The sequence below is a fragment of the Sphaerodactylus townsendi genome, linkage group LG12, assembly GCF_021028975.2.
Source record: "Sphaerodactylus townsendi isolate TG3544 linkage group LG12, MPM_Stown_v2.3, whole genome shotgun sequence".
Taxonomy (NCBI): domain Eukaryota; kingdom Metazoa; phylum Chordata; class Lepidosauria; order Squamata; family Sphaerodactylidae; genus Sphaerodactylus; species Sphaerodactylus townsendi.
The window spans coordinates 2,127,853-2,272,031 of NC_059436.1; the positions used below are offsets into that span (position 1 = coordinate 2,127,853).

At 43.4% G+C, this 144,179-nt stretch overlaps 1 protein-coding gene across 1 annotated transcript; it reads left to right on the forward strand.

The window, feature by feature from the left end:
- The first annotated feature begins 40,714 nt into the window (after positions 1-40,714).
- Positions 40,715-103,194, forward strand: LOC125441593 (zinc metalloproteinase-disintegrin-like ohanin). The gene is made up of 25 exons (XM_048512211.1): positions 40,715-40,832; positions 60,537-60,649; positions 63,566-63,642; positions 66,910-66,988; positions 71,328-71,404; positions 71,984-72,176; positions 73,698-73,760; positions 74,808-74,879; positions 76,365-76,534; positions 78,383-78,467; positions 79,146-79,276; positions 82,067-82,247; positions 83,301-83,390; positions 84,841-85,036; positions 85,699-85,801; positions 85,987-86,143; positions 86,947-87,027; positions 89,776-89,854; positions 92,542-92,647; positions 98,754-98,850; positions 98,938-99,006; positions 99,458-99,514; positions 100,077-100,154; positions 100,744-100,812; positions 101,931-103,194. Exons 1-25 carry the CDS (start codon positions 40,781-40,783, stop codon positions 101,961-101,963), a joined length of 2,508 nt encoding a protein of 835 aa, XP_048368168.1. The 5' UTR covers positions 40,715-40,780; the 3' UTR covers positions 101,964-103,194.
- The last annotated feature ends 40,985 nt before the right edge of the window (positions 103,195-144,179 follow it).

Consider the following 144,179-nt stretch of genomic DNA (forward strand, 5'->3'; position numbering starts at 1 on the left):
GTGGCCTTTGCTGAGGATGACAATCTCAGCATCTCATAAGAGTGCTTCTTACGCTTGCTTGGTAAGTTGTTATTGTTTCATGTTGAATCCTTATTGTGAAGGCTGGAACATTTAATTTTTCCTACAACTGTTCCTTCTTTGTATTGAAAGTGACCTTGGAGAGCGTTTAGTAGTTCTTGATCATAGAAACTTTAACATGGTAGATTTCACTCCCACAAGCATATGAAAGAGTTGTGCAGTAAATGGTGCATTGTAGGGATTTCTTTGTTCACTTCAGAAATGGCTAATAGTAGGGACAACTCCAATCAACACCTCCCCGCCCTGTATTTTTTTTGTATTAAACAGCCACTGTCCAGCCTAAAAAGAGTGGTGTACTATCTAAATTGTGTTCCAAGGGTGGATTGGCCACTATGACCACCTTTTCTGACTCCAACTCTACTGCCTGGCTAGCCAGAGGGTGAATGAGTCAGTGAGGGCACCAGTGCTAGTCAAAGTTGGGTGGCACAATGGTAATTTTTGCTACCCCCTGCCTGGATCTGACTCTGCAGTGGTGACGTTCTCACCAGCTCACATGCCTTCTAGTCATCCACCCTGCAGCAGGAGCAGGCAAGGGGCAAAAGGTTCAGGCACAATGCTGCCCGCATGTACCCAGTGTTGTCATCATCCTCACTGGGCTTCTTGCCTTCCAGCGATCCCTCTTGTGCATCTTCTTACTGGGGTTGGCAACTCTGGATGTTGAAGTTCCTGGAGATCTGTAGGTGAAGCCTGGAAGGGTGGAGTTTGGGGAAAGGAAAGGTCTCAGCAGGGATGTAATGCCCTCCAAAGTCCACCCTCCAAAGCAGCCATTTTCTGCAAGGCAACTGTTCTCTGTCATCTGGAGATGGGTTGTGATTCCAAGATATCTCCAGACCTGACCTGGAGATCATCAGGCTTCACAGGCAGGCAGGACTGACCCCCCACCCCCTGGGCCATTTATGGCCCATTCCCCTGTGTGGCTCTGCAGATGGGAGCCAGGGAAAGGCTTTTTGAGAATCGAGTCATGTGTGATTCTCTTGTTTTAATGTGGCTCACAGCCGCAGCCCGGCTGAGTCTTGAAAAACCCAGGTGTGTGTGTGTGTGTGTGGGGGGGGGGGGACGCAGAGTGGATCCGTGTTAGGATCGGGATCTGTGCAAAGTCCCCCCCCCCAACTTGGTTTTTTAACCAGTGTTATCCCAATTTAATTGGCCTGTGAGGAAAGGGCCTCAGCAGTGTTTCCTCCATGAATAAGGAGGTGGCTACTAAAGGCAGGCCTTTTCTGTTGGGGTGCCTTTACTGCATAACTCTCAAGTGTATTGAAGGTCATGATTTTTATTTTCCCAAGGCTTTTGTGGAGTTGTGAATTCTCTCTGTGTAATATCGGTTTTAGTCTGTGTTGTGAGGGAACTGGAGCTGAATACTCTTTTATTTCCACAGCTTTTACTGCTCTTAGCCTTTTTATGAATCTGCCATGATTTAAATAATGTTTCGAATTTTTGCTGCTGTTTGCTTTATTGCATCAAAATGTCTTTTAGTTATTACGAACTGGAAGTAACTTCAGGACCGTATGAGTCAAGACTCAGGGGGTCTAATTTTTGAAAATACATTGCTAATGGATGACAGAGGCTAAATTTTAGCCTGAAAGAAGTGCTGTACCTTGCTAGGCCACAAAAGCTGATAAACCCCCTTCTTGGCTACTGCTGCAAATCTGACCTAAAGCAAGATACTTGCCTGGTGTTTCAGAGGAAGTAGGCTTCATGAAGAGTCAGTTATATCTATCTCCTTTTGGCAAGCCTCTAAGCCCCTCTGTCTTCCCAGTATTAAGGTTAATTTGATCAGCTCTTCCCCAGCTCATGATACTGCCGCTGATTCAGAGAATCTACTGCCATAAGATTGCCAACTCTGGGGATGTCAACAGGGTATAGTGCCCTACAGCCCACACTCCTAAACAGCTGTTTTCTCCAAGGGAACTGGTCTCCGTCATCTGGAGAACAATTGAATTCTGGGAGATCTGCATGCTCAGCCTGGAGGTTGGCAACCCTATCTATGTCAGATCAGAAAGAACAGGAGGCTTCTAGTATCATTGTAAGAAGCATTGTTGGCTTGGATATGGACTCTGAGTGGACTTAGCACATTGCAGCTGATGTTGAGAGAATATAGACAAAAGAGCATTGCATCCTGTTGGGACTGGTAATGTTTAAAAGTGGAGAATCCCTCTATCCAGTCCAGACAGGGGCATATCTACAGAAAACAGCACCAGGGAAAGCACTGAACTTATGCTTCCCTGCCTGACATGTAGTCTGGAGAATCCACATGAAGAACAGTTGGCTTTTCTACTCTGCTTTTCTCTAAGGCAGGGGTAGGGAACCTGCGGCTCTCCAGATGTTCAGGAACTACAATTCCCATCAGCCTCTATCAGCATGGCCAATTGGCCATTCTGGTAGGGGCTGATGGGAATTGTAGTTCCTGAACATCTGGAGAGCCGCAGGTTCCCTACCCCTGCGGAGTCTCAAAGTGGCTTACAATCAAAATCCCTTCATCTCCCCATAGCAAGCGAGCCTAGGTGAATGCTGGCTGGGTTCAGCATTCAACTGTGCAACTGCCCCCAAATTAATGTGGAATTTGAGGGCAGGGTGCAGTTGCTATCAGAGGCTGCCAGGCATGGGCTGGCACCAGTGGTGGGATTCAGCAAGTTCGCACCACTTTGGCAGAACCGGTTGTTAAAATGGTGCTTGTAAACAACCAGTTTTAAATTATTTGACTCCCACCACCAGAACCAGTTGTTAAACTATTTGAATTCCACCACTGGCTGGCACCCCTGAGGGGAAGCACTCAGGGAACATGTCCTGCACTGCCCCAACCTAGGTATGCCTTTGGGTCCATAGCAACAAAAGCCGTGTAATGTCTTCTATGTACACCAGGCACAATAACAAAGCACAGTAGACAAGGTTTCAAGCCCTTCATAATGTAAAATGAAGTGGAATGCTACAAAACAAAATGGAGAGAGAGAGAGAGAGAGAGAGAGAGAGAGAGAGATGACCAAATTATTTGGAGCACTGGAGTTATAAGAGAAGATGCTGGGAGTCTTTGGGCTGGAGTTTAAGTGGTTGAAGCAGGTTGTGGAGACCATTGTCAGGGTCTGCACTGTTCCTTTGGGACAGAAACTGCAGTTTTGCTGCCTGCTTTTGGAAGTCTTCGTGCTTTCAAAAGGTGCTGATTGGCGTGTTTGTGAATGAAGACAACCTGGCAAAGTTGTTGTAAGGCTTCCTTTCTCTCTTTCAAAAGAAATTATAGTATTACTACGCTGATGTCTCACCACTTGGGTATAGAAGGAAAGCAGCTGTGCACATCAGACTCCTCTCTCTTGTGCTAGAAGAGAAATGTTTGTATTGGATATAACCGGCAGTAATGTTGACTCCAGTTTCTGTGTTGGAATTTAGCACTTGACATATTGGATGGTGTCAGAACAATGGGCTTGTAACTTAAACGGCAGCTTCAGCAGGATGGGCCCTGATGTGCGTGCTGCTAGCAGCTAGCTCCATCAACTGGCTGCATACAGGGATTATTTGCAAGTACGTAAAGAAGAACAAGATGTGTAATTGAGCATTGACCAGCACCCAGAGAAACTCATAGAGCAACTATATACAATGAAGCCTTGACTTTTAAAAATATACAAGGCAGTGGGGTAATGGTGGAGAGAGAACTGGGAAAGAGGGATACTTTTTCTTTTCTTTGCTGTCCATTTTAAATTCAGAACTGCCTACCATACCTCCCAGGTGCTTGCTGCTCCAAAGGGCTTCAGATGGAGCTCTGAGGGAAGAAACCTGTTGTGTGTGTGTGTGTGTGGTGGTGGTGGGGGGGGTTGAGTGGAAATTCATGTGTGGCAAAGTAGCCAAGGCAAGCACTTCTTCCCCTACAATCCTGGCCATTCTTCCACATAGTGTGCTGGGGTTGTTTTTCATTGCAGAAAACAAAGCCAGGCCTTTGCAGAACTCATTTTTGTACATAATATGTGAAGGTAACGGTAGTACCCTGTGCAAGCATTGGATCATTACTGACCTATAGGCAGTGGTGGGATCCAAAAATTTTAATAACAGGTTCTGATGGTGGTGGGATTCAAACAGCGGCACCACTGCACACACACACCTCCAGTCCCTATTGGGCAGGGAGGTTGCTTTAGTAACCCCTTCTCGGCACTCAGAAAAAATTAGTAACCACTTCTAGAGAAGTGGTGAGAACTGGTTGGATCCCGCCTCTGCCTATGTCGATATATAGTGCAGCTAGCCCCACATTCACTCTGAATGGTCATGCAGAGATAGCGTGAATCAATTTAATATGAAACTGGTTTATGTGGTTTGCTGGAATGATTATTCTTCCATCTCACAGTGTGTGTTTTAACACTTCCCCACTGAAAATGCAGCATTCCTTTTTTCAATACAGGGGAGAGTGTTTGCTTTTTATCATTTATTTTAACAGAGTGAATTAAAGCATGGGCTGTTGTCCTCTCCAAATAACAAACATCTTCTCTTCCAGTCTCCATTTGTACAAACAACTCTTGGAGCGAATGTTTCTCTGGCATGTTGGAATGTAAATCCTAACAAGATGGGGAAGATGTGCTGGCTCCTCTTTCATCAGGATGCGCCAGCTGCTTTGGGATGGCAGCCCTCCCCCACATTTTCTTCCATGTGCCTTATTAGGAAAAACTGTCAAGGATCCACCAAGGATACAAATGAACCCTGCCCTGCTGGCAGTTCATTCCTGACATAAGAAAATGACAGTACTCCAATGCTGTACATTAGTTACAGCAGAAAAACTGAAGCCAAAACAAACTGCTTATACTGAGCTTTCAAGTCTACCTTTATTCCATCCCATGCCCTGAAAGTCTCTCTCTCTCATAACAGATGCAACAACTTTGGGGTTTTGCTTGGCATATGGATAAGTCAAATTAACCCAGGTTTTCTTGGAACAGTATAATATTGAATGAGGCTATGTATTTAGAGTCATCGTCCCTTTTAAATGCCCAACCTGCAATGTTTCAAGCCAGAAATTTGATGTTTCCCTGAGTCACCTGACGGAATCAAGGATGCCTCATCATTTGGAAGATAATCCAGAATGGCTTCTGCAGCACCTAGGAGTAGATCTTGGGTGCACAGGAGTAGTTTGGCCATCATTTAGTAGGTCAGAAGATTCTGATAGGCTCTGTTAAGATCCCAGTGGACCAATGATCACAGGTTCTATTCAAACTGTGTCGTGGGCTGCTGAACCAATGACTCATGATTTGGAGGAAGTACTCCATGACATGGAGGTGTAAAATCTGATGAGGAGAGTTTATAGAAATATCCTTAGCTGTGCCAGAAATTCAACAGGCCTCATTTTTTTTCTCTCTCTTACGGGCCCTTGTGGCTGAGAAGGTCAGATGCAGGATGAAATTCTGGCAGTGAGTTTGTGCCTGTGGAAAAGTAAAAAACAACAACACAAAAACCAGCCAAGGTCTTCAGCCAATGTCTGGGCAGTATTTGTGTGTGCTGGGCAGAGACAAGACATCTCCAGAAAAAAGATGTCCCCAGCTGAAACCTGCAATCCAAAACTACTGGTTCATGGTATGCCCTCTATGAGTTTTGCTTCACAATAAAGCCTGTTTGAGGATAGTGCTGGAATGAACTCCTAACTTATTTTCTTTTCTGTCCATATCACATTAATAAAGCAGGGAGAATCATGTTTTCCCATTACTATTATTCTTTAACTATTAATCTACAAGGAATTTGAGCATTCTGTTTGATCCTGGACATATACTTGATCCCCCCCCCCCCCCATCCATATCTGACTTATGGTGACTCCTGGTGAGATTTTCCAGGTAAGAGGTGAATTGCCATTGCCTGCCTCTGCATAGCAGTCCTGGACCTCTTTGATGATCTCCCATTCAGATCCTTGCCAGGGTTGACTCTGCTTAGCTTCTGCGATCTGATGAGATCAGGCTTGCCTGCCTTATTTAAGTCACTTCCTTAGCTGCCCGCATTCAGATTTGCAAGCAGAGACTTCCATTTTCCTTTCTTCTTTCCATAATTGTAAGGTAGACCTTGATACCACCCTATCAATCATCATGTAATCTACGGTAATCAAGTCTGCAGCACATTCTACTCAAGATGTAGGCAGAAGACTTTGACATCAGCCTTTAACACATTTCTCTCATCTTCCTCTCCTTTTAACTTGCTGAAAAGTTTTGAAGAACTTGAACGCTTCCATCCTATTTCAAGAAGTTGGGTTGCATCTGTGTTTGGATTTTTCTGTGGAGCCATGCTATGACCTTCTCCCATCTGGGAGAAGTGCTTGTGCGTGGGTTGGTTACTACAACTGGATCTATAGTAACACCGCAGTGCTTTCTGTGTAGAAAGCATGTTTTCCACCATTAAAACTATGTTCCTTAAATGCTTTGGATATATAATACTTGAGTCCATATTATAGTATCTCCAGTTAAGATGCCTTGGGTGTAGGACAGAGAGAGCTATCTGTCAGCTACCAGTTAAGGGCAAGGGCGTGGTGGTGGTAGGCAGTCTTTCACATGAAGACTTCTGTGGAGTTGGTTTGGGTGCGCAGCTCTAGAGGTTCTTCTCTTTGCTTACTCACGCCATTGCTATCCACTTCCTTTGGTCCTCTGTACTTTCTCAATGGCTCTTTTCACACAAACCTTTTAAAACATTTTGAGGCAGGAAATAAAACATTTCATCCGTGGAGTTCTGCATTGTTTCCCTCCCCTTGCCCCCTTTGGTTGTGAAACATTTTATTTCCAGCCTCAAAATATTTTCAGTGAATACTTTAAAAATTATTCTTTTTTTTTAAAAAAAGTCTTTATTGATATAAGTTGATACATCACTCAAAACTCAGTCTTCCAAAAACCACTAATATAATCGGTAAATAAAATATAAACATTCTGATTCTGTCCCTTTAAAAGTAATTCTTGAGGTTGAAACATGTTCAAAATGGCCTCACTGTGGTTCAGTTGCTTTAAAATATTTTGCACATCTCTCTGCCATCCCCAAATTTTCTCCTTGGTGCCATTTGGTGAGCCCACTCTCTTGCCCCCCCTTGCCTGTGTATTTCATCACTTCTATGCATTCTTGTTATTTTGAAGGGCTAATCAAGACATCAATTCTGCAAAGAATGCAGAATTTCAGCACAAAGCTGTGAAGCATGGAAACATCAATTCTTCAACTAACTAAAAAAGGAGGGGAACACATAATGGTGGCCATTACTCATTTTGAGGGGGAAACTGTGGACAAAGATTGTGCTAAAGGGGGAATTGAAAATGTTTTCCAAACGTTTTAGGAGATTTGTGCGGAAAGACTCATTGTTGGATTGCAGGGAGAAATGGGGAGGAAACCATGAAAAGACAGCAAATGACCAACGATGTTACGAAGAAGCTCAGAATAAATGGCTGCAATTTGACATCCAAACTATGGGAGTACCTCTCTGTGAAAGAGCCCTGAGGCAGCTAGTTCTGGACTACTAGTGATCTTTGGTCCAGTTCAGTATAAAGCAAAAATAAAAACAGTACTGTGTAGGGGGAATCAAGTATACCATCTTATCTTTTCTTTCTGGGGGGTGCTGCCTAGCCAAAGAGTAGTCTTGTGGTATCTGTTGCAAGCAGTTTAGGAATGCAATCCTGCAAGCAGGGCTCTTGCATAGCTTCTGTTAATTTTGATGGGATTTGCGCCAAAGAAGTTCTCAGTGGATTGTGCCCTTAGCCTGTTTCTGGCTGACCTATGAAATGTTTACATTTGGGCTAGCAGATTGAAGACACATTCCTCCAGCTATGAGCTCAAGTAAATTTGACTGTATGAAGAACATTTATTAACTGGATTTGGGAGAGGGAGGTGGGAAACCTGGCCAAATGTTAGAGTCCTGAGAACCTTTATGACAATGAGAGATCATAAGAAAAAAAACCCCTGTGAGCTTGGACCAAGGGGTTAACTCACTGTGCAGGGGGAAAGGAATTTGTATACTTCATAAGAAGATGAGAAAAAACATTGTAATGTTTTGTCTGGAATGCCTTTGTTTTTCCTTTTTTTAAAAAAAAAAATCTTGGAACTGTTCTGAATTATATACCGTAAATTTGTCGCTTGTTCTTAGGAGTGTGGGTGCCTGTTTACTCCTTTTAAATAATCCTGTTTACTCCTTAAAAAAAAACCTATAGCTGATCAAATAATTGTATGAAATGGCATTTTGTTTTGTCATTTAAATGCCACTGTCAATGTGTTCCTACGCACTGTTTATGCGGATGTGAGTGATGAGGAAAAATGCTTTCCATTCACGTGGCATCTTCCACTTCAAGAACACTTTACCAAGAAGGCTTGTTATTCTTGCAGAGGAGGTACAGCCTCTAGCCACAGGGGTCTAGACATATTCGTGGCTGCAATCCTGCCTGGGACAGAGCTTATGAAAAGGACAGGGAAGTAGTCCTGCTAAGGACAAGACTAATTTTCAAAAGCTGGTTTGATTAGAATATCCCCATTTTAATGCAATTTCTCCCAAACGAGAAATGAACCAGCAACTCTTCATTTTCACACTGTGTTCTCTTTCCGTATGCCAATTTTTCCTTTGGAGATTAATGAATTTTCAATGTTTTTACATCAACTGTAATTTTTTTTAAAAAAACACACACAAGCAAATACTGTAAAATGTCATGGAAGGAAATAAGAACTTTCACCTAAAGTGTTGTGAACCACTGCTGATGATAACATATGAAGTAAAAAAAACTATAATAGTGGCTGTGTTGAGAACCAGCGTGGCTTAGTGGTTAAGAGCAGGTGGATTCTAATCTGGAGAACAGAATCAGCTATGATCCTGGAGGGTCCCATTTAAAATCTCAGCTTTCCTGAAGTTTCACTAAGTCGTTTTGGGCAAGCCACTCTCAGCCCACCCCTGAGGATAATATTGGTTTACAAAATCTGTCAGAAGGATCAAGAGCAGGTGGATTCTAATCTGGAGAACCAGGTTTGATTCCCCACTCCTCCACCTGAGTGGCGAAGGCTTATCTATTGAACCATATCTGTTTCCACACTCTTACATTCCTGCTGGGTGACCTTGGTTTAGTCACAGTTCTTTGGAACTCCCTCAGCCCCACCTACCTCACAAGGTATCTGTTGTGGGGAGAGGAAGGGAAAGGACCTTGTAAGCCACCTTGAATCTCCTTACAGGAGAGAAAAGTGGGATATAAATCCAAACTCTTCTTCTTCTCTAATCCCAAATTCCTAAAACATCTAATCTCTGAGGGTTATTCAACCAGCTCTTTTGTCTAGAAGTGGGTTGCTTCTGCCTGAGGGACTGGGAGCTACTTTGGATGTTATTTTTAGGGAAAGGGAGTTGCTGCTACATGTAATCCTCCTGAGGTTTGCCAGCCTCCAGGTTCTTCTGGAATTGGCTGCTCCACAGTTGAGAGAGAACAGTTCTACTGGGGAAAATGGCTGTTTTGGAGTGAGGGCTGTATGGCATTATACCCTTCTGAGATGCCTCCCCTAAATCTCCAGGAATTTCCCAGCCCAGAGTTGGCAACTCCCCTTTTCTGTTTGTGTATCAAAAGAGCTTTGGTTGTTGCTGTTGAATCTGTCGGTAAGGGGTGGTAGAATGAGCACCTTTCCTCTTCCACTGCTTCACTTCGTTTCTGTTGCTCTTTTTGATTCTTATCTTTCCTGCCCTTCCAGGTGCTTTGAGTGACTTGCATGGGTATTCCTCCCTTCCATCAGAGCCTCAGGCCCCTTCTGCACATGCAAAATAATGCACTTCCAATCCATTTTCAAGGCACGTTGCAGCTGGATTTCACTGTGCAAAATCCACTCGCAAACAATTGTGAAAGTGGATCGAAAGTGCATTATTCTGTACATACAGAAGGGGCCGTAGTTAGAATAAACCCCTTCTTTTATAAAATCCCTTCCCAAGTGTCATGTCATGCAAGGAACTGAATCTTAGCCATTACACCTCATTGTTTTCTCTGTTGTTGGAAATGGTTTTGGTTCTCCCATTACAAGTACTGAGGATTCTTCTATTTGGTTCTCCCATTACAAGTGCTGAGGATTCTTCATTGGTATAAATTATATAAACATGAATATGTACAGTGTACATAGTTTATGTGTGTAATGCATGATTCAGATTTATTGATGCACAAATAACATTGAACACACCAGTAACATGGGTGTGTGTGTGTGTGGGGGGGAGGGGTCAATGGGTTCAGGGAAACATAGTTGTACTAAAACAAAGACTTATAGGTTGAATTCAAACAAGTTAACAAGGTACATCTAATTGACCCTGGAAGCTTATGAAATTCTATAGCATCCCTACATTTTTCTGGTGTGGAATTGGTCTTTCCAAGGCCAAACGTGTAATGGATTTGGTGCCCTCCTGTGGCTAGTTTCTCCTCATGAATTTCACCAAATGACAAAGCCTAATGAAGTACATTGCAATAGTACACTTATATATAAAGCAGCATACATGTACATATACAGTACACTTATATATACATACACAGATTTGGGGTGTTATAATTCGAATTCATCCTGCTGTTTCACTCAATTTCAGTTGGTTCCCCTCCTTGTTCCAGATGCCATCCTACATGGCTTTTGTTCCTGTGGATCTCCTGATGCTCATCATAGCCTTTTTTGAGGTGGAAGGGGATTTATTTGGGCATAAAATTATCTGTATGCCTGAATAAGACAAATAACATATTCGGATATACCCGAATATTCAGGTATTTCCGAAAAATTTTGTCTGATTTTTTTGGGTATTTTTGGTGTTTTTGCCTTTTGGCCTGCAGGGGGTGCATTTTTAAAATCTAATGACACCAAAATTTCAGGGTATCATCTGGAGACTGTCCTGATGGTACCAAATGAGTTTGGTGAAGTTTGGTTCAGAGGGGCCAAAGTTATGGACCCCCAAAGGGGGTGCCTCATCCCCCATTGTTTCCAATGGGAACTAACAGGAGATGGGGGCTACCACTTTGAGGGTCCATAACTCCCCCCCCAAACCAAACTTCACCAAACTCAGGTGGTATCATTAGGACAGTCTCTGGATGATACCCTGAAATTTTGGTGCTGCTAACTTTAACAATGCGCCTCCTGCAGGCCGAAATGCAAAAAACCACCCCCCAAAAGCTGGAATACCTTGCATTTGGATCCGTTCATATTCAGGCAGGACATATTCAGCTGATTTTGCCCGAATATGCCTGAATTCGCCCAAATTTGGGCTGAATCTGATATTTGTTGCACCCGAATCTCCAAGCCTACTAGCAAATGGCACAAAGGTGAAACGGTTAAGCAGCCTTCCCCAGCACCTTCTAGCTCTTGATTGCCGCCTCAATGCTCCATCACTTAAGGAAAGTGGAAAAAAAAACACAGAAACCATCTCAGGAAAATCACTCAACTCCTTGTCAATCACAGGAGGTAAATTTTCTCTGTGTGCATTTCAACCAGTGGCCACTGAGTGGCAGAGGTACACTGCAGAAACATGGAGGCAGCTTCTCCACTGGTGCAGCTGGGATGATTTGCTTGTACTGGAAGCCTTGAACCAGAGAAACCTCCAGAAGCCTGCTCTCACCCACCAACACTTTGAGCCCAATCATTTGAAGCTGTGTTCAGGCATTACTATTACAGCAGAGTAGTTCCATGGTAAAGATTATACAAACAGATGCAAGCGAAGTGCAGAATGTTGTATCTGGTGCAAAGAAAGGTCACAAGGTCCAATACAGCAGGGCATCCTCTTTGACAGACTCTCTCCATTTCCCAGTATCCTTCTATATGCATGTGCATACCATACCCCATAAGAATGTCGGCACACACTTTCATGAAACTCAATCCATGCCTATTCAATTGTGGTTGCCACGTGCTTGCCCTCTGTCTTGGGTTTAGTAGCTATGTAAAACGTTTATGGATTGCCGTAAAGCCATTTCATGGAAATAATCATCCTAAAATGTGCCAGTTGGCTCATTGTTACATGCTCCTACCTGACCATGACCTTTTGTGGAGAAATGGAAGATAGCTTTATGGAGTACACTCCTGAGCAGGTTAGCCAGTTCCACCATCAGAGGGGTTATTTATTTAAAATATTTATATTCTGCCCTTCTCCCAATCAACAGGACTCTGAGCAGCCTACATCAGTTGAAAATAGTTAAAACACAAAAGAAGAAGAAAGAGTCCAATCTGGACTAACAAGCCATCTGGAATCTTTGCACGGTTGGGGTTCTCCAGAAAGAGTGTTCCACAGCTCAGTGATAGCTACGGAGAAACCACAAGTCTGAACAGGAATAAATAGATTCTTATGGCTACACTAGCTAAGATGGTGGGAGATTGGTCTTTAAATCTTTCTAGCTGTTAGAAAAGTAATTTACACAGGACTCCAATTCTTACAAGAGCCAGCATGGAGTAGTGGTTAAGAGCAGGCGGATTCTAATCTGGAGAACCAGGTTTGATTCTCCACTCCTGAGTGGCAGAGGCTTATCTGGTAAACCAGATGTGTTTCCATACTCCCATATTCCTGCTGGGTGACCTTGGGCTAGTCTCAGCTCTCTTTCTCAGTCCCACCTACCTCACAAGGTATCTGTTGTGGGGAGAGGAAGGGAAAGGAGTTTGTAGGCCACCTTGAGTCTCCTTACAGGAGAGAAAGGTGGGGTATAAATCCCCCCAAAAAAATTGAATTTGGAAACTGGATAAATATACTACATCTAAATAGAGAATAACTTCCCTCCATTGTATTAGCTACATCTTTATTCTTTCCTCTACTTCATTAACTACCTACTGGGGGTGGGGGTGGGGGTGGGTCGCCATTATTCAGCTGTGACTTGAAGGCACTTTCAACCACAGCTTCCTTATTTTTCAACAGTTCGTACTTTATAAGACATGTTCTTTACATCTCACAATCTTAAGTGTTCTTCCACTTTGATAAGGAGAATTTTGTTTTCACTACCCATTTTAGAATTCTTTGAGCAATCACGGAAGTTTTTCTGACCCCAAGTTCTCTGAATGAACAATCCTTTGTTATTCTGATGACTCAGAATGTCAGGTGATGTTCCTTTAAAGGCTATAAACCATCAAGAAGGTAAATCCCCTGGTAACATATCCTCCCTTCTAATGCAGTTCCCACATTAGTGATGTGTTGAAACTCATAAAGAAATGTTACAATCAGTTATGTGCTAAATGCTAAAACTGATAGTGGCACAGCAGTCAACAAAAACTGGGCGGAACTGGTGAATTTGAGTTTTTTAGGGAAAGTATTTCAAAAGGAAAAAATTGGGGTTACTTGAAATATTTTTTAAAAGCTTGCAAATAACCCACAAATTGATAGGTTTGTTCATAAATGTTTTAAAATAGATGGTAATTGACTGTGTTTTTTTATTCTGGGGTTCTGCGGCTTCATTTCTGGCGCACGTACATTGTAGATGGTATAAAAAGTTTTTTTCCAGGGTTCATGCACTGCCTGTTTTCATGGAAGAAAGTGCAGCTCATTTATGGGCACAAGAGAAAGTGAGAACAGTTTTGGATAGAGAAAGCAGGGGAAATCAAGGTGAGAAGTTAATTTCCAGGAGTCAGAATTTAGATAGAGTTTGAATTTTTAAATTCCAAGGGAAATTGGTTTGGGCAGCAAGTGGTTGTGGGAAATTAACAAAGGGAATTGTTTTGTGATTCATAGGTGTTGCCTCAGCTTTGTGCAGAGTTTGCAACTTTAGGCAAATAACTTGTGTCCAGGCAGTGTATTGTTCTGTTTCCAGCAGTGCACATACAAATACCTCTGGGAGGTTTCTAACAGTGCCAAGAGAATGCTGCTCTCTTTTGCTCTTTGACACTTGTATTTGGTATTCCAGGGTATGCTGCTTTTGAGTGGGGAGGCCCCATTTTTCTATTATGGTTGATAGACTGGGGTGGGAAAAGCTTTGGATAGACGAGCCATGAGAAGGTGTTACAGGAGAGGCTTGAAGTATCAACCCCCCCCCCCTTCTTTGAGGCACTTTCAAGAATAGTATCTATTTTGTCAACAACTGAGTACAATTGAAAGTTCCCAACTACGTCTGGATACAGACATCATTGGATATTATGCTATCATTAAACTATAACAATAACTCACTACAGAGTTTTCCTTCATTGACAAGACAATTCAGAAGGTAAATGATTGCTATAGTGCAGTGGTGGCGAACCTTTGGCACTCCAGATGTTATGGACTACAATTCCCATCAGCCCTTGCCAGCATGGCTAATTGACCATGCTGGCAGGGGGCTGATGGGAATTGTAGTCCATAACATCTGGAATGCCAAAGGTTCGCCACCACGGCTATAGTGTAATATCCAATGATCCCTAATGCATCCAGATTATTGTATGATTTAAACAGGCTTAACAATAGTTATACCACTCAGTAAAACAGACTTGGTCCAGCCCAAATCTCCTCCCTCCTGTTTCCTTTCACATCAGACTACATCTCCTAGGAGGTAGTGCATTCATCCCTGCAGTTTGTAGCTTCTACTATACCTACCCTATAGTAACCCCCCCCCCCCCCGCCCCAAATTAACATGTGACAAGATTCTAGCTACAGTTTTAATGCAGTCCAGAGCCAGTGTGATGTAGTGGTTAAGAGTAGGTGCAACTCTAATCTGGAGAACTGGGTTTGATTGCAGGAGAGAAAGGTGGGATATAAATCCAAACTACTACTACTACTACTACTACTACTACTACTCCCCCCTCCTCCTCCTCCTTCCTGAGAGTATATCAAAAGCATTTATCTTCCACAATGCTATGTGCTGAACTTCTCGCCCAGCAAGATATACTTTTGCATGAGAGATCACATTTCCAATCCCTTATGTCCTGCAATGCCTTGGCTTATTTTGAAACTCAATCCCTGAGCCTGTTCTTCCAGATTATTTTTCATTATAGGATTTCTATTTCCTTCTGGCTTTTACACTTTCCTATTGTGTGCATCTTCCCTGCTGAAAACGGATCTGAAGTCTGATCCAAAGACTTGTTTTAAAGAATTGTTAGGACTTTGAATTGGGGTCAGATATTAAAGGAGGTCCCTGTGGAATGTTTGTCTCACTGCGGCTGAGTGACCAAACACATATTTGTGCAGCCAAGATCCCATGTTTGGTTCCTGCCATCTTCAGCTATAGAGGCAGCACTGTAGAGGTTATTTACCAGAGATAAGATAGACAGAAGAGAATGAGATGGGCCAGTGGTCTGGTTCAGTTTCAAGACAGCTTCATGTGCTCTGGATGGTTGCCACATGGGAGAGGAATGTGTAATTAGCAGACTTTGGAGTTTGAGCATGAAAATAACTCCAAGACCCCAGCATAAGTTGCACTGGCTGTTTGTGTATTTCTGGGCTCTGATTAAGTTTCTGATTCTTCTCCTTCAAAGCCCATAATGATCTGAGATCCACATCCTTGAAGATCCACCTCTTATATCATCTTGCTCACCAGTGAGATCCTCACAAGGTTTGCTCCTGATAATCTCTTCTGCTTGGCAGATGAAGCCTTCTTTAGCGAGATCAGGGTCATTTTTCAGTTGTGGTTCTAGTAGTTTCTGGGAATGGCCTGTCAGAGAAGAGTTTTGCAAGAGGAGCAATTCACTTTTTTAGACAATCAAAAAGTTAGCTATTTGATTATTATATCCAACTTATTTCTGCCACTTTTAAAAAAAGATGTATTGTTTGAATATTGTAACTGTCTTTTATGTCTAGCTGCTATGAGTGTATTGTTGAAAGAGGAGCAGAAATCTAAAAATGTATAAAGAACAAGTAAGCATTTATAAACTTTGCAGAAATCCTTTACTGGCTGCATATTATCACACCATTATAATTTTTTGGCATATATAAGCCCATACTGGCTCTGGTAGAATGCAGAGAGACAACAAATCCTTTTCTTCCTTCTGTAGGTTCTTCACTTACTTAAAACTATTTTACACCTGGGATTATGGTGTCTCTGGTTTATCTCATTCTGTAAAAAAATAAAACCATACTTCTACTTTTATTTGCAGAATGGGTCTGCCTCTGTATATGTTGGTGCAGCCAAATTTTGTAAGTAGTGAAAGCAACGGCAAATCACTTCTGTTAGTCTCTTGCTTTAAAACCCTATTGGGTCACCATAAATCATCTGCAACTTGATGGCACTTTACAAACAAACAAACACAAACACACACACACACACGCACACAGAATTAATTGCTCTCCCCCACCTAAAACCTGAAAAACAAGGTGAGTGATAAAGCAGCACACTCATCTGTCTCAGTTTCACTGAATTTGTGTTTGCTTTCCTCAGGATGAAACTGCTCAAGAATTTTTGCATGTATTTTACTGGCTATGGGAGTAGTAAGGTTGGGTAGGCCACTGAGTGCATGTATGAATGGAAGCTGTGGACAGAACTTTGGCAGGGGAGGATGTGTGGCAGGGCCTTCTCAGTGATGGCCCTGAGATTATGGAATATGCTTCCATTGGACCATGTCTGGCACTGCTCTGTTGGTGTTCAGGAAGACTGTAAAATTTTACCTTTTTCAGGAAATAATTTGGGCCAAATTCAGAATTGCCTGGTGGTATATTTGATCGTTTTACTAGGTAGGATGTTTTATTGGGTGCTGCTTGATTTTACCTTGATGCTGTATTTTATGCATGTTTGGCATCCAAAGTGGCACAGTGTAGTATAATGGCAATGCTGGCAGATCCATTTTCAAGCCTTTGCCCAGTTACAAAATTTGATGGGTGAACTTGGGCTAGTCTATTCTTACAGAGTTTTTGTGAGGATAAAAATAACAGAAGGGATAATGATGTACTGACCCTGGGCTCATCAACGGAAGGGCAGACTAGTATATATATATATAAACCTTTAATGGCATAATTAAAACAGCAACAATATACCAGAAAAATGGCGACCTCAGTGTAATGATACAATCTCCAGTACAGTTATAACCGTTTGCTGATGACAGAGCACAAAAAGTTAGCCAGCGCTTCCAATACACTTGCAGAACCACAATCCAACATCGTTACCACAATTGCGTGGGCAGACTAGTACTAAGTAACAAACAAAGAACATACAACGTGAAGTGGCTCAAACTTTTAGTAGAGCACAATGGAGGGAAAGGGGAAACTAACTGAGCAATCAAAAGCAGGGCTGAGCCAAAACAGTGGGAAGAGGGGTTGTTGCAGAAAATGCAATTCTCCACAAAATGCACATTTATGTTTCAGAGATTTTTCCAGGATGAAAATGTTTTCACATTTCCTACATGACATCATTGTAATAATTCTGCAGCAGTCCTTCCTGGGTTTCTCTCTCTCCCCCACATCTGCAATTAGCCAGCCGGCAAGCAAGCAAGGTCCCCCTCCTTCCAGACACTGTGCGTGTAGGGGATTATTGTGCTTGTGGACACCCAACCTTTTCTGTGGCAATCCTCCACTGCTCTTCAATTATTGAAAGAGTTGTGGGAAGCACTTTCTCCTTCAAAAGCTGCCTCCCCTCCCCCTCTCCGACATGACGTCGGGAGGAACAACAAGCAGGCCTATTTGGTAATGTGAGAGTAGTCAGGCATATATTTGGAATCACTGCAGTCTCTTAATACCTTAAGTAAACAAAACCTTTATTTCACTATTGGCATCAAAACCTCTCTTGCGTATCTACAGGCTACAAAATTAGGGTACAAATTCTAAAAAAGAAAAGTTAACAGCAAGAATCATACCTTAACTTAAAACTACTGCTACCTGGCATTTGCTTCCCCTTCTTCATGCAGGGATGGAGCAAATGGGTATATGCATGGAGATTGCTCCCTGGCTCCCATAGCCACACACTCGCTCACACAATCGCACATGTATCTCCTCTGGTGCATTGGATGTGCTGGGTCAATGTGGGCTCTGGAATCCTGGTTTACTGAGCCTACCAGAATCTGTTGGCCCATGGGCTCATGCTGCCGATATCACAGGGATTCATTATTTTTACCCCTACATGCGAAAACGTATTGATCTAGGACCTGATGAGATCTTCTTAGCCAAGTTATCTCCTTCTCACTGGTCCATCACTTCCTAAGATAAAATAGCTTTCCCTACTCTCATTCACAACAGTCATCACATAGAAAAAAGCGTACTGACTACATGGCATTACTGGGATGTCTCTTTGGAGTGAAGGCAATTCTTTCTGCCCTGTGATTTTGCTATGTGATGTCATCTTGTAACTATACCTGGGATTACATCAGGACAAACTCTGTTTTATTTGCTTTCAATTTGTGCCAGAGCTTTAGGTTAGGGAAAGAAGTCTTTGCAAACAGGTGGCATGCAGTTTGTGACAACGAGTGCAATCTACATTGGGGGAGGGGAGTGCAGGCTGTGCCAGGCTGCCTCTTCGAGAGCATCAGGTGGCACAGAAAGGAGGGGAAATTCAAATTCCTTTGGCTGAATTGCTCCATAGGACAAACAGGCTTTCATTGTACTTTTGTGTAGTGTAAGTCTGCAGGGACAGCTATCTCTGGGCTGAAACACCGGTGGAAACTGATTAACATTGGTTCCACTCTTTGGGAATGCCCCAGCTCGCCACCCTCCCACCCACACGCTGTCATCCACTTGGACGCCAGCAGCGGTCCGGACTTCTAGGTTAGCCTGCCACAGAGCTGTGGGGGGTGGAGGGATGATGCTGTTTTTGCAGCTTCCGCCAGCATGGGTGCCCTTACACTGGTGGAGGGGGCAAATGCATTGGCACAGCCCTCCGCCACTTCCACAGCACAATTGGCCCTCCCCATCTGGATTGGGCTGTAAAAGTAAATGAGGGATAACTATTGGCAGCAAGTAAAGGTCTGTTATGGGAGGGAGGAATCAGTAGAAATTGCCCTTATGTTCTCCAAGAAGAGAACACACTTGGTGGAACTGCTGTTGCTTTGATAGAAAGGAAAATTATGGTCTGAGCGTGATGATTTTCTGATCAAGCTGATTGTAGAAACATTTGTATTAATAAGAAGAAACTCAAGATGAGGGCAATTGTGTTCAAATATACAATCAGAGAATTAGTTTGAAGACAGGCGATGGCTTTTGCAAAGTAGAAGGTGATGTGCAATAGTATTCGCCGTGTGCATTTGTCTCTCTAGCTTTGCATAAACAGACCTACAAGGTTTAATTGTTGACAGTGTCATCAACAGTGACAATAAGGCAAAAGAAATTCCTGTGTACACAATAAAAAGTCAGCTTTCTCTCAACTCATTTTCAACTTACTTGAAAACAATTGCCAATCTCTAGCTTTAATCTCAGAGTCACATGAACACATGAAGCTGCCTTATGCTGAATAAGAACACTGGTTCACCAAGGTCAGTAATATCTACTCAGACGTTTTCTGCATGGACCATAAATGCTGGGACAAGGAGGTGAAACATCCTGGTTCTGCCATGACTGCCGCAATGGCTTCTGGGTCTTTCTCATCTTGGTAGTTTTGCAGTTCAACTGCCGTTCCTGTCCAGTGGTGATTGCAGCAAGATAGTGGGAAAATAGTGGTCCATATCAGAATGTGGACAATTCCTCCACAGGAACTATCACACAAAATGACAGCTCCTCAAAGAACAGACAGTTCCTCAGCAAATGCCTTAGTTGTCTCCCCAAGTCCTTTCATGCTCCTTTAGTGGAAATTCGGCAAAGCTATTATTTCCCTGTAAATAACATTGTCTTCAACATTCCCTGTTGCTAACATTGTCTTCAAAATCTCTCCTCTCCCTCTAGATGGCAACGTTCTGAGGTCTTATGATTTTCTGAAGGTTAGTTAAGGGCTGTATGTTACCAGAAGGCTTATGTTAATGATTAATTGTTAAATACATTTCAGTTTCTTTAAACATGTTTGGGACTGATTGATGATAATTCCCTTACTGTATTGGTGGCTTTTATCTTTCTCCTTCCCTTATCAATTTATTTAAATATCTGGGTTGAAATTGTTCCCATATGGGTTACTAATGCCATTTTATTGAACATTTTGTTATTGAGTTAACATGGGTATCTGCTGTAATGTTGAGGAGCCTGTTTCATGTTTTTTATTACATCCAAGATAATAGAATTTGGAGTAGTTCCAGTTAGAAAGACTCTGGGATGCCTACAGTTCCTTCATTCATTTACCTTGAATAAAGTTACTAGTATGTTTATTAAATAGACCATCAGCATCTTCCTGGATCACTATAATCTTACAATTACCATTAGCCTCAGTAACATCATGAGATAAAAGGCATTCCCCTTACTCAAACATTTTTTTTAAAGTTTGCCTTTTGATTTTGTTTATGCTTATCCTGACAAACACATCTGAGGTAGTTGAGCTGGAAAAGATATCTGGTAGCCCATGGATCAAATCAAATCTTTGAAATAATGTTACCTGCCCTCAGAGACATGACCAAATCTTAATCAAAGCATCATTGTTTAAAGGACAACTTCTGAGAAATAGATAACATAGTGTCTGTCCTTGGTGTCTTTCAGAGAGCACGTTCATTTCTCATCCCCTCCAATCTCATACTGTCAAAGTACAAATATTCAAAATATGTGGAGTGTTTAGTAGTCGGGTTGAATTGAAACAGACCATTTATGCACATATGGTTTGCTTTACATTGAGCGTCCATTCTCTTCAGGTGAGATTTTCCCGAATTCACTGCACCACAGATCAGAGAATCCCTGTGGGTTCTGAAAGCAGGTAAAATGTGACTTTCCCCCTGCCTTCTTAGGGAAGGTGAAGGAGATTGCTATGCATTAATCTCTAATTGGGTTTTCTTCCCCGCCTTTCCCCATCCTAGTTCCACCATTTGAGATGGATCAGAAGGGCTTTATTTTTATTTTTAACCCTAAAGGTCTAGCAATGGTTTCTGACAGTTTAATAATGCAGGAGAAAAGACAGCCCCCCTCCAAAAAAGATGGAAAGCAATGGAAACAAGGAAGTTGTGGATGGGCACCCATGCACCCTGCACCCCTGCCATGCCCCTGCCCACCACACCCCTTCCATGGTGTGTGCCCAGTGCATCTTGCATCCCCCTTTCCCCTTGGTGCTACCCCACTGCATGGAACAAACTGTAGGCACAGTACATATGATTAGGAATGTTCAAAATTAGTGTTCCTGATCATGGAAATAGAGCCTATTTGTGTACAGTCTGAATACATGTAAGTGGTGTGTTCACATTAAGTTGCATACACACAAGGGGAATAGGGACAGCTTACTTGATACTGCATGCTGCCATTGTGTTTGTGGACAAGGACATATATGCACAGCTACTGTTTTCCCTCAGTGAGGATGATATGTGGCTGGTTCTGATTGACTATACAACAGCATGACACTACTTATGATCCTTACTTTGTTTGTACAGTGATGGAGAAGACATGAACAGCAAAGACATGGATCTGCATTGCTGTGAATAGCCAACAAAAGAGCATAAAAAGGAACATTTGGGATATTTTTTTCCCCACGGTGACATTTAATGGCCCACAACCTTGAACCACCTCCCCCAACTTCTGCACTGAATTGTTTCCTGTGAGATACTATCAGTTTTGCTTACTACTAGGTGGTGTCAACTATACAACAGGTCATGACTGTATGTGACAGCTTAGCCGCCAGATTAGTGTTTGGGGAGTGGCCCTGAGAATATAAACACTATAAAAAATCACCTTGCTGTAATATGCAGGTTTCTAAAGTAACCCTTAAGAAGTAAACCGGGATAGTTTGAGTACAGCTATCTCTTCCTTCAGCAGCTGTGCCCCTGCCCTTTCTGGACATTTTGTTCTTGATGTTATGTGTTTGTTCCCTTCCAACATTGGAGAAATACTTTGAATGTTCTGTATGTGATGATACAGGAGCAACCCAGCTGGCTGTGTTTTACATTATTTGTTGAGTGCATATTTATGTACCCAGATAAACTTGAGTAACATCCTCCTGTTTGTATACTTCCTTTTCTCTAAGGTGCTGGGTAGTTTTTGTCTAATCAATGGTGAATTTTTCAGGATATACTCTGATTCGCTTTTAAAACTGGTTTTACAACTGCTTAGTCACTTCCAGCCCTTGCTTAATGCTGAACGGTAGGAATAATCGCTCCAAGCTACGTGCCCTTGTGTCTGCTGATTCTGCTTTTTCCCGTCATCATGTTTGAGAACTGCAAATATGGAGCCATGTGAAGTGGCAAGAGATTCACTCGTAGTTCTTTTGCATTTCCTTGAAGCAGAGAATGTTGTTCATTGTCGAACCACTGATGCATGCAGTGACGGAGGAACAGTTCACAGCCTATAAACCAGCTACTTCCTGATGCAGGTCACAGAGGTTTACCTTACATAGTGAAGGAATCAGTAGCACACGAGTTATTTTCATGTTGGGCTTCATGTGGGTTATTTCAGATTGCTGTTGCTAAAATATCGATATAAGGTGATTTACCCCTCTCCTTTCCTTTGCTAATCACTATGGGAACTGATCTTACTGAACTTATTCAATGTTTCATGGAGATCTGACAGGAGAAGGTGCAATCAAAAATAGGATGGCCTATCCAAAATTGCAAAGAGAAAACAAAACTCTTCTCCATCTAGCCATGCATCATGGCCAAAGATGTAAGGTGGTGATGCGGGTAGACATTAGTAACTGGTAGTGGCAACTGTTGCTACTTCTTGTTGCTTCTTGATCAGCTGGGAAGGACGAGAGAGAACTCATCACCTTCACCTATGGTGGACACATATATGTTGAGGGAGGGTACAAGGTTGGGCAGCCACAGTCCTTCTGGGGGGGACCCACCATCACTTCTACCCCCCTGGGAGAGAGGAGGCTGTTTGCTATCTCTGCTGTTGTGCTGTTGTGGGACTTCCAAAGGTCATGCAGCCTTCTGATCTGGCTAAAAATGCATACTTGTGGTCCTGGCCCTATGATATTTTTCCCCTCCACATTTCTACAGCCCCAGGAAGACTCAAATGGAAGAAGGCTGTGGAAGTCCTGCAGAGATACAACCATGGCTGCCCTTGCCTTGATAGGTAAGATGATGGATGGCCTGCTTTGGGGATCACTGGGATGAAAGGCTCACCTTTCAAACCAGGACTATCTATTTAACTAGAGAACTAGGCTGTGCTATAGTGGTTGTTCACAATTAGATTTTCCAGTGTGGTCAAGATGGTCCAATTGTGCAACATTGGTGCAGTGTCCAGCAATGTGTGGCTATAGGCCTGGTGTAGAATAATGAATTCAAATGTGTCCAGAGACGGACTGCCTCCCATCACTCTGCAGTCTTCCACGCCCCTCCCTTACCCAGATGGTTGCCCAGAAATCACAAGATGCCCCACAACTGGCAACCCTGCTCCCAGACTTGCACGGCAAACACAGAAACCTCCTGGAAGCCAGAAGCAAAATTCACGCAGTAACTTTAGGCAAGCTGCTATTCCTTCTGTCTCCTCCTTCTATAACATTGGGATTAGAAAACAGGCCTGTATCAGTGCTGTTGTAAAGATCACTGAGGTAATTTATTTTCATTAATCTAGTTATATGGATGCTCGGTTATTAATCGTGCTAGAGGTGGAAGAGATGATAAGTACAAAAAGAATTTTGTCTTATTTCTGTCCATTTTTAATTTTAAAAACCACATTCTATAGCTAGTCAGATGCCTCTTCTTACCTCTTTTCTCCTTTTCTTCCTCCCCTCCCTTTTATCAAAGTCACTAACAGGCATTTTTCAATTACCCTCCCCCCAAAGAAAAGAGATTCAGTTCCTGAGTGTGAGTAATATATCTTCTGACTGACTAGCTGACCTCACGGACGGTCATGGGATTTGTCAGCAAGATGAAAGAAAGATTAAAATAAGAGCTGCCATTCAGCAACACAGTGGTTTTGTGCCCACAATATTCATATTCTTCCTATCTTACAAGTGCAGCACGATCTTACAACTTTTAACTGTGTGCAAACCTCCTCTGAACAATGAAGATATAGCTGTTGCTGCTGGTGTAAAATATGTCTGAAGAATGTCTCAGCCTCCTTGTGTATGCCATTAAGTCATGCAAATGAGAAGAGGAAGGAAGTCTGACTTGGTTCTTCTAGAAATGGTGTCATTTTTTTAAATTTATGGATTTGTGGATTCTATTTATGGATTCACACCCTGCCTTTTTCTCCTTGTGCTTCAGGCAACTCATAATGAAGATACAAACTAATAAAACTTGATTGCTTAGAACCAAGCAAACAGGTGAACATAAATATTTCCAAAAGCATTCAAGTCACTAAACATTAGGTCCCTCCCTTCACAGGTTAAAAGACCACTTCTAAAGAAGGTAATACAGTCTTTACAGAAACAATATAGTGAAGTTGCTTGCCAGTGTAGTGTAATGGTGACCGTATTGAACTAGGATCTAGGGGCATCTGGGTGTATATCTCCATGCTGCCAGGGGGGCTTTCCCCACTCACCTTCTGCTGCCCCCCTCAGCGCGCGTCATTCCTGGTGCACTCTTGGGGTTCCCCACGACCCTGCGCTCCGCACAGGGTCATCAAAAGGTGCCGTTTCTTCAGCACCAGGAATGACGCGCGCTGAGGTGGTACAAGAGGGGCAGCATTGGGGCGGCTGCGTGGTTGCTGCCCTTGCAAGTGGGGAGTGCCGCTGGACCCCGCGCTACTTTCCCGGAGTAGCGCGCAGCAGAAGGTAAGTGGGGAAAGCCCCATGGTGCACACCGGGTGATCTTAGGTCACTGTGGTCCATTCTGCACAGCACAAATAAGATGTTCTGAGGACCTGAAAAAAAGGTGTCTGGGGAAGGGATTCTGCACAGCTTTCCCCCAAGATGTCCTCAGAGCACCTTATTTCTGCTCAAGGCGTCTTTTTTGGAGAATGCTTTAAAAGTGCGCACGCGCGCGCACACACACACACATACACACTCCAGCTGTCTGCAAGACATCTCCTTCATGGCTGTGTAGAATGCAGAGCTCAGGAGGTGTCTTATGTTTACCGCGGGCTGTTTTGCTCTGGTCAGCTTTACCCCCAGCTTGCGCCTGACATTTTGTGTGCAGCTGAAGGGATTCTCCCTGCTGCTCTTTGCTGAAGGTTTCCCTAGGACAGGGGTCTGCAACCTGCGGCTCTCCAGATGTTCATGAACTACAATTCCCAATTGGCCATGCTGACAGGGGCTTATGGGAATTGTAGTTCATGAACATCTGGAGAGCCGCAGGTTGCAGACCTCTGCCCTAGGACATTTACACTGCAGACTCTGTTCCACCGGCTAGGGTGGGTGGGCCATGTCCAGATGCCGGGGCCCCTCCCCCTCCCTTTCATGCCACCCCTTCCTTCCTTCCCTTGCATGCCACCCCTCCCTCCCTCCCCTTGTCTTGCATGCCACCCCTCCCCTCCCCCAGCTAGGGTGGGTGGGCCATGTCCAGATGCTGGGTCACCCTCCCTCTCTCCCCTCCCTCACTCCTCTTCCCTTGTATGCCCCCCTCCCTCCTTTCCCTCTCCTCCCTCTCCCTCTGCTAGGGTTGGAAATCTCTGTAGTATGGAAATCAACTGTAATTCCAGGGTCTCTCCAGCCCCCACCTGGAGGCTGGCAACTGTGTGGGGGAGGGGCTTTTGGCCAGGGGCCAAAGAGTGACTTTACATGGTGAAGTCCAAGGTTCAATCCTTGCTGTTTCCAGCTGAAAAGGATCTCTGGCAGCAGCAAGCCCTTTCTCCTGCGATCCGAGAAAATGGCGCCCCTGTAATACTGGGACAAGGAAGTGAACCATCCCGACTTGGCCATGACGTCAGCATGGCCTTCTGGGTCTCACTCGGGCCAAGGGGTCACCTGCCCAGACGTGGGCTTCTATGGCTTACGCCTCTGGCATCAAAGAATCTTCAGGAAGTGGCCACCGCCCATCTGGAAACTCACAGCTGCTCCAGCGAGTGTTAATTTTTCATCGGCAGGTGTGCTGAGAAAAATTTAGGTGTCTGGGGGGCAGCACTCGTGCTCCCCAGCACACAGATTATAAGATCAGACCCCCATGCTGCGCCTTACGCTTTGTTTTTTACGTTGAACCAATTTTGTTAATAAAATGGCTATGGCCAACTTTTACCACACACAGAGCGATGTTGTATTTTGCATTTATTCAAGGAAAGGCAAGGAGGGTGATCAGCTACTTCCCTCAAGCAGCAAAGGGTGGAATTGAAGAGAGGAGAGGGCTCAGACGGGATTTGATAACTAATAACTGGGATAACTAATTGGAACCTCTGTGAACAGTTGGTATATGTCTCTGAATTCCAGATGCTTGAGACAGTGGAAATCCATCACTTGCATCCTTTGCTTGTGAATATGGTTACCAAACTCACGGTGGGGTTTGGAGTTCTAGAGTTACAACTCATCTCTGGATTACACCAAACAGTTCCTCTGGTAGAAACATCAATTTCAGAGGATGGATTATATGGCATACTGTAGAAATTCTAGGGTGATATTAAGTATCCACCAAGCTCCCTTTCCCTTGAACCCTACCCTCAGGCACTGCCCCCTCTAGAGTTAACCTATACTTCTGATCTAAGGAAAATACTGTTTTGGATCTGAATATTTTCAGTGAAGCAAAATTTGACACTTGACAGCGGAGAAACAGATTTATTACATTAATTTTTGCTTGTATATTGTAGCTCCCGGGTTTTAAAATAGTTTTCTTTGTGGAAGTTTCTGTGATCAAGTTTTTTTTTAAATAAAACGTACTCACAATCTTGATATTATTGTTCAGTGTGCACCATGGAAACTCTATAGGTCACATAGGATGGTTATTCATTACAGTGATTTAATACAGTTAAATTTGCTGTGGTGAATTATCCCATCCATTCTTTTAGGATTAGAGTTGTTCCATTATTTGAAATCTTGGCTGTTCTAGAGCTGACAATGAGATCAAAAAACAAGTTTGTAATGATATCAAAGGTTTAATGTTATGTAAAGCTATAAAAAGTGGAAGGAAGCCGGAAAAGAGAAAGACCCAACATGAGATGGATTGACTCTATGAAGCAAGTCACAGCCCTCGGTTTACAAGACCTGAGCAAGGCTGTTAACTATAGGACATTTTGGAGGACTTTGATTCATGGCCTTGCAATGAGTTGGAAACAACTTGATGGCACTTAACACGCGCATACTTCTGGTTCATCAGAAAAGAATGCTGGGGGGAAGAATTAGGACTAATAAAAGGAAGCATTTCTTCATGCAACGTGTGATTGGTGTTTGGAATATGCTGCCACAGGAAGTGGTGATGGCCGCTAACCTAGATAGCTTTAAAAGGGGCTTGGATCAATTTATGGAGGAGAAGTCGATCTATGGCTACCAATCTTGATCCTCATTGATCTGAGATTGCAAATGCCTTAGCAGACCAGGTGCTCAGGAGCAACAGCAGCAGAAGGCCATTGCTTTCACCTCCTGCATGTGAGCTCCCAAGTCGGCCACTGCGAGTAGCAGAGTCCTGGACGGGATGGACTCTGGTCTGATCCAGCAGGCTTGTTCTTATGTTCTTAATGTAGTTTGCACCAGTTTTCACAGCAGGCAAATATATTTATAGGATGGGTTACCAAATGGCCTGTTTTCCACAGGCATGACTGGGTTTTCTTTCTTCTGGCCAGTTGCCAGATCAGAATGTATTTTTTATAATGGAGGAAACAGACAAGAGACTAATTTTCTGTATTCATACTTGTGGAATGACATATAACTCTGGAAATTCAAATTGCTCATTGCTCTGATATGATGAGATGCGTGACTGAACCCATAATATGCATCTCCTCACAGGAGAAATACAGAAGTCCTTGCTTTATAAGTTGATGCAAATGGCCACCGTTCACCAAGAGAGTAGTGGGTGCCTTTCCAGTGTAGACAGAACTTTCTTTCTTTACATATTTATTTTTAGAAGCACTTCCATACTTTATGTTTTAGATTTAGAAGTAATGTCAAGAGCCTCCATTGGTTGTAGAGTCCTGCGGCTTAGAGAAGGAATTCTTTCCTAATAGCTGTAAGACGTCACCCACTTATGTGGCTGGGACCTTCCTGAAGTCTTCAAGTACAACTGACAGCATCACATAAAGAAGGCTTGTCTTTTGTTCTTTCCACTGATGACGCAGGGACTGTTGGGGCAGCTGCATACAGTCCTGTATCCACACAAAAGCTCTCCAAGGTCTGATGCAAAGTTTCAGAAGGACAGGCAGGTGCGGGGTAGGCTGTGATAAGAAAAACATTGCCAGGTTTTCCCAGCTCATTCTCTTAGGAGAGTGTAGGGTCAGATGGCAGTTTCTGTGCATTTATACTCTCTGGACTTAGACCAGATCTGATAGCCAGTATAGTATGATGTTTTGAGTGTCAGTCTCAAATGGAGGAGGCCTGGTTTAAAATCCTTATTCAGTATCATGGTGTGATATTAGATTAGTCACCCCTTAGTCTAACCTTTTTTCCGCTGTCAAGACACAGCTGACATTATGACCCTGTACAGTTTTCAAAGCAAGAGATATGCAGAGGTGGTTTGCCATTGCCTGTCTCTGCCTCATGCCCCTGGTATTCCTGGGAGATCTCTACCCAGATATTAGTAAGAGTCAACCCTGCATAGCTTCTGAGGTCTGATGAGATCAGGCTAGCCTAACTCACTTGTCCTTTTTAGGACGGACAGAAGAAAAAGAAGTAACTCTTCATTCAACTATTTATTTAAAACATTTCTATGTTGCCTTTTCAGAGTCCTGCTTAAGGTGGCAGTTAGTCTGTGGAACTCACTGCCACAGGGAGTAGTGTTAAAAGGGATTAGGCATATGAATGGAAGAGAGAGATCCATTAACAGCTATAAGCAGTTAATGACTAAATGGATCCTCAAGTGTTCAGAGGCAGCAACTCTCTGAATACCAATGGCAACCGCACCTTGCTTGTGGACTTTCTAGGCTAGGGGATCTGGGTGCCACAGTCTGACTTAGGTTGCTTGGCTTCTGGGCCAGTTATGTCCACTGACTTCTTGAAAGGGTGAAATGGAGCAGATGGATTGTCATGTATGCCACTGTAAGTTTCTTGGGATAAAAAATGTAATAGACTTTAGCATTCTGGGAGGCTCACATGGAAAAAGGCTTTATTGTATAGGACTTTAAAGATCAAAGCCAGCACTCTGAACTTCTGCTGGAAACTGACTTTTAAATATGATAGACAAAATAATAACATCCATCTATGTTCAAGTCTTCTAGAGAGGAGAGATAGGAAGATTGCTAAAACCCTCAAACTGTATTAAATGCTCATGATGGCGTCCAGTGATGCAGAGAGACCTCTGGGAAATTTTGTCACCTGAAATGAGCAGTAAAGTGGGGAGAACTCTAGAGAGGGGTTGCAATGGGATCTGGAACCCAATATCCTGTCACATGGTGATGACATCACTAGATATCAAGAACAGAACCTAGTTAGTGTGTGTTAATAATGGGTCAGAGTCAAAATAGGGGTGTGTTTTACTTAAAATTTGCCATCTGTGAAAGGAACCTCTTCTTCCATTTAAGCAGTAGCTCAGAGAGGACCAGGGTAAAAATGTTCCCCATTCAAAGTGAGAGCTGGATGCATTGGGCTCACTCTGATTTGCCTTTCTGATGTTGTTATATAGATAAATGTTACTGTCTGCCTCTGATTGTGATAGCTAAATGATCCCTCATTAGCTGGAGCAAGTATACAGCATATGGAATATACATCTTTGTTTGTTTGAAAGGCATTGAAGCACCTGCCTGGAATGGCCCTGAGTAAAAGGTTTGTGAGCTTTTTGGAGATTTCAGGTTTTTGCACTGAAAATGTTCATTTGTGAAATTCAGTACATTAAATTGACACTAGAACCATGGTATGAGGAGCACCTGTCCCTACCTATAATGCTAGAAATGGAGAGCTGTGAGATTATTTAGATTTAGAACCCATCTTCCATTCATCATGTACCTGCCATTCCTGCTGTACTTGCTGTTGTGGTAAAATGCTGCCCCTTTGTTTTTGTGTTTATATCAAGCGTGGGCAGAAGTAAGATGGTTCAATAGAATGTTTTGTATGTATCACAACCTGAACCTATCAAGTGGGGGACAAGGCAGCCGGGTATAATCATCTTTGCCTTCTTCCTTTGGAGGATTTGAGCATGTCTGTATGTGTTGGTCCTGTACCCTTGTCTTTCAGAGAACATAAATAACTAGGAACTGGGGAGGAAAAAGAGAGATGAAGCTGGCAGATAACCCCTGTGATGGCACATCCAAGAGGGAAATTGGGCTTCCAAGGTGAGTAGAGGAAAATGGAAAAGTTTGCTTGGCTTTCTGAAGCGTGAATCAGCATCAACTATTCCAATGTTGCTGGCTCAGGTAGCCTGCCCAGTACCTTGTTGGATGGAGGGTGTGGATTTGCAAGAATGGGACAGAAATTAAAACTGGAAGAACTGGGAATGGCAAAAAAAAAAATGCTAATGGCACATGTCCTCAAGTATTTGACAGCTGAAAATAGCAACCCTCTTGTGAACTGGCACTCCTGTTCTCTTGCCAAGGATCATTTCTCAGTTCCTCTAAAGCTCTTTTCTGCCTCCCAGATTAAGTTACGATATTTATTATTCATTCATTCATTTCCTCATTCATTATTTTAGTGATTTATTTGTTTTCAGAATTTGGCACCTCTTCTAACTAGACTTGGAGCAACTTCCATCAGACATAGAAAATATTAGTATCAAAAATATTCTACAGCCTGACAATAAACAATTTTACCCAGTGTTAAAAACAAAGACCAAGGCAATCAGACTCCACCAAAACAAATGCTCATTGATACAAAAGAACCTTGAGTTTGTGGCATTTTGCCAGATAAGGTGCTCTGATCTGGCAGGCTGTTCCAAAAAGGTGGAAGATCTAAAGACCTAGGGTATGGGTGGGGTGGGGTGTGTTAGCTGTCTTAAACTGGTTGATGAAACTAGTTAGCTATCTGAAATTGGTGAATGGTTGACATAGGTAAGAAAATAAGGCTGCATTGGTCAGTAGGAGAAAAAAGAACACGGTGCAAGGGAGAGCAGTTTATTTGACCTTTTAGGTCCTAATGCTTTTCTTGATAAGGTTCATCAGGAAATCTAATAAAAATGTTACATCAATACATTTTAATACAATGGTAAAATTTAGACTAAATATACAGACTAATTTTAAAAAATCAAAACATTGAATCTTTTAAAAAATTAAGATAACATTGTGGTCATGATGATGGCAATCTATGTTCTCTAGCGTATTTAAAAAATGGATAACTTGGGTAGAGCCAAGTATAATGCAATTATTCTGAGTACAACATTATACCTAAGTTGTACTAAGCTCTGCTCAGCTTATCCATTTGAGCAAGGTGGGAGACAGAGAAGTTTATGTATGAGGTATGCCTCGTTGTCTACCTTTTCTGATATGGACCCTGTATTAATGTTTACTTCGTTCCTTTATTTTTTTTAGATTATAAACTTCAGGCTTCCGATTATATAATGCCCACTTTTTGTATCACACTAGAGAATATAAGTTCCCTATATATGATGACAGTGTGCCTTAAATTAATTTAAAAAAACATTTTTGAAAACATTTAAATCATGAGTTTGTCTATTCTAAATGATGTAATGTTGGTATTAATCTGAATTGCTGTCACTTTATTTTATTAGATCCCCTGATGAGACTTGCAATTATAGGATATTTTACTCAAGATGATGATGGAGCAGGATGCGATGGAACAAACTCTGAGATATTCTTCATTTTTGTATGTATCACAACCTGAACCTATCAAGTGGGGGACAAGGCAGCCGGGTATAATCATCTTTGCCTTCTTCCTTTGGAGGATTTGAGCATGTCTGTATGTGTTGGTCCTGTACCCTTATTCTTCATTTTACAGTAAGTTAGCCCATTTTACAGTAAGTTAGCCCATAATAAAGTGCCAAACTTTAGTGATACAGATAATGATGATGCATACACTGTACTAGAAGTTTATCTTGCTGGCAAGGAGCTCATTCTCAGTGATAATAGCAAAATCCACTTTCAAGCACTTGTGAAAGTGGGTTGAATGTGCATTATTCGGCATGTGCGGAAGGGGCCAGAGTCAGATTTGCTGAGCTTAAACCAGGGTACTGCATCATGTGCTCTCTGAGCATCACTGGGGACCCTGTGTGAAAGATATCAGCAGTCATCAAAGGAAGTGTAGGAAAAAGCTATCCCATAGAAATGATTTGCTAGGGGCCATCCTTGACTCTGCACTGGGTGCTGCAATTCTTTTGTGCCCGTACGGCAACTGATCAGTTTGTATTAGGGAATCCATTATTCTAATTCCTCCATTGCTTTCCATTTCGGAGCCAGGAGTCTTGGGCCCCATTATTCAAGGAGTAAGGAGCAGAGCTCCAAGCCCGGGCATTTAGAAGCGCAGTGCAGCCAGGGAAGGCAGCATGGTGTTGTGGGTCTGCCTGTTAATGCATCCTCAGATGAAGAAGAGGCAAAGGAAGCCAGCCTCAGCCCTTGGATGCCACAAGAAGATCCACTGGACAAGGCAGAGACTCAATTGGGGCAGATCAGGAAGCGCAAGCCAAAGTCAAGATGCCATAACCTCAGTCTCACAGCATGGGGTCGTATTTGGAAGGGAGACTCCCAAGGAATACTAGGGTTGTGACCTGAAGGCAGGCAATGGCAAACCACTTCTAAACATCTCCTGCCTTGAAAATGCTGCGGGATCATCATACGTCAGCTGCGGCTTGATGACAAAAAAAATATCTCTACGAAGTTACTGTCAAAAAGCAGAGAACTGAAGTGACTGACAAAATACAAACTGGCCACGTGTCTTCATCTGGACCCACAATGATGTACAATAGTGAAAGGGATGTGCCTATTATTAGTAAAACTGCTGACTGGTTGGTGCTGTAATGTCACATGACTTATATGGGTCAGCAAATAGGGAGAAATCCCTTTGTCTGAAGCACCCCCCTGATATGCCTGACTTGGTCCCGGCCACTCTTGGTCCAGCTGGCTTCAGACAAATTGGGAGAGGGTTTACAAGACCCAGACTCAGATTCTATGCATGTTCTCTTTCTCTCTCCCTCCCCTCCCTTGCATGCCACCCCTCCCTCCCCCTCCCACTGCTAGGGTGGGGTGGGCCATGTCCAGATGCCAGGCCCCCTCCCCTCCCCTCCCTTGCATGCCGCCCCTCCCTCCCTCCCTCCCTCCCTCGCTCCCTCCCTCCCTCCCTTGCATGCCATCCCTCCCCTCTCCCTACTTGGTCCTGGATCTGTGCTACTCTCTCTGGTTGACCAGGAAGCACAGGGTGCCTTTTTCTGTCCCCACCCGCCCTGCCTCAAATATCTAGTCATGGGCAGAGTAGTCTTTGGGATCCAGTGCCACCATAGCCTCAGCAGTGTCATCACTTCTGCTTAGGTTGGTGCTGTTTGCTTCTCTTGTTAGGGTAACCAAATGTGTAGCTGGCCCTCTCTCTTGACTCTGCTCTAGGGTCTAATTATGACATCATGGCGATGCAATGGCCCTCTCTTAGCTCACCAGATCACTACCTCAGGTCTTTCCTTTTGCTGCCCTTCCTGCCTTTGACCAACACTGGCATAACTCTGGGTAAGTTGCCGGAGACCCCTGCACCATGACCAGGATAATGGATTAAGAAGTGAATCAGGAACCAGAGAACAATGATCTTGGTGAGCAAAATACAAATTCTTAGATTGCTTTGATACACTGCAAAATGAAACATTTCTTGTGCCTTCAAAGGCTTCTTCATTTGAGTTTTGTCAATGTCTTGTTCTAGGTAAGAGAGTAATATCTAAACAACATTCCATCGCATCAAAGGTCTTCGTTGCAACATGTTCCTTTTGCTGTCTCCAGGTCTGTTCCGTTTTATCAGTTCCACAAGTTGCCTTTCAAGTTTTGTTATGTTTTTCATTTAAATGTTAAATGAAGTTAAATGTTATTCATTTAACTTCACAAAGTACAGTTTGTTGTCATTTTAAATTACAAAAAAAGAAGAAAAAGAATGATGAGGCCAGTGTGGACATGACAGTGGCCAGGCCTGCATGGATTTTGCATAAATTGATTTTTAATGACACTAAAGTTATCTATGCATCTTTAAGGAATGTTCACATTAAGGCATTATTTTGGGGCACAAAAGGTTACCCCAAGATAGATACCTAAGAATAGAATTGGAAGAATGTCAATAACTTACTTCTTGGCTCTGAAAGAAGGCCCAGGCTGTATAGATCTGGGATATGCTTTCAAAAACATTCAAAGGCATTGCCAGGTGGAGCTGGTGGTAGGCAGGTAGGATTACCTTGTGCAGGTAAAGAAGATGAGAAAGGCTTGAATGGGTTGATAGACAAACGGGTTGAATTGATTGAGAGGGTTTTGTATGTGTGGTTTGGGTGGCACTAGCCACCAAGTGTCATCCGATTCAGTAGAAGGACCACCTATACTTCACCCCCTCACAGATCAGCGGATGAAAGATGAGGTGCAGCATGCCTCATTCAGAGGGGAGATACACTGTGGACAACTGGCCACAGAGCAAGTAGCTTCCAGTGTTGCAAGCATGCTTACTCATGTACAAAGAAAGAAAAGAAATGCTATTCCCTTCATGCACCCCTCAAATGACACACTGCTTTTGCTATCAGATATTAGAATGAATGAAGCACACAAACACAATGTGTATTGTCTGTTAGAAACTGGAATTTGTTGTACATAACCAGTGTGCAACAGAAGATTATATTGTCAGCTACAACTAGCTGTGATGACCCCTCTGAGCAATGTTCTTGACTTTAACTGTGCAATCCAAAAGGGGAGGGGCTGAAACTGAATTGGAAGAGGCAGAAGTGGCACGCATGCTGGCACCAAGGGACTTAGCTTGACAGTTGGCCACGTTGCCCAAACCTGGAAGCTAGTCCCTGCGGCAGCAGGCTGCCGAGCCACAAATGCCCATGCTGGCAAGGAGGGGAGCGTGGAGGTGGGAGGGCATTCCCAGGGATGGGACTGACTTTAGTCAGCTCCCAACAAACTTTTGGCCTGGAAATGCCCCCTCGTTCAGTGGTGCAGAAAACACTAAACTAATGATCTTTCCCCCCCAAGATGGAGTCAAGACATTTCCTGCTTGCTGTCTGGAGAGCAGGAAAATCTTATTTTTCCCACCTGACTTCTAACAGCTGTTACATTCTTATTTGCCCCTGCTCATGCCCTCCATTTTCTCCCACTTGTGATTCTCCATCATCATGCCACCTGGCATTTGGTGAGGGTTTCCCTCAGAGTTTCCTCTGCTTGCAGCTTGTTTGCCTGCTCTTTCTGTGTAAAAAAGTACACAGATAAAGTTTGTTTTGACTGCCAATTTGGCGCGTGTGTCATTTTTTCTCTTTTTTGTTTTGAGGGAGGTGTCTTCGAAGCTATAACACAATATGAGAATCTGCAATATGCGCATATTTTGAGTCCTCATAGCTTCAAAGACAACCCCCTCTAAACAAAATGCATACCTTGTATGCTGAAGGCCCCAGGCTCAAGACCTACAATCTTGAGGCCCTCCCCCCCACATGCTATGTACAACCAGACTCTCAGACAGATGTACATTGATGGAACTCACCTTAAAAAGCTATCATTTGCTTAAATAAGTGTAGAAAAAACAGGTTTCCAGATTCCATATTGCTCTGGTTTCACCAGTGGAAAGGGAGAGGGGACTTTCCCATCTTTCCTCTGGGTCCATGTGTCTTTCCTTGGAGAATTTGGGGCTGAATTTGAAAGAAAAAGAAAAAAGAACAGAATCAGGGAAACTCTTTCTACTCCCCCATAAGACACCCCCCCACACACAAATAGAGCAGGGTTTATTTGTACTGAATCATACGAGGACTTGATTTTTGATTTGTAATCAAAATATTAATTTGTTAATGTTCATTATTAGTTTTGTGCATGTTTGTTATATACAAAGAAAGAAAGGAAAGAAGAAATGGGTAGCATAAGGAAGTAGGGATACTGTACACAGGATGGTATATGTGACAAAATTTCTGTAGAAAGACTGGACAGTGCCCATTATGTCATTCAGCTGCTAGGAATCATTTCATAAGAAAACATCACATCCTTCCTCGTTTTGCTCCTCAGTTGTGCTGCTCAGTTGATCAGCCTACTCTTGATCATGTAGCTTTTTCATTGCATTCTTTTTGAGCAGCCCAGTACTATGTGGAGCATTGGTGTGTTTTTTTCTGAGGCATCCATGAGGCAATAGAGCATATTCTCTGATTTTGTCCTCCCAGCATTCTATTGTAAGGCCTTTATCAGATTTCCAATTTGTTGCAATTATGACTCTTGAAGCAGTTATTAAGTACCAACACAGTCCATTCAATTTATTCGAAAGCTTTTCTGGTAGTATACCCAACAGCATTGTTTTTCCAGTGAGAGGAAATTTAAATTTGATTATCTGCTGTATCCTTTTATGTATTTCTATCCAGAACTTTTTCACCATACCGAAACTGGTCTGAAAGAATGATCGCTAAACTCAGACAGATTGGGCTTGATCCTGTACATCTTCCTGTGCAATGCAACACAATGCACTGCAATCACATTTGCCAGTAAGTAATTTTCTCTGTTCAATGGAACTTATTCCCAGGTAAGGTGCATAGGACTGCAGCCTTATCTGGATTCCCCCACTGTTTGCAGATAAAGTTTTATTGGCAGAAAGTAACTATGTGGATTAACAAGATAAAAGGCATCACATCTAACAGCATAGCTAGGCTTTTTTAAAAACCTCAGATTGAGGTGCATTATCCACTCCCCTGTACTGCACCCTACATTTTGCACACCCAGAACAAATACATTATTGCGATTCTGTCTATTTTAAATTAGACTTCCTTTTCCTTCCTTCCCTCTCCTGTTTCTGCATCATTTTACATGGCAATACTATATTTCAAAATTGTTTCCTTTTAGAACAACACACCTTATGCTTTTAGTAGGCAGCTATGCCCAGTCCAGGCTAACCCTGGATATATAGAGTTGCTAAGCTCTAAGTGGTGCCTGGAGTCCTTCTGGATTACAACTGATCTCCAGCGTCAGAGGGTGAACTTTACAACATCACATCTTTGCTCCCTTCCCCAAATTCCACCCTCCCCAGGCTCTACCCCTAAATCTCCAGGAATTTTTCCCAATTCTGTTTGGTAGCCTGACCTTGGGCTAACATCCTGGATGTATTGTAGGATAGAGTGTCTAGATCAGGGGTAGGGAACCTGCGGCTCTCCAGATGTTTAGGAACTACAATTCCCATCAGCCCCTACCAGCATGGCCAATTGGCCATGCTGACAGAGGCTGATGGGAATTGTAGTTCCTGAACATCTGGAGAGCCGCAGGTTCCCTACCCCTGGTTATATATATATATACCAATATATATATATTGGTTATACTGGTTATATACCAATATATATATATATATACACACACACACACACACACACACACAAGCTATCCTGGGAGACAGGTAGTTTCTTTGTATCTACACTTTTTTCTCCAGTGTGGAACCAAACAACTTATTAAAATAGTACAATAAAATAGTACAATAAAAATAAATTCAATCAGATCAGAATTTAAAGAGAGAAGACAAAACAGAAAGCCAAGGACTGCAAACCAAGGGCTGAGAACCCTTTGTACCTTCCATTTAGGCTCACCTCTGGTCTCACTCAGTCTTAACTTACAGCAAGAGATGGAACTCACATATAATCATGTGGAAAGGAAAAGACACCTTTAGGAAATTTTCATGTGGAAAGGAAAAGACACCTTTAGGAAATGTGCTAAAGCAGGAAATATCCTGCTTTAGCACAATCACCCAATATCACTGAGCTCTGGAGCTAGATAAGTAACTCCCCCAACCCCAAGACCTGAATTTCAGCAATCCAGCATGTGGACTGCAGGAATGAGTTATGGGATGCACATCTCATAACATGCATCCCCTGACCAAAATCTCTCCCCCCTCCAACTTGAGAAGGCCAATTTCATCTCTCTTTACTTCCTCTTCCCCATTCACAGGATGCCCCAGTGTTGCTTCCTACCACTCAGATAGCTGTGATCAGAAACCACCAAGCAAAACCACAGTTGGTATGCTGCCGCCAGTAATGGTAACCCACCTCTGACCATCACTTGTCTTAAAAATCCTAAATTGAGCCTAAATTGACTACAACTTGTTGACTGTAAAAAAAAGCTGTCTTTAGATTAGGGTTTGACTCCTGTTTATTAGTGATCAAAGCAACTATCTTTCTAGACTTGCTTAATGCCCTTTCTAGTAGCCAGATTACTATAGAGATTGGTTAACATTTCTGTCGGTCCCTCCTTTTTGCCTGAGGTCTTCTGGCTGCTTGGAACACCAGGGGGGAAAAAAAAGCTTTTAAAGCCATTTTGAGATACCATAGCTTTACTAGGACTCCTTTTTGTAAATTTATTCATAGTTTAAAGTCATACCCGAAGCTATATTGCTAGTTTTAGCAGTTTTTATGCCAGTGGGGGTGACCTCACCTCTCCTCACAGGTTGATGTTAATTCATTTTAACATTGTGGTTCACAGATCTTTGAAATCTGTGGCCTGTGAATTTCTCTTTTGAGACCAATACACCATGTGACCATGCTCTTATTTCAGCAGCAACATTTGTGTGTCAGAAAATTTAACTCCTAGAACCAGAGAAATTGTTATTTTAAATAGAATAAAGCATTCTGAGCTAATTGAGGAATATATAAAGCGGCCTCATACCAAGTCATAGCCTTGATTCATCTAGCTCTATAAGGACTTCTCTGATTGACAGCGACTTTTCAGGGTCTTGAGCAAAGCAGAATCCTTCCCAGCTCCAGGTGCCAGAGATCCTTTAGCAAGCTATAAACCTACAGAAGCTAGATTGTTTGTTATTCCTTAAATTTTTACTTCTTTTACATTTTTAAACTATATTTTAAAATGTATTATTGAAGGCTTTCACGGCCTGACTCAACTGATTGTTGTGGGCTTTCCAGGCTGTGTGGCTGTGGTCTGGTAGATCTTGATCCTAATGTTTCACCTGCATCTGTGACTGGCATCTTAAGAGGTGTATCACAGAGAGAAGATGGTGTATCACCTCTGAAGATGCCAGCCACAGATGCAGGCAAAACGTTAGGAACAAGATCTACCAGGTCACGGCCACACAGCCTGGAAAGCCCACAACAGCCAGTATATTTTAAATCTTTGCCTAGTTTTTCCCATTGCCTTTATTAGGATATTGTTTGTTTTCACATTCCGTTATGAACCTCATTCAAACAGCCGGCACTGCAGATGGAAAGGGAATGTGGCTACCCTGATATAGGAGAGATGATTCATCTGTGATTTCATGACTTGCTGCATGGCTGTAGCTCAGAACCATCCCCTTTTCTAGCTCCTAATCATAAATCAACAGAAACTGAAACTCACACTCACTCTGAGTAACAAACAGCCTGTTTCTGGTAGGACAAAAAAAGAGAGAGAAGTCTGATGGCACCTTAAAGATTCAAGTGAGCACTGACGCATGAAAGCTCGTGTTGGAATAAATAATTTTTCAGGTGTTTTATTTTGCCACAGTAGACTAACACTGTTGCTGCTCTGGCCTTTTCAGAGAACTAGCCATGAAAGACAGCAAAAACAGCAATGTCAGGAGCTGGAAGAATGGGCTCTAGCCTGAGAAAGTTCATGCTGCAGTAACAATGCAATCCTAAACTACTCCCCCTAAGATAATTGAAGTAAATGGGCTTAGAAAGGGTTTAGATTGCACTGTAACTAGCTGGTCTTTAAGGGTCTAACTATGTGTGATTAGAACTGTTGTGACTTACCCATGAAAAGCGGGCACAGTATGGATTGAGACCATGACACTGGGGAAGGGTGAAGCATACCACTTTTGTGTCATGTCCTCCTGACTGAAAATATAATTCCTTTGGTGCTGCTTTAAGCTGGGATAGGAAAAATATGGTCACTTCTACTGTGTCTGCTTTTTTCCCTATTGGAACTTAAGGATCATTTGTGATCGGGGAAATGGCTGAAGTGGAAGAAATAACTACTCTCTTTGGGCACTTTTGCACATTCAGAATAATGCACTTTCAATCCACTTTCTCAATTGTGTGTAAGTGAATCAGGGAATATGGATCAGTGCTAAAGCGCATTCATTGAAAGTGGATTGAAAGTGCATTATCCTGCATGTGCGAAAGTGCCAGCACCTTAGCCCTGATCCATATTCCCTTTTCCACCCTGATGCTTTTTACTCTTCCCTAAGATCACTGGAGGTCCAGATGACACATTCGGTAATCTAATCACACAACTGCACTGTCCCATCATACATCATTTGGCCCTAAGGAGCCACGTTTTCCAATTTGTCCACTGGGTAAGTGGAGACTCCACCAGCACTTGTTCCTCACACTGTCGAAAGCAGATTTGTACTTTCATGAAGGCATGTGGTACTGTCAGAATGTCACAAGAATCAAGCCTCTGTGCCGTTTCCTTTTTTTAAAATGTGAAGTTCGAAGCTCCTTGCACTGAAAGAAAAAAACCACCCAAACAAAACCTTTGCTTGTACAAACACCTAGCCCCACCCCACAAGTCAGCCAAACCAAAGACTTATTTTCATTTTGGGTAATGCCTCGAAAGAAGCCGTCCATATATCATAATTCAAAAGACGCTCCCTAAGTCAGCTTGAGGTTCTGCCGACAGTGGCACTGTTGCAACTTCAAAAAAAAAAAGTTGTGCAACACCTTTGGTAAACACTTCCTCATGCAGGAACAAGAATAAAGCTGAAGGACTCATTCGTAGCTCCTCACAGTCGAAGGAAAGACCGGCTCAAGTTGGCACTAACATTCTCAAACCAGGAGGCTACTCTGCTGTTGCCCTCTCCCCAAAATGATTAAAGTCCTGTTTGTTACTATCTGCTTGCTTCTATTTCAGCATCAAGGTAAGCGGTATATTCTTACCCCCCCCCCCCCCCCCCGCCAAAACTTCTATGAGCACCTGTGAAAGAGCAGCACTGGATGTAGCTTTTGTTAGTCTTGTAATGATTAATGATTAAATGCCAATGTAACTTTGTATCACTGAATGGATGCCTTTAAACACTTTTTTTCGGAAGGCTGGTATTCAAATGACAGGGGAAATGAAAGGAAAGTTTTAAATAACTTGGTGATGACTGATCAAAAAGGAAAGCGAGCAGTGTTGGTAGTTGCTGTGAAGCAGAATGACAACTGAAATAGAAATTAAATTTGAAAAGTCAAATGTGAAGCTAGAAAATGGGTTGATTACAGACTGTTCACTTTAGGAATGTGTGTACATATTATTTATGCAGCAAGTGAATTTTAATGTAGTTATTTCTGTTGAATAAATCACACTGCATTTAAGATGTTATGCAACCTCTTCCCTTTTCTAATGTGAACGCAAAGATTTTTTCCTGGGGGAAAAAACAAACAATATTTGGACGGGTCTTTTTTTCCCATGGCACAATATGATTGTGATGTTAGCCATTGTTAAATGAAGTAGGAAACAAACATACACCAGTTTCTTTCCCTTCATGATGAGGCATGAAGGTGCCGGCAGAGGGGAGAGTTGGAGGTAGTAAACCAGCAGAGGAACAATTGTTAGGATATCCTTCTCACTCCAGTATCGCTTTGAGGATTGTAATCTGGACAGTTGGCTGGGGCAGAGGAAAAGGGCAGGGGGGGGGAAGGGGGACTTAATTATCATCATGCTTGGTTTGAACTGTGATATGTGTGTGTGATTTTTAATCAACTCAGTAATATCCGAGTCCCAAAGTTATGTAAAAGTAAATCCTGTGACCCTTGAAAACATAGAGCAGACGCATACTCCAGTACAAAAAGTTTAAGTTAATGATCAGCTGTTTGGTAGAGAAGGGATGCCTGGGGGAACCAAATCTCACTCCCCAAAACAACAGATAGACTTTATAAAAGGCCACACTAATAGTGGAGGTCAGTACATTGGTCCTGAACTTTCTGTAGAAGTGGTAACAGCAGCTACAGGGGCCCTGATTTGGATCAGGGCTATGGAGTAAGAGGGATTTAACCAGTGGTGAGATTCAAATAATTTAACAACTGGTTGTTCACAAGCACCATTTTAACAACTGGTTTGCCAAAGTGGTGCGAACCTGCTGAATCCCGCCACTGGATTTAACCCTTCTCTCTCTGCACTATGGCTGCAAGGAAAATGGTACATGGAGGAAAGGATTACACCCCACACCTCGTACAATTCCCCCCCACATATTCTGGCCCAGATGTGGAACTGTGTATACAAATAGTTACTGTGCCCTCAATTTCCCAGCCCGATCCAGCATCTGATTTGTATCAAGATCAGTACTAAGTGGGTGATTAAGATCTGCATGGAGAAAATGGCACATGGTTATGCCCCTTCCTCCCACTCTTGATCCAAACCAGCTGCTGAATTAGGTTGGGGGATGGTGTGGACAGTGGTTGCTTGTGCATTCAGTTCCTACCTAGGGCAGAATGTGCGGGTGGAATCTTGCTCCCCTACTCAGCTAAAGCAGCTTTTTGGAGTTTGAAAACAGTCTTCCAAGGAAGTTTGGGTAGGATTGCAGTTGAATGGCACAATTAATAAAGAGATTCTCCTATGCAGTCCCATGTTCTTGAACTGTCATGTGCTAGTCCAGCTCTCATTTATTTCCACTGTGTTGATGCAGGAGAAATTTCCCGTTCTCCCCCTACCCCCCATCAGACTTTATACTTTGCATTTACATGTACCTGCATGTGCAAGACCTAGTTTGGGGTTGCAATGAGCTGTTAGTGGTTTGCAATTAATGAAAGGGGACCGGTGCTCTCAGACATCCACAGAGACCAGGCCATTTCCAGCTTTTGAGGCTGCTAGCCACTATGAAAATAAAGAAATGGTGATACATGAAAACAAAATCAGGAACCAAAAAGAGAAATGAAAACGAAGGGCTGTACCAATTGGAGCAAAGAGGTGAAAAACCACAATGATGTCATGGGAAAATTTTTTATTCCGAAATATTAATAACCCTTACACATTTTGCATTCAGTTTCCTCTGAGGAGATTTACACAACAAATGCAATAAAATAGAAAAAAGGTTAACGAATATATTTTGTCTTTTTTCTCTTAGTTTTTAAAAATCAAAATGATTATAGAACATGTTAAAGGTTAATATAACACACATTTTAAAACATAATAAAATATGCTTTTGTCATTGTTTGATATAATTTGAAAAACAAGAGAAACAGTCAAAAGATATTTGTTAACCATTTTTGTTTGCATTTTTGACCTTCCCCAAGTCAAGCTGGGCCCCGAAGACCTGGCAAACGCCCCCTGCCCCTCCCTCCCTCCCTCCCAGTCAAGGACACAAAGGCCTGGCAAACGCCTCCTCCCACTTCCCCCAAGTCAAGCCAGGCCCTGGAGGGCCAAGTAAATGCCCCTGTGAGGGAGCTGCTGGCCCCTGCTCAACCCATGAGTTCCCTGCCGGACCTGCAAAGTACCTGCAGCTACTGCTGGCCCCGCGAGGCCCCTGCCAGCCCCGCGAGGCCCCTGCTGTCGCTGCCCAACAGGACACCAACACTTCAGACCATTGCGGAGGGCGGGGGATGCTTCCTAAAGCTCATTGCATCTTCCCTCCTCCCACATCCCCCCTCCCAATGGGCTTTGACTGCTAGTATATGTATATCCCCTTGAAGAAGCATAGTGCAAAATGCAAAGGGGTTATTAATATTTTGTGCCAACAGAAAGAGTGAAATACAAGCTGCCAAAAGTAATCAAATGCCCCCCCCCCCAAAAAAAGTAATAGGTCTGAATTTGAGGTTACCTTTGAGTTTGAGGGTTGGGCCATATGGCCCTGAAAGGCCATTGTGAAGAAGTATGTCTCATGCCTTGCAGCTATTCCTTGCCACTTGTTTTGCTTCTATGTTTCCTTCCTTCTTCTGAACCAGTGTCAAAAAGCAAAGCCTGCTACGTTATACACCTTATCCCAGGAAACTATTTAAAGCAACACTGGACTGGTTGGAATCTAACAGAATCCAATAGGCAAGGAACAGCTATTTCCAGTATCTTTAGGACTTTAATGACAATGCAGCATTTATGGAGAATGTAAGAGCATTCAAAATTGTTAATATGCTTTGTCTCTGCAAGGTGATTTCTTAAAAGGCATTCTGGCTGAAGACATTGTTCTAACTTTCATTTTCGAAAACAACAAAGGAAATGGGGATGAGAGATGTATGTCATTGTTTAGTATAAAAAGTGCTTAACCCGGCTCAGTACAACAATGAAAAGATTCAGACATCAACACAATGCCAGGGAGGAATTCCTCTTAATTTAATTGAGTTGGATCCAAAGATGTCTTTCCACTCATGGGAGGAGTCCTTGTGCTCATGGGAGCATTCATCCTAGAGCGGAACACCCTTCTTGTAAACAAAAGGACTTCTTCTGAGAGTAGAAGAGTACCACCAGATCCAATCTCATGGCTTGCACTCGATCAGACATACAACCTGCCAGTCTAGGCCAAAATTTCTTGACAAACATTAAAAGAATTTGGAGTGCTGCATGGTTTCCAGGCTGTATGGCCATGTTCTAGCAGCATTCTCTCCTGACGTTTCACCTGCATCTGTGGCTGGCATCTTCAGAGGATGCAGCCACAGATGCAGGTGAAATGTCAGGAGAGAATGCTGCTAGAACACGGCCATACAGCCTGGAGACCACGCAGCACTCCAGTGATTCCGGCTTTGAAAGCCTTCGACTATACATTAAAAGAAGTTGACAAAAATCCATACAGCTGACATATTAAAAGCAACAACTCAAAGCCTTGAAAACAACTATAGAAAGACCTGGGGAAACACAAAGGCTCTTATTAGCTTCCTAAAACTCTGGAACGGTAGCTTGTAGTTGAATCTTGTCAGAGTTGGATTTCCTGGGGTAGGGACACAACAGCAAAGGCCTCAAAAATGGTCATTGGCAACAGCAGGCAGGAACTCACTCCCATGGAAACTCCAAGTGATGGTGGTCTCTATGTAACAAACCATCCACAGGGAGTGGCTTGCTATGTGGATTTCATTATTTTCTATATGTGGCAGAACAGATACATGATTGGAATCTATTAAAAAGTCAGTTAGAAAGCTGAACCTCTAAGAGGTCCACATCTGAGCAGAGAAGCCAAAATCTCCTTGGGTAGTTGCTTCTTAGGAACTTCTCAGCTAAGGGTATACATTTGGCTGAGACAGTATTTTTTTTTCTTCTCCCACATATTTCTAGGATTTTCAGAAAACTGGAAAAAATGGTCCTGAAAAATCCTGAAAATACCTAGCAGTTTTGGGAAGATTCAGAGTCAGCATTTGCAGGCTCCTGGGGTCAATTTTTTCCTCCCCCCACCCCGACTTGCAGTTGCAACTTGTCTTTGTTCTTCTGCCTCCTTGGAGTGTAAAAGTCTGCTTCTGTTAGTTTCAGGAGGAGTGTGTATGTGTGTTTGTGTGTCAGAGACGTAGCAAGGGGGGAAAGCACCCGGTGCACTGGTGTGTCCTCTGCCCCCGCCCCACCCCGGAATGCCCCCGTCATGCCCCCCGGAACGCCCTTGCCACATCCCCACAGGGGTGCACCCCCAGTGCATCATGCACCCCTGCCCCCTTGGAGCTACGCTTCTGGTGTGTGTGCAAGTTTTACAATGCTTTGTATTTTCTTTGCTGTTACACTGTTGAAGTGCTCATTCAGTGCTTGAATTTCTTTTTCTCAGTCTTGATACACTGGGTTCTTCTGAGCATTCTGCATTGCCATTCCTTCTTGTGGGGTTGCAAAATCCCCGCCTGCTCACTTCAGTTCCCACTTTAGAAATTCTCTAGTTTGACATAGGTTCTCTTGGTCTTGCACTCCAAGTGGGTCTGGGATCTGATAGGTTTCTCAGTTGGTTCTTCAGGGCTAGCAAAGGTACCCCCCCCCCCTTTGTGCTGTGCCAATCTTTTTGCCCTTGGGTGTGAAAAAGGAGAAAAAGAAACAAAAAACATTTAAAATGCTGGCATTCTGTGTTTTGACCATGGTTCTGTTGGGCTTGCACTGCCAGAGTGTGACTTTCCAGCAGGCATCTGAAGTCACATTGCATTTGGTACATCTGGGCTAGCAAACATGCCTTATTTTTGATCCTCCCCAGTGATTCTCTTGTTTGACATTGGTTCTGTAAGGCTTTGCCACATTGGCTTGTGATTCTGCTGGATTCTTGGGTTCTGGTTTTTTTGGGGGGGGGTTGCATTGGTTCTTAGGGTGGGAAGCATTGACTTTGCAGTTGCTCATGGGTATGCCTCATTACTTTCCCCCTGAATAAAAAGGACTCCCCCCCCCCTCCATTGGAAACAATGGATGATGGATGGGAACCCATAAAATTGGACCCTCTGACACAATATTTACCAAACTTGAGGGTTCTTGTAAGCCCCTTGAATCCCAGAAAGATTCTGCATAGGGCATAATAGGGCTGTTTCTGTTCGCATTTCTGGGGAAAAAATGCCATTATGGGATACAAAACTTTTCAGGAGTAATATATCCTAAGCTGAATCTTCCCCAGTATTTTTTTTTGCAAGGTCTTATTATCAACCAGAAAAAGACATGAGAAGTCTCAGATCTTGCTTGTTTTGCAGCCTTTGGAGTGCTTTGGCAACACTGTGCTGCTGATCTATGAAAGGGAGAAGATGGTTCGTAGCATTGCATCACAAACCATTAGGTGGAACTGGATGTTACGAAATATACAGCTACCTCTTTGCATTACTTTCTCCTGTCTTTCTGGCAATGTATAATTCAGTACATTGTGTGGGGAAATACAATTGCATTGTCTTTTTCAACATCTCACTGAAAACAATTGTGTAAAGCTGGGCTATGGTGACACCCAGAATCAAATCATATATTTTATTATACCATGGCCTATCTAAATGATACATTTGAATTCTTCCAGTGTCTACCATGAGGATTTTGGTCAGATATGCCTTTCCAGAGTTGTGCCTGGAACTCTGTTGCAAGGCGATCTTCCTCCAAGCTATTTTTTTCTATCTGAAATGACCTCAGGGTTATTTTATTTGCCAGAATTTTGCAGCGGTTAGAAGCATGTCAAACTAGATTGTGGGAGATTAGTTTTGAATTCCAACTCTGTCATAGAAGCTGACTGAGTGACCTTGGGCCCCTTGGTCTCTCGTAACCTATCTACTTCACAAAGTTGTTGTAAAGATAAAATGGAGTACGGGACAGTCACACTACTAGGATTGTCAGATAGAGCCTGACAACCAGTGGGAGGGTGGGGGACATTGGTGACATTGCTAACACCACTCCATCACTTCTGGGTACAACTGAGAAGTGAAAATAGGTATCTCTAGGCATTGCTGAAAACTCTGTGATAAAACTTCCCAGCGATTCCTAGAACTACCCATTGTATCTTCTGAGTTGTATCTGGAAGTAATGTACCAGTGCATAGCAGTGGCAGTAGGCAAAAGGATGAGTGGCAGAAGGTGTCCCACCTAGTGAGAGGCCTGGTATGCTTTCACGTTTGCCATGTTGTGGAAGTGCTTCCAAGTAGAAGTGGGACATTTCAGTTTGGGAAAGTGGCATAGGAAGGAAGGCTGAAGCCTCCACCCCTTTCACACAACAGTCCCAATCTAAATCAGGCCTCCAGGTATCTGGTATTGAGTTTTGAGTAGGGAAATCACAAGGCACATCTAACTAACATAGACCAGAGAGGACATGTTACCAGAAAGAGGGGAGAGAGAAATGTGGAGCACTGGCAACCTGGTCAATTTATTTTAACCTCCTTCTTGTTCTCTGTATTGCAGCAGATACAGTAATGCTACATGGCTGAGCTGCACATTAAAAGGTTGGGGGATGTGAACAATATCAGTTAAGCTAAAAAGCATTATGCACTCTCTATTTGTCCCAGTACCAGGGACAGAGATAACTATGTCGCATTCTCTTTGGAACAGAGACTGGAGACTGATTGTGTTTTTGTAATGTTGGCTTTATTTATAAATATAATAGAAGGCAACTCCTGAATCTGCAACTCAGGGAGGACGGAGAAGGAGCACAATTTGCCATGGTAGCAATAGAATGAGCCATGATTCTTTCTTTGTGATGGATTTGGGGAAGGGGGATGAAGACTATGTAACAGTGGTGGCGAACCTTTGGCACTCCAGATGTTATGGACTACAATTCCCATCAGCCCCTGCCAGTATGGCCAATTGACCATGCTGGCAGGGGCTGATGGGAATTGTAGTCCATAACATTTGGAGTGCCAAAGGTTCGCCACCACGGCTATATAAGGCCGTTTCTGCACAGTGGCAGGAAACGGCTCTTCACCGACATAATTCATGTGGGTGGAGCTTCGGGACTGCTCGCTTGGAAACGTGTGGGCAGGCCCGAAGCTGCTGTGACCCGCAGAGGCGGCTCCGCTCTGAGCCACCTCCAGGGGTTGGAGGGCAGCATGTGCATGTCCCTCCAGCCGTCCAGAGCTGTGCAGGGAGGAGAGGTAAGTAAATGGGAAACAGGAGGGGCCAAAAGCAGTGCCCTCACACCAGTGCACTTTGCACCATGGTGGTGCAAAGATACTGCTTTTGAAAAAGCACACTTAGGGAGCGAAGTTCAAAAGCAGCATCTTCGTGCTGGTTGGGGGGGGGCAAGCACGGCAATGCAGCAGCGTTAGCTGTGCGAACAGTGCCCCAGGGACGGTGTTTTTACCATCCTTAGGGCACTGTTTTCCGCCCATGTGGAAACAGCCTAAGAGTGGGCCTGAGTCCCACCCCCTCCACTTTTTGACTATCACTGAGAGAGACAGATGCAGGACAGCAAGAGGGAGAAGACAAAGGTGCCATGTATGGGACAAGTAGGGGGTACATATATGTGAAGAAAGTGTATATATTCATTTAAATTTACTTAGAGTTCATTTATCTTATATGTTGGGTCTTTTATGAGGTGACCATTTGGTCTTGCTAGGTCATGTACAGCGGGACCCTTTGGCCTTCATTAAAGTTGTGAACTGTGTTTGTGTTTAGATAGTGGAACTGGCTTTTACAAGGCCACATCCTAAACTGGACAGATAGGTCTTAATTGCCAAGAATGCTCAGGTGGGGGTCACCTCCCTCTTCGACTCTATTTGACACCCAATTGGTTAGTTACTGATCAAATGGACTAGATGAGCAAATTCTATAAGACCCCTGACATGATTCTAAAAGAGAGATCCATCCATCCATCCATCCATCCATCCATCCATCCATCCATCCATCCATCCATCCATCCATCCATCCATCCATCCATCCATCCATCCATCCATCCATCCATCCATCCATCCATCCATCCATCCATCCATCCATCCATCCATCCATCCATCCATCCATCCATCCATCCATCCATCTGCCTTGTATTGTATTGTTTTATACTTGGAACTGTCTAGAGCTGAAAGAGAACTGATAGTATTCTTTCTTTTTTCTTTTTAATAAAATTTTGAAATCTCAGCTGTTTGAGCGTATCTGGATAAAAAAACCCTGGTTTTGGTACGTTACTGGAAAGGCATCCGGCTTAGGGTAACCATTTTTTACAACATAGTCCAAACATACCCCAACTCTCATCAGCTTATGTGGAGATAAACCAGCTCTTCTACAAGGCAGCAGGTATACTACCCTCCAATCTGCTGTAGGGAGGATTTTGGATTTCTCATCCCAGCTGACTATGACTTGAAAAATGCATATTGTTTACAAGAAGAATTCAATGTGAGGAAACAATAATTTGTTATTTTTCATGCTTTTATCTGTTGTCTTACATTTAATTCTTCTTCTAATGTGCATGTGTTTTTCAATGTTATTTGTGCTTCAGGAAATTAGTGTAGAACATTATATGTATAAATCACATGCATTGTATACATAAATAAGCTACAAATTGAAGATATATGAAATCATGCAATGTCTGTATGTAAGATAAATGAATATCCAAAGCAACAGCAGAAAGTAGAGAACTGAAACAATTGACAAAGATAGAAATGCCTATAAAAAGAAATGGGGAATATTTGCATCCCTGTTCTTTAGACCATGTGACCTTTCCTAAACAGCAGCTATCTTTTTAGGCAACACATGAGTTTTACATACTGTTATCCTTGTAAACTGTTATACCTTAGAAGTATACTTCCCCTTGCTTGAATAAAATGATGAGCATTTGTTAACATTTGTATTATTATGAGGAATAAAGGGAGCAATTCTAAGCAAGTCTATTCAGAATTTTATTTAGTGGACTTACTCCTAGGAAAGTGTTTTTGAGATTGCATAGATTTTTAAGACAGTTTTTTCCCCTGGTGCAATGTTGACTATATCTGGAAATGGAGTGTTCACTCTTGCTGGGAATCCTGCTCCTGTTCCCACTGAGGCCCTTTCGGCACAGGCGTGGAAACGAACCTCCACCGGCATAATTTATTCTGTTCACTAGCATGTGAGAGGCCCCCACTTCATCCCCAGCTGGAGAGGCAGCTCCACATGGAGCCCTCTCTCGGTCAGCCCCCTCCACTGACCTTCATGTCCATCGTCGCTCTGGAGGGCTGCAGGGACCCGCCCACGCTGCCCTCCAACCTCCAGGGGTTGGAGGGCAGCGTGGGTGGTTCTCTGCAGCCCTCCAGGGTGACGCTGGACATGAAGGTCAGTGGAGGCAATGGGGAAGCTGTGTCTTCCCAGCAGTGCGGTTCACACCGAGCCAATGGGAAGACGCTGCTTTGCAAAAACTTTGCTCGTTGAGGGGTGGGTAGGACGGCTCGGGGACGCTGCTCAGGGGTGGGCAGGATGGCTGCTGCGATGCAGCAGCACCTCCTGTGCGAACAGCAGCCCAGGGGCAGTGTTTTTGCCATCCCTGGGTCACTGTATTACGCCTCTGCGGAAAGGGCCCAAATTTAAAGTAGTACCCATGACTGGAATTTTTCCCCAGTGTGACTATTTGTTGCAATGTGCATTGGGGCCTATTCACTAGCCATCACTTCCTTAAGACCTAGGATGATATTGCTTTTCACACCAGATGCAGACATCTCAGGACAGTGTGGGATACCACACAGAAATAACCAGGTGGCCACTAGAAACTGTCATGGCTGCCCCTGAAGAAATCGTGGGGGCTGCAGTTTTGTGACAGATCTTAGAACTCACTTTATTCTCATAATACTACAATTTCATGAAAGTAAAACCAGTTTAAGACCTGTTGAAATGTGTACTTTGCATCCTAATTTGGCCAACTGAAACTATCTGCTGCTAGCCTCTAAGCAGCAAAACTGATCAGGAACATGTTGACCTCTTTCTACAAGTTTAACTGTTCCTGTGCAGAAGTCACGCTAGGGCCAATGGGAGAATGTCACTGCATAGATATCTGGCATTCCTATTTGCTGACTATTCTGCTCTCTAATTAGTTTTCTTCAAGGAGATTAAGTTCACTGCATATCTGCTTCTAATGCAAGGGTGTGGCAGTAATCTAGTCATTAATCACATAGCCCCAAGTAGGTGTTATGTCTGGGGTGTTGTAAATATACTGGTGCCTCCTGGAGTAATCCATTCATGGATGACATGTCTACCTCTCAGGCATGCGTTCAAATGACCTACTTAGGAAACAAGAGTCCTAGGCTGAGCAACAATGATGAATCCAGAAGTTGTACTGCAAAAACCTAGTTTTCATCAAGCTGGATAACCTCCTTGGAGGAAGGATAGGATTTTTAAAAAATGTATAGATAGAACTGTTTTGCTAGAAATGTGAAATGGGAAGTAGACAATATCCAATGTCTGGGAAATCATCACTGCTTCAAGCTGCCTTATAACAAAAGAGAGCACTGTTTCATCTAGTCTGGTATTATCTTGTCTGACTGACAGCATCTATTTAACATCTGAGGCAGGTGTTCTGCTTCTCAAGATGCTGGGGTTCGAATCTGAGATGTCCTTAATGCAAACCATGTGCTTTTCCCAAACAGATGAGAGACTGCTGAAAGATACCATTTTTTTCATAGGAATGGCTGTAAGGAACCCAAATTTCCTTTGTAACTTTAGCAGCTGTTGTAGCAGTCTCTGTCTTCTTGTCATACCTATTTGCTTGTCTAGCAGACACCTTAAGGTGAAGGGCCAAGATTTCCAAGCTTAGCAGGCTTGAAAGCTTTGGACTGTCAATCAATCTGCAGGTACAAATATGAGAAACAACTGTCTCCACTGATTCATACCCATTCTCTCCACTTGGTAGGCATTTTGCTAGTTGTTATGTTTTTATTTGTTTATTCAGTTCATAAAGTGGGGAAGGGAAAGGAGATTGTAAGCCCCCTTGAATCTCCTTACAGGAGAGAAAGGTGGGATACAAATCCCAACTACTCCTTGTTCTTCTTTCTCTTCCTCTTCTTCCTCTTCCTTGGGCAGCTGCCGGTAAAATCTCCCCAGGCCACAAAAATTAAACAAGAAAAGCCGTATAATACAATCCCAGAATAAAAAGTCACACAGCCAAGGACCAGATGGAATAGCCCTCTGTAATCTAAAAGCTTCCTAGATTTCTGTCATTGCAAAAGGGAGGGTAAAATGCCTTTCAAGTGTTACTCCTGGCATATGGAGGATCCACAAGAATACCTTAGATCTCCCATGGGAGGAAGGGGGGTTGGTAAAAATTGTCCTCCTCCTTGTACCCACAGAATGTAAGCCTAATATCGTTTTCCTTAGGAGTAAATATTTGAGGGGAGAGAAGGTATAGCCTGATTTTGTCAGATCTTGGAAGCTAAGCAGGGTTGGCCCTTGGAAGAGAAACCACCAAGGAAGACTCTGCAGAGGAAGGTAATAGCAAACAACCTCTGCTTCTCACTTGCTTTGAAAGCCCCTTGCTTTGATTGCGATAAATCAGCTTCGACTTTACACACACTTTAAATAAATCAGCACTTTACACACACACACACACACACACACGCACACACACACACCCCTGGGGTTATTCAGATGGGGTTATTCCATTGACTATACTGGAACGATATCAGAACAGACAGGGAGAGGGTCTTATTGGATCCTTGTAATCTCCCTCATGGTCTTGGACTGAATATAGTGAGTCTGTCTGCTGGTAAAAGGGCGGAAAACAATAAAAAAATGGGATCAAGCAAACCAATTAGCAGTCCAGATGCTGAAACCATTTGTTTTCACATATATGTGTAAGTTAGCAAGCTTGAACAGGAATTCAGACTATCCTAAAATACCACAAAACCATACCAAACCAGTTAGCTTTCTTTGAGACCATTTCTTGTGATTGCTTCTTTGTATACCTAACAGTAATTCAAAATTGAGGTGGTAAAACTGCTGCTCTCCTTCCTGTACAGTACTCTTTCAATATGATCTAGTGTATAGGGTAGGAAACATGTAAATCTTGGGTCATTCATGGGGAATGTGGGACTTTTGGGCAATCCTGCTGTCATTGTTAGAAAAGGACTGTGGAAAGTGTAAAACATAATTGCACATCATATTAACTCCATGTAAAGGCTAGCCTGATTTCATCAGATTTCAGAAGCTAAGCAATGGCTAGTAACTGAAGGGGAGACCACCAAGGGATACCAGAGTTGCTATTTTTATTGTATTTTTATGTTATTAGATTTGTATACCTTCTTCCCCAGAAGGGCTCAGGGCAGTGAACAACAGCTGCAAATGACATTACCAATAACCATCACACTGAGCAACAACCATCAAAGAATATCAATAAGCATGAAATAAACATAATATTATAATGAAACATTCTAAGGTAAAGGTAAAGTTTCCCCTTCAGTTGTGTTAGACCCTGGGGTACCACTGTGAGCAGTGATTTCACAGGCAAGCCTCTTTTGTGGGGTAGTTTGCCACTGCTTTCCCCAGCTATTCTTTACCCCCTAGCTGTGAGATAGGTACTCATTTACTGACCAAGAAATGGATGGAGGGCTGAGTTGACCATGAGCCAGCTGCCAGGGTATCTGACCCACAGGGGGCTCGAACTCCTGACCGTGTGAGTGGTAGTGCAAGCACTTAACCACGACGCCACACGGCTCCTGACGAAACATTCTAAATTACAATAAATATAACATTATAACATAGGATTATAATAATAGAAGCATCAACGTTTCAAACATCATAATATCACAAAACGGAGACATCAATAATCCTAACATAACATCACAGAATAACAACATCAACATTTCAAGGTTTCAGCATCATAACATTACATAACAAAGGCATTGATAATCATAACATAACAAAATAGATTATATAAAACAACAATGGTCATAGCAATAAGCATAAGCATTTTATTGTCATTGTGCACGCACAACGAAATTTACATCACTAGCAGCATAAACCGAACATAATAAATAGTTGGCGACTATGCAGAGCTGGGTAATGGCCAGCCACCTCAGTTAGTCTCTTGCATTCAAAAACCCTACTGGATTGCCATGTCGGCTGTGACTTGATGGCACTTTACACAGACACAAAGAGAAGATGATTCATCATTCCTTGTCCAACCAGCCCCTGGGCTTGATTTCTAAGGCAACCTTTACTCACCCTTAACTCACCTTTCAACACTCTATTCTTGACCAATCCCATTTTCTACCACAGCTGGAGGCAGAGGAATTTCCTTTTCATGATTCAGTAATCTCAGTCTTAAGGGTATTCTAACTGTGCCCACACAAACACACACACAAGTAAAGCAACATTTTTGTAACAAGGGAAATAAAAGCATACCACCTCTGGCCATATAGGAACAATCTGTAACTGGATATTGGCTGTGTGTCTTCTTCTCTGTGCCTGTAATTTCACAGCTGTGGTTGCTCGGTATGTGGAACAGGGCAGTTTGGGCTGTGCAATTCTGTGTAATTCCCCACTCCAGGAAGTTTGTCATATTGTCCGCTTTTGGCTTTCAGAAACTGTTTGAAACTACTTATTTCTGAGGGTTTTTGTTTGGTTTTATCCCTCAGCCTTGCCATCTGCTTGAGTGGCTTTCCGTGGCTGATTTTATCATTGTTAATTGACAGCTTATTATATTTCTCTTTTGATGTTTTTATTGGTGTTTCGTGGGTAATGATAAATTTTATGGCTAAAAGTAAAAAAGATCTGAAACATGAGCAGGACTCTGTATGTCCATTAGGTAGATTTCCATCTTTAATGTCTGTTATATGAACATTTTTGCTGTTGCCTTGATGTGTGTTAGTGCCATTAAGTTGCTTCTGACTTAACGCCGAACCTACAAATGAATGCCCCCTAAAATATCCTATCATTAACAGCTTTGCTTGTATCTTGTAAATTGAAGGCCATGATTTCCTTCTTGAATCAGTATATCTTATGCTGGGACTTCCTCTTTTCCTCCTGCCTTCGCTTTTCATAGCATTACTGTCTTCTCCAGTGTCTTGTCTTCTCATGATGTGACCAAACTACAATAGACTTGCTTTAGTCATTTTAGCTTCTAGGGAGAGTTCAGACTTGATTTGATCGAGGTCCCACCGATTTGTCTTTTTAAGAACATAAGAACATAAGAACAAGCCAGCTGGATCAGACCAGAGTCCATCTAGTCCAGCTCTCTGCTACTTGCAGTGGCCCACCAGGTGCCTTTGGGAGCTCACATGAAGGATGTGAAAGCAATGGCCTTCTGCGGCTGTTGCTCCCGAGCACCTGGACTGTTAAGGTATTTGCAATCTCAGATCAAAGAGGATCAAGTTTGGTAGCCATAAATCGACTTCTCCTCCATAAATCTGTCCAAGCCCCTTTTAAAGCTACCCAGGTTAGTGGCCATCACCACCTCCTGTGGCAGCATATTCCAAACACCAATCACACGTTGCGTGAAGAAGTGTTTCCTTTTTAGACACAGCATCTGTAAAACTCTCCTCCAACATATTTCAAATGAATCCACTTTTTTCCTGTCAGCTTTCTTCATTGTCCAGCTTTCACACCCATGCATAGTCATGGAGAATACCATGGCATGAATTAACTTGCTCTTGGTTGTCAGTGACACATCCTTATACTTAAGATTTTTTTCTAGCTCTTTCATGACTGCCCTTAGTCTCCATCTGTTGGTATTTTCCAAGTGTCTGTCACAACTTAGCCATGAAAAGTTAACTGTATGTATGCAAACCAGTTACTGAGGTCACAGTTATGGCCAGTTTTAAGCTATTGGTCAGTCAGTCTGACATTGCTTGCATGCAAGTGGTCATGTAGGCAGAAGTTATAAAGTTAAATCTGTTTTGTCGAAGGCTTTCACGGCCGGATTCAACTGATCATGGTGGGTTTTCCAGGCTGTGTGGTCGTGGTCTGGTGGATCTTGACCCTAATGTTTCACCTGCATCTGTAGCTGGCATCTTCAGAGGTGTATCACATTGTGTATAACAGACTTCCCTCTGTGATACACCTCTGAAGATGCCAGCCACAGATGCAGGCGAAACGTTAGGAACAAGATCCACCAGACCACGGCCACACAGCCTGGAAAACCCACCACAACCAGTTTGTTTCTTTGTTCAAGAAGAAGCTATGTGAGGTGATAACCACAATGTGACAACACAAGATAGCAAGATCTAACCAAGTGTAGTAACATAGGAAAGTATAGCATTGCTTGTTTTTGTTCCCATGTAACCCTCCCTAATAGTTAGTAAACTCACTTATATAAAAAGCAACTGTAAATCAGTCTCTTCTCTGATAAATTACCCTACACATTCTCCTTCTGATTTCTTGGTTGTCATCTCCCTTTTGGTTGATGGTGCATTTAAGGAGTAGAAACACTTCAACCAGTTTCTTCATTGTGAACCTTGAACTTGTGCATTTTCTCCGAAGTCATTACATTTATCTTTGATGTTCAGCTGTAATCCTGCTTTGGTACTTTCTCCTTTAACCTTCATCATTATTCGTTTCATGTATTCAGTGTTTTCTGCCAGTAATGTGGTGTTATCTACATTTCTCAAATTGCTAATGTTCTTTCCATTTTTACTGCATTGTCATTTGTTTTTAAAGTTTTGCCTTTTATTATTTTTAAAATTAAGAGACAGGATATTCTAAAGAAATATTAACCCACCCACCCAGCTTTCAGTGTTAACGTTGAAATCTTCTATGTGGTTGCCAGTCTCTCGGGTCATGAGCATAAGTGGGCTTTGTGATAAAACAGAATGTTTGTACGTATTTTGAAGCTGTGAAAGCAGTAATGCTGAGAAATTAGCGCAGTTGCTGAGATACAAGGAAAGTCAGTTGGACTGCAAAAAAAGGGGACAGGAAGGTGAAGTAAGATGTAGGGAAGTGAGAACCTTCAGTACTTAAAGTAGTGGTTTCCTTCCAGTAGGGCATTTCATATCTTGTCTTATGTCAGAGAGTTTACAGGATGGGAAGATAATAGGCTGTGTTGGGGAAACTATGAACTTTCATTTCATAAAAAGATTGGCCCAGTATCATGTCTTCAGGGATGGAAAGGATTAAACAGGCATCACTGTCCCTTTCCTCTCATACATATTGGTATTTTTACAATGGTCTCAACCAGCTACTAAAATCCCTCACAACTGAGCACCCTTCTCTTTGTACTGAGCTTCTCCTTGTGTAATGGGATTCAGATGTCCCCATCAGCATGAGTTTTATCATTTTGGCAACACTCTTTCCCGTTCCTCAAAGGAAAACTATGATAAGGATCTGTTGAAGATTTCATTCTTTGCCTTTAATGCTTTACACAGCTTGGTCTTTGAGAATGCTGACTTTTGCATGCCTGCTCCCTAGAGGTCTTGATCTATGTGCCTCCTTTAGATATTAGATTAATGGAAACATAGAGCACTTCCAATTGGAGTAGACAGATATTGGAGAGGTTGTGACTCAGTGGCAGAACGTTCATGTGAAGAAAGTCCCAAATTCAGTCTATAGCATCACCAGTTTAAAAAAGGATAAGATAATGGACAATGTGAATGACCCTTGAAGTACTACTGCCAGTCAGAGTAGACAGTGTTGATCTTGATAGATCATTGATTCAATATAAGGCACTTTCATGTACTCATGTGATACAGTGCTGGGCTGACTCTGTAAGGAAGCTTTATTTGTTTGCCCTCCCTGCCCCCCTCCCTGCCCAGTAGAAAATAGAAAAAGATACACTGAAGATCCAAAGTGGCAGCCCAAAGTCTGGGAAGCTCTCCACAAGCTGAAGTGGCACCAAAGCATTCTGATAGAAAGAAGTAGCGGCTCAGTGCCAGCATGAAATGGCAGTCTGCCATCAAAATTCCACTGGGCACACCTTAAGCATTAGACCTACCTAAAGCATCTTTTTAGAGCCTAGCCATTATTTATTGAACTATTTTATAGCCTATTATCCAGAGAACTCATAGCGGTTAAAACAACTTTGCATCAGTAGGTAAGAAGTTGTTAAATAACTTTGCAGTAAGAAAACATAGTAAGAAAGCAGTTGGGTTAGGGCCAAACTAGATGACACACTGGGCGATCCAGGCTGGGATGGGGGAGGTAGGTTTGGGCTGAAGCCAAGATACGGGGGAGTGGGGGAGAGCTACTTATTCTTCCTACATCTTGAATGTATTCCTCCCACTATTGGCGGGAAACAAACAGGAAACATAAGAAAATTTATATGTTTCACCTAAATAGCAGCTTGGCCAAGGGTGGGGGTGGGGAGAATGAACAAGGTGGGGGAAAAGGAGGTGAGGAAGATTAAACACTCCTTCACCCAACCCCACCACCTTGAACCAAATTCTCCTGTTACTGCCATTTTAACTATCAGAAATGTACTGGAGATTCTGTTCTGTAAATATTTGCTTATTTGGCCCTTAATCTGCAACTGAGAAAGTAGGCTTCAAAAGTCACAACAAATCTATTAATCTTTAAGAGCCACAAGGCTTGTTTTTAATGAGAAAATAAGTAATGCAGTATTGACTAAATGCTGGAGAATGTGTGCTTAGAATAGACCGTTTTCCCATGAAAGGTTCAGTTAAAATTCTTTTGAAGGCTCAATCTGAGATTGCCCTCGGGCTAACAGTAATTACTGTGAGATAACTTAGCATAGCTAGAAGCAGCTACGAGGAATTCTGGCACATTATGTAGGTGACAAAGCCTGAGACTGTTAAATTTACAAGTCCGCTGCTTCCCTTTACCTGTCTTGTTACAATTGGAGACTGAAAAGTTTGAAGGATTTCAGAACTCTGATCCAAGGAACTGTTAACAACAACAGCAGCAGCAGCATCTCAGGGTCCAAATACAACAAAAGCTAACGCAAGTGCAAAAACATTGATTTTGTCAACATTATGTAAGGTATTTGGACAAATCATAGAAGTAAGTCAAATCAAGCCCAGAGGCAAGGTTGAATTAAGAAATGCTGAGGCCCTGCCTAGACTATCGTTTGCAACTGATTTTTTTTGGGGTGAAATAAGAAAATCCAGTTGTAAATAAATAATTGCTATATAGTGTATTGAGAATGCAGAGGAGCCATAGCAGTATGGGGAAAAAGTACATTCTAGAATTGAAATTTGGGGGTGGGGTTGTGTGCATTTAAAGACCCTTTATAATGAATCCAGCTTTGCCCAGGGGCTTCCATTTGCTCTAGAATAGAGAAGGCAGGAATGGGCAAAGAAAACTCAGCCCTGGGAAATGGAAGTAAGAAAAATAAAATGGTTGAAAATGCAACGATCAGAGGTTCAAGCTAACCATTCTGTCTGTACTTGCCAATGGTAGCGCTTTCCCATAAAGTTATGGGGTTAGGATTGACAGCTCTGGGTTGGAAAATTCCTGGATATTTGGATGTGACACCAATGGAGGCCAGGGTTTGGGAAGGAGAAGAACCCTTCCCAAGGGGAAGTGGAGTATAATGTCGAGGAGTTCAGCCTTCAAAGCAGCCATTTTCTTCAAGGGAACTGACTTCTGTAGCCTAGAGATAGGGTTACCAGCTCCGAGTTGGGAAATACCTGGAGATTTTGAGAGTAGAGCTTAGGAAGGGTGGGGTTTGGGGAGGGGAGGGGAGGGACTTCAATGGTGTATAATGCCATAAAGTCCACTTTCCAAAGCAGCCATTTCCTCTAGATGAACTGATCTCTGTTGCCTGGAGATCAGTTGTAATATCAGGAGCTCTCTAGTCACCTCTTGGAGGTTCGCAGTCCTGTCTGGAGATCAGCTGTAACAGTGAGGGATCTCCACGTCCCACATAGATGTCGCCAACCCTGCACGAGGCTAACCTTCATAATGTGGGAGACATGCCTGACAAATGGAAGTGGGCCAATTTCGGAACTGAGCTGAGATCTGATGAGTGAGATTTGCTGGACACAGTTTCTGAAGCCCTTCCATTTCACAGAACAGTTGCAGTATTAGCAGACCTGAATTATAATCGCTGTCCTTGGGAATGCTGGATCCAGGAAGTTTGGTGTCCTACAAAACATCTGCGCAATGTGAATTTGACTCCTCATCCAAGCTGGCAGACTTTTTTTCCCAGCCAACCGGCTCAGGAGGATGAATTCAGCCGTTGCCAGCAGCCATGAAAACTACTATGTCCCTATCTTCAAGCAGACTATGCCAAAGCATTTAGAGAAGATCAGTTGTGCATAGTTAGGCTTCCTTGAGAAGTACAATTCCTACAGTATTGCTAATTGAATTACAGTTAAGATTGAGCACTGTTGCATGCAGGAAATGCAAACTTTTGTAACCAAGCGAACAATTCATTTTCAAAAAATTTCATCATAAAGGGAACTCGATGAAGAAACTACCTGGGGTAAAGCACTATGAAGTAGTATATCCGCAAAAAATTCATTCTATGCAGAAGAGAAATGTAGAAGGAAGTCAGAATTCTCACCAAAAGGTAAGAAAATACCATATTTCCCTCCCAACTTCTCAATATATATATATTGAGATATATATTTTATTGGTGTGGATCAAGGTGCATATATGGCCTTATTTCTAAAAATAAAAATAGAAAAATAAAATAACTGAGATAAAGAACTGATATCCTCCTTGAATGTTTATCCCTCAGGCTTTTTGGCTACAGTCCAGGAAAGTGATTTACTAGGTACCTTGTGTACCCAGCAGGGTTTATAGTTTTTTTCCCCCATTAGGAACTCCCCTGGTTTTTGCTAGCTTCAGACTGGCAAATACCTCAAGAATTTGGGGGTGGAGCCTAGGAAAGGTGGGGTTTGGGAAACAGAGAGACTTCAGCCACCACCTGGAAGTTAGCAACTCTACACACACTAGATAGTATCGTCTAAATTTTCTGTGTATGCTTGTGATAAATACCACACTTGTAAATTAGAGCTTGGAGGCCGTTTCCAGTGGGTAATTTCCCAGCCTGTCGCACTTGCGTTCCTGTCACCACTAATGTTTGCGGCGGGAGAAAAGGAGAGTGGCATATGACCCTGAAGTGGCATAAATTTCAAGTTATACTCTAAGGGCCTTTCCCCACTTACCTTAAGCCCCGCGCTACTCGAGGAGAGTAGCGTGGGGTCCCTCGGCACTCCCCACTGAGAGGGGCGGCGACAGTGCAGCCACCCCGAAGCTGCTGCTGTCGCGCCCCTCAGCGCGCAGCATCCCAGGCGCTCTTCTTAACGGTGCCTTTTGATGGCCCCGCGCAGAGCGCGGAGTCGTGGGGACGGCCGGGCACGCGCCTGGGATGCTGTGCGCTGAGAGCAGCGCATGGCATAGAGGGGAAGGACGAGAGTGGGGAAAGGCCCTAAGATTGCCCCCAGTCTCTATGGTTTTTACCACAGAGATTTGGAGAGATTCCTCAAGCATTGTCTAGAAGTGACATCACTTCACTGTCAAATGGGACTTTCCACAGGCTTCACCTCAGATAGCTCCTGGGCAGTTGCACTGCAGGCAGCAACCTGGCAACTCTAGTTAAGGATGATTTGGAAATTTCTGCTAGTATGAATTGTAGCAGCCCATCTGTTATTAGGGGCTAGCCTATTTTAAAGCTTTTTCACTGGCTGGCTTATTCATTCCTGGGTGCATTTGAATGTTCTGGGGCTTACTCTTTCTGCATGTTCCCATGTAGCAGCTCGCTATACTTAGCAAGGTCTGCTGCCTGTGACTCCTCTGCATAAGGTCTTGTCTGCAGTGGCAGAGCCTGAGCTTTCACCGTGGCTGTTCTGTGCCCGTGGAACAGCTCTCAAGAAGAGGTCAAGGGCGGCATCTGCTTTTTGGCAAGAATTGTTCTTCAGAGCTTTTGGGACAATATGAGAAATGTTGTGCCTAGAGTTGCTAACTTCCAAATGGGGCCTGAAAATCTCCAGGACATACAACTGATTTCCAGATTAGAGATCAGTTGCCTTGGAGAAAATTACTGCTTTGGAAGGTGAACTCCATGGCATTACACGCCCTTGAAGTCCCTTCCCTCCTCAAACCCCACCTTGTCAGACTTCACTGTCAAATCTCCAGGAATTTTCCAACCCAGAACTGGCAACTGTATCTGTGCCAGGAACCACCCCGGAACTTTTATGGTGTAGAGTATGGGGAGGGTGAGGGTTGTTGTCATGGTGATGTCCCTTCCAGGTCTAACATGATATGAATCTATGATTGTTAAACCTTTCAACAGGACCTCTTAACCCCTCTTCCATTCTCCTAATATGGGCATATTGTGAAATCAGTCCAAACACAGAGGTGAAAGAATAGATAATCTCTGTAGAAAAGTGGTGGCTAGAGACTTAAGATACACAGCCTAGTGATGTCACACTGAATATAAGTCAGAGTGACCACCTCTGGGTGGGGTCTAGAAACCTCACAGAATTACCTTTTAACTCCATACTATGAGTAAATGGCTGCTTTGGAGAATAGAGTCTATGACAGGGGTGTCCAACACTGGCGCTTCAGATGTTCATGGAGTACAATTCCCGTCAGCCCCTGCTGGCATGGCCCCTGGTCTATTCTATGGCATTATACTGTGCTAAGGCACTTCACTTCCTCAAACCCTGTCCTCCCCAGGCATCACCACCAAATCTCTGGGAACGTCCTAACCTAGAGTTGGCAATCCTAAATAGCAGTACAAATGGTAATACTTCCAAATGCCACCAGGAATTGTACTCTATGGTATCTGCGACTGTGTGCAGTTGCAATCATGTGGTTTTATTGTATCAGTTATTTAAAATATTTATATGTTTGTCTGTCTTCTGGCCTAGCCAGGACCAAGGCAAGTAACAGTAACAAAAATGAGGTTAAAATTCCCATCAGGGTTGCAAGCTCCAGGAGATTTTGTGGGGTGGAGCCTGAGAAGGGCTCGGTTTGGGGAAGGGAGGAGCTTCAATGGGGTATAATGCCATAGCGTCTACTTTCCAGAGGGACCATTTTCTTCAGGTGAACTAATACAATAGCAGGAGGTCTCCAGCTACCACTTGGAGGTCTGCAATTTTAACCTTTGTCTAGGACCCTAAATCAGAGGAGTCCAGCTCTGGCGGTTCAGATGTTCATGGACTACAATTCCCATCAGCCAATTGGCCATGCTGGCAGGGGCTGTTGGGAATTGTAGTCCATGAACATCTGAAGTGCCAGAGTTGGACCCCCCTACCCTAAATGCTACATTAGTGTTTAGACATTGTGGATGCCTACTGTGGAATTGAGGACAGGGAGATAACAGGCCCAGTCCTCTTCCCTCTTCCACACACAATTGTGATATCTGCACAAGGGGTTAAATTGTTCAAAATATGTAGTCATTATTTTGATTTGCTTGGGTATTTTTTTACACTGTTCTAATTAATACTCTTACATACGTTAACACACTTCAATACAGGCCAACTATGAAGATGATGTACAGTATGAGATTAAACTGAATGGAATAAAAGCAGTCCTTCACCTGGAAAAAAACAAGTAAGTTCCCAAAATATCCCTACTTTTTAATGGCAAAAAATATGGTTGTTAAGCTCATTCCTATGCTAATATCTCTTTTTTACCAATACTTCTGCTGTAAAGAGCCTTTCGTTTTCAGTAGAATTTCATTTTAATGGAATTACTCTTTTCATTAACTCTTTCGCAGCCTGTCCATAACTGAGTCAAGAGACAAAAAAGCAAGTATGGTAAATATATTTAAGAGAAGCATTATTGTCTTATAATACATTATTAATAGTTGAAAACATTCCTCAGCAGCCATAGTGTGAAATAAAACTTGTTCACTGCATGATGCTTTAGTACTCCCATTGCATGACGCTTTAGTATTCAAGTGCATCCATTCATGTACATATATCTGCAGTTGAGGTAAAATACATTTATTACCTGCTCAGAAATTAAATTTGTAGACAGTTTCTGCAGAAAGAACTGAAGAATTGCAGCCCTAGCAAATGACATAATATTTTATTGAACTATTCCTCTCATAGGGGACAAAATCTGGTGGATTCGGCACTGCACAAATATAATGTGTTTACGATGTTATATATAACATTTTGGGGGGAAATTTACACAGCTCTCTTCCCCAAAACAAGGTCAGCCCGTTATATTTCTCTCAACCAGGTTTTCCAAAGATTGCGAAACTATCAGTCTTTCTCCCCAGCCTGGATTAAGGATGATTTCTGCGTATTACGCTATAAAAATCCCATGCAAGTGTCATTTTTCCTTTTTTTGTTTTGAGGGGGGCTGTCCATGAACCTACAGCAACATGACTAGAGAACCTGCAATTTGTGTTGCTGTAGCTTTGCAGATAATCCCCTCTAAACAAAAAAAGGGATGGGATTGTGAGGCTAAGTGAAATAGCAAACAAGTGAGCTACAAACTGAGGAAACCTCCATGGGGAGTCTGTTGCAGCACACAAAATGTCAGGTGCGACTGTGAAACTGACAAGAGCTCCATGCAGCAGGTGAGAGAAAAAGATCCGTTTTGACTGACAACGCTTGTGTTTTCCTATGCCAGTGATGGCGAACCTTTTTGAGACCGAGTGCCCAAATTGCAACACAAAACCCACTTATTTATCGCAAAGTGCCAACACGGCAATTTAACCTGAATACTGAGGTTTTTGTTTAGAAAAAACAGTTGGCTCCGAAACGCACGTTACTCGGGAGTAAGCTCAGTGAAGCAACCGTGCAATGCTTCGAATGGGTGAATCACGACCCTAGGAGGGTTTATTCAGCAGCAAGCCCCATTGCCAGCTTACTCCCAGGTAAAAGATTGTGCCCAGGCTAGCCTAGATGTGTGTGTGTGTGTGTGTGTGTGTGTGTGTGTGTGTGTGTGTGTGTGCGCGTGCATACGTGCGGGGGGGGTGATTTTCCACCCCCCACATGATGAACTCTGTGCATGTGTGCCCACAGAAAGGGCTCTGAGTGCCACCTCTGGCACCCGTGCCATAGGTTCGCCATCACTGTCCTATGCTATGGGAACACAAAATCCCCAAACGACCCTTTTTATAATGTCCTAAAGACATTATATTTATGCTGTGCAGAATCCACCAGTGACTTATCAGGTACAAGGAGCAAAAAGTAGGGCATGCCCCTGTAATTAAGGACAGTTGGAGCATATGTATGCTTCCACTCACCCCTGCCAATCAAGATCTATTCCAGATGACTGCTTGCACATGTGAATCTTAGTCCATGTGAATCAACCCCTTAACATGATATTGTGCTTGCTGTACTAAGAGGTCTTGCAGCACACTATTCTGGAAAATCATGACAGGAAAATGCTTCAGAAATTATCTCAGACCTTTTTACAAATCCTCTCACCTAACCTACCTGATAGGGTTGTTTTGATAAAATGGAAAAGGGGGAATCATGTATGTTGTTCTGATGTCTTTGGAGGAAAGGGTAATATAAAAAAGGTGGTGGTTGGAAAGATGCACAAAATGTATGCACATTAACTTGGTCTCCTTACTGAGGCCCTGCAAAAAGTAGCATTTCCAATTGCCTGGATGGTCCCCCACTCTCAGCATGGTATTTATATTCTGTTAACATGAACTGTAAATGAAGATATAAATAAGTTAATGAGAAGGACAACTGCAACTTGCGCAGTATTGGTGTAATAACTAACCAGCTTAACAGGCTTTCTTGATCTCTTCACTTACTGGAATAGCCAGGGCATCACATTTATTAGTAATTCAGATTCAAGGAGCAGGCATGCTTGAAATAATGTCATAGATATAAAAAAAGCTTACCTGGCCTGCTTGCTCTGTTGTAGCTAAAAGGCGAGTCTTGCATTTATCTGCAAATTGAGCAATCTGCCAACAGCCTGGTTAGTATAGGCACTAGGAATCAGGAAATAGTTGGTTCAGACCTCACCAACGCCACTACATGCACGGTAGTTGTGCAGCCTTTCATTTTTACTGAAAAGAACTATTCTTAAATTGATCTGTAAATTTGTCACTAGAACCAGCAAGAGCTAGGGTGGTGGACTCCAATCTGGTGAGCCTTTGTTTCCCCACTCCTCCACATGAAACCTTCTGGGTGACCTTGGACCAGTCACAGTTCTCTCAGAACTTTCTCAGCCCCACCTACCTCACAAGGTGTCTGTTATTTATTTATTCAGGTTATTCAGTTGTTGTGGAGAAGGGCAGGTGAGTTTAAGCCACATTGAGGTAGAGAAAAAGCGGGGTACAAATGCCAATACTTCTTCTTCTACTATTCATTTTTTAAAAAGATGATTTGGTAAGAAGCCAAAGCAAACTGTTCTGGAGATTGTGGAAAGGCTGTTTCATAATGATGTTTGTGAGAGCTTGCCAAACAGTACTTTGGTTTTAAGTTTACAGATGCCCCCCCCCCCCACCAGCTCTACCACCCCCAAGCTTAGCCATGGAGAAAGATAGGTGTCTTCAATTTGAATGTGATGAGGGCAATTTCAAAATGGCCTTGCTGCCCTTAAAAAATGTTACACGCATGTTGACCCAAAAAGTACTGCAAATTATTATTAGTGATTAACCACCAAGTAACAAGCCCACAAAATAGCAGTACCTGTTTAAAATCAGTTGCCTCTCTTTTTGCTTTATTGTATCTCATGCAGAAGCTTACATACCAACCCTTCTTAGATATTTTTTTTTTTACTCTGATGCTGAAAACAGAGGTTCTGTGTCACTGGCAAAGGATGACTGCAGACATAGAATGCAATTATCTCTGGTTCAGCTTAATTTTGCCTTGAATAACAAAACTATTGTATTCTTTTCAGGGATCTTTTCCCCGAAGACTACACTGAGACTCATTACTCCAGTGATGGCAGACAAATTACAACTATCCCAAAAATCAAGGTAAAGTTTGGAAATTTCTACCGAGGAATTTATGTGTGTACATGTTACAAAATGGTTTCTGAATTTCTTGTCTTTGATGTTTCAATACAAAAATGCCCATTCCAGTTTCTTCCTTGTGTTGTATGTTCCACATTCCCTGTACTCATTTTCCATTACACCTTGATGGATCCAAACGGTTCTTTTACCACAAGCTTGGTGTACATTTGCAACTAATGTGTGAGAATTTTCTGTTTTGTTCTGTTTTGCTTTCAACACTGTTGAATTTGCTATGAATTTGTTTTGCTTCTGTCTATTTAATTTGTAGGTTCATTTGTGTTATGTTCACATGTTGCATCTTTTCAAAGAAATCTATGTTGCTTAGACAGCTCATATACGTATAATAATTTAGGTTTATTGAAACACAAATAAAGTGGGATCAGTTTGGTTGGGAGGAACTGAAAATAGGAGGAAAATAATCACTAATTGGATTCACAAATTGTGAAATGAAAATGGGGATTTGAGGACGGAACCTAGAGGGCTCAGAAATTCAAATTAATCCCTACAGAAAGCCCCAGAATTTTACCTCACATTCTCATATACATTTTACTTGACAATTGCTCCTACTGTGTGAAATTCAGCTTGCTGTTTGACAGGGGGTATGGTTATGCAATATTACTTTTATTCTATGGTTATTGCTTTTATTGCAACTTTGGATGTGTTGTGTGTGGGTGTGTGTAAGTCATTCTGAAGGAGGTTTAAAAGAATCATGAAATGAAAAGTGGGGGTGATTATGGAGTCTCTGGTTCATGCCTTGCTAATCAGGATATCGTTGTGTGGGTGAGCTGTGTCTGAAAATTTCTTCTATGGGTCATGTGGTGTAGAGATGTTTCTGACCTCCAGGGAGGGGAGTTTGGTGAGAAGAACACCTTGTTTTATGTGAACGGAGAAGGTAGTACATTCCCTCCTCTTTGATCTCCTGCCCTTTCCCAATAACTGGACCGTTTCCCTCAGATGGCTTTCTGTCTGCCACATTCCTTCCTCATTGATCTTCTGTTCTTCTACATAACGATGGCTTATGAGGTGTAGTGACAAATTGAAACTGAATGTAAATAATGTTCCTTGGCCTCTACGTACTGCATGTGATGTTTTGTTCTAGCTTTTGTTCATTCCCTCGGTGGTTTAGAGCAGCTCTGATTCAGCTTTATTCAAGGGCAAGTATTTGCATGCCATAACTATACTGTGATCAGGTGCACTGTAGCCTGTATGAATTAGTTGCAAATGGATTCAACGGGAGAGGACACCAGTGTGGTATAGAGGTGAAGAGAATCTGGAGAACTGCGTTTGATTTCCCATTCCTCCTCAGGAGTGGTGGACTCTTATCTAGTGAACTGGATTTGTTTTCCCACTCCTACACAAGAAGCTTGCTGGGTGATCTTGGGCTAGTCACAATTCTTTCAGACCCACCTGCCTCACAAGGTGTCTGTTGTGGGGAGAGGAAGCCTGCTTCTTGCTTTCTCCTTTCTTCTCCCTAGGCACACATTATTATCAAAGTTCATTATTTTGGTTGGGAAAAAGATTACTGCAATTTTGATTGGAATGCTTAGGAACCATAAAAGAAGTCCCAACTTTTAAAATGGAGCAAGTCTCTGGAGAGGCAGCACATTCCCCCCAAAATAAGTAAGTAAGTCTTGAATAGTTTAAAAATCCGGTCACACAAAGCATGGGAAGTGTGCAGTTCTATCTCATGCAATCCTTGAATTAGGGATTAGAACTCTGCAGGAAATTCCATGTAACAAAATGTTTTCTGTCCCTCCACCAAGCAAAACATTGCACAGTATCTGTTCTCTATTTTTTTTTTGCCACATTTTCTGTCTTACTGCTGTCTTAATTGAGGTCAGCAATTTTGGCTTGGACATTTCCACATGATCCAAAAACAAATAGTAGTGTTATGCAAAATATCCTTTAATTAGCAAAAGAATACTGTCAGCATGTATTAAGACAGAAAAAGAAAGATGTAATAGGCTTGATTTGGAACCACAATTGTTGCTGCAATGCCCATGTTTGTCCCTTTCTTTCCTCTTTCTGCATATTTTGAAGCTGGCCAATTCCCCCCACCCCCACCATTGAAGCTATGAGGAGTCCAACAAGGTTATCTATGTCCAGGGAAGGGGGGCTTGACCCTGAAAGACCTTTATCCCAGCTCTGACTTATGACACAATGAGTTCATGCAAAATTTGAACCTAATTTTCGGGGCAGTCTTTTAGTCATCATATGCACTGGTTTTATTAGGCACCCAGTTTCTGCTTGGGGTGGCTGGAGATGCCATTCCTCATTCTTCTGCCTGTTTGGAATACTTTTCCACAGCAACAAACATGAGATTTTCACATAAGGAGTACAACACTCATGTCATCTTTCTTTTTCTTCTTTAATTCACCATTGTTTGGTTTTGCATAGTGAAAAGTCAATGGAAAGAAACAGAGGATTAACATTTTGTTGGGCTGAAACAACCTTCTTTAGAGATACCTTTCCAATTTGTTATTAAAAGAGTTGACATGTGTCATTGCAACCAAGCTTCAGTGGGCAAAAACAAATATACAGATAGGTGGAAAGAGAACTCTACTATCTGGATTTGCCATTTTCCAAGTAGCTATGCGTCACTTACAATGCCTGTGGAACCAGGGTGGTTAACCTTAATGTCTTTAAAAGCTTTGTAGCAATAATTTCTGAAAGCTCCAAGACTTTGCCTGGGTTATTGCCAGGGATATTGGTTAGCTTCATTTCAGTTGTCTTCTTTACATTCCCAGTACAGTCATCTTGCATTTCCATATATGGGTTTCTATTCCTCCTGAAATTTACACCATTTAATTGATACTAGCACCCATCAAATAATTTGATGCCACATGCTAAGAAGTGTAGGGAGAGATGCAATTATGATGTAATCAGACTAAAGGTACAGCCCTCTATAGGTTTCCATTGGGTTTACGCAAACTGGGAGCCCGCATTTATACAATATGTGTAGTTACATGTGAATTGGGAAATGCAAGGATGTGCCATGTGGCTCAGCATTTGTTCATGTGAACCAGAGCCACGAAAATCAAGGGTCTTTGTGGTGCCTCCAGTTGGCGGGGACCCCTGGCTAGCCTCTCCGGGGTGGGAGTCTCTAGTTCCCCTTTGTTCTCTGTGTCATCAGAAGGGAGGGAGGAGGACTCACTGGCTACCTCTTCCTTGTGGCAGTTCTCCAATTCTGTGGGAATTCCCACCCAACAGCTTCCTCCTTGACCTCCATCCCTCCCAACTCTTACAGAGGTGATCCCATGCCTGAGGGCCAATTCCCCCACTCAGGGCCTATGGGTCGAGGTCGAGTCTGCCCTTCAATTGCCTCTATGGGTTGGCCTGCTTGTGTCTTCAGGCTTGGCTCCACCCCTCCTATCCCTTACTTGGGGCTCACCCTCCATAACTCAGAAAACGCCAAGGCCTTCATCCACCTCCCTGGCTCAAACGCTATGGCCTGCCAGCTCCCTGTACTGCTCTGCAGCTGCTTTCTTCTCGCGAATGAACCCAGTCACCCTTTATGCAGAGGAGCTGGGAAAGGTGAGATGGAGCTGCTCTTGGGAGCTATAGGGTGTTCAGCATCATCTCTGTGAGGTGTGTGTGCTCCCGTGCTGCCTCTGAGAGCTGTGGGGTTCTTGGTACTGGTTGCATGAGACATGGGTGCTCCTGTGCTGCCTTTGAGAGCTTTGGAGTGCTTGGTGCCGACTCTGCAAGGCACGGGGGTGGGGGGGGGGGCCTAGGCTGTCTCCAGGAGCTGAGGAGGTGTCCTGGGTGGCAGATCTGGCAGTCACCCTGGGGCAGTCTTATTCATAGGAATGAAAAGCAAATTGCCTAGTTCACTCAAGATGGGTATTGTGCTCTTGATAGGGGGTCCTAGTTCTTGTGTCTAGAATGGACATCTGTAGAGAGTGCCTGTGTATTTGCCCCTATGGACCAAATAGCAACTCTGGGGTGCCATTTCAGGTTGAGAAAACACTGCATGGGCCGGCAAAGACTTCATCTGGCATATGCCCAGTAATGGTTTTTGGCCTTCCTTCTACTGGTATTTATGTGGTTTTAATTGAATTTAATATTTTCACTGTACTTTTAGCATAGTACCAGATTGAGCAAGGGATTCTAAAAGAAATGAGAGGAGGAAATGTTTTATTTCCTTCCTCAAAACATTTTATTTTGGTTGTGTGGAAAGGGGCAATGTCTTGGGCTGGTCCTGACCTTCCAGTAGTATTAAATTTTTGAACGGAATTGCATTGATGCTCCCCAAATAGCCATCAGCTCCACTTTAACATTGCACATCTCTGTCTTCATATAGGACCACTGCTATTATGGAGGTCACATCTTAAATGATTATGGCTCTACTGCAAGCATCAGTACGTGCGATGGGCTGAGGTAAGATGTCTTCTAAATATTTCCATTGCTGTATATATGTTGTTACCTTTCCTAAGGAGTCAAAATAACCAAGTTGGATGATATAGAGATCTTAAAACATAGTCATTACACAGCAGCACTTCCACGAAGGTGTCTTTGGGTGAATTTGAAAGTATCTTTTTGAGTTTGGAGTTCAGAGGGGGTAGAGGCTAAGCTATGTTGTTGGCGGACCCTTCCCAATGTCCGTCAGGAATGTAGGACATTGTTTCAGAGTCAGATTAACTTCTGTAATATGAATCAGAGGGTAGAAGAACAGATAGTTTGTTTGTTAGAAAACGGGCAATGTGCCTAGTATAGTGGAATGGAAAAAATATGCAACATGAGCTTTATTAAAACTATTGTGAATTTTGATGATCGTGTTTTAATCATATCATCTTCCCATTGTAAACCCTTTTCTTTTTTCTGCTTGATGGAACATTAATGATAGATCAATTGAATAGATTAACAGAGTTACATTAAATTAAATTGTAGATTAATTAAATAGAGATGGGAATCTTTCCCCGTTATCCTATTCTGAAATGGTCTTCAAATGCTTTACAGGGGATATTTAAAGTTCCGTGGCAAGAGGTATCTAATTGAACCCTTGAAGGTCTCAGACAGTGAAGCCCATGCAGTCTACAAATATGAGAGTATTGAAAACACTGAGAGTCCTAAAGTCTGTGGGGTTACGAACACTACATGGGAATCAGAAGATCCCCTCAAGAAGACTGCCAGGATCAGCACCAGTATGGAAGTAAGTTTCACCCCAAAGCTTCAAACTTGAGAAATGGTTTGAGAACAATGGTTATAGATCCAATTCCCAGTAACTCCATTTCAGAAAGACTTCCGACAGCAGAGCGTTTGAAATGCACATTATAGAATGGCTGCTTGTCAGACTAGGCAACATTGGGCTCAGTAGACCAAAGGTCTGAATTAGTATAAAGCACTTTCATATGCTCATGGAAGGTGGGCATACTTGGCCATTTCCATACAGAAGGAACAACAGATCCAATCCAGAGACCCAGTGGAAATTCCTCCATTGGGCAAAATGTTGAAGGTCTGCACTGGACTGAGGGCATTCCCAGGCCAAAAACCTAGTGAAAGCTGGCTGAGGCCCTCTATCCCTGGGAATGCTCCTAGTCCGCCCCTAGCTGTTCTGGTGTCAACCTGTAGGCTGGCTCAGCTCTGCGGGTGGCAAGTTCTTCTGGGTTGGGTCCTGTGGAACTCTGTGGGGGTGGTGCCTGAGTGTCTGCCCTCCCCACTTATGCCAGCAGGGTTGGTAAATGCGCCAACACAGCCCCAGGAGCCATTTCACCACTTTGGATTGAGGTATCTCATTAGGGTACCTTTTAAATACTTTTTTGGCAGCTTCTAAAAGCTTCCTAAAACAAATTGTGACATTGTGTCGAAAAGAGTATATTTGTGCATCCAGAGTATGGTCAAAGCAATATAGGAAGCATTATCTCAGGGCAGTGTAATGTTATTGGAAAAAAAGATTGAATCTAGTGCACTTTTAAGACAAACACAGTTTCATTCTTGATATAAGATTTTGTGTGCATGAGCGCTTCTTCAGATGCATACAAAAGTTTATACCAAAAATAAAACTTTGTTAGTCTTAAAGGTGCCACTGGACTCAAACTTTTTTCTTCTGCTTCAAATCAACACGGCCATCCACCTGAAGTTATCATATTGATTGTGTGATCCCTGTTTAGCTGGCATCAATCTAGGAATGAGAAAGTGAGAGAGAAAAATAATCAAAGAAGCAGTAGAGAGGGAAAACAATGGTTGCAGATAGCTGAGATGGGCTGCAATTGGCACAAAAGTGACAGAATAAGTTCTCTTTCAGACAGCTTCCTCAAACAATGTATCATGTTGTGGGTAATAGTTAGGCAACGTGTTACACGTCCATGTATGCAAGGGAATTTGAGATCGCTGTGTATTTGCATGAAACTGAGCACAGTTTACAATATATAAACATGTCACAATTTTATATGTGAACCAAGGGGCTCACCAGAAAAAAAACAACAACCCCAAACTGCCATATTTTAGCAGAATTTTGATGCAAAAAACCCCTAACCAAACGTTTTTATAGCTACCATTCATTTCTAGTATTCATTCAGCCATGAGAAGTGGCTTTAATATTCTTCATATTCTAAACTTTTAACAAACTTATCTTTGGATTATCTGATGATCTGGCATTGCTCATTGGCTTGGGGGTGAGTGGGTTGTTCTTTGGCAAACCTGTGAACAATCGTTGCTTTATATTTTTCTTCAGAAGGAAGCATACCTGAAGGCTAAAAAATATGTTGAACTTTACATAGCTGTGGACCACAGAGTGGTAAGTATGCTGTTTAACTTTGAAAAATTCTGTATAGGATGCCATTTTTACTGAGAGGGATGTAACTAGGGAAAATGGGGCCTGGGGCAGACTCCGAGTTTTCGGCCCCCCTCCATGGCCCCCCATGCCCCACTTAACTTAACCAGCAGCAGGACCTGGCAGGGCGAGGCCGGGCAGGGGCGCACTCAGCAGCCTCTGCCAGACCTGGCGGGATGGGGCCGGGCAGGGCTGACAGGACGGGGCAGGACAAAGGGGGAAGGAGGAGGGGTCACAAGTTTTTATGACTGGATAGGGGCTTAAAACCTGAATACCAGACAATGAAAAGTGCTGCACCAACAGTACACTGAAAAATATTGTGTCTAAGTCTGGAAATCCAATCAGAAAGAAACTGGCAAGAGCTTCAGCCTGTTCAATGGGATTCCCTTCCTCTGTCCTCATTACTCAGACCACCTAATCAGATATACCGGTATTTATATCAGATATGATCAAATAAGCATATATATTTACATTATTCATTTACACTTTCCCTAACAATCTATCCTACATTTTAAGGAAAGAGTAACGTATACTCTTGCTGTATTCTCATATAACCTTCCTCACAGAAAGAAAGAAAAACAGATGCTTTTGTAACTTGTGCAAACACAGGACAGATGGTACTGCAAGCTCACACACTTGTAAATCTTCTGTAACTCCATCATTGCTCTCCTATAAAAAGAGATACTGATTGGAGCACACATTGGTTAGGATAGTCTGATGTGGGTTCTAAGGAATATTATGCATCCTTACTCTCTATTTATGAGTGGTTTGATATCTCAAGGCCAGGATCAGGCAGAGGTCTTTTTCCAACCTGTTATCTTGCAATTTTCACTTTAGCAAATATTCAGAATTAGATGGATTCCAGTGTAATTCCCAGAACACTTTTCTGCGTGTAAGCCCAACTGAACAGACTTGAGTAGGGTTCTGAGTAGACTTGCTTGGGATTGCTTTCTCACCATAATCCTAACTTCCCCCCCTCTCTCACCATCTCTTTAATGTTTGCTTTTGCAGTTTAGGCACTTCAGTCGCAATCTGATTACTATAAAGACAAGAGTATTTGAAATAGTCAATTATATTAACACGGTAAGATGACTTTTTGTTTATTTGTTACTATTATTTATTATTACTATTATATATTATTATTGTTCACTCTCGTTGAAAGTCCTCCAAGTGGCTAGGATTCTCTTATGCATGTCTGTGTATCTTTGAATATAGCTCCTCCAAAATTAAAAAGAATTAGGAAAACTATATATTGCTGGAATTGGCAGGACCAGCTGATGTACTTTTTGGCTGAAAAGGCACCAAGGATCAGAGCCTGCAGAGCAAACATCCTGGGGCAACCTTCAGCAAATAGCAGCAGGGAATATCCTTTCAGATACACACAAAATGTTGAGCGCAAACTGAGGGTGAAACTGACCAGAGAATAAAACAGTTAGGTGGGAAAAACAAGACATCTCCTGAACTCTGCATTCCCCACAGCCAGGCAGAAGATGTCTTGCCGGCAGCTTAGGGGGAAAAGGTGCACTTTGAAGAGTTCTTCAGAAAAGACATCTTGAGCTAAAATAAGGCGTCCTGAGAATGTCTGGGGAAGAAAGCTGTGTGGAGTGCCTTCCCAGAATGCCTTTTTAGTGTCCCCAGGACATCTTACTTAGGCTGTACAAAACAGGCTGGAGTTTTTATACCTAATATAGTCGTACCTCTGAGAGAACAGTATAAAAGAACAATTCTGAAATGCTTGGTTCCCCTAGAGAATAGCTTCACCCTGGAAGTATCTCAAATCATGGGCTTTCACTAAGGCATTTTGATGTCCCACTCCATATCAAAACCCTCTTCTTTACCCTCCAGGAACCTGGTTACCTTTCAGTATTTACTTCCCCCCCTAGGGATCTCTAAACTAATTTAATAATTCCCTCCTGACACAATTAAATTCCTCCTTGCTACCAAGCCCTTTGGCTGCTAGCTCCCATCTAACTAACAACTATCAGCTCCCTTTTTACTTCTGCATTCCAATCAGTTGTTAGGAGGCTTAACCCTTACTATGTTGAAGCTTCTGTATGCATCAGGTAAACACATCACACATAGTAACAGCAAGGCAAGTCGTTTGTCGTGATAGTTGGTTTGCATCAGGATCAGATAGGGGCAGGTGGAATCTTTATCTGGGGGCACATGGTGGTTTGGCACCCTTGTGGAGGAGCATTCCATAAGTTTCTGCTTGCATTCTGAAGTAATGCGGCAAAGGTACAGACTGACCATCTTGGTGAGAACTCAGCCTACACAAACAGTAGAACAAAGTTGGATCTAGCTGTTTTTGGCATGCTTCGTGAACTCCAATCAGATTTCAAAATTGTTCCAAAAAATTACGTGCCTGGATTTCAGTGGGCACAGATAGGAAGGACTTCTAAGTTCCTAAGGGAGGTATAGCCAGGCAGTACAGCAATTTGGGAATGGTTGGCAGATACAATTTAAGTCAGGAATCTTACATAATTATTTCAAAATATGTGTCATTTCATCTGCATCTAAGCCAGAAAAAAAATTATGGAGTGTTGTTCATGTTCTGTGCTCCTACAGGTTTACAAACCCTTAAAAGTTCATGTAGCTTTGATTGGCTTAGAAATTTGGTCTGACGGGGACAAGATTGTTGTGGACGCTTCCTCCGGCATCACTTTAGACAGATTTGCAGATTGGAGGCGATCCGTTCTGCTGAAGCAGAAGAGGAATGACAACGCCCAGTTACTCACGTAAGTCTCATGGCACTCATGGCAGGGGTCTACCACCCAGGGGGGCATATGGGGTCAAATGTCCCAGGGCTGTGGCCATTGAGTCACATGGGGGCAGAAAATCGCCCCCCAATCCCTCCTCCTCCCCCCCAGGTCCATACACCGACTTCAAGACCTGGTGCAAAATGTGGTTTGGTCATAGTGCTGGAGGGTGGTCACCCATGCGGGTGGGGGTGGGGAGGTAGAAAACTCAGATTTTGCACCAGGCTACATTTTTCCTAGATGTGCCCCTGACAGTGAGTGAGTGCAGCCAGCTGCAGAATGCTGTCATATGTCTAACGATGGAGCAAGAAGACTACTAGAAACCTTGTGTTGCCAACATCCACAAGAACTCTGGAGATCTCCTAGAATTGCAGCTGATCCCAGACTACAGAGTTCAGTTGCCCTGGAGGAAGTTGCCGCTTGGGGGTGGGGTGGTCTCAATGGCATTATACCCCACTGAGCACCCTCCCATCCTCATACCCCCCCCCCCCCCTCCTCAGGTGCCATCTCAAAATCTCCAGGGATTTCACATATTGGGGCTGGTCAACCTATATCATACACTTCCAAAAATGGTTTGGGCCTATGTTCTCAAGATCTTCTCAAGGGGAAGTGAGAGCACTGTTCAGTTTCTAAAAGTCTGACATTGTGCGATAACATTCCCATCATCCTTGAACGAAAGCCCATCTTCACTTTAGATCTGAGACAAATGTGTTTGCTGCTGCTCAATAGTTAGGGGAGAACACTCTATACATGCTCCAAAGTATTTTTCCTTGTTGCTCAGTATTACTTCCTTTGGGAAGAGTTGTGTCCCAGTCAAATGGAAAGGGATGGTGCTAAAGGGGTGAAACTAAAAGAGGGAGAATGTGGGTACAGCATCTCACCACATTTTTGAAATTTGTTACCACTGAGGCAATTTATCAGAGTCAGGTGCCTGTCTTCGGGACACGAGCTAAGCTCTTTTAAAAATGGGTTTTTAACCTCAGTGCATGACTGAACTGAGCTTGAATTATTCTGTTTCATTAATTGAATTATTCTGTTTCATTGGCTGGCCTAAAGGCTGTAATAATAAACTAACTTCATTAATAAATTAATACATGAATTAGTTGTATTTCACAACCACTAGAACAGAATCCCTGTTTCACCCATAAGCATGAAATGAGTCTTTTTTTAAATTGTGGGCTGGTTTTAAAGGATATTTGAGACATTGTCTAAGGCTTTCATGGCTGGAATCACTGGAATATTGTGGGGTTTCCAGGCTGTATGGCCATGTTCCAGTAGCATTTTCTCCTGATGTTTCGCCTGCATTTGTGGCTGGCATTTTCAGAGAATCTGTGGCTGGCATCTCCGAAGATGCCAGCCACAGATGCTGGCAAAATGTCAGGAGAAAATGCTACTGGAACACGGCCATACAGCCCAGAAACCCCACAACACTCCATTTGAGACATTCTTAATCCTTTTAACTGGAGATGCTGAGGACTGAACCTTGGATCTTATGCATGCAAAGTGGATGTTCTGACACTGAGTTATGGCCCCTCCAAGGCCCTTCTCTAACAATAGCCATTGTTTAACTGGAGATACCAAGGTCTGAACCTGGGGACCTCCACAGGCAAGATTCTGCCACTAATCCACACCTTTTGCTCCGTGGCTATGATTTTATGTCAATTATGTGAGAAATGACATTGACAATAATTATATATGTATTTTGTCTGCATCTCCATTAGTAGAGCTGGTAGACCTATGACACTCTCTGGTTTCACAAGCAATGTAATCATTAAGGTGGCTGTAACAAGTCCTCCAAATCTGATCCCCCCCCCCTTTTCCTTCCAGGGGAATTGACTTAGAAGGACCAACAGTAGGGTTGGCATTTGTGGGAACCATGTGCAGCGATGTTCACTCCGCAGGGATTGTTCAGGTTGGTTTTAATTTTGGAATTAGGAGGTTCAGGGGGAAAGGCAATTCTTGCAAACTAGCGCTTGAAGAAATTGAATTAGAAGGCATACCTAAAGTTCAAGCCTAAAGCTATTCTGCTGCTACGGCATGGTGTAGTGGTTAAGTGTGGTGTAGTGATCAAGAGCTGTGAATTCTAACCTGAAGAACTGTGTTTGATTCCCCACTCTTCCACATGCTCACTTTTCAGCCAAAAACTGGCTCCTTAAAGCAGCTTAGCAACACTTTACATCCAGTACAATGTTAATGTTAAAATGTCACACAAATGCTTTCAGCAAGGGGGTACTCTATAAACTGTGGGTCCAGAAAAGACACAGGGGGTGCTTCATTACCACCTTGCCTTCTTCAAATAGACTCAACATTGGCACTTAGTAGCTGCAGTCTTCCATGTAATGAAACTTCCTTGAAAAGAAATGCGACTGATCTTCATCCAATGCATTGATTTCATTGTTTACTACCTGTTCCCTTTTATTTTGCTTTGCCTGGACATTTATGCCTGAGAGAAGCATGGGACCTTGTCAAATGCAAACAGCTAAACATGGGCCAGAAAATTATCTCTTGTGGGCGTGTGTCATTGATAAATAATAGCCCCTTTCTGTTTCCCAGGAGCCTAACAATAGACTTACTGTTCTCTTTTCTTCAGGATCACAACACAAACCCAATTCCTATTGGTGCCACCATGGCCCATGAAATGGGTCATAACTTTGGCATGAATCACGACACCACTTTCTGTACATGCAATTCAGGCTCTTGTATCATGGAGGCACAGCTCAGGTAAGGTGATTGGCATAGTACACGCCCAAGGAATCTGCCAAAGCCTGCTTGTTTTCTTACATGGGGCTGAATTAATGAGGCGTTGTGGTGCACTGTAGTAAAAAGTTGCAGCCCAGATGGAGCCTTGTTTTGGAGCAATTACCTGCATAATGGGTAAAAACAATTAATCCAATCACTGCAGAAACGGGACCCTGACATTTTATCTGTTTGTGTATAAAGTGTCACAGAGAGCTGGAATGATGTAATGGTAAGAGTGGTGGATTCTAATATGGAGTACCAGGTTCAATCCCGTGCTGTTCCAATGAAGCCTGCTGGGTGACCTTGAGCCAGTCACAGTTCTCTCAGAACCCCTTCTGGGCCAAAATAACTGAGATACTTTAAGATGTCTGTTCGGTTGGTAGGTAGTAGCTATAAGGTTATTTGGATCAGAGCCACACCATGGCAAGCAGGTGGTAACAGCCCCTCTCCCCATGTTGTAATCGTGATTTCAAATACTTTTCCCCTGGACAACATGGAGATAACTTATATGATTTCCCCAATGAGGCAAATAGCATCATCTGGGAGGCATCTGAGGTTAACATTGTTTGGGTGAAGGGAGGGATTAAGAAAAAGAGTTTGGATTTATACCCCACCTTTCTGTCCTGTAAGGAGACTCAAGGTGGTTTGCAAACTCCTTTCCCTTCCTCGTCCCACAACAGACACCTTGTGAGGCAGGTGGGGCTGAGAGAGTCCCAAAGATTTTTGGCCAGCCCAAGGTCACCCAGCAGGAAAGTAGGAGTGCGGAAACACATCTGGTTCACCAGATAAATCTCTGCCACTCGGGTGGAGGAATGGGGGATCAAACCCAGTTCTCCAGATTAGAATCCCTCCCTTCTCCTGGACTGTTACTGCAATGTGAATCTCTTCCTCTCCCTTGATACTAAGGAAAACCTTTGACAGATCTGTCTGTAGATCTCCCAGCATTCTTCTAACTCCTAACCTTTAGTAGTGAAGTAGCAGGTTTTGGCTGCTGTAATGTTATGAACCTTTGCCCATTGCATAAGTCCCAATAATTGCGAGTCCATTTTGGTTGGATTGATATACATCCCTGATGTTATAGACCTGTATCACCTTTCCCTTCAATCATATATTATTTTTCTAAAGCAGAAGAGGCCAAGTTAATTCATAGCAAAATTTTGTTTACTGTACTGAAACTTGTTGAGGGGGTGGGATGAAGGGAAAAGAACTTGCCTTTGCATGTTTCTATGTCTGGCTCGGCAACCCTGTGAACTGAAAGAAGGAGGAAGTGAAAATGTCGGTGGATGGAATAAGGTAGTGGTCCTGATACTGATCTTCACCTGAGCTGGCCACAGATGAATTTGCAGAATCTAAATGATGACTGCAGGTACAGCTCGGATACAGTCACCTTCCATTCTTGGAATGCATTCCTTTGGAAAATGATTGGAAAAGTACCCCCATTTGTTTCACTCTGATGTTCCCACACTAGAAGCAGATGGGAAAAACCAAAACAAATGAGAAAGTGTTTAGTTTTATGTTTTGTTGAAGACTTTCACAGCTGGAGTCAACTGGTGTTGTGGGTTTTCCAAACTGTATGGCCATGTTCTAGTAGTTTTTCCCCCCTAACATCTATAGATGCGGCTGAAACGTTAGAAGCAAAAACTAACAGACCACTATTTTAGGAAATGTTGAAACCAGAAAGCTGGTTTCTTGAGCATGCTTCTGCAATTGTTCCGTAACATTCTCAAAAACCAGGGCATGAATGAATAAACTGAATGAATGAAAGAACTTCTCCTTTCCGAAGAAACAGGTGCTATTGTTTCTGGTAGAAATGTGTCTGGCCTTTTGAGAAGCTCACTTCTGTTAGCCTGTGGCATTATGCAGAATTTTGCTGAAGTTTCATTGTATGATCAAGTCACCTAGGTTTCTTTTGATTGCTTTGAGTCCTGTTTCAGATTTTATAGGGTTGTGTTTGGACGGGCCCATGTCGCTAATATTACCCACAGTAAAGGAGCGATCATGGCTTACCTTGGCCGCCATTGCTGCTGGGGAAGGGACAGCCCAGACTGCAGTCTTCTGACTTCCCCTTGCCTCGTGAGACCTCTCCAGGGTTGCAAGGCTCAGCTGGCCCGCCGCAGGACAGTGACATCAGGGAGGTTGCCCTGATGTCACGGGGAAAGCGGGCCAGGCAGCCTGTTTAAGGCCAGGCCCAGCCTTGCTTTTCCCACTTCTCTCCTGAACTGGATGCATTAGCACAGTGATGGTGAACCTTTGGGACTCCAGATGTTATGGACTACAATTCCCATCAGCCCATAACATCTGGAGTGCCAAAGGTTCGCCACCACAGCATTAGCATGTCGCTAATATTGCCCACAGTAATGTAATGCACAATAATATAAATAGTTTTGATGACACTTGTTTGATTGCCCAAAATAAAGTAGCATATTTCTTCCATTCTGTCTGTTTTTATTGTGTCAGATAAAACACTGCAGTAAAGCAATGTCATGCTTGAGAACTCCTTAAGTTTGCCTTATGTCTTGTTTGCTGGACACAATCAGGGAGCTGATAGTTTAAGCTATTCAGATACATCCAAATACATTTGCCTTGTTACATTGCTTTATTTCATTATCACAGCAGTTTTTCACAGCAGCTATATACCACTCCTCCATTTGTCTACCATCTCCAGTTTAGTGTTTAGTTCACTGATCATTTTCTTTTAAATTTCAGCTCTGCCCATGCTGTTTTGCTGCCCTGAGTAGTTGGTATAACAGACTATGTATTTGTTCATTTTAGCAGCCATCAAACTCCCTGGGAATTCAGCTCCTGCAGTCTCAATGATTTTCAGAATTACATTATGGACCAGATGCCAGAATGTATAACCAATATGCCATCAACAACAGATATTATTGCAACACCAGTTTGTGGAAACGACTTTGTGGAAGAAGGAGAAGAATGTGACTGTGGCACCCCTGAGGTATGTTATAAACATTTGCTAGGAAAGGAACTTACTGAGCAGTGAAATTTTTCTAGGATCTTCTGTGGGAAGTCATTGCTAAGGGTTGGCCTTTGCCAGGGACAGAGGGAGAGGGAACTGCGCCCGGGACACAACCTGCCTGCGCCACCCCCGTGCCCTGCCCACACCTTGCCCCTGGGGCGGGTGGTCTGGGGGGCGATTTTCCACCTCCACGTGATGCCAATGGTGCTGGCCTGGGCCGCGGCGCCCGCCCCTGCCCCTTTGCAGCTTCACCACCGGCTTTTGTGCAGCATATATGTATGCCTTTGAGCTAAAGTAGAGCTGATTTTTTTTTAGTTCATTTCATAGATATTAATTGCAGCTGACGCTTGGGTAAAAAGAAGCTCTGAGAAACTTGATACAGCAGTCAATGGTTTATGTATTTTGTCTGGGTGATTTTTTTCTCTCCCCTGGTCTTTTTTTCCTTGTGGTGTATCAAGAAGAAGAGTTGGTTTTTATACCCCACTTTTCTCTACCTTGAAGGAGTTTCAAAGCAGTTTATGAAAGCCGTTCATGAAAGCAAGGATAATGGGCATTTCACAATAAGGCTTTTGGGGGAAAAAACTTCTCAGTGCCAGCAAGTTGCAAGCAACTTACAGTGATCTCAGCAAGGAGTTTTCAAGGCAGAGTAGAAGCCGAGGTGGTGTACCATTTCCTCCCTCTGCAGAGTCTTCCCTGGTGGTCTCCCAGGACCTACTGTGTTAGCTTTCAAGTTCAGAGTTATAAATCATCTTGCAAAACTGTGTACATGCATGCTCTCATTCTAGTGCAGGACACTGTTGTCAGTTTACATTGCATAATCAATTTGAATCTCGGTGAGAAAGGTGGACTATGAAGAAATAAATGTGCAAATGATTACTGTTAGTAAACCAGGTAAGATGATGCATGCTGTGTGTTTCTTATACGCTAATCTTCAAAAGAACTCTAACTGGAATAGACCAGGCAAAAACAAACAAACAAACAAACAAAAAACCTTGTACTGTACTGATAGCTGCTGCTATCTTTGCTTTTAAGGAATGTTCAAATAGTTGCTGCGATGCTACGACTTGTAAACTGCAGCCAGATGCTGAATGTGGATTTGGGGAGTGTTGTCAAAACTGCAAGGTAAGTCTTGGCTTTATATCCTGACTTGCCTGGGGCTTTTCATAGACAGGAAAAGTACTGGAAACTATAAAGGTCACACATCCTCCTGAGTTTACGCAGAGATGCCCACACCTTAAGGATGATACCTGCAAGGCTTCTCTTATGGCCTTCCAGCCCCCTCTTCTCTAGTTCCTCCCAATCGTTGGGGAAAGGAGGGTTTTGTGATAAGAGGGCTGGTTGATAGTGAGCCCATTACGAGCTAGCCCTAATTTTTAAAAGGGCTTCATTTCACCTTTTAATGAGCCTGGGAATTCTACTCCCATACTAAAACTTGCAGCCATCATTAGCTAGAATCCATCTCTAACCTGTTGCTTAGGGAATTTAGGCAGATGAGGATTGAGAGCCGTTGCATATTTCTGAAACCAAAGTAACCATATGTGTTGCGAAGCGTGCTTGTTAATCTTTTCTTGTGAGTCGATGAAACCTGATATGTTGCTGTGTTCTGCTATATCGATGCAGTATATAAATAATTCTTAGTTTCTTTGTGCGAAGGTGCATACATTGGCCAATGCACTGGCTGTCCACAGGACAGCCAATTGTGCGAAGGGGCCAGGGTGAGGGTGGGTTCATGTAACCCGCCTTTCCCCTGCTTTTATTGGCCTGTGCAGAAAGGGCCTCAGTTTCTCAAGGGTGGGATATTGGAACCAAGGTCAGAAGTTTTCTGCCACATTTAGAAGGTGACAAGCCTAGATGACCCTTATTCATGAGGTGAATGCTCCAGCAGTGACTGAGGCCTCTAAGCCATTGAGTGAAATGATTACATCAATGTGTGGCAAGGCCTTGCATTCAGTCTGAGCCCTGGCTATTTCTGGAGCTGGTGAAGGAACAGTGACAGGGGTTTGATGGGTTCATATGGTTACGAATCTCAAGGTGGGACTTGAAGTTCTCCTGAAGTTCCCCAGACTACAGAGGTCAATATCTATGGAGGAAATGGCAGTTCTAGAGAATGGACTCTGTGGCATTGCCCCTAGTGGTGGGATTCAGCAGGTTCGCACCACTTGGGCAGAACCGGTTGTTAAAATGGTGCTTGTAAATAACCAGTTGTTAAATTATTTGAATGCCACCACCGGAACTGGTTGTTAAATTACTTGAATGCCACCACTGATTAACTCCACACTGAACTCCTTCCTCTATGTGAAGTCCGCCCTCCCCAGGCACCACTCCCAAATCTCTGGGAATCTCCCAAGCCAGAGAACTGGGATGCCCATGTTTTTTAATTTACTCATCTACTTGGCCTAAGAGCAGAAGCCTTGAATGTTAATCTCTGCTTAAAAAATCCGGAGAGAGAAAAGTAATGTTACCACTCAGATGCCATCTTGGAAGGTGCTAATGGTTATAATCTCTGCTTTATATCTAGAAATAAATGTAACAAATAATGAGGGAATGGAGGACCTTTCTTTTTGTCCAACAGATCAGAAGAGCGGGAGCAGTATGCCGGGCAGCGAAGCATGACTGTGATCTGCCAGAACTGTGCTCAGGTGTCTCTTATCAGTGTCCAGAAGATCGCTTCCGTGTGAATGGATTCCCGTGCAAAAACAAAAAGGGATACTGTTACATGGGGAAATGTCCTATCTTGCAGGACCAGTGCATTTCTCTTTGGGGAGCAGGTGAGGGATTTCTAAAATTGCAGAACTCTCAACACTTGGAATTTTTTTTAAAGCAGCTTAGAAATCTTATGAAGATCTGCCTCCCAAGCTTTGATGTCTGTGTTCCCACTCTCAGAGTTGAATGGGTAGCAACTCGGCATTTTCAGTGGTAGGATCTTGTTTTTGGAACACCCTCCTCTTTGAGGCTTCACTAGCACTCGCCATATTGCCTTTTAGGTGCCAGACCAAAACATCTCCTTTTCCCCAAGAGCTTAACTAAGGGGTTTATATATTTTGGCTGATTTGTGGTCTGATTTGATCTGAGGTCTGTTTTATGGAAATGATGGTTTATAGCATTGTTTATGCTCATGAGCTGCCTTAAACAGGGCTCAGGAGCATGTGAATTCCCCAAATAAACAATTTTTCCTGAAACTCTATAGTAAAAACCATAGAACTTAGGGAAATTCTGTTATCTCCTAACAGGAAATATAGGTCTGGATCTATCAATCCACAGTGTAACCATGGATGGTAATTAATTGGCTATATTTATTTTGGCGATTTTAAGCAAGCTGCTTTGGATACCTGTTGCACAGCATAATGGCAAACATATTTCAATAAATATATAAATACTGTTCATACCATTTTAATTCTATTCCTTGATAACTAAATGTTTTTCCTCCTAGGGGCCACAGTTGCTGCAGATTCTTGTTTCAATATAAATCAGAATGGGGTGTATTATGGACACTGCAGGAAAGCAAATGGCACATTTATACCATGTGGAAGAACGTAAGCAAATCAGAGGGCTTCTTATTTGTTTGTTGTTTTAACTGCTAGCAGCTGTGGGGGTCTTGATATCTGATAAATGTAACAAATTTATTTGGTGAAAAATAATTACAGGCTACTGAAGGCATTGGCTTTCCTATGCTGGTCTACTGTTATTTTAAATTGGCAATGACTTGTTTCCGATACAGAGATTTAAAGTGTGGAAAGCTGTTCTGCACAGGTGGTTCCAGAATGCCTACGTCTGGAAGCCTAGTTGCATTTGATCAATGTAAAGGCAGTTTCCCAAGCAGAGCTGGAGAAGATCATGGAATGGTTGCTTCTGGGACAAAATGTGGAGAAGACATGGTTAGTAAAGGACACCTCTGAAATATTCAGTTCTGATGTGCAGCTAGTAAGACCGCTGCACTTTGGAACACCATCTTTATAATGTGTGCACGCGTTGTGTGTTTGTTATGTACCATGAAGTTGCTTCTGACTTATGGTGACCCCATGAACGAATTACCTCAAAAATGTCCTATCATTAACAACTTTGCTCAGATCTTGCAAACTGAGGACTGTGGCTTCTAGAAACATATAAGAAGAAGAGGAAGAGGAGGAGGAGGAGTTTGGATCCCCCCTTTCTCTCCTGCAGGAGACTCAAAGGGGCTTACAATCTCCTTGCCCTTCCCCCCCTCACAACAAACACTCTGTGAGGTGGGTGGGGCTGAGAGAGCTCTGAGAAGCTGTGACTAGTCCAAGGTCACCCAGCTGGCATGTGTGGGAGTGTACAGGCTAATTTGAATTCCCCAGATAAGCCTCCACAGCTCAGGCGGCAAAGCTGGGAATCAAACCCGGTTCCTTCAGATTAGATACACGAGCTCTTAACTTCCTTGCCACTGCTGCTCCTTTGGGAGGTATCTTGAAGGTCATCTCTACAGGAAATTCACAATTACCTCCCCATCCCACGCTCCCTATGACCCCTGCTCTATGCCCAGAGATAGACAAGAAACCTCCAGAGGGCAATCTGACCTGGAGGAAAATTCCTTCATGACCCCGAGGTCACAATCACCAGTCTTTTATAGAGCATTCTGGTCTTAGGTTCTGGAAATAGCGCACTGTTTTCTGAAAAGTTAGACTTTTTTTTTGATTACCTGGTCTTTGACTTTCAGGTCTGCAGCATGGGACAATGTGTTGACCTTGAGAGAGCCTACAGATCCACCAACTGTTCTGCTCATTGCCAAAACCATGCGGTAAGGTTTGTGTATAAATTACTCATCAAAATCAAGGAATAATAATGCCCTCTGATTTTGATGAGCTTTATTAACACTCTCAGGCTTGCCATATGATCAATTCCCTCATCAGAACTTCATGGTGTACCTGCATTTGTTATCCTGTTCGTTTTCTCCCAGGATCATGTTTCTCAATAGACCATAGAGCTTCATTGACTCAGTTTCTGGCTCTTCTATTCCTTTCATCACTTGCATCCTCCTCATCCCAGTGCCCCTGTCCCAAATACCATCAAGCTTAATACCCCAAGGGAACCTGACATTCAGTATTCCAGACTACAGCCATCGAGCAATAAAAGAAGAGCCACTTGGTGTGTCAGGGCCTTTCCCCACTTACCGCAAGCCCCGTGCTACTTGAGGAGAGTAGCGCGGGGTTCCTCCTCCCTCCCCACGGCAGGGGCGGCCACAGCGCAGCCGCCCCGACGCTGCCGCTGTCACGCCCCCTTAGCGCACGGCATCCCAGGCGCTCTTCCGAACGGCGCCTTTTGACGACCCCGCACAGAGTGCGGGGTCATGGGGACGCCTGGGCGCGCGCCTGGGATGCCGCGCGCTGAGAGCAGCGCACGGCATAGGGGGGATGGAAGGGAGTGGGGAAAGGCCCTCAGTTTCCCGACCATAAAATTAAAGAACACAATTTCTTTCGAAAAATGAAGGCAACACCATAACGCTTTTTATGTATTAATGTTAGAGCATGGATTGCTCATAATGTGGGGATAGGGTGGTTTTTGCAAAGCTTCTTTCCCTTTTCTCTCCTGTCCCTTTTTCCTTTTCTCCATTTACCTTGCCGCTGGCTCACACTTCTGGGAGGGAAGAGAGTCGCTTCTCCCCTTTTTCCTCCACTTCACCCCTAGGACCCCTAGCACTTCAAGTGCTATTTTGGCAGTGCTGAAGATATACCCCAGGCACTCTTGGAAATATTGTCTCCAATGCTTGAACCAGTGAAGACATCAGAGACTGTAACATTTATCTTTGTGTTGAAGCTTGTATTCTGAGGCCAGGAAATATGAGTTGCAGTTCGTTTTTAACTGTTAGTGGTACATATGTTAATACAGGGACATAGGTATAGATTTTTTAGGGGGGGTTGGGGGTGAGACCACGCCCCCACCTGCCCCTGGGGGCATGGCCACATTTCCCCAAGCCCCACCCCCAGCCTCAGTGCTTATAAAAGCAGCTCTCCGAGGCCAGGGGCGGCAGACTCCCCTCCCCCGTCCCACCACCGGCTGCACTCCCAGCCAGCAGTCCCTTCTGCCCTCCCCTCCGGGCAGAGGCACAGCTAGGAAAAATGGAGCCCGGTGCAAAATCTGAGTTTTGCGGGGGCCCCCAATGGGCAGCCTCTGTGATGCTGGAATCCACCCCCAAACAGCACCATATTCAACAGTGTTTAAACTAGGGAGCCCAGATTCTCCATTTAAATCCACCTTAAATGGACAATCTGGGCCCCCCAGTTAAAACAAAATTTAATGTGATGCTGTTTTGGGGTGGATTATCCCCCACCCTTAAACAGCATCACTTTCACTTTTTAAACTGGGGACCTCACATTCTCCCTTTAAACCCATACTGAAGGTTTAAAAGGAAAATCTGGGGAAATTTGGGGGGTGCCTGCTGTCAGGGGTGAAATTGTTAAGATAGCAGCACCAAACTTTCAGGGTATCTTTAGGAGACCCTTCTGATGATACCACCCAGGTTTGGAGAAGTTTGGTTCATGGGTTCCAAAGTTATGGACCCTCAAATGTGTAGCCCCCATTTCCAATTAGCTCCTGTTGGAAACAATGGGGGATGGGGCACCCCTTTTGGGAGTCCATAGCTTTGGACCCCCTTGACAAACTTCAAAAATCCTGGGTGGTATCGTTAGGAGACTCTCCTGATGATACCACCCAGGTTTGGAGAAGTTTGGTTCATGGGGACCAAAGTTATGGACCCTCAAATGTGTAGCCCCCATCTCCTATTGGCTCCCATTGGAAACAATGGGGGATGGGGGCACCCCCTTTGGGAATCCATAATTTTGGACCCCCTGAACCAAACCTCACCAAACCTGGCTGGTACCATCAGGAGAGTCTACCAACGAGTCCCTGAATTTTTGGTGCTGCTAGCCTAAAAACTGCACCCCCTGTATGCCAAAAACAAAAAAGAATTAAAAAATTCAAAAAACCCACAAACGGGGGGGGGGGGCAGGGGGGCAGAGCTTCGGACATGTAATGGGGGGGTTGAGCCCGAGAACCCCCCCTTACCTATGTCCTTGTGTTAATGCTGCATTGCTATTTTGTTATAATGCATTTTCAAGAGATTTGCTAACCACTTCGAAACCCAATATTTGAAAGGCACGATGCCAAGATTAGTGTTTTCTATCTTTGTTAGAATCCTATTCTAGAACGTTAGAATCTAATCCTATTATAATGTTTGTTATATGTCTGGTACTGGCCCCATTGTATTGTTTTAAATTTTGTAATCTGCCTTGAGTCTCAGTGAGAAACGGGAGCTATAAGTGAATAAATATTTGAAACTAACAAAGAACTCATATCCAGGGATGTCCCGCAGCCATTTTTGTGTTTCTATGAGAGGAGGCCCAAGCTTCTGACCCAATGGAAGGAAAAATCTGGATTCCACTTTGCTCAAGCAGGGCATTAACTGCCCATAAAACATATGAGAATCTATTGTTGGCTTCCCTTTCATGTGTCTGTTGTGAAGACTAATGAGAGATTTGTGCTTTCTTAGGTCTGTGATCATGAATTGCAATGCCAATGTGAAGTAGGATGGGCACCACCAAAGTGTGACAACCCCACAGGGAACAGACGTGAGTTGAAACGGGAACTTTCCCTTCCATACAAGGAAGGGCTAGCTACCATGTGTCCTGACATCATTACATAGTGTTTCTCTATGAGCCATATAATTGGCTGCTGTTCAAAGTCAAGCGCAGGGAAAACACTCAGTGAGCAGATGGTTATATGTGTGCCAACCTATGCTACACTGTGAAGAGAAAACGTCTTGTAGGGTTGCTATTTTTAGCAGCAGCCCTATATTTCTTGCTGTATCAGAGCCAGCCTGATGATGCGCACAAACTGAATGGTCACTTAGGGTGCTAGCCTTTAAGAAGCCCTGCTCTGGATGGCCTGCCTGGGCTAGCCTGATCTTGACAGATCTCAGAAGCTAAGCAGGGTCAGCCCTGGATAGTATTTGGATGGGAGCCCTCCAAGGAATTCCTGGCTCATATGCAGAGGAAGGTAATGGCAAACCACGTTTGAATGTCTCTTGCCCTGAAAACCCTGTGGGATCCCCATAAGTTGGCTGCAATGAGACTGCACATTCAATGACCCCATTAGACAGAAGTGTATTTCTTTTCTCTGGTGTGCTATCTCTTGTTGTGCTAACCAGAAGCACTGTACAATTTGGAAAAAAAATTAAAGCGTTAACATGTCAGTTACTGGGCGGTTTAGTTCATACGGTACGATTGTGTTAGGATTAATGAAAAGTAAACACAAATAATTAAAACCTCAGCTTTAATTTTGTATGGTTTAATTTTGAATGCCAACTAAAATAAAATCAAAGTTCATTCTAGACGTCGTTTTTCTCTTTATTGAAAGTGTGCGTGTGTGGGAGAGTCATAGTTCACCTGTGGTGCCAAAAAGCCTCTCGCTTGCCTGGTACTAAAGGTCGTTTCCCCACTTACCTCGACCAAAGGTTGCTGCGCGCTACTCCCAGTGCGCGTCATTTCTGGCGCGCTCCCGGGCTTCCCCACAATGGGTCATCAAAAGGCGCCGTTTTGAGGAGAGCCAGGAATGACGCACGCTGAGGGGGCGAGACAGCGGCAGCGTCGGGGCGGCTGCATTGTCGCCACCCCTGTAGTGGGGAGTACCGGGGGACCCCACGCTACTTGGGGAGAGTAGCGCGCAGCAGCAGGTAAGTGGGGAAACGACCAAAGTCCCATCTTTAAAATTTGTCTTCCGTACCCAAGAGCAATGTAGCTTATTTTTCCTTAAGTCACTGCTTCTGCAGGATACAATGTGAGAATCGTTTTAATTTTTTAAAATCCTAGTTAAGGATTACAAAAAATCACTAGGTTGTGTAGGAAGGGCATCTCGGGGATCAAGGATCAAAGCAAGTGCACCCAATCCAGTTGGATGCAATCCTGTTGAATTCTCTCCAGTTCACAAATGGCTGTTGAGAAGATAAAACTTCCACTTCTTGTAGGTGGGTGAGAAAGGTCTGTGTTTGCAGATACATGCTCTGCGAGGTGTACTGTATTACATAATGTGATATAGTCCCTCTCTCTGACTGAATGAAGGACCGAATGAAGGATTTTGAAACAGAATGGTGTCTCATACTGTATGGATTTCCACTTTTCATTCCACTCTTGTCTGAAAAACTCGACTGCTTGCAGGATCCCCCCTACCCCCAGTGGTCCAATGTGGTAGGTTAGACTGAAAAATTATGTGACTATCCTAGGGATGGGATTGGATCAGTTAAACCTATCTTCCCCTACTAAGCCTACTATCTCCCAATCCTTATTGCCCCTCCACTCACAGCTGATTTTTTGCAGCCGAATTACACAGTAGAGTATCCAGTCACAGATCTGCAATGCTTATGTTCATCCCCCACTTTTCTCTCCAATGGGAAACAAAGCCGATTACAACTTATCTCTCCTCCCCTCCTTATCCTCACAACAACAACAACCCTGTGAAGTAATTCAGACAGAGCGACTGGCCCAAGGACACTCAGCAGGGTGGAGATTTGCAGTGCAAGCCTAAGCAGAGGCCCTTTCCCCACTTACCCTTTTCCGAGGGTTGCTGCGCGCAATCCCCAGCGCGGGGCATCCCTGGCGCGCGCCTGGGCGTTCCCACAACCCCGCGTTCTGAGCGGGGTCACCAAAAGGCGCCCTTTGAAAGAGCGCCAGGAATGCCTCGCGCTGAGGGGTGCGACAGCAGCAGCGTCGGGGTGGCTGCGCTGTCGCCGCCCCTCTCAGTGGGGAGTGCCGAGGGACCCCGCGCTACTCTCCTCGAGTAGCGCGGGGCTTAAAGTAAGTGGGGAAAGGGCCAGAGTTAAACCTTTGTAAATCCATTTAATTCAGTTATATCTGAAGGGTGTAACGCTTAGGAGTACCCAGCATGGTGTAGTGGTTAAGAGTGGTGGGCTCAAATCTGGAGAATTGCGTTTGATTCCCCACTCCTCTACCTGAAGCCTGCTGAGTGACTTTGGGCCAGTCACAGTTCTCTCCAAACTCTCTCAGCCCCAGCCAACCCCCAAGGTGCCTCTTTTGAGTGGAGGGGAAGGGAAGGTGATTATAAGCCACTTTGAGACTCCTTACAGAAGAGAATTTCAGGGTATAAAACCAACTCTTCTTCTTCATTGGCACTCAATGGAGTTTTCTGTGTCACATATCAGGACGACGTTGGCTTGGGGCAGCTGGTGTCCAGAGATTCTCTTTTTCACACAACATCTCCTGAAGAAATTAAGAATTATTTATGTCCTTTTCCCCCTTTGCAGATATCATCATCACCACTGTTGCTGTGTTGGCAACCCTTGCTGTCCTAGCAATCATCGGTGCTTTGTTGTGGCGTTACCTGTTTATGATGAAGATACGAAACAAAAGGTGAAGGCTTCCAGCAAATAATTGTCAGATCTGTCAAGTATTCTTTGGGCAGGAACAACCTGGGAGGCCAGATGTCAGAGTGAAGATGCAACAGCTGTATTCATCGATCCCCCCAAAAAATTCAATTCTGAGTTCCTCAAACCTTTACCTTTGCAGCCACAAGAGCTAAGGGATATCATTGAGCCATGATGCGTGCACACCACATGGAGGGCCTAGCAAACTCAGGGCCCCTCTTTGTCCATTTTTTCCTTACTGGGGCTAATTACTGCCCCTGTGGTGGTGGAAATAATTACAGGGGTCCTCAATCTTTGTGAGCTCATGGGCACCTTTGGAGTTCTGACACAGCATGATGGGCACAGACACAAAATGTCTGCCACAATATAGCTACTGCAAGTGATGGAGCCAGTGATAAAATGGCTACCACAGCTTACCTTCAGTCATACAGTGGAGATCCTTGTGCTGCAGTAGAAACTAATGCAACATTTTTTAAAAATTGAATAGCCATTCAAATCTTAAATGGCCATTTGCCCCCATGTGCAGCATGCTGAGGAACTCTGGATTAGTAAAACCATGTGGAGCATGGACATAGGTAAGGGGGGGGGTTCTCGTGTTTGAACCCCCCCAATTCATGTCCGAAGCTCCGCCCACCCGTTTGTGGGTTTTTAAAACATTTTAGTGATTTTTCGGTTTGTGGCCTGCAGGGGGTGCATTGTTTGGGCTAGCAGCACCAAACTTTCAGGGATTGTTTGGGGGACTCTCCTGATGATACTACCCAGGTTTGGTGAGGTTTGGTTCAGGGGGTCCAAAGCTATGGACTCCCAAAAGGGGTGCCCCATCCCCCATTGTTTCCAATGGGAGCTAATAGGAGATGGGGGCTACACCTTTGTGGGTCCATAACTTTGGACCCCCTGAACCAAACTTCACCAAACCTGGGTGGTATCATTAGGAGAGACTCCTAAAGATACCCTGAAAGTTTGGTGTTTCTAGTTTAACAATTTCACCCCTGACAGCAGGCACCCCCCAAATTTCCCCAGATTCTCCTTTTAAATCCACCCCCTTTGGCATGGATTTAAAGGGAGAATCTGAGGTCCCCAGTTTGGAAGAAGAAGAAGAGTTTGGATTTATATCCCCCCTTTCTCTCCTGTATGAGACTCAAAGGAGCTTACAATCTCCTTTCCCTTGCTTCCTCACAACAAACACCCTGTGAGGTGGGTGGGGCTGAGAGAGCTTCGAAAAGCTGTGACTAGCTCAAGGTCACCCAGCTGGCGTGTGTGGGAGTGCACAGGCTAATCTGAATTCCCCCAGATAAGCCTCCGCAGCTCAAGTGGCAGAGCAGGGAATCAAACCCTGTTCCTCCAGATTAGAATGCACCTGCTCTTAACCACTACGCCACATTGAAAGTGATGCTGTTTCAGGGTGGGGGATAATCCACCCCAAAACAGCATCACTTTCAATGTTGTTTAACTGGGGACCCCAGATTCTCCCTTTAAGGTGGATTTAAAGGGAGGATTTGGGCTCTCTAGTTTGAACACCATTGAAAGTGATGCTGTTTGGGGGTGGATTCCAGCATCACAGCAGCTGCCCGGGGGTGGTGGGGGTGGACGGGCAAAACTCAGATTTTGCATCAGGCTCCATTTCCCCTCTATGCCTCTGCCCAGAGGGGAGGGGCAGGGGAGGGGAGGGCAGGGGAGTCTGCCATCCCCGATCTTGGAGAGCTGCTTTTATAAGCGCCAGGCCAGGGGCAGGGCTTGGGGAGGCGTGGCCATGCCCTAGGGGCGGGTGTGGGTGTGGCCCCATCCCCACCCCCCCCCAAAATCTATACCTACGTCCCTGATGTGGAGGAAGAAGGGCCAGGGCTTCTCTTGAATCCTTGTCTGATGTGAACTCATGCATGTGCTCTCGTATTTAGAAGTGTTAGGGAGATCCAATCACAGATCTCCAAGCATTCTGTCTAGTTGCTAATTCAGTGATCACAAAGCAGGAAGTATAGACATGGATCCACCAGATTTATATGGATAGAAAGGATTTCTTTCCATGGAGTGTGACCAGTGGTGGGATCCAAAAATTTTAGTAACAGGTTCCCATGGTGGTGGGATTCAAACTGTGGCTTAGCGCCAATGGGGCTGGGCGGGGCATGACAGGGGCATGGGCGGGCATGACGGGGGTGGGGCATTCCTGGGCGGGGCTGTGGCAAGGACGCAGCCGCTGCGCCGGTCCTTGGGCGGGAAACGAATGCATGCAGGTGCAGGCTGCCACGCACTCCGGTGCACCTCCTGCTAGACTGCTTCAAGTTCTGCACGCTACTGCTGAGAGGAGAGGCGTAACTAAGGCAAAAATCACGTGGCAAAATCACCAATTAGTAACCCCCTCTCGGCACACACAAATAATTAGTAACCTACTCTCGGGAACCTGTGAGAACCTGCTGGATCCCACCTCTGAGTGTGACACCCCCTTTCTTCCTCCTGCTGAAGGTCACAATGGGTCACTCCCCACTCACCATAAGCCGCGGGGTCACCTATTTATAAAACATGGGGATTCTGGACGTTCCCCACAACACCAGCGGCCACTGCGCAGCTGCCCAGAATTTGCCACTCTCCCACCTCCTTGCCGCACGGCAAATTAGGTCCTCTGAAAAGAGCAACATTTTCAAAATCCTCGCGGGTGCCGCGGGGTGGTGGGGAACCTCAGCTGATTCGCTGTGATGCACAGCTTTCCGGCCAATCAGGAAACAGGAACCACAATTTTGTTTAGGGGAGGGTGTCTCCGTCAGAAAGTGCGCGACATGGAGCTACGTGATGATGTAGACACGAGGAGACATCCTCTTTTACAATGCACGCTCGCGGAAATTGAGACGTGTGCACAACGCAACATGCCAACATTGCTCCCTTTGCTCAAGCTCCACGGCTTTGCGGCTTGGCAGCGCCCATTCACAGCAAAGTGCCGCTGAGCGCACGAGGTTGTGGGCAGTGGAAACCGAAACTGATTTTCACTTTCGTTTTCCTGCCCAATCAATTCACTGTGGGTAGGTGTGTGCCAGCCAATCAGAACGCTCAATTGCCATGGAACTCCTGCTCCTGCTCCCCTTCTCCCCTGCGTTATTTCCTGAATGGCAAATGAGTGGGGAACAAATGTCTCCGTTGTCAAAAGCCACGGAGGCTTTTCTACTCGGGGTCGCTGCGGCGTTGCACTTAGAAGAGGTATGTGGGGAGTGGCCCAATGTCCCCTGAAATGCTGCTGCCCCATGGGGGAATGAAGAAGAGCATGAGAGGAGAGCCAGACATCTGACATGGGAACTGGTGAAATTTGTCCCCCTTGCATGTAAATTCTGTGTTGCATCCAAGGCATAATTGGGTAGCAGAGAATCCTAAGTATTCTAGAGAAAAAATGTGATGCATTTATTTTAAAATGAAAGCAAGTTCCTAGTCCAAACTGTTTTGAAGAACAGTTTAAAATGAGTACCTTAAAGAAGTACAGAGAGAACAAATCTGTGATGAGAAAGAAACTCTTTTCACCATTTTGTCTGCTGTGCTGTTTTTTCCTGCATATTGTTCCCCTTCATCATCTCTGCAATTCTCTGTTTGCCTCTCGACGTTTGCTACTAACACTACTGTAGTTTGGGAATGTGAGCACAGCAGAAGCACAAGGGAAGGGAAGGGAGGGACAAGGTTTAACCATTCCCACACTTGTATATTAGTATAGTTTTGTTTGTTTGTTTGTTTGTTTGTTTACATTTCAAATTTATATCCCATCCTATTCCCATAGGGCTCAGGGCAGGTCATAACAAAGTTAATAACAATTCATTAAAACATTTTAAAATAACCATACAAAAATTAAAACAACAATACTATAAAACTCCCATTAACGATTTCACCATGTTAAGTTGTGGTAACAAAAGCTGTAGTGGTGGCTGATAAACTACAATAATCAGACAAGATGGGGGAAGAATTCAAGAATTAACACTGGGGATAGGAGGGTGGAGAGAAAGTAGTGCTGTGATTCAGAAAAGACTTTGCAAAACAGGTAAGTCTCAAGAAGGGGTCAAAAAGGAGGCAAAGAGAAGAAACCAACACTGTTAAGTCTTACATGAACTGATCTATGGCCCCTTCCGCACACGCAAAATAATGTGTTTTCAAACCACTTTCACAACTGTTTGCAAGTAGATTTTGCTATTCCACACAGCTTCAAAGAGCACTGAAAACAGTTTGAAAGTGCATTATTCTGCATGTGCCGAATGAGCCTACTAGAACTTTTTTTTAAAAAAAGGATAAATAAATATTTACAGTTTAGATTGTGGGCTCCCCTTGAACCAAGTTCAAGGCTTGTGTGTTTATCACAAATACCATCAGGCTAAATTACTAATATTACTATTATTATTTTCTAGATTTTTTTGTTTAATATAATTTTCCATTACATATTTTAAAAAACTCCAGCACAATTAATTTGTTACTGAACCTAAGCAAACTACTTATTGTTTAGACATAACTCATCAACAATATACTTCTCCATCCGTTATTACTTTTTCATACATGAAAAAATATGAGAAGTACATTTTTCTTTTGGGGGGGAATTCTTCATTAGGGCTCTTACAGTTTGATCCATGGGGGGCAGATTTGTGGTGGCTGGGGATGGTGCCACCACTGCACAGCTGTACTGCCATCAAAAGGAATTTCAGGTGGTGCAGGAAGCTGGAAAAAGAGAGAAATCTCCAGCTGTTCAAAAAAATCCATACAGGCCAATGACATAAGCCACCTTTTTTGGTGGCGTAAATCTCTGGCTACCTTTGAGGGTCTTTCAGGGCTGAAAGCCCTTTGGAAGCTTTCCACCCCCACCTGCACCAGTACAGGTGTCTGTACCAGAGGAGCACCTGCATGGTGGTAGCTTCTGTGTTCGGGTGCTGCCAATATGCACAGCATATTGCCTGCCCTTAATGTATCTGCTCACCCTGCTGGCATATTTGCCCCCTATTGTAAAGATTAAATTTGCTATGGATGCCAAGACTGTTATTACACGTGTTAGTAAAACCAAATCTAATCTTTATAATGTTTTGTATTTCTGCACGTAGCTCTTTCCAAACTGTTTTTCGCTTTTCTGCATGACCACAACATGTGATAAAAAGAGCTATTGACTTCTCTGAATTTCTAACATATTCTTTCATAATTCTAGTTCATTTTCTCAATGTGTTTTGGTGTAATATACCAGTGGTATAACATCTTCTACTACTTTTCTCTTAAAGTTTGACAAGCTGTAAATTTTATTCCATTATTATTTAGTCCATAATGATTCCCATTTTTGGAAATGTATCTCTCCATCAAAATTTTGCATCCATTGAATCAGACGTGTTTTCACTTGTTCTGTGTCTGTATCATATTGCAGTAGAAGTTTATATATTTGTTGTAATAAACATTCTTTTTGCTTCAAATTTTCCTTTTCTGTCTATCCTCATATCACACCTCTTGCTGAGTTGATTTCCTTTCTTTCTCTTGAGGCTACTTGAAAATATAATAGCCCTTGTAAAAAAATTTGCCTTCATCTGTTTCTCTTTGCCAGGATTTGATTTTTTCCTTGAGGATCTATCATGTCTTGATATCTTACAAGATCGGTATCTTTCATCACATTCTTATAATATGCTTCAATGAGTGACATTAGTAGAGTTTTTGGAGGACTGATTCTCTCTCTTTTCTTGTATCTCAAATTGTTAACTGTCTATTGCTTATAACTTGATTATCCTTCAGATCTGTATTTTTTCATAGCTGATTTATCTGCCCAGTTCTGCTTCTGCTTAAGCCTACTTCCAATCCTGCTGTCTCTAATCTGTCTCTGGGTTCTTAATCTAATCTGCAATCCAAACGAAACCAGCTGCTTGATAATATACTTTAATGTTGGGTATTGCCAAACCTTCTCTCTTGCCCAAATTTTGATACTTTTACAACTTGAGTAGCATATGTACAGCAGAGAAAGATCTTTTCCAGCCCTCTCCTTTTGATTCTTCTAAGCCTGGGATGTTAAGAATTGAACTGGGGATCTTCTACAGGTCAAACTTGTACTCTGTTGCTGGATCACAGTCTCTTCCTTAAGCCCCTGCTGATATTTAGTGCTTTTCTGACAGCGTTCACAAGAACATGAATGGATCTGCAAACCCTGGTTTCTCGAGACCAGAACAGAAGAGAAGACAGCATATGAACCCTGTACATGTTCCCCAAGAGGTGAGAAACAGCACAAAGTGTCTAAAGAGTGATGAACTAAATATTAAATAAATAAGTAAAAATGTTTCCATGGTGTCCTGTTTTCAGGTCAACCCCACAAGTTTACGCATTCCACCACCTCCTCCACCACAAACAAGCAAACCACCAGTTTGCGCTGTAAGTAGAAAGCTAATCAAATCTTTATTCCATATAGCATGGGCCAGAACAAATATTGCTAACACAATAAAAGATAAAAATGAAAGATAAAAATGGCATGTAGCGGCTATAATTGCATCTCATATATTAATTTACTGCTGAACATTACTTTTCAAATTTAAAAAAATAAATAATAATACAGTCACATAATAAGCCTCTGCTAACTAAAAAAAAGGAAAAGATTACATGTTACAGAAAATGTAAAATAAAATCCATTTCCTGACCTGTTATTTTTCAACATGCAGGGATTTGTGTGTGTGTATGTGTGTGAAGAAGTACAGTCTGGGAAAGCCTTACCATCAGTGTTCTTGACTAAATCTACTTGATGTTTGGAATTGGCAGTATAAATCTGAATGCAAATTTCCTCCTTTTTAATAACAGTCATCTAATTTGTGTTTCTATCATTCCTTAGACAATTCCTGACGAGGAATCGCAGCGGAAGTTGGTCAGCTACCAGAATGCCAAGACGGTAAGAATATGAAGCATCTGAGTCTGACCAAAGAACATAGAACAGACCTGCTGGATTACACAAGGGGCCCATCTACTCCAGCATTCATGGTTAGAAATCCATAACCCTTTCTCACAGAACTACTATGTCCAGGGCTCCTTGGGATACAGTTTTGGCTCAGAGTCCCAAATCCTGTGAAATACAAGTTCTACTCATTTTATATGTGTGCAGTACCCAATTCAGATTGTAATTATATCGGAAGGGGTTTCAGTCATCCCCCATGTCATTTTGCTGACCTGGTGACAGAGGCGTAGTGAAGGAAAATAGAGCCCGGGACAAAATCTGAGTTTTGCGCCCTCCACCCCATATGGGCATCCACCTGTTGTGTGGAAAGGGCCATAGTCTTTTGACATGAAGGTAGAGGAAATCAGCCTTGTTGTTCTAAAAGGAGTTGACAGTTTTTACCTCAACCTGAGATATCTATTGAGACTGAAGCGAAGTCCAAATAATGCCTGCTGTCTTGATTTCTAAATCAGGTGTGAATATAGTTGGATAAGCATACTTCTTTTTTCTTTTCTTCCAGCCCATCGTAAAACCAAATATCCCACCTCCTCCAGTTCCAAGTGCTAAGCCAGCTTTATCTTCTTTTACCGGCAGTTCAGTAAGTCTGCTTTTGAATAATCCTGAGATTTTTTCCCCTCTTTTCTCCTTTCCCGACAGCAAGGAGCTACATGCACCAATCAATGCCCTTTTAAGGGGTCCCCCCCCACCCCTAGGAAGATATATAGGGTAGGAAGAAAGGCCTGTGAAATAGTAAGGGAGAATGAAGACTCAGACTGATTTTGCACAGGTTCATGTAACCCGTTTCAGTTGCCTGTGCCGCCATTTGCATGGTGGGTGCAGGGGCCAGCTGGAATCCCGGCGGCAGGAGGCAGCACAGTTTTCACAGGAAAGCTGTGTTTCTGTGCAAACCGTGCAGCTGAGAACTTAATACATAGGTGTGTAACTTTATCTGTGTGTGTTTGTGTGAGTATATGTGAATTTATATGCTATATATCCCCTTCGGGGATCGGGCGGTATATAAATTTAAGAAATAAATAAATAAATAAATAAATATGAGTTAATCATTGGCATGAGCACTGAGGATAGTAGAGTCTTGGCATGAACAATTCCACTTCTCTTCAGGTCAGTATAATTGAAGTCCTTTGACATTAAGAGATCCAATAAAAAATATGGTGCTTCTCTTACAGGAGTCAGAAATAAAACCAGTTCCTTCTCCTGCCTTCAAATGTAAAGCAGCTCCTCCACCTCCACCTCAGGTAAGACGTCTACTTGATTTTTATAAGTATGGGAAGTATATGGGAAGGAGATCCCTCCCTCTTCTTGCTGAGGATGTGTGTGGGACTGCACCAAGAGTAGTCTTCTGGGCTCCTGTGTTTTTAAGAGTTGTGTAGAAGAGGAGAAACAAGTCAAAGAAATTTGAGTTGTGAGCTTCAGATGCATAAAATATACATTTTACAGATATATTAGTTTATGGGCAAGTATTCGCCCCAAGAAGATTACATTCTGCATGACGTTCAGGAGAAACTTGAACACACTTTTATTTTAATTAACAAGTAGTCATGGCAGACACTTTCAGAAAAGGGATGGCAGCATGGGGAAGAGGCCACTCAGTTTTTCCACCTTACTTGATTACTTTTCAAAACTGCTTTCTCCAGCCACCTTTAAAGGTCTCCATGGCCCAACCGCCCCCTCCCTACCCCACACATGTATACCAGGGCTGCCATTGAGGGTGAAACAGTGGCAAAGCTTCTTCTCTCCTGTTATGGGAAAAGATATGAGGAAGAGAAAGCAGTCAGAAGGAGCTAATTTTGAGTGGGGAAGTGGTAGGAAGGGAGAGAGCTCACCCGCCACCGCACAGGCCACTGCTTTTCCTTCAGTGACAACTTTCAGTATGCGAGGGCAGTAAATTGAATTGTCGGGAGTGGGGAGGAGTTAGGTCACAGAAACCTTTTAAGCTGAATGTTTACAGCTTTAAGCTGAATGTTTACAGTTGAGTCTGAGTTGCTCCTCTAACACAAGGCAGCATTTTCCCAAGTGTGGTCATTCAAGAACAAGTTCTGCTGAGTTTAGTGGGACTTGGCGTATTTAGGATAAGGACCATAGTATAAATTCTCTGAGATGATTAAAAGCTCTAACTCCCCCAACCAATCCCTTACATTCATATATCTGATTTATGAAAGGGGAAAAGCTATATTTCTGACATGACATAAGACAGACTGGGATAATGGACTTGCTGCCAGGCCTGGACCCCACTAGACCTCAAATAAAACTCACTTCCCCACCACACTTGGACCCTTTTTAGGACTGCACCTTTAATTTGCCATAATCCCTTGCTTTCTGGTTTCATCTTGGCACTTCTTTGTTTCCCCCTTAGGCTTTGAAACCCCCAAGTAATCCCAAAGTATGAAGGCTTGGACCAAATGCTGTTCTGGGATTTTGAGGAGGCTTTTCCTTTTCGTTGGTTTGTCCATCTGCAAAGGAAACAGAATGGCTGATATCTTTGGATGGTTCTAATGGGTTGTTTTCCCACAAAAGACATGGCAGCATTTGTGCCATCTGGAATCCTGACTCTCAAGGGGGAAAAATGGGAGCTTCTTCAGCCTGCCTCTGTTGTATCCATAGTGATAAAATCATGATCTGGGACATCCTTGTTCACTGGGAGCACTTCGTGAATGGTGGAACTGAGCCAAATAATGTTAAGGTGTGAAGGCGCTGGTGGTCCTTTAATATGCTTCATGCCCAGTCCATATCCCATCACTGCCACCCCTACATCACACCAGAGGTTTTCCATAGATGTACGCAAGCTGAACGCTGCTGAAAACAGATTCCTCCCGACTACTGGACTTACCATCACATTGCCAAGGAATAAGCGTGTGACCTAGCCCTTCAACCTGACTTTAGGAGTACAGGTTGCTTTACTGAGTGGTGGGAAAATCTTTCTATTTCTTGAGCCTGCTGCTCGCATTCAGCCTTCTCGAAGACATCTCTCTCTCAGGAAGAGCAGAAGCAAAGCTCCTGTTCTGAACCTCCTGTGCCTTGATCCTTGTGGAGGAACTGCCACAGTGTGCCATCCTTCTACCCATCCCTGTGCCTGTGTGTTTTACATGGTTCAACCTCCAGCTACATTGTAAAAAAGAGTTGCTTTCAGATGTCTGCAGCTGCTGCTGCTGGCTGGGGAGCAGGCCCATCATTTGTAAACTGGCAACCTTTAACTGGTAGAGGGCATAATTGTTAGCACTTGAACAGCCTGGGATTTCTTTGAGGCTCATTGTTAGGGGCATTATATATTTAAAGTGTGTACTACTCACAAAAGGGCTGATATCTGTGACTTGCACTCACGAGCAACCGAGGGACTACATTTTCTGCTGCTGCTTGTGCGCAGCACCTCCACTTCATTTCACTGGGACCTGCGTAGGGCAGCCTGCTGCTGAGTCGTGCCCTTTAACGGCCCAATAATCTTCCAATTGATTGTTTCTTCTTGGCTCTGTTGTTTTTCTTTGGACATGTTGTTTTTAATATACGTGAGTGTGCATTTGGTGAATGGAGATTTTAAAATATTATTTTTGTTATCTATGGAAAGTATGCATTTGCAAAAAATATTTAAAGCGTTCTTATAAAATGTCCAGACATTTCCTGAAAAAACAACAACATTAATTTGTCTTTTCTGTTGTTAATATGTATCTTCCTGATGTATCTTGCCTGGTCATCTGGAGGTCCAGGACAAACATAAACCAACTCAGCCTCAGAACTGGGGCACCACAGTGTCATACATGATCGGGGCAGATGAACAATGATTGTTATCAGAAAAATTCTTGATGCCAAGAGTGGCTGGGGCTGCCCGTTTCTGAGATTCTGACTGTCCAGGCTGTTCAACAGTGGAATGCACTGCCTCGGAGAGTGGTGGAGTCTCCTTCTTTGGAGGTTTTTAAACAGAGGCTGGATGAACATATGTCAGGAGTGCTTTGATTGATTGTTCCTGCATGGCAGGGGGTTGGACTTGATGGCCCTTGTAGTCTCTTCCAACTCTATGATTCTACGATCCCCCCCCCCCTTTGCAACTGCACAGGGATATGTATGTGTCTACTTTGGTCCATCCCAAGCAATTGCCAAGGTGATTGCAGAGCCAGGAAGTCAGCTTCTTTCTCCTTCTACCACAGTGGTGGCGAACCTTTGGCACTCCAGATGTTATGGACTACAATTCCCATCAGCCCCAATTGGCCATGCTGGCAGGGGCTGATGGGGATTGTAGTCCATAACATCTGGAGTGTCAAAGGTTCACCACCACGGTTCTAGCTGACGGCTTTTTTGGCTGGTGGGAGTGGTGGCCCTCCTCCAGACAACTGAGAGCTTACACAACTGTATACAGTGCGCTACCCAACAGCAACCATGTACAGCAGCTGCCGAAGTGGTTTCCAAATGGGAACAGGCTTGTATGGTTTCTCTGTTACCAGAGCTGCAGCCCATTCAGCACACTGGTAGCAGGGCTTTTCATGCAGTACTTTTCTCCACAGTTCCCCAGCAGCAGCTATCCCACCTCCTCTGGGCCACTAGGGCTTTTTCAATATATTTTTAGAAGAAGAAGAGTTTAGATTTATATCCCACCTTTCTGTCCTATAAGGAGAATCAAGGTGGCTGACAAGCTCCTGTCCCTTCCTCTCCCCACAACAGACACTTTGTGAGGTGGGTGGGGCTGAGAGAGTTCCGAAGAACTGCAACTAGACCAAGGGCACCCAGCAGGAATGTAGGAGTGTGGAAACACATCTGGTTCACCAGATAAGCCTCTGCCACTCAAATGGAGGAGTGGGGAATCAAACCCAGAATCCGCGTGCTCTTAATCACCACACGCCACTGGCTTTAAACATGTCCGTTTCATATTGCTGTATCAATATACTGTCATATCAATAAGTGCTACAGACCCTGCAGATTTTCAGCATTCATCCCCTCCCCATACCAGCATGTGATCTGATGTCATCCTACTCTGAGTCCTGTCTCCCCCCCCCCCCCCGCAAGTTCCATGTCTTTGGCTACCACTGGCAGGGGAATTCCAAAAGTGTGATGATTTGCATGGCATGTTTTGTCTTACTCAATATTACTGCATTAAATAAGAGGAGGAAGTCAATGACCACTATTTTCAGTGGCAGGAATGCCTCTAATTTAGTCCTCCCTGGGTGCTTCCTCATGGACGTCCCCCACCCCCCCATTTGAGCAATTGCTGTGTGCGTGTGAAGGGGAGGGGTTGTTTCCACATGTTGTTGTCTTCTACTTGTGCACAAATCCAGTCTAAAGTCAAACTCTGATAAATGAACAGTGGCTGCCAAACAACCCATAAAAAGTCCCTTGATCTCCCCTGTCTGAGTGGCCCACCATATGTGGCTGTAAGGCTTTCCGTAGCTGATGGGTAGTTAGCAAACTCAGGCCTGCTTTCAGGTGTTGCATAGCCCTGCCTTACCTTGATTGTGCCAGGTAAAGCATCACTTCATTGCCACAGAAGACCAACCTTGTCTGACTCTGCGTATCTGTGATGCAAACCTGACATCTACTGTTAAAAGTCCTTGACTGCATTGGTCTTCTCTGCTGTACATTTCCTTCTGAGCCAAAAGTATATAGTACATCTACCTTGTTCAGAGGCCTACATCAGATCTCTGTCTTCAGTTTCTGCGAACAGACAAGCAAAAAGAAGCCCATGACTCAGAGGAAATGCAACACATACTCAGCAGCCCATATTTACCCACAGATATTTTCTAGTAAATCACTGTCTCTATTTTGTCCCTAATTTTGTAATTTGGAGATACTTTGTTAAAATGTTTAGCAAGAGCTGCTAGAAGTTAAATATGTCTGGCCACAGCTTCCTGCTCAAAATGTTAAACAATTAAAATAAGAATGGAAAGTGGACACATTTTGTCTCTAGAGCAGATACATGCCAAAAGATGGCACACACACAAACAGAAAGGCATTGGGCCACACAAAATCCATACGCTGCTGTTGCTAAAATGTTTGATTATGTATGGTAGGGCAGACTGGTTTTTCTGATATGTCTAACCCACCCACCCCTTTTAAATCATGGAAGAATGGTGATTGGAGAATTAATTGCTTATTTTAATTAGTTAATTAATTTCTTCTTCTTCTTCTTCTTCTTCTTCTTCTTCTTCTTCTTCTTCTTCTTCTTCTTCTTCTTCTTCTTCTTCTTCTTCTTCTTCTTCTTCTTCTTCTTCTTCTTCTTCTTCTTCTTCTTCTTGTAGCCATGAAACTAATCACATCCTCTGTACCTACCCCACATCTCAAAGTTTTTGGGATAATAAAATAGGATGCCATCCTGAGCCTCTTGGAAGAAGAACTGGAAAATATGGAAACTCCTCCCCCTCTAGGGTTGCCAACTCTGGGTTTGCAAATACCTGGTGATTTGAGGGGAGACCTGGGAGGATTGGCTTAAGGGAGGGAAGGGATCCCTGTAAGCACATAACACTGTGCAGTCCACCTTCCAAATCAGCCATTTTATCCAGGAGAAGTGAAATAAATGTTTTAAACAAATCAATACAAAACAAATACCCTAAGTAGCCAGGAGAGCAGTTGTAATTCCAGGAGATCTCCAGCCCAACTGAAGGTTGGAAACTTTACACCACTCACTGTTTCATTTCAACTTCTCCTGCATTACAAAGTGCTTTACACCACTCACTGTTACATTTCAACTTCTCCTGCATTACAAAGTATGGCCACAAAGGGGAGAAAGAGAAATACTCCCATTCAGTCTGCAATGAAAACCCATACTCAACATTACATTATGGTTTCAAACTCTTCCCTAACAGACTTCACTTACCCATAACTAATTATGAATCTCCGTCCATTTTCTGATTCAGACATGTTCATTAACCATGACAGCTTTAACCTAGCAGCCCCCCAAAGCCTCAGACAGTCTGGCACCAAAACCGATCAATGTGAAAAAGCCAGCTCTTCCAGTAATGCATTACCACGGAAATTAGAGGTTCAAGATTAGTGCACACAAAGGAAGGATTCATTTTGCAGTCTTAGATTACTCTTAAAGCATAATTGGCCTCCAGATTCCCGATCAAATGCAACATTTAGGAGCAAGGTGACCAGAAGCAAAGACTAGAGCAGCAAGCATCATTCTGATGTACAGGGTGAGAAAGCTGATCAACGGGGAGTCTAATCAATCAAATACCAGGCAGGCAGTCTGTTCAATTTATTGTCTTTGGTGGCTGCTGCTGGGATAGAGGGTAAGGCAAATCTCATCAGTACTGTTCAGCTGAAGTGAGAATTTAATCCTGCCCCATTTTTCTGAGCTCTGATTTTCTTCTTAAAAAGTAGGAACGCAGCTGCTACAATATTATTTTGTTTTTGTATTTATTTGGATGTTTGCATCTCCATTTTCTCCACAGTGGCTTGCAATATTGTTCTCCCTTTCTGCAGTTTACCCTCACAGCAACTACCCTGTGAGGTAGGCTGGGCTGAGAGAGAGAACAGCTGGCCCAAGGTTACCCGGTGAGATTCCAAAGCAGAGCAAGAACTCAGACCTGGGTATCCCAGAATCTCATCCAATATCACGGTATAACAATTGCACTATTTACAACAGGAATCAAGTGTAGTCTAGATAGCACAGGTATGGTTGTCCATCCCTGCCTGGAGATTCCTATATGGTACAGTCATGTCCTGAACCCATTGCTTGGCACGCACACACTACAGAAGGCATAACCATTCTTGGGAATGAAGAGCCAGAATGGGGTACTGGTTAAGAGAAGCAGACTCTAATCTGGAGAACCAGGTTTGATTCCCCACTCCTCCACCTGAGTGGTGGACTCCTATCTGATGAACTGGATTTGTTTCCTCACTCCTAAAGCCTGCTGGCTGACCTTGTCCCAGTCACAGTTCTCACAGAACTTTCTCAGCCCACACTGAGGCAGGCAATGGCAAACCACCTCTGACAGAGTTGCCATAAGTCAGCTGTGACTTGATGGCACACACAGACACACATATGCAGTCCTCTTAGTCTCAGCTGGAAATCAGTCTTTCATCTTCGAAGGTCAAAGAAAAAGCGCCCAGAAAAGAGGGCTAGGTGGTGGCACCCATGGATCTCGTCCAAGTAATGAGGAAAGAGGAGGAGGATTCTCAAGAGCACAGGGATGAGTCCTCTGTCCCCCACAGCAAACAGAGCCTGCCCTCAGTTTGTGTTTCATTTTGTTGTATAGCAGTCCTATGTGCCCTTTTTTCTTGTTTTTTTTTGGTGCTCCCTTTTCTTGCTGGTGTCCCCAGGAGGTTCTGTTTCTTTCTTCTGGTATTTTTGCTCCACCATTATATGATTGATTTGCAAAGATGCAACAGCAGGTGTCCATTTTCACAGTCATTCTTCTATCAAACATCTTCTTTCATGCCAGAGATGACTACTTCTCCACCCTGACAGGTGGAGAATCCATGTAAGGAATGGTTTTTTAAATTAACAGAGTATATTTATGAAATTTAGATCACATTTGATGTCTTACTCTCTTTGTCAGGCTATCCTCCCTTCCCTCTTCTATCATCACAAAAGCCCTTTAAGCTGCCTTGGCCCTTAAGATGGCAACAGATCTAGACCTTCCAGTGTCTTTTTTGGCAGAATAAAGACTTGAGGCTACCCAGACCAAATTCAGTATTGTCCATTACACAACACTGGATGAAGAACTAAGATGGGGAAATTATGAAGTGTACACTTAAAAAGAGAGCCAGTGTGGTGTAGTGGTTCAGAGTGGTGGACTCTTAACACGGGGAACTGAGTTTGTTTCTCCACTCCTCCACAGGATGCCTTGGGCCAGTCAGAGTTCTCTCAGAACTCTCAGTCCATGTAGAGGCCCCTTCCACACATGCACTTCCACAATTGTTTGCAAGTGGATTTTGCTATTCCGCACAGTGAAATCCAGCTGTGAAGTGCATTGAAGTGCATTGAAAGTGGGTTGAAAGTGCATTATTCTGGCCCTTCCATCTGGGCCTATTATTCAATGTGACTCGCCACCTTCCCCCCCCCCCCTCTCTTGGGGGAGAATTTTAAAAGTGGGGTTGGTTGGACACCTCTATTATCACTATTATTATTGTTAACGCTGTTTTAAGGTTTTAGTAATTTATTTATATTTATATTTTATGTTGTACACCGCCCAGAGCCCTCTGGGGATGGGGCAGTATAAAAGTTTAAACAATAAATAAATAAATAAATATGCGGAAGGGGATAGAGACAGGCAATGGCAAACCACCTCCAAACACTCACTTGCTTAAAAACCTACAGGGTCAGCATAAGTCATCTGCAACTGGACCATACTTTCCATCACCACACCAAAGAATCTTATCCACACCACACCAAAGAATTACCATCACCAAAGATCCTTATCCACTCCCAACATTTCTATAAAGGCTATGAAGATCAAAACCCCTTCAGTATTCTATTGTGCCGGCATATTTAGGACTTCAGTGATCAGCTGCTTATTATTTGTAGGAAAAGGGCAGTCATAGTTAATTGCTGGTTTATTGACAGCATCCCTTGTGTTGCTTAATTGGTGCCTCTAATCTTCCTGCAGGGGACGATGCACTCCAAAGCAGCTGTGGGAGGGACAGACAGCAAAAATATGGGGATCTCTCCCCCCCTCATGCTTTTAGAGCAATTCTCAGAAGAATGATCAGGATATCGACATGTTGTAACTGACATGAGATCCATAAATAATTCCTTGTAATGCATGACCTTAGCTTTCTAAGGGTCTGCGGGGAAAATACAAAGATTGTGGTATTGATCAATAACATCTATAGCAGCTATCGGGAGCGGGGGAGAAGAGGTGTTTCCACTGGGCTTGCCTTTCTCTTTAAGAACGGGTAGAAATCTTTAATCATTTATTTCACAGGACAGTAAAGATGAGAAAGCACAACATCAAACCACCACAGGACCAATGTCTTGCAATTTATCTAGAGTTTGCTGGAGGAAATTCCCAGTGATGGCTGAGGCCAAACCCAGTTGCTGGCAGGAGAGAGGAAAGAGGGCCGGAAGACAGGCTAAAGTAACCCTATTATCCTTATTTCCATCCTGTGTTCTTTTGGAATATCTCTGTACCTGATGACAAAATTCAGATGTGGAGAAGTGGGAGCATTAAGCATGGCTGGTCACTTTGCAATGGATGCTGCATGCTCACAGGATGATGAATGTCCCAGGGTCATTATGGGCATATCCTGTATCATTTAAAATTAACTCCTTTGCAGTGAATGTAGTGATCTTGTGCCTGCACAGCTGGAGGCATTAATCATGTTGACACAGGCTCCGAACCAACTTGATCAAACGTCAGTTCCCAGGTCCCCACATGAAAAAACATTAAGTGTTTTAGATCAGCTTATGCTGAGAGCTCATGTGCTGTTTTTGCACCTCTGCGTGTGGTACCATTCATCAGTCCACAGCATTCACTGTGTTGGGGCATCTTCAGACTCACTGGCTCAAAGACAGTTCCCAGATAGCACAGCAAGAATACGTAAATCCAGATCATACAAACGAACAAATGCAAGCATTCTCAGCTTTGGGAATTGAGGCATGAGGCCAAATAAGCAAGGTCTTCTCTTTACACAGTGCTGATCTTCCCTGGGAAAATGTCTGTGACTGGTATAACTTGCAAACTGTTAACCTAAACAAAAAAGCACTAAGGAATCAAATGTCGTGACGATGAACCGTGGACCAATGAGGGAGTTTGTCACCCCAACATTTGATTCCCCAAGAAGTCCTCCTGTCTCCCCAAACAGCCTATGGAGCACAACCAGGGCTGCAACACTTATAATTGCTGCCCTATGTGAAAGGAATGCAAGCAAGGGAATAGAAGAGTCTCATTATTTATTTAGAAGATGGAAACTAGAATAGATTTTTCTGAGATGTATTTCAGCCCTTTGGCTTTAGAATCCACCTGGGAGACTAGAGAAAGGATAGACCATCCAATTCCCATTTTGCACCACCTGCAAATGATCCCTCCACATTAGATATGCAAGAATTTCTCATCTGTTCTTAGAACTGCAAATTGCTGTTTTAATGGAAATACTCAGGAAGAAAAAGCAGGGATACAGAATAAGCGAAGAATGGAAGAATCGTTGCCCATTTTCCAGTGACAAGCTAGTACTTTGTGATATGTTACAAATGGTACTTTGTGATATGTTTCCGGCCAAGGGGACAAAGGCAGATGGGCAGCCCCTCTCCGGTGCAGCAGACCCACTTTTAAAAGCAAAACTGGCTCCAAACCAGCTGTCGTTGCTCCCCATTCTCTCTTGCTCATTGATTAAATGAAGGTGTTTATTAGCTGCACTTTCCATAAGAAATGTTCAAGGTGGCTTACGAGTTTGGTCATAAAATGACGACATCAAACATCAATTAAACAATAGATGCAAGCAACTGAAAGCAGCAATAAAGCACAGATCTAACACTGCAGGAAAAAAAATAGTGCAGTGCAGCAAATAAATGTAGCCAAGAAAACTCAATATAGAAGCAAGAAAAGGGATTAAGAGTTGCAGGTGGGCTCACGCATCTTTTTCTACATCAAAAGGGAGACATTCAGACAATGCAATAACACTGTAATGTGGACATACACATGCACTGCCAGATGTATAACTACTTTAGTGGTGCATCTGAAGCTTGCTTGCACACACAGTTCTCCTTTCACTGGATTAGGAGGGATGGCTGTTTACAACTTCCCATTTTGAGACACTTAGAGCCCGGGGGGGGGGGGGGGGCGCTGTTTGCAAATTTCAACTGTGCATGCTTTCTCTTTCACTGCATTGAATGGGGCAGCCCCTGTTTATGTCATTGGAATCCTGATGTTTGCATGGAAATTAGGAACATCCACATTCTTCTCAAATAAGTTTACACAGAGGGAAGATCTCCTTCTCTTTTGGATTGCAGAATCTGGAATGGCTTCTATGATACACTTCGACCCAGCAAGGGGAAGGATATACCCTCCCCTTGCTGGTCTCTGGCTTGGAGGAAAGCATAGTGCACTGGCATTTGACTGCCTCTCTTTAAATCAAAAGCACGCTGACCAGTCAAAGGCTTTACCTTCTCCTGGGTAATTAGAAGTAGCTCCCTTCTGGGATGTGAGATGACTCTGCAGATAGGGGAAGCCAACAGTCCTTTCTGTGACAACGCCTTCCTTTTATTTTATTGAGTAAGTCCTTAACCTGTGGGAAAGCAGGCACTCCTTGGCCTCAGTCTAAAAATGCTCCTTCCCTTAACAGTAGCAGTGACTCCGACATGGACTATAGCAAAAGGCATTGAAACTGCTTCTTGAAGGTGACTGTGGCTTAATGAACTAAACAAGCCACTGTGGTATAATGACTAGAATGTATTGTTGAAGGCTTTCAAAGCTGGAATCACTAGGGTGTTGTGGGTTTTCCGGGTTGTATGGTCATGTTCCAGTAGCATTCTCTTCTGACGTTTTGCCTGCATCTGTGACTGGCATCCTCTGAAGATGCCAGCCACATGCGAAACATCAAGAGAGAATGCTACTGGAACATGGCCGTACAACCCAGAAAACCCACAACACACTAATGATTAGAATGTTGGACCATAAAGTCTTGGGTTCAAATCTCCACACAGTCCACAGAATGAACTTGGAGCCATCATTCTGACTCAAACGAACCTATCTGCCAGGATTGTACTGAGGATATTTATTTATTTAGTGCATTTTAATTTTTCTCTTCTCCCAAGAAGCTCAGGGCAATGCATATCTTTCTCCTTTGATCTACACGACAAGCTTGCAAGGTAGGTTCGTCTGAGAAAAAGTGACCAGTTCCAGGTCACACAAAAATCTTCATGGCAGAGTGGGGATTTGAACCTGGTTCTACAGGATACCAGACCAACCCTCTTACATTTTGCCATGCTGGCATTTGCATGAATAAAATGGAGGAAGGAGAGAGCAACATAAGCATTGATAAGGAAAGAATAAACGCTATCATAAAATAAACATAATAAAATAAATCTTACCTTTTTTCATTCATTATTGCAGTGTTAGTTTAAATGCCTACAGATTGTAGGAACATTTGTTTCTTAATAATATACTAGAAACAAAAGAGAGGGAGAGGAGGGTTTGATATCTGGATGTATTGGAAGATGTGGGAGGGGACTCATGACAACCCCATTGTATAAATATTTTGTTAGAAAAACTGGTATCAAGATTGAAAGAAGAAATAAATCCTCCTAGCTTATTCTGTTTTTCTGAATCTCTGGGTTTGATAATATTCGGAAAAGTTGCTGCCTTGCTATAAAAGAGATAAAGTAAGGAAGTTATATATTGCTAAAGTGCATCTGAATTACAGATCAATAATGATAATGTCTATTATGGTCCATTACATTCTAGGATATAATAGAAATAATTTGAAATATGGAGGGGGCACAAGTTAATATTGGAAGGATGTGGTGGTGATTATAAAGAGCTGGAAGGTAATTTGAGTGATCGGTCTGGATTTCATTGATTATTTAGTAGGGGTCTACCCAGCAAAAGTTTAGTACGTTTGCACTGGGAAACTTACAAAGAGAAAGATGGAAGCATATGTATGTTCGCTTCAAAACTTAAATTGCCCACTGGTTAACTGATGCTCTCCTGCCCGTGAGTAAAAACAGTACCCCAAAATAATTGTGATACAACTGCATGTATGACCACATTTTTTGTGGGGAAAGGGGACTTAGATCTTTCTCCCTTATGATTTTTCCCCATGGCCCTGGGGAATTTTATCAAGATAACACATGTACATCTAGAATATGCAGGGGTCAGCAAGAAGAAAAGTAAAGAATTAAGAGCAATGGCAAACAGGGTAAAAACGCTGATAAATACAACCTAGAGCTAATGGATTCCTAAGGTGCCCGTTTCTGTTGAGGGACAAATCGAGGTAATCTGGATCTTGAAAAATTGAGGGAGAAATTTAGGCCAGGAAAATTCTGGAAGCATTTCTACATCGATAAAGTTATCTTGTGGTGTCCACAACAGGTGCTTCTCCTTCTGGCCTCCCCCCACCCCCAGAGCAAGCTTTGTGCAAAAGCTGTCCTGTTTTTTTTTCAAAGCAGTGGGGAAAAATGGGGCAAATTAGGTATGATGATACATTTTCATGACTTATCATCAGACTTCCAAAGGATATCAAACTTTACATTGTATTCCTTGGCTACTGTTTCAAGCATTTGCTCTCTTCCCCCAGGACATGCATCTCTACACATTCCCTTTCTCCAGGGATGGCCCTGGGTCAAGTCAAGTGACACCTTTGGGAGTTCTGACCTTCACAGGTGCATGCTGGTTCTGACCTTCACAGGTGCATGCCATTCAGATCAGGACTGTGGTTTGTGGGGAAAGGGGGCTTAGATCTTTCTCCCTTATGATTTTTCCCCATGGCCCTGGGGAACTACTGTTTGCCCCATTTGGGAAACAATACTGATGTGTAGCTGATCAGTATATGTACAGCCCCTAGGAGTGGGCCCCTTGGGGCATTTCAGGTGCAAAGAAAAAAAGGTAAAGCTATCTGTCTCTGTGCATCATGGTCCTCACCTGATACCTTTTGCCCATTTTTGTTGCTGGCATTTCCAATATATTAGGTTTTTTAAAAATGGCATCGTTTGTATGAGGTTGATGAAAAGCAAATCGACATTAAACAGGGTGAAAAGTGAACCTGTGAAAATTCAGCATGAGAAAGCAAAAAACAGTGCAAAAATAATTCACACAAAGGAGGAGCAAAAATATAGCAGGGATTGTTGAACTGATGTGGAGTTATGAAATTTGGGAGCATCCCTCTTTAACAGGCAAAAAGGAAACAGGTGGTTTAAAAAAGGAATTGGTCCAGAGGGACGAGAGGAATTAGAAATGGCTGGGAGCCAGAAGGGAGGAGAAGGAAAACTGGGTAAGAGAGCAGGAGACAAGAACTGTGTTGCTGGAAGCTGCAGGGGAGAGGAACCGTACATTGATGTGAAATAAACAACCTCCACTGTTGACTGCAGCTTTCTTTTCCCAGGTGTACAAAGAACTAAAATGGTCAAATGCCCATCTGCATAGGTGTTCCCATTTCAATCCCATTGTATTTTGCTTGTCTTGCATGCTCCCACCTTCACAGATTAAAATCATAACCATCTTTGCCCTTATTCCCAGTACCGTTCACAGCAAGAAGCTTTCTGAGACGAACCACTTCAAGTGCCTAGTTTTTGCCTCTAGGGGGAGTCATTAAACTTCCACTAAAGTGTTCTGTCTCGAAGGGGCTGTGTCCAACATACACCCATGCAGAATTGTTCAATTGGCAATTGCGCTGATCAGCTCTTTGATGGGTTGGGGCTAAATCTTTTAGTCTTATACCTTCCGAGAAGAGCTGCATGACATGACTAGCCCCAGTCTTCTGAGCACTGATCCCAGCTGACAGTTCAGGATGCGCAACACATGCATCTAGAAGCTTTTTCGTTGTGAAAGTAGGGATGCGTACACAAACCACTTAGCTGGATCAGGACAATTGACTATACAGAACTAATCTTTCTTTTAATCCTGTCCAGGACCTCAGGGTGGCACACAGGGTTCCCTCTCACACCATTTTAGCCTCACAACTGCTCAGCAAGGTAAGTTAAGATGAGGAAGAGATTGACTAATCTGAAGTCAGTCAATATGTTTCATGACTGAGTGGGGATTTGAATCCAGTCCTCTAATCCCTGGGCCATCCTGGTTTATACTCTGGTGCATTTTAAAACTAGGCTCAAAATGACATTTTAGGCAGCCTGTGAAGTCGGCTAACATTTCAAAACACTGAGCTGCTTCTTTGAAACACACACATTGCCCCAATTTTGGTTTTGCACTTCAACACTGAGGAATATTTTTTAATTTTCTAAATCATATAAATTAGTATGTTTTAAGATGATTGTATTTATTTACTGTTATCTGCTTTATTGAATTAGTCCTCCAACACCACCTTCTTCTTTAACAGTCCTAAACCCAATAGGATCCAATACTGTTCCATAAAATGTGAGCAGGAAGAACAGAAATCCCAAATTTTGCAAGCAAATTTGTTTGGAGAGAATTTTCTTACCATCTCTCCCCCACCCCCCACCCCCACCCCCCACAGTTCATTGGTGCTCAACTTTGGATGATATCTCAACACCCCATTGGGTAAAATCAAAAGTAAGGAGTCAGACATACCTAAATCCCAAATCAATTTAAGTAAAGGGTGACAAATATTCCACTTCCTTCAAAATCTGACAGGGCATGGGCTTAGGATTGGGGACTGTGAGCGCCTTCTACTGTTGATGAATCTTTTTCTCCTTACAATCTATTGTTTGAAATGATTTTTGTTACCTTTTAATGTATTGGCAAGCTCTTAAATGTAAAAGGATTCCAGTTCTGCATTCTTCTTTTTCTGTATGTGTGACAAAGCTTAAAAGATGGCAAGCAAAACTGGATTCATTGACGGCTGGAACAGACAAGAGCTAGCAGTAAAAGGACAAATCGGGGCACATTTTTTCCTGTAGTGATCAAGAGCTATCGTACACTTGGATAAAACCTCACAGTGATACTGCCAGCCAGTACCCAGTTTACAGCCACTTATGTGAGCTCTCATATACGCATACAGAGAGGAGATGGAGCGCTGCATCTGAGGACAGGTGCCAAAAATAATGCTGCAGAGAGAATCTAACATGCAGCTACCAGAACAAAAGAGAGCACAGTGCAGAAGCCAAGCCAAGCTGTCTGCAGCTGAGGCAGACAGATTCCAAAGAAGCATCCCATAATATGAGGTTCCAAAAGGCAGTTGCCTTTGTTTGTTTGCGTATCTAAAGGGGCACTTGGTTTTTCAGATTTCAAACAATCCAGATTACAAAGTGGGGGCAAACTACCTTGCTAACAGTGCAGTCCTGAGCAGAATTCATGCCCTGCTAAGTCCATTGACATCAGTGGAACCCTGCCTAGGTTTGCTCTGAAACTTAAGTAAATAATGGGTCAAACTTAACATCCCTAGGTTAAGGGGCCTGAACTGGCACTGACTAAAAAAGTTCTTGGGGTCATGATAGATGGTTGACTTGAAGACATCAACTGGGTTGCAATGGCAGCATTGTGAAAAGGGTAATGGCCCAGGTTAGCCTGGTCTCAAAAACTAACCATGGTTAGCACCTGAATGGGAGGCCACCAAGGGTCACTGTGCAGAGGAAGTCAGTGGTTGACCACCTCAGTTAATCTCTTGCCTTCAAAACCCCATAAGGGGCTGCCATAAATTGGCTGCAACGTGACGGCATTTCACACACACACTGATGGGACTGAAAATAAGAGTGATTCTTAGATCTGAAAATGGCATTGCATAGGATCTCTTTCTTCCTGTTCTCCACCTTTCACACACACACACACACACACACACACACACACACGTCAATTTCCACCCTAGTAAATTGTTCCTCAATGCATGGATGCCTGTGTTTTTTTCTTTTAAAGGATCAACAACAAAATGTGAGAGGGGGTAGTTTGCTTTGATTTGCAAAACCAAAGGAGGTCAAAGGGTGGAATCTTCTCTCCCATGCCCCTGAAAAGTTTACATTAGACACTTGTTCAGCTGCCAATCATCTTTAAAAGATTTTGAGCCACCTTGAACCTGTCTTGGGGAAAGGGAGGGTATAATTATTGTAACTAGGAAGCCAAATCTCTTTTCCACCCAGGATGACCTTCAGTTTCATGATGAAACAGCAGCTTCTATAGAAAAGAAAAAAATAATCAGATTGCCCCACAATTGCACAGATGCTCACATGCCAAAAATTTGCTGCGCGCAAGCTGTTCTGCACACGAGGGGTGTGGAAGATCAGCTGGCATATGGAGAGGAGAAAAATAGCTCACTGCATCTGAGTACAGAGGTGAAGATTTGTGCACTGGTGGTTAGCTTTGCCCATATGGTGAAGTGGTTTAAGAGTGATGGACTCTAATCTGGAGAACTCGGTTCGATTCCCCACTCCTCCTCATGAACCCTGCTGGGTGACCTTGGGCTAGTTACAGTTCTCTCAGTTCTCTTGGAACTCTCCCACTTACCTCATAAGGTGTCTGTTTACAATGTGTTCAAAATACAAAGCTTACAATAAACAGATAAAAGAGGAGTTCAGTGGCTTCTAACCAACCGCCCAGAGCCCTCCGGGGATGAGGCGGTATAAAAGCCTAATAAATAAATAAATAAATAAAATAAACTTCAATCCAGCCTAAGCTTTCATGAGTCAGAGTTTGCTTCACCAAATGCTCTGAAGTGATATATTAAGATATACTTTAATGCATTTGAAAAATTCATGAAAATTCCTAACAAAGGTTATTCATGCTGGAATAACCGATGTAAGGTGCCGCTGGGCTCCTGTTTTGTTTTGCTGCTACGGACTAACACAGCTAACCATCTGGAACAAGCAATTAAAAATGAATATAACAGGCAATATTTTTAATGAAATTCAGTGCTTCCCTGCCTTGCGCAAAAGTACAATTTCAGTTACCCTTTACGTACAAAATTAACAGCACAACTTTTGAGCAGGAAATCCAAACATTATGTACATAAAATGTACAAAAAATGTACATAATGTGGTATGTGTGTGCATGTTGCTATAAGGTTTTTCCCCAAAAGGTTTACACCAGAGGCTATCGTTACACCCTTCCTTTCTTTTTATAACACAGACCCATTTATTTTATTTCTTCATTTCCCCTTCGAGAAGCACTTATGTTTTCCTTTACAGTTCAGTCATGTGAATCCTGATGTGTGATTCAGGCTTTGCTTTTAAAGTGCTTTTTCAATTAGCCCATATCTAATTTTCACATGAAAAAGTAAAGTTGGCAACCAGCAATAAACCTGTCTGGGATATTTTATCTTACCATTTAATTGCCAGTCAGCTACGGAGCTGAACGATAGCAATTATGGGTTGAATTTCAACCCGTCACCACAAGAGACTGAGCTAAGCATCTGCAGGTTAGGAAACACTAGAAAGGAGGAATACCTTAAAAAAAATCAGAAAATAGCAAAACATGGTAATTACTGCAGCTTTTATTACTATTATTATGATTGCTATTATTATGAGAGCTACTGAATACACATCATATATTATGAGTTCCAGTTTTTGATTTGTAGAGCAAAGCTAAGGAGCACTTGCTTAACAGAGACTGTGGCTCTTTATGCATGCAGTGCTTACCCTGTGGTTGCCACCTTTGAAGTGGGGTTTTCCCACTGCCAATCCACCATTTTACCTATCTGTTCTCTCCATACAACCTCCAGCTGTGGAGGTTGCTTTCTGCTTCCGTTGTGTGTGTGTGTGTGTGTGCGCGCGCGCGCTTGCATGCGTGCGTGCGCCATCTTGGGTCTCATTTTATTTTGCCAGACCATGTAAATACTGTGTAGACTTCACCAGTCTATTGGCCCAGCAATAGCCCAGCAGTGTTAAAACTGAAAATAAAGAACGTTCTTCCAATCACTCTGAATTGCTGCCCTGTAAAGTGGGAGGAACTGCTGTTGTGTGGGAAGGTGAACGTGGGGAGGAGCAGGAAAATCTGATGCAAGCCAAATGAATGCTGTCTCCCTTCACTATCCCTGCAAGGTGAGAGGAAAAGTCACAGTTTCAGAGATTTTGGGAACTGTGGGTTCTCTGATCTCAAATGCAGTGAGTTTAGGAAGGGAAAAACATGTTTATATCCAAGAATCCAACTTGAAGGGCATGCACATCAATGTGAAGGAAACGACAAATTCATAAGTGGCCTTAGGCTTTGTTCTCACTGATGCAGGAAACCTACCTGTGCCTTGACCATGGGTTGGATCCAGACTAAATTTTCACTAACCCTATTCCTGCCATTCATTTCTGATTTGCCTCTTATGCTGTATTTTTGGGGAGAGCAAAGGGATTCAATGGATGAAGAAGAAAAGTTTGGATTTATATCTCCCCTTTCTCTCCTGCAGGAGACTCAAAGGGGCTTACAATCTCCTTTCTCTCCCCCTCCCCCTGTTGAACTAATCCCCACTGAACCACATCATCCTCCAGATGGTCAACAGAAGTCCATCCTAACTGATGGGACCCAATGGGAATGTCTGGGATCAGCTGATGGAAGGAGCTAGACTGGAGACTAGAGCTAAGTGACTTCATGATGAGCCCATTAATATATACTATTTGTGCATAGTGTGAAGGCTGTGTTAACTATGGCCCCTTCCGCACACGCAAAATAATGCGTTTTCAAACCACTTTCACAACTGTTTGCAAGTGGATTTTGCTATTCCGCACAGCTTCAAAGAGCACTGAAAGCAGTTTGAAAGTGCATTATTCTGCATGTGCAGAATGAGCCTATGTCTTGCTCTTGGTCTCTATCCTGGTCTCAACTATGCTCCTGCATAGCCTTTCTGTGGATAATGACCTTTGTTCTGGCCCTGATGTTCTTCCTGTGTCCTAACATGTTACTGACTCCTGGCTTGTCTTCTGTTGTGCCTGACCTGCCACGCAGAGGTAACATTCACAGCTTGGTGGATTTTGCAACACTCACAATGTCTTCTGCGCTGAATATATAACCCCCACCCCCCACACCATTTGGGCTGTCATTATGACTGATGGAGAGAAAGCAACACTACACTTAAGCTATGGGCAGGGCACCAAAGCCCAAAAGCTTTCATCTTCATTAACTATGATTAGATGTGGCATGTCTTTTATCAACCTCTCTTCCCTGATATTCACTTTATTAAGAAGTCCATCAAGCCAAGCCTCATAATGGAATTGGCAAGGAAGGAGAGTTAATTTATTGTGGCTGAAGGGGTGGAAGTAGGAAAAATTCCCACATTGGGACCTATAGAAGTAGACCCATAATATTTTGGGTGATGTTAAACACAGAGCATCAGCTTGCAAATAAGAGTTGCAAATGAAACAACTGTAGGACCTTATTTGTGCTCGGATGGTAACTTACTTACGAATGTTTACTCCAATGTAAACCCTGCAGAATTGAACAGATCCATGAAGTAAGTGAACATAGCACTGCAAAGATACAAAAAGCCAGTGTGATGTAGTAGTCAGAGTGTGGGAATAAGATCTGTGAGCCCCAGGTTTGAATCCCCACTCTTCCATAGAAGCTCACTGGATAATGTAGGGCAAATCACGCTATCTCAGCCTCACTTGAATTGCTATTGTGAGGATAAAATGGAGAAGAGGAGAATGATCTGGAGGACCATGGGCCTGACATGGGCACTGATTCAGATTACAGAACAGAAACAAGGATCTGGTCCCTGTACTATCCATCGGCCATTCCTGCTATAAATAAAGATACCCAAAAGGAGAGGGAGACATAGCTACCTGCTCATGTTGCTCTTAGACATCCAGATGGTTTAAACTGTTGACAAACAGATTTTGCCAGAATGCTGTCTGCAGAACAATGGGGGTTCAAAAGGCTTCTCTCCTTGACCTGTGCCAGGAGAAATTACATCCAGCCTCAGGAAAGAGTCTGCCTCCTCTTAGATTTTGTATTATTGCCCAAAAGGCTGACGCTACAAAATCCTTTGTCAAAACATCCCCAAAGGGAGGTCTGGGTTTCACCGAACCATCTCACTGCCAACACAGGCTATTTAAGGAATATTAAAAGCAGGAACCACTAGTAGAACACTGAGATTTATTTATTACATATCCTGCCCTTTGTCCTTCCCTGCATTTTATTCTCACAGCCCTGTGAGGCAGGCTGAAAGGAAGCACAATATACTTGATCAGAAAACAATGCATATCCCCAAGAACAATTATCAAAATATGTCTACAGCACTTTGGCTCTTTATCAGATAAACAGTTCACATTTCTGCTGAAGCTGAAGGGAACTGTGATATACTGAAATAATTTGCTGGCAGCTGCAATGCTCTAACACACTCAAAGAGCTCCGTAACTGCACTTCACCTGTGTAGTCCTTCTCTTGAGCTTAGTGGAGACTGATGTTCTATATGCACACTAGGGATGTTTCAGAAATTCTCCTCCCCAGATTTCTCCCTAATTTTGGAGTTTTGAATTACTCATTCTGTTTCACTGTGAAAGCTATACATTTGACTTTAAATACTAATTATTTTCCCCGCTCAGGCAACCATAACCTCTGCTAATATGTGTTTTCTTCTGTGTACTCTCAGGGACTTGAAATGAAAGAAAATGAGAGGCAGTTACAGAAACATTGAAAATAATATATTTGTATGCTTACAAATAAAGGAGTGAAATAGGATACTGTATGTATGGTTGCCAGCCACTGGATGAACCACTGGAAATCTTCCATAACGACAACTGATCTTCAGACCACAGATATGGTCCCACTGGAGAAAATGGTTGCTTTGGAGGTTGTACAGTGTTGCATTATACCCTGCTGAGATCCCTCAGCCCTTCCAAGGCTCCAGCCCCAAGTCATCTTAAATGCCACAAATTTAAAATCCTATTTTAAAGAATTCTTATGAGGGGGCAAATTATTGATCTAGATGTGTGTGTAGGGGTCTACCCACTCACTCTGACTCTATCATGATATGGCAAGATACCAACTGATTTTACTTCAATTTCTCCAGACAAATCAAAGGCCCCTTCCGCACAAGCAGAATCATGCATTTTCAATCCACTTTCAATGCACTTTGAAGTTGGACTTTACTGTGCGGAATAGCAAAATCCACTTTCTCAATTCTGAAAGTGGATTGAACGTGCATTATTCTGTGTGTGCAGAAGGGGCCAAACAACTCATAGGAAGAAAGAAAGATACAGCGTTAACAAGCAGGTAATTCAGCTGCTTGATTTGCACAACTGCTGAGGCAACATGTTTCCTGAGGCTGGTATGCTAGTGATATATCATCGTGTTGGTCTTCTGGGTCCATCAGAAACAGCAATTGCTTTGGCAATCTACAAGCACTTTGGCAGCTGACAGATGGGAATGTCAGTATGATGTCGTCTCTGGGAGCTGAGTCCAGGGCTGCAGAAAAGCCTCTGGCTTTATTTTCATTCTAGGTTCCTGGAAGATGAGACAAAATGTTTTGGCTAGTTAATAGTGCTTATGTAACCTCAGCTTGTGGGTTCTGTGGGGCAGTACTTGGAAGGAGTTGCAAAGAACCAAATTTAAACAACAAAACAGTTTACTTCTCTTTACAAATAACATTAAACATCAACATTTAACATTCCAATTCAAGGTCCTGTTCAGGTTGCATTTCAAGTCCTTCTAGTTACAGTCTACTGATACTGCCAAGTCCAATTCTTCTTTGCAAGTGGGTTGGCTCCTGAAGACTCCAAGGGCTTGATGAACAGGATGCAACATGATGGAGGTTTCCAGGAGAACTCTCACCCATTACAACCACAAAAAGAAACCCTTAACAAGGTGTCAAGGGCTTATACAACCAAGGTCCGAGTCTGGTAGCCTTGTCTTCTCCAAAGAGCTCTGCAGCCTTTCTGCTGCTCTGAGTCTCCACCCCCTTACTGGTTCAACCCATTCTGGGCATGGGGGTTACACTTACCTGTCATCCCAGGTTTTACACAGATGTAACAACATTTTCAGAAATGTGTGTTGTGTGATGGTGATATCACTGCTGATGTCAGCAATTCAGTGGCTGCTTTTGTGCCTCATCATTTATATGAAACGTATGTAAAATGAGGTGTACATTTCAACAGTAATAATTCCATTGAATTTCAAGGGCAAAAAGAGTCAATTGCAGTTTCCTCCTAGGTGGGAAGAATCCAAGTCAGAACGTAGAGTTCTTGGCAATATGGCCATGAAATCTGCTAACTTCTTCGGCAACTTTTTATTATATCCATCCATACTTGAGGTTCTAGACCAGATATTTTTAACTGAAGCCATATGGCCCTCTGGGGGTGATCTACAAACTATAGGGGGAATTCAGAACTTTGGGAGACAAATCAGGGACATTCAAAATTTAAGGGAGCCCCTTTTCCCCACTTGCAATCATTATGATAGCCTGCAGAGGATAATTCTTTAAACTGCTCACTCTACCCTGAAAATAAAACCCCAGTTCCTCCATTCCTCCACCAGGCCCTTTTAAAAGTGGCACAAGTCAAAGACAAATTGAACTGAGCAACAAAATATTGGCAGACGGCCATCAGGCACAAGGGACTCATTGAATGTGTGCTGAGGATCTATGTTTCGTATATATACATCATACATATATCTTTAAAATTACCTTGTCTGGAATGCTGTATTTATGTTCTATTTCTTTACTTGCATCTTGGGGGATATATGATGATTACATTGTGTGCATGGGAGACAGCTGTGGTATAAAGGGCAAGAATCACAGTACTAGATGAAGGGAAAAGGTCTCCTTCCTGCATAGATAAATGAGAGCAGGCTGTTGGAATTGGGACAGTCCAGTAGAAAGTAATCATGACTATGTTTAGAAGAACAATAGATAAAGACTGGTCCCAGTTTAGATGCTGATCTCTGTAACATTTTCTATGGCATAGTGCAGAGTGGCATTGCACATTAGGAATTCATGCATCCAGCCCATGCACATGAGAATGTGTTCCTAGCATCACCACTATTTGGAAGAAGGAAGAGTCCACTAACGTTGGGCACTGGGCAAATCTGAATGAGACCTCCCCACTGAAAAATACCAGTGTTCAATTCTGCACCTGCCTCCAAACTCTGCCTGCTGCTTCCAAGACCCGCAGGGCATTTGGAGGCAGGCATATTTTTTTAGTTTGGGTTTAATAACCCAAACATTTTTGGGAACCCCTTGAAAAGCTGATATGTTGAGAAGGATCCACTCAGCAGCGGTCGTGGTAACAGCAGAAGCAGTTGAGGAAAAGAAAACACAGGAACCCAGGCGTTGTTCACTTCAAAGAACAGAAGGGTTTTATTCCTTGTTTCCAAAAGCACAAAACAGTCTGACAGAGTGCAGCGCATCAACTGGATAACCAAAGCTCGCATAGACCAAACTGTTCTGTGCATATACATAGAGACATACAACCAATCAGGGAGCAGTGATGCAATCACACATGATGTGCTTAGTCATGGTTGCATCACCCACTGAAACTAGGTGAAAGGTAGAGGATTGCATCAGCCAAGCTGTCAAGTAGATTTTGGTGATCTAACTGTCAAGTCCTAACACCCCTTCCCAAAACTACTATGACAGCACCTTTATTACTTTCAGCTGTTCTAACATTGTCTGATGCTTATTCTGTGACACAGCTTTAGTAAACACATCAGCAACATTTCGCTCTGTCTCAACATAGGCGAGTTGAATAGTTCCATTCTGTACTAGCTCTCTAACATTCTGGTACTTTACTCCTATGTACTTAGTTCTTGTCTTCATGTTTGCAGTCTCTGCTAATGCGATGCAGGTCTGTGAATCATCAAACACGATTATAGGCTTCTTTATGGATTCACCTAACTCAGTTAGCAGTGTCTCAACCCAAAGTAGTTCTGAACACGTTTTGGACAATGCGCAGAACTCAGCCTCAGAAGTGGACAGGCTGATTGTGGTCTGTTTTCTAGAACACCAGGTGATAGCTACATCACCATACTGAATGACAAAACCAGTACAGGACTTCCTGTCACCACAGTCTGCAAATGAACTATCTGCAATAGCACACAACTCTGTGCTTTGCGTGGACTGGATCAGTAAACCATGATCAGCAGTTCCTTTTAAGTACCTAACCACACGTTTAACACCCTCCCAATCATGTTTGCTGGGCTTGCTAGCTTTTCTGCTTAGCGCACTAACAGCAAACGCTATATCTGGGCGTGTCCAGTTAGATATATGTAGGAGACTACCTACAACAGATTTGTACAGTTCAGGATTGTTGAACTCCTCACTTTCACTAACTTTCTGAAAGTCTAGGGACATTGGTGTTGTGGCAACCCTTGCCTTTGACAATCTAGTCTTGCGCACCAACTCATTTATTTTGTTCTTCTGACTTAGGAGATAACCTTGCTTTGGTGTAGATATGACATCAATACCCAAGTAATGTTTGATAAAACCTAAGTCCTTTAGAACATACATGTCACTGAGTTGTTTGTACAATTTGTCAAATTGTTGTTTAGATCTTGCACACACACATATATCATCAACATAAAGAAGAATGACCTCTTGATTCTTATTAGTTCCCCTGATATATAAGCATGCATCAGCAACAGACTTCTTAAACTCCAGTTTAAGCAATGTACTGTTCAGTTCATCATACCAGTTAGCACCAGCTTGTTTTAAACCATACAAAGAACGATGCAAAAGATAAACAGTATTTGGGTCTGCTTCTTCATACCCTGGTGCAGGCTTCAGATAAATTGCTTCCTTCAATTTAGCATTTAAAAAAGCACACTGGAAGTCATAATGCTTCACCATAAAGCCTTTCTTACTAGCTAATGCAAGCATAGCTCTCAAAGACTCAGGTCGTGCTGTGGGAGAATAGGTCTGGTCATAATTCAGCAAACGGTCTTGTACAAACCCCTGGGCGACAAGCCTTGCTTTATACCTTTGAGTACCATTTGGCAACTCTTTCCTCCGAAACACCCACTTTGACCCAATTGCCTCCTCTCCTTCTGGCAAAACAGTCTTGGTAAACACCTGTTGTTGCACTAAGGTATTATACTCCTCAGCCATAGCTTCACGCCAGAGCTCTATTTCAGCTGGCGGTAGCTTTAACATCTCTTTATAGGAGCTTGGCTCTGATACCTGTGCTTGACAAACATAGACGTTTTGAGAAAACCCATACCTGTCAGGAGGTATCCCTTTTGTAGACCTATCAGAGGTACGAGGCACCTTAATTTGTTTCTCATCTTCTTCACTACTGCTAGTGTCACTGTCTTGCAGCCCTTCCCCCTTCTCAGCTTTCTTCCTTGGACGTTTGCCACTACTGGAAGCAGTTGGTTGACCTTGAGCTGCTGCAGGCTGCTGCCTGGCAGCTCTGTTAACCCCTTCATGCTGAGTGAAAGGTAGCAAAACCTCTGTGTTAGCATGGATAGTTTCCCATCCTGCATGCTTTTCAAAGTTTGCACTTCGAGAGATCACAACCTTCCCATAGGAATGTGCAAAACGAAAACCTTTTGTCCCAGATTCATAACCAAGAAACCTCAATCTCACCCACCTCTGATCCCCTTTCCGCCTTTCGGCGTCAGGTACCAGCACATTGGCATAACTGCCAAAGATATGCAAATGATCCAGAGATGGATCTTTCTGGTATAGCAAAAAATAAGGAGTCTGGTTCACACTAGAAGACCATACTCTGTTGGTCAAGTATGTGGCAGTGTTCACAGCCTCAGCCCAGAAATGTTCAGGCATGTTGGCATCCAGAAGCAAACAGCGTTTTATAGTATGTAGAACCCCAAATTTTCTCTCAGCAACCCCGTTCTCAAAAGGAGAGAAAGGGTTGGTCTTTCTGTGACGTATGCCTTTCTTTCTCAACCAGTTCTGGAACCCAGAACCCAGGAACTCACCTCCTCTGTCTGTTTGGAGGCAAGCCACTTTATGTGAAAACTGTCTTTCCACCATTGCCACCCACTCTTTAAACCTTGGGTAAGCCTCAGCTTTGGATTTCAGGAAAAGACTATAGGTGAACCTGCTATAGTCATCCACCAAAACCATGTGGTACTTTGCATGCCCTGACTGGGTTGATATGGTCCAGAAAGGTCTGCATGAATTAAACCAAATGGCCTATCTGACTGTCTGGTGCTTTTCCTTGTAGAAGGAAATGCCTTTACTTTGGCCTTACTGCACACAGTACAATCAAGATAATTAGGACAGGACTTGGCTTTCAAACCACACAACCTGGACATGTTTCCTAGCACTTTGAAACTGGCATGTCCTAGCCCACGGTGCATATAATGAATACAGTCATCATGCATAGGTTTGTTAACTGCATTAGCCATGCTTTGTCCTACATCATTGTTATTTAGCTGATAAAGGTTATTCTGCAGTATACCTGTGGCACAGACTCTCCCTTGTTTCTTAATAGAACAGGTCTGCCCACTAAATTCCACCACATAACCCTCAGCTGTCAATCTCACAACGCTTAACAAACAAAATTCAAATGAAGGCACAAAATATACATTACTCAGAGAGCCATTTAGAGCAGGAACAAATGTTGATCCTTGTAGTTGCACCTTTGCTGCGGTGCCATCAGCTAAACAAACGTGGTCAATAACAGGTTGGCGCACGTGGTCAGTAAGGAGACTTTCCTTATTCACTATATGCTCAGAACAAGCAGAGTCAATGAGCCATAGTGAGTTGGAGTCCTTCTCCTTGCTTGTTACCAGGAAAGTAGATGCTTGTGATTCCTGTCTGTTAGCCCTCGCTTTCCAAGGTGGCTTGTTCTTCCTCTGCGCCACTTTTGCATTTGTACAGGCCCGTGCAAAATGGCCAGGATTCCCACAACGAAAACATTTTTTTCACAGCACAGGAAGTAGGGACGGCAGAATCAGCAGGAAAATCCCTCTGCGATGATTTCTCAGCCGTGCTCTCAAGCTGGTAGTCCCTCTGCTTCTGGTGGTCTAGCAGCTTGGCAGTGGCGTAATCAAAGTCAAGCGTAGATTCAGCGGCAGCTCTGGAAACTGCATACCAACTGGTCCCAGCTGCTATCCAGCGACGAAAGCAACAGATAAACTTTGTGGGGAGTCTTCAAACTGTAAACCTCGATCAGCGAGCTGTGCAAACAGTTCAGCAGCATCTGCTTCAGATGCTCAAACACAGATCCTCCTGGCCTCAGTTTGAGATTGTACAGTTGTCTTGTGAGGAGGACCTTTGCCCCAGCCGACTCACGCTGATAGATGCCTTTCAAAGCCACTTCACGCCTTGGCTGCAGTCTCAGCTTCTCGCAGATAAACCAACTGTGAGTTTTCCACTGCTAGCACAATAGACACACGTGCTTTTCATCTGCACGTCGCTCAGCAACTGTAGGGGGCGCTGGAGGGTAGAGATAACATTCCACAGGCCCTCACGAATGAGATAGCTCTGCAGCTTCTGGCTCCGGGCCGCATAGTTATGCTCATTCAGCCTCTCAAACAGCAAGCCGGACATAGTGGGAAGCCATGGCAATAGCTGGAGTCACACAGCCTTAATGCAGTACACTCACTGTTACTCACGAGTAGCACGTAGGAGCTGGGCCCATAACCTGAGAAGGATCCACTCAGCAGCGGTCGTGGTAACAGCAGAAGCAGTTGAGGAAAAGAAAACACAGGAACCCAGGCGTTGTTCACTTCAAAGAACAGAAGGGTTTTATTCCTTGTTTCCAAAAGCACAAAACAGTCTGACAGAGTGCAGCGCAGCAACTGGATAACCAAAGCTCGCATAGACCAAACTGTTCTGTGCATATACATAGAGACATACAACCAATCAGGGAGCAGTGATGCAATCACACATGATGTGCTTAGTCATGGTTGCATCACCCACTGAAACTAGGTGAAAGGTAGAGGATTGCATCAGCCAAGCTGTCAAGTAGATTTTGGTGATCTAACTGTCAAGTCCTAACATATGTAGTATCCAAAGTATCATATGATGCTACAAATCATATGTAGTATTGGCTTTTTGGGGGGTTGTCAAAAATTTCTGGGTCTATTAAACCTGAGCGTGAAAAACCTTGAAAAAGGTGGCCACCCCTAGCATCCGCATACATTGGGTGAACGGTGCCTATATTCTTTCTGACGAGTGTCTGGCTCATGTATTGGCAGAATGCTGTGAGATTCACCTAAAGGGTGAATCCTAGAGTAGCACCCCAAAATTATGATGTCACTTCTGGTTTTGTGATGGAAGTGATGTCCCACGTTGGCATGACACTGAAAGAATTGTCCCTATCCACCAGACACTCCTGCTAAGACCAGCTCTGATTGATCTGCACAGACAAGAGAAGGGGACTAGAGTAAAAATTGAAATTTCATGAAAACACAGATATCCAACACATGTTTCCCCCTCATCCTTGCAATTAGGGATTCCTCATTTCATTTCTTATGTTTGTTTCTAGGTTTTGGCAGTGGTTTCAGTTTTTTGATTTTCATTGTTGGTTCGGTAAATTCATTTGCCATATGTGCTTTCTTATTCATACAAGGCATGGCATTTATATATGTGTAACATATAAAGCAAATTCGTTAACATACAACGATGAAAAATGTGCACATCTTATGGGGCAAATTCAGTATAAAATGATTATCCTTCTAATACTGTTACCCTTTCAACTCCTTCTAACCTTTTCCTAAAGGATTATCTTCAATTGAGAGTCCTTAAATTAATTCATGATTAAGTACTGATTAATGTTTTGGTGGCTTTTAATTGTCTCATATGTTGATGTTGTGTTAAAATAATTTTGAAAAAGAAATGGAATCTCAGAGGTGAATTTTGGAAGAATGATGAATCATACAGATTATCTATATGGCACTTTGATAGGCAAGTAACAGCAATTACTTAGCATAATATACAGCAGTATAGACCCAATGACATGGCCTTTTGCTCATGGGTTGATGGGGGCTAGGGAGGCTGAGAAAAGCAATTCTGCTAGCAACTCAACACCAGCAAAGTTTGTTAAGTGTATCCCCCAAATGCTTTAAAAGGCAGAACAGGGACCAAAATGTGCCAGGGATATACACTAACTAGACATGTCTTGGGAATCTGGAGTACACAAGCACCTGATGTCTCATGTCAGTGATTTTGGTAACTGGCTCTGTCCAGCTATAACATGGGAATGGATTTTTATTTTTAAAAATGCTGCAGCATTTTCTGTACTACCAGATCACCTTTTAAGGTAGTGAAAACAAAATTGTACCACAGGCTACATTTTAATGCTGACCAAAAAAAGCCTCCAACTGGAGTGCAGTTACAACAGACTTTTTAACTTACATGTTTCTTTACAATTTAAATGAAAATGCACAAAAGTATACAAATATGTGTACAAACCAGCCATCACTACAAGAACAAGCTAGCCAGAAATCTAGACTCAATGCCGACCTCGTACCAAAACTTCAAGGCTTATTAAACTGAATGATACTAAGAAACACAGCTTGTTACACTGAGATAATCAAAAGGGACTGCGCTCTGCTAGCTTAAACTCATGCTTCTTGCCAAGTCTTTCTAAGGCTTCCAGGATTTCCTGTTTAACACCCATAGGACTAAATCAAAATCTCCACTATCTGACTTCCTTATTGCTTTGCTATACTGACTAGAGATGCATGAAAAATGGGTAGTGTTCTTGTCACTGGTCCATAACATTGCAGCAATAATCAAGGCTGCGCTGCTTCAAGCACATTTCCCTCCTTTTGTCTTCTTTTTCCTCCTCTCTCACAGTCTGCACTGTGAGGATTCTCCTCCACATCTCAAACAGTCAATGAACAGGAAAAAGAAAACCCCAATTCGTCATACCCTTAATGGTTGTCGACTGTAACTAAATATAACACTTGAAGAGACAAAAACATTCCTATTATAATAAAAGCAATTCAGAACAATGAGTTAGGAGACTTTCCTTTTGACTAAGGTATATAACTAGCCTAAGGTTGCCAACCTCCAGGTAGTAGCTGGAGATCTTCTGGGATTACAGGTGACAGAGATTGGCTCCCTCCCAGAGATTGGTGACAGAGACAAGGGCTACTTTGGAGGGTGGTCTCTAAGGTATTGTACCCCACTGAGGTCCCTTCCCAAACCCTGCCATCCCCAGGTTCTGACCCCCAAATCTTTAGGAATTTCTTAACCCAGAATTGGCAACTCTAAGCTAGCTTCAGGTTGCTTTCCTAGAACAATAGACCAGATAACCCATAGGACAGCTATTTCAAAGCTTGCTCTGTCAATTTTCAACAGCTACAGAAGAGTTGGGCTCAATTAATGGTCAGAGGGTGTCAAAATTGCCCTCCTGCACAACTGTCTGTGCTGTTTGTAAAATTCCCTTTCAGTTGTTAATCAGAATTAGGGAACTCAGCAAAAACTCATATAAATGGTTTGCAAAACAAGTACAAGCAGAATTACCACGGAACAGCCTGTTAAAAGTAGCCACTGAATAAAGAGCATCTCAGACAATGAGTTTCACTCTGTGAAGCGAGGCCCCTTGGGTGTATATATGTGTCAAATTGGGGAGGGTGTGGGGTGTGGGTGTATATATGTGTCAAATTGGGGAGGGTGTGGGGGCAATTTTCCACCCCCCATGTGACTAAATGGCAGCAGCCTGGGAACATTTGACCCCATGTGTTCCCCTGGGCAGTACGCCCAGGGGCGTACCTAGGCAAACTGGCGCCCGGGGACAAAACCTGAGTTTGGCCTGGCGTATGGGCGGCCACCCTCCCCCACCATGACCAATTTGGGCATTTGGGGTTATTTTTGGTGCTGGCCTGCAGGAGCGCATTTAAAGCTAGCCGCACCATGATTTCAGGGTACCATCCAGAAACCTACCCATTTGAGGGACAATAACTTTGGTCCTCCTGAACATAACTTCACCAAACTTGGGTGGCATCATAAGAATAGTTAACAGATGATACCCTGAAATTTTGGTGTCACTAGCTGTAAAAATACATCCCTTCCAGGCACCCCAAAAAATTTGCCCAAGATTCTTTGTTTTGCAGTGACTTTGCTCCACTGCAGCTAATGAGGAATTTCTGAGGCAGGCTGCACATTTTTGAAGATAGAGGCACCAGACTTTCAAGGTGGCTCCAGGAGGGCATCCTGCTCATTGCATCCAGGCTTAGTGTCCTCTGCTTCTGTCCAATTTTTTTATGGGCCCCCAAAGGCTTATATTTTTGTTTCCCCGCTCCTGCACATGAAGCCTGCTGGGTGAGTTCTCTCAGAACTTCTCAGCGCCCCCACCCACCTGCAAAGCAAAGCTCACCAAGCTTGATGCTATTACTCAAGGCCTCTTGGAGCCACCTTGAAAGTCTGGCGCCTTTGTCTTCAAAATGTGTCACTGCTTACACACCCAGAAATTCCCAGAATCTGCCCGCCATCAAGCCTGCATGATGTGTATATTCTGTGGTGGTTTTTCCCACCATAGACTCTCAATGGGGCTTTCTGTTATGCCCAGCTGGCTCTCAGAGGTTTCAACAGGAGGCACTGTGGTAGTGGCTCTGGCGGGGGCATCTTTGTTTTCTTGGCCTGAAGGACCCAGCCAACTTTGCTAAAGTTTTCCTGCGATGGCCGAATGCCGTGGGCATCAGGTTCACCTCTGACTCGGTGCCCACAGCATTTCCTTTCCCACAACCATTTTAGCAAAGTTGGCTGGGTCCTTTTAGGAGACTCACACCAGCAGCCCTACAGGAAATGCCCCCTTACCACAGGGCCTCCTGTTGAAACCTCTACCACAGAGCCATCTGGGCATAACAGAAAAGCCCATTGAAGTCTATGGTGGGAAAAGTAATTTTTCCCACCACAGAACTCTTTGCTGAAGAGCCTGGCAAATTCTGGAGAATTTCTGAGTGTGTGCTTGGCTGCACATTTTGAAGATAGAGGCACCAGACTTTCAAGGTGGCTCCAAGAGACCTTGAGTAATAGCGTCCAAGCTGGGTGAGCTTTGCTTCTTGAGTGGGAGTTGAGAGAGTTCTGGGAGAACTCAGCCCACAGGCTTTCATGCAGGAGCAACTTTGGGGCCCATAAAATTGAACCCCCATAAGCAAAAGTCTCCAAACCTGGATGCAATTAGCAGGATGTGCCCTCCTGGAGCCACCCTGAAAGTCTGGTGCCTCTATTCCAGCCTGCCTACACACTCAGAAATTATTGGCTACAATGTAGCAAAGTCACTGCAAAACAAAGAATCTTGGGCAATTCCTTTGGGGTGCCTGTAAGCATTTTTACAGCTAGTGACCCCAAAATTTCAGGGTATCATCTGTTAACAATTCTTATGATGCCACCCAAGTTTGGTGAAGTTATGTTCAGGAGGACTAAAGTTATTGTCCCTCAAATGGGTAGCCCCCATCTCAGGTTAGCTCCCATTGAAAACAATGGGGATGGGGCACTTTGGGGTCCATAACTTTGCTTCCCCTGAACCAAACATCACCAAATTTGGGTGGTATCATCAGGACAGTCTCTGGGTGGTACCCCGAAATTTTGGGGTCACTAGCCTTAAAAATGCGCCCCCTGCAGGCCGGAACGTGAAAAAACACTTTAAAATGTAAAAAACATACAAACGACCCTGAAATGTTGGCGCCCCCCCACGTGACCAAATGGGGGGCGCCCGGGGACAAAGGGTACCCCATGTCCCTAGGTAGGAACGCCACTGAGTACGCCCCTGGTTCTTGGCCTGAGCTGCAGCTCCTCACACATCTCTGCTCATTTCCAAGACCATTCCAAACCTCAATCCTGTCTTTCATGGGTGGTAGCCAATTCCACCAGCTCTTAAGCTACTACACATCCCAGTTTTTCTTTGGCTTTTAAGCTGCAATACAGCTGAATACTTTCTGGCACACCACCCAATGGCCACGTAATCTAGCCAGCCTTGGTTGGATCAGTGGATGGGACTGTCTTCCGATGCAGCAAATCTGCTTGGTGCATTAATAATCATTAATACTATACTCCACTAATAGAGATATTTGCTAAACTAACAGAACATTGTAGTTATTTTTGAACAGGTCATGAAATATTCATTTCTTATGCTCTGCGACAGAAATCATATCCAGATTAAACCTGTTTGGGATACAAAACTGACTGAAGCTCTGAGGTTAATATATAATCGCTATTTTCTTAATGAGGCAGCTCTTTTCTACAAGGAAAGCAAAGTGCTCTGACTGCATAGTTGGCTGCTGCCTGGTTTTGTTCATCAAAAGGTCTTGTAAGCAGTGAATGAATGCCAAGGCCCCTGATCCCAAGGGAGGCCATATGCAGAAGTATTGCTTGACAAGAAACAGGGCATACAAACAAATATTGCCTGTAGTATTTTCTCTGCAATTCAGTCGCAGGGGCTGCACACACCCAACACCCTCTTGAAAGAATAATTACTGGTACCTCTCTGTACCAGTTTGGATTTGGTCTTCTTGGCTCCCCTCTCCACCACTAAACAGCTGGAAAGCTGGTTCTAATGTTGATCCAGATTTGTGTGTGTAGCCACTGCTGTGCACATGTGTCAGCCAGGAGCACCAGGAGGCGTGACTGATGGGCAGTTACTTTCATTTTGCCTAGGCAACCAAGTAGAGGGGCCAGGGGCCATTATCTCAGTCTCCCGACCTTGAGTTTTTTGCATTCTTTTCCTCTGCACTTTCTGTAGCATGGGATAGAGCGTGGGCAAAGGGAGGGGGAAGAACAAACATGGATATATTGGGGATGTTGGTTATACAGTTAGAACTGGCTTTTTCCCTCTAGCCAACTGATGTCTGCCAATAAAGACTTCTAAACCATCAAGTTGCACAGTCTGATTTGAGTTACAGATGCGGGGCTTGACAACATGTCCTCTTGGACTGTATCCAAGATCTCCAAACATGTGGGCAATTTAAAAATGCCTTAATTTAGGTGGCATATGTATGTTTAAATCTTGGGGTGCCAACCTTGTTGTACCTGGGGGCATTTGGGGTATTTTGAAAATGGATGGTGGGCACAACTGCCCAATTCCCCTCTCCTCCACACGAACCCTGCTGGGTGACTGTGGACCAGTTGTAGTTCTCTCAGAACTTTCTCAATCCATGCCAAGGCAGGCAATGGCAAACCACCTCTGGATAATGAGGGGTCGCCATAGGTCAGCTGTGACTTGACAGCACTGCAGTGGGCACCGTAGTAGCATAGGGGGTGGAGTAAGGACAAAATGTCATGAGGTTCCACAAAATATTAGGAGGTTCTAAGCGTAGCATCCTGCTATGGTGGGGGAAGCTGTTTCTGAATCGGTGCTCTGTGCAAACGCAAAGGTGGGTTCTTTTAAGCCACTTCCTACTTTAAAAAAAATGCCAGGGATTTCAAAGGGTGTAACAATGACCATTAGTGGTGTTACTGAGTTCAATGGTCCATAAAGTGCTGGTTTATAGCACAACAGGGACTGTTCAGCTGGCCTTTCTTCAGGGTGATTTTCACTTCTCAGTCAACTCCTAGGCCTCCCCCTGCATCCTGAAATTGTATAATTCCATCCATGGAGTCTCATGGATAGTTGGATCCATTGAGATGAATCTAGAACACAATGCAAGCCTTACTCACTGCTGCTGCTCCTCAGCCATGCAAGGAATAATTGCAGCGGATGAACTGACCACACAGCACACATTTGTTGAGATCTGTCGCTAGGCTAGGAGAGGCATGGCCAAGCAACCCATAGAGATTTGCAGTTGCCCTGCTGGGACCCCTGTCCTTTGTGCTTTTCCTGAACTGTTGCTTTGGCTTTCAGTAAGGGAGAGATGGCATCATACCATCAGTCATTTGGGATGGGTGATTGCAACACTGCTTCCCATTACCAATTGCTGTTCTGAGTGCCAGCCAAGTGCCTGTGCCAAGACTCTGTCTGGGTCTTTATATGGTGCCCTTCAGAGTGTAATGAGAATGCATTTTTTCTCCCCCTCCCTTCTTTTTTGTAATCGGAAGGATTTTAGCATTCAAGTCAACCTTCTCTCCGGCAGCTTTAAGTATAACTGTGATGTCTGGGGCTTTGCGAAAAAAACTTAATGTGCTTTCGAAACGCAACATTTCAGATTCAGATGCTGAAATGGAAAGGCAGAGTTGCTGATTTAGGGAGAAGAAAGAGCCATTTTACAAACATATAATCAGCCTTAGCAATTTATTGACACACGGGGCTGTGATAGCAACAGCTTGGTTAAAGGACTCTTTAGCTGATTTGACAGATAAACATAGAGAACTTGTCTATCTTTGGCTACTATTTATACTGGCCAAGCCTGCTATTTTTTCCCCCCCCAAAAGAAAATAAACAGCATGGTTTAGACTGCTGCTGGACTTTTCCTGGCTAGCAGTCCGGGACAATTGGCTGAAGGGGATAGACACCTGATAGGATGGGGGTGTCCCTGGTTCTGCTTTCCAGTTTGCTTCTCCAGGGTAGATTTTACTTCCTAGTCCACCCCTAGTTTTCATTTTTGCAATCTAGTTCAGAATGCTGAATGACTACGCTCAGGTTTGAGAACCAGAAGGACAAAATGAACAGAACTGGAGAGACAAGCTCCACAGCTTTACCCCTTCACCCCACCCCACCCCCGCAAGACTGAGAGAACCATGAAAGGCACTTCTTCCATAAGCCAATTATTGAGTGTTCAGGAAGAAAAGTGTCATGGGAGGTCAACCATCACTGGAAACCATTGTGAAAGCACCTATACTTGAGAAAAAGCAGATTTTTTTTACTGTTTAAGCATGCTATTGGCAGTTTGCAATCAGATTTGAGTGGAATAGTGATAGCACATTATGACACACACACACACACAGACAGACAGCTAACACCAAGAATTTCCAGCTGCAGTTCACTGAAATTGAAGAAACAGCCTGCTAGGAGTGCCTCCAATTATGCTTGGCTTGCAAGAAATATGAAGGCCCATGTGGTGTAGTGGGTAATGTGTTTGGACTATGTTTTGAGAGAACCAGATTTGAATCTTCACTCTACCATGGAAAGTCAGTGACGCTGAACCACATAGAAGAAGAAGAAGAAGAAGAAGAAGAAGAAGAAGAAGAAGAAGAAGAAGAAGAAGAAGAAGAAGGAGAAGGAGAAGGAGAAGGAGAAGGAGAAGGAGAAGGAGAAGAAGAAGAAGAAGAAGAAGAAGAAGAAGAAGAAGAAGAAGAAGAAGAAGAAGAAGAAGAAGAAGAAGAAGAAGGAGAAGGAGAAGGAGAAGGAGAAGGAGAAGGAGAAGGAGAAGAAGAAGAAGAAGAAGAAGAAGAAGAAGAAGAAGAAGAAGAAGAAGAAGAAGAAGTTTGGATTTATGCCCCCCTTTCTCTCCTGTAAAGGAGACTCAAAGGAGACAAACTCCATTCCCTTCCTCTCCCCACAGCAGATACCTTGTGAGGTAGGTGGGACTTAGAGAGTCCTGAAGAACTGTGATTTGCTCAAAGTGACCCATCTGGAATGTAGGAGTGCAGAAGCAAATTTGCTTCATCAAATAAAACTCTGCCACTCATGTTGAGTAGTGGGGAATCAAATCCGGTTCTCCAGATTACAGTCCACCACTCTTAGCAAGCATGCTGTACAAAAAAGAGAAGAGATGAAAAGGGATCGACAATATAACTTACATACTTGTTCTCAGGCTGAGCTAGAATAGTGTGTGCAGAGATACACACACACACACATCTTTGTGGCAGCTTACTAACAATTTATTATGATGCAAGTTTTTGTGAGTTAGAACCCACTTCTTTGGGTGCATGAGGTATTCCATTCAGTTGGCACAGAGATTTATACCCAGTGCTACAAACAGCAGAAGGAGAAGGGGCTCTAGTATGGCTGAGACATTTGGTGATTTATTAAACAACCCTACCTGTTCCTCCTTGCTTTTTGCCTGGAACTTCTTCCCACAACATATACAGCTGTACTCCCTGACCCACTAGTATTCTATGTATGGGGAATTTTCTTTTAGTACAAAGGAGTACGCAATCCTGTAAGCCCCTGCCTGACTTCCCAAGGCAGGTCTGTGAGAATCAAAACACTCTCCAGAATTGTGTTAGTTTTGTTGTTGTTGTTGTTCTGTTGTTTGTCACTGTCAAAAGCAGAATATAATGGGACTGTTGTGCTGCCAGGGCTGGGCTCAGCCAGGAGGGAAAAACCGCTGCAGCCAGCTTTTGTGTGGGTATATTCTGCAGACTGATGTCAGATCTGCTCCCTTTGACCTAGACGTTTGTGTGGATTTTTCAATTCATGCTGCAGACACTGCAGAGATCTGGGTGGGGCTCAGTGTTATATATCTATATAGAAGTCTTCTTTCCAGGCTTCAAGACAAAGATGTTTCAGGATGCCTCTATCCCCCTTCCCTCCCAATTACTCAAAGTGTGGATGGCTTTGCAAAGAAGTGTATTTAAAGCAGGAATGGTTTATGCAGATGAAATGCAGCCATTTTAATTAGAGATAAAGCATTTTAGCTCTCTCTCTTGTTTGCTCAATGGAGCCAAAATGTAAATGGCTCCATTTACGAGACAAGGCTTCCACAAGATTACATTGAGAGAGAGAGCCTGTAAATGCCATCTTGTAGATTTATTAAATGGTCTGCAATTAGCACATCACATCAGGAGCTGCTGTCTCAGTATATGTCTAATCAGAAACAATCAGCCCCAAATCTAGTGTACCTTGAAGCACAACACCAAGGCAATGCATAGAGAAAAGCCCAGCTCTTTGGCATACAGGAGAAAGTCTGTCTGTGGTGCTTCTGCTGCATATGCATAAGTGGAATTATTTACCTTGCTTGCAGTCATTGGGTAGGAGATGATTCAGAATACTTTTTAACTGGAGCCACAGAGAACAAGGACTGAGAGGGGATGGCACAACCCAGTAGTGGCGAACCTATGGCACGTGTGCCAGAGGTGGCACTCAGACCCCTCTCTGGGCATGTGCAAACAGAGTGCCCCTCCACACACACATCTAGGCTGGCCTGGGCCGCTGGGCTCGATTATTAGCATTAAACCTAGGACCTAGTTTTGGGGAAGCAGTGTAGGTAACCCTGTTAAGCGCTGTTAAACCCCACTGATTTTCATGCGAGGAACTAAACTGTGGTCCTTTACCTGTGAGTAAGCTCGGTTGCTGGCAATGGGGCTTGTTTCTGACTAAACCCTCCTAGGGTCATGATTCACCTGTTGGAAGAATTGTACGGTTGCTTCAAAGCAAAGCCACCGACTACCACCAAGCTTACTCCTGAGCAATGCACGCCTCGGAGCCAACTGTTTTTTCTAAACCAAAACTTCAGTATTCAGGTTAATTTGCCATGTTGGCACTTTGTGACAAATAAGTGGGTTTTGGGTTGCAATTTGGCTCGCTATCACTGGCATAGCCATAGAGGGAGAGGAGGAAATCCAAGAGATCATATAGAAGGATCTATGGGATATTCAGAAGCCTGGCTAAACTGTGGCCGTTTCCGCACGGGCGGAATATGGCAGCCTGGGGACGGCAAAAACGCCATCCCCAGGCCGCCATTTGCACAGGGGGCACAGCTGCATCGCAGCCGTGCCGCCCTCGCGCCGCCCGCCTGTCCCCACGCCGGCATTTTCCCAGAGCGCTGGGAAGCGCTCTTGTTGGGGAAATGTCGGCTGGAAGCTGCTGCCGTGCAAACGGCAGCGGCTTCCCGGCGCTTTCCCTCCCCACCCCCTCACTTCCCTTACCTGCTCTCCAGCCCTCCGGCACGTCGCCGGGGCCTGGGGACACGCCCCCCTGCTCTGCGACCCGGAAGCAGGTGCACAGGGCAGGGGAGGCGTGTCCACCAGAGGGCCGGAGAGCAGGTAAGGCGACCGGGCAACGGCGCCCAGCGTCGTCGGGTTGGCGTCGAGTACGCTGACCGGGCCGCTTCCGCATTCGTGCGGAAACGGCCTGTGTCATTTATTCTCCAACAGTTAGTGATGCAGCAGCCATAAAAGGTGCTATTTAATTCAACTTCCACACTGAGATCCAACATCTCTATTACTTTTTCCTCACAAGAGCAAAAGGGCATCGCTCCAGTAGCGATACATCATGTGTATGTTTCAGTATAAATCTGAAGTCCTATTCACTGGCTGTGTAAGCCACAAGACAGTGGGTTGGAAGAAATGGTAAGATGCTGATGGCTACCATTACGGATTGCCATCAATTCCCCTCAGGAGCCATCAATTATCTCTGGAAGCCTTTTCCTGAGGCAGAGGACAGCATGTAGCTTTGCAGGGCTGCAGCCAAGGTTGGTGCACTTTGTGCAAAACAAAATGGAATCCTGTCCCTAAGTGATGAAATAATGTGATTTAGATGCATTGTGTAAATCAAGCACGTGCGCATAGCTGAACAATGTTTTGCAAAATTGATTCTGGTTTCACCTGCCATACAAAAGGAGCACAGGGCTATGCAATGCCAGGAAACTCCAGCTCTCTCCCCTCCCTCATACACAGACATTGTAGGAAATCGTTGTAGGGATGACTTCCAAAATTTCAGTGCACATGACTCTTATAAGGCATACTGAAATTTCAGAAGTGAAGGCCACCTTTGCAACCATCAGGACCAGAGTCTTCATTTAAAGAAATAAACCAATAGATATCTGGTGCTTACGAGGAGCTTCTTTCTGTCCCCACAGTCATATTCTACGGATTCTCTCTGCTCCTGCTGAATCATGGTACCTGTACAGTCCTGGCCATAGCTTTTCTGGTGAACGTTTCTGAATTTATGACTTTTCCCACACAGAACATTTAAAACGTTTTGTAAATGTTTTAAAAAGAACTGTTTGGGCTTTTTTTGTCCGCATAGCACGGAAAAATAAAGTGTTCCTGGAGACAACAATTCTTTCCATGTTTTTTAAAAAAATTATGTGAGATATCTTTGAAGCTATGACACTCGAAATCTGCGCATATTGCTGATTCTCATATCATGTCTCCGTAGCTTCAAAGATATCTCAGAGAAAAATTTTTTAAAAGAAAAAACAACACATTTGCATAATCGATGGGCAATACTGAGTTTATTAATGCACATCAGAGAAACATACAAACCGGGAATGCCAGCAATGAAAATGGGCCAAATGGCAGTGTGTAAAATTACAACGGGGGAAAAGAAAAAAGCACTCAAAGAGAGCATATTCATTTCTTTTTATTTTCCCACACTTTAATTTTATGCAATGACACTTTGCCCTAGGATGCTGCTTACAGAACTACCTCCTTGCCTAATCTGGGCTACCTGAGGTCACTGACAACCTGAGGTCACTGACACTTGGCTTCCTCAGATCTCAAAAGCTGGCTGCTTGAGGCTTAATTTTTCTAGATGCTAATAGACCTAGGCCCCTTCTGCACAGGCAAAATAATGCGTTTTCAAACCACTTTCACAACCGTTCGCAAGTGGATTTTGCTATTCCGCACAGCTTCAAAGAGCACTGAAAGCAGTTTGAAAGTGCATTATTCTGCATGTGTGGAATGAGCCCTAGATAGGGGAGGAGAAGGTCTGGATTCAATCCCCAGCATCTCCAATTAAAAGAATCAGGTAACAGGTGATGTACCTGGAGGGGTGATGCCATTGAGATGACCAAGATTAATGGTCTGACTCAGTACCAGGCAACATCCCATGTTCATGCATGATTCGTTCCACACTATACCCTGATATGTGCAGATGAGAGGACTGCTTTTCTGGCAAGTTTGTTCACACAAAAGAATCCACATCTTCAGACCTCTTTGCCCCCCTCCCTAGCATCTCAATGCAATCCGTGTGCTAAATCCTCCAGAGCACAAACAGTTATCATAAGCATATGTTGGTAACAAATGGAAATGGAGAGGGAGAGGAGACACACAGACCCTATCCTCAAAGGCCAGCTCAGAAATCAATAGAGCCAAATGAGGCGGAAATGATCAATAAAGGGATGCAAGCAGCTCAGAATTAAAGAGGAGTGTTGGAAGCCCTCTTGGGAAAGATGGTGACAGGGAGGGGGGAAGTGTTGCCTGTCAATGAAGGAGCAAGATATCTCCCAAAATAACACACAACTCATCCTTAATAGTATTTTTGCTTTTGGCATAGGTACCACTGGCTGGCCTTCACATGGATCACACTCAGCACCTTTCAAATGGTTCTCTGAACGTGACTAGTGAAATTCTTTGTGTGCTGATCCTTTTGTTTTCCTAAAGTAAAAATCTTTTACCTGACAACCTCTTAAACTATCTGATTGACATCCAAATTAGTTCCAAGAGTCACCTTATCTTCAAATAATTCCAAAACCTCATCTGAGTGTTCTGGCTGTAAGATTTCATTTTTCAGGTCAATGAAGTTCTGGAAAGAGTCACCTTATCTTCATTTGTGTGAGTTCTCATGTAGTTAAAAACAATACAAAACAGAACACGCCTGGAAAGTCCCCCTTTTTGTTTCTTGCCCTGTATAGTGGCTTTCATTTGCATCAAGACTGTTTAATACATGTAGATTTTATTGCTGACTTTGCAGCCTTTAAAAAAGTTTTAGTGCTGTATTTGTATTTTCTGATTGCTTTCATTCTGCTGCTGTTTTAGATCTCTTGAATTTTTCTTAAATCAGGTTTACAATTATATAATACTTTGGCTTGCATGCCTCATCTGCCATTTGTATGACAAAATGGTGGGCTGAAAATCTTGAAAACAAGCAGCAAACAATACACATTTATACTCTGCATTCATTCTATGTATTGTCAAAGGCTTTCACAGGCAGAATCCACTGGGTGTTGTGGGTTTTCTGAATGGCCGTGGTCTGGTACCGTTTGCTCCCAACATTTCACCCACATCTATGGCTGGCACCTTCAGAGGCATGTCATGGTAAGATGTGCTTCATCTTACTGTGACATGCCTTTGAAGATCCCAGCCATAGATGTGAAATTAGGAGCTAAAACTACCAGACCACAGCCACGCAGCCCGGAAAACCCACAGCGCCCAATGTATTAATTCCCTTTGCAGGAACATCTGTCCTATCAAGGGTGACGTGAGCTGAGGGACTGTTCTGATAGGAAGTATCAAAAAGCTCTCAGTCCATGAAAAGCATTTACAAGCTTCATCCCGTTGGTGCCAGAATCCCTCCCAAGTGCCAATGCATGCTGTTTAAAGGACAGCCCCGGCAGAGTCAAATGGGGGAGCATCTCAGCTCCAGGCAGCAGTCTCCTTTGGACATTTCTGGCAAGAGATTTCTTTATCCTACCCCCTGCCCAGCATTATAGATTCTTCCATCGCTCTGCAGCCTCTGCATTTTGTACAGTGAAAAGCCTGGAAGCCCTTGCAGCTGTTGCTAGCGTGCGATTATGCAGAGCGGGCTCTCCAAGCCTAAAATTAATAGCCCTTATTGGCAGGATGACTCAGGGAGCTGCAGCCCAGGCTGTCTCCCCGCTCTGCATTTGCAATGAGACAACTCTTGATTTATCTCAACTGCAGTAATTAAGGCAGTTTCGCCCTCTCCTCCACCCGGACTGCAGCATTTAAAACAAAAATAACAAAAACAGCACTACCTTTAAGAAAAAGAATGGCCATTAAGCTGCCTGCCCGGAGTCGTTTTAAACCTCAGCTCAGTCTCATGCAGCCTTATTGTATTGCTGCAGAACAGGCTTGCCTAGGGATACTCTCAAACAGCCAAGAGATGTGCTGGGTTTCATGCAGCCCCTGCTGCAGATGGCTGGATGCCCATCTAGAGACATGCCCAAGAACTACATTGTGTTCCATTGCAGAACTGGAGCCCATAGAAAAGCCTTTTGTTCCTGTAAAGGAAATTCAGTGTAATGCATCATCTTGTCACATATCAATCCACACAATACGAAGAAGAGGAGGAGGAGGAAGAGGAGCTTGGATTTATTCTCCACCTTTCTCTCCTGTAAGGAGATTCAAGGTGGCTTACAAACTCCTCTCCCTTCCTCTCCTCACAAGAGGCACTTTGTGAAGCAGCTGGGGCTGAGAGAGTTCTGAGAGAACTGTGGCTAGCCCAAGCTCACTCAGCAGGCTTCATATGTAGGAGAAGGGAAACGAATCTGGTTCACCATTTAAGAGTCCACCTCTCATGTGGAGAAATGGGGAATCAAACTCGGTTCACCCGATTGGAGTCCACCTGCTCTTAACTTCTACACCATGCTCGCTCTCCAAGAAGAGTTTGTATTATATGTGTGTCAGGAGTTCTGCACCTCCTAGGAGCACAGGACCATGCTCTGATTGCAGCCATGGTGTACGTGGAGAAGGGGCTGCAGCTTTGGAGCACCTG

Coding starts and splice junctions, on each gene's coding strand:
- LOC125441593 (XM_048512211.1), top strand. CDS start 40,781: ATGATTAAAGTCCTGTTTGTTACTATCTGCTTGCTTCTATTTCAGCAT. Junction 86,144..86,946: donor CAAAATGTGGAGAAGACATG/GTTAGTAAAGGA, acceptor TTTGACTTTCAG/GTCTGCAGCATGGGACAATG. Junction 100,813..101,930: donor CTCCTCCACCTCCACCTCAG/GTAAGACGTCTA, acceptor TTTCCCCCTTAG/GCTTTGAAACCCCCAAGTAA.